Source organism: Rhinolophus ferrumequinum, chromosome 25 (genome assembly GCF_004115265.2).
Source record: "Rhinolophus ferrumequinum isolate MPI-CBG mRhiFer1 chromosome 25, mRhiFer1_v1.p, whole genome shotgun sequence".
Lineage (NCBI taxonomy): Eukaryota > Metazoa > Chordata > Mammalia > Chiroptera > Rhinolophidae > Rhinolophus > Rhinolophus ferrumequinum.
Window position 1 is genome coordinate 36,454,748 of NC_046308.1, and position 123,216 is coordinate 36,577,963.

At 41.0% G+C, this 123,216-nt stretch overlaps 2 protein-coding genes and 1 pseudogene across 5 annotated transcripts; all 3 read left to right on the top strand.

Annotated features, from left to right (window-relative positions):
- Positions 1 to 7,823: 7,823 nt before the first annotated feature.
- On the top strand, positions 7,824 to 11,340 carry LOC117017365 (succinate--CoA ligase [ADP/GDP-forming] subunit alpha, mitochondrial-like; annotated as a pseudogene).
- A 911-nt stretch (positions 11,341 to 12,251) lies between these two features.
- LOC117017366 (olfactory receptor 6X1) lies at positions 12,252 to 91,084 on the top strand. The gene is given in 11 exon segments (XM_033097480.1): positions 12,252 to 12,261; positions 12,786 to 12,909; positions 13,010 to 13,154; positions 13,372 to 13,561; positions 25,885 to 25,953; positions 30,129 to 30,220; positions 90,127 to 90,396; positions 90,399 to 90,807; positions 90,810 to 90,866; positions 90,869 to 90,972; positions 91,007 to 91,084. Coding segments are annotated over 11 exon segments (1,548 nt in total).
- Positions 91,085 to 103,561: 12,477 nt separating this feature from the next.
- ZNF202 (zinc finger protein 202) lies at positions 103,562 to 121,651 on the top strand. 4 transcript variants are annotated; one of them, XM_033098442.1, is made up of 8 exons: positions 103,583 to 103,676; positions 104,897 to 105,014; positions 114,885 to 115,380; positions 116,070 to 116,280; positions 116,641 to 116,729; positions 117,684 to 117,813; positions 118,342 to 118,461; positions 119,007 to 121,651. In XM_033098442.1, exons 3-8 carry the CDS (start codon positions 114,979 to 114,981, stop codon positions 119,999 to 120,001), a joined length of 1,947 nt encoding a protein of 648 aa, XP_032954333.1. In that variant the 5' UTR covers positions 103,583 to 103,676; positions 104,897 to 105,014; positions 114,885 to 114,978; the 3' UTR covers positions 120,002 to 121,651. The 4 variants fall into 4 exon arrangements, with proteins under 4 accessions (XP_032954332.1, XP_032954333.1, XP_032954334.1 ...); XM_033098441.1 differs by lacking the exon at positions 104,897 to 105,014 and having other exon boundaries at positions 103,562 to 103,676; XM_033098443.1 differs by lacking the exons at positions 103,583 to 103,676; positions 104,897 to 105,014 and adding an exon at positions 113,829 to 113,956.
- Positions 121,652 to 123,216: the final 1,565 nt, after the last annotated feature.

Below are 123,216 nucleotides of genomic sequence, written 5' to 3' on the forward strand. Positions count from 1 at the left end.
AGAGTTCAGTCTCTCATTAAACTAGCAAAGATTTTGTTCAGACTCTCAGTAAGCAATCCAATAAAAAGTCAAAATTGAAAGCAGCCACCTTCCCCTGGGTTATCTCAACCCTTATTATTGACCTCAAGAATTTTCTAATAACTCAAAGAAAGTCATGGACCTGCTACTTAAAGGAAGAAGGTCTGGAATTCCCATAGAAAACTCCCATAGGAAACCAGATCCAAAGCAGGAAGCCAGTGGGACACAATGATCTCTTGCTTGTACCACAGTGTGGTCCTGCGTGGACTGTTTCAGAAACCTGCCAACTATGCCAGGTAAATGTTGAGACAAAAACAACCAAACCTGTAAAAAATTTTCTATAAGAGTTTATTTGAGAAACACCAGACAAAGAAATGGAGAAAAATTCTAAAGGGAATATTAACCCAGCCTGCAGTCTTCAAAAATATTTGGGATGTTGTGAAGATCAAGAACTATGAATCTCATCTTGATTGAAGGAATCAAAAAGACGTGAAACCAGGAGAAACACGTTATCCTGGAGTGGATTGTTTTTCTATGAAAAATACTGGGGCAGTTTGTGAACTTGAAATGATTCCTTGGGTAACAGTAACATGGCAGCTCTTTGTATTGATTTAACAACTTTTCTTTAATTGTCATAGTTTCATACAGACACGGTAAGAAAAAAGCAAAATCAAATAGGCACAAGGTGCCTACCTGACTTCGGTTCCAGGGATCACCAGGAAAGCTGTATTCCTAATTTCTTTTTAAATATATTTTAATATTTAATATATTAGTTTCATCCAAGCCATAAGTAGTGGAAATTAACCCTTGGTTTTATAAACTAGTGCTTAGTTAATTTCCAGTCCTATTTGCCATTATTTGTTTTTTTAATTTTTATGTTGAGGAACAGTGTGTTTCTCCAGGGCCCATCAGCTCCAAGTCATTGTCCTTCAATCTAGTTGTGGAGGGCGCAGCTCAACTCCAAGTCCAGTCACCATTTTCAATCTTAATGGCAGGGGGCGCAGCTCACCATCCCATGTGGGAATTGAACCAGTAATCTTATTGTTGAGAGCTCACTCTCTAACTGAGCCATCCAGCTGCCCCATTGACATTTTCTTTTTATATTTTCTCCCTTTCTTTTTGTTTTTTAGTAAATTGGATTAAGTTAGGGATGGTTATCTTATGACAAACATATCAAGTAATATTATATCAAGTATCAAATGTATCTATAGAGCTTTGTCTTAGATTTCAGACTAAATGACTTTTTAAAATAGAGGAAACAAAAGTTTATTTGAGCCAAAACTGACAACAATTCAGGAAGCAAGATCTCAAGTGCTCTGGAGAATAACAGTTTTGCAGTTTCTTTTATGCATTTGAGATTAAGGAGGGAACTAAAGATTACATGAAAGTGGGAGAAAGCAAGGCAGGGCTTGGATTATAGGGTAGTTAAGATTACGTGCTCTCTTGAGGGGGTTGTGCTTATTTCAAAGATGTATTAACCTAGATGTACAAAAACAACGGACAGGGCTGCTTAAGACAAAGATAAACCTCTTACTAAACATGTTATATGCCTGGCACGGCCTATCCACCATGACCTGCCCAGTTAGGAATTTATGATCTAAATCACCTTGTGATGTTACTTTCTGTATAACCCCTTTTTGATTCACACTTTCTTTTCTTCCTTTCCTTTTTTTTTTTTGGCCTTCAAGTGGAGAGAGTTCAGTTAATCATATACTTCAGGCCAAGACACAGTATCAGCATCTGTCCTATTTCCTATTCCCCACCACCATTCCTTGCCTCTACCCATAAGCAACGATCATGTGTATGATTTCTTGTATAATGTGTGTTATTGTTTTGTGTTGAACAAGATGGCCTTAATGTTATCCTTAGCTTAACTAAAGTTTATGGGGGGCTGGGGGAGCAAAGGGTTGGGGTGGGGTTACTTCTACCTACACTTTAGCCTCCCAACTTCCCTCTTCTTAGTATTTATTTTTAAAAACTTGTAATTGTACATTCTTTCTCTGCCCCTTTAAGACATACATCTTTATAAAAGCTTCTTGCCACTTTAACAATCCAGGAATGTCTTTCTCAAGGACCTGGGAGCTATCCCTTTGAAATATAATTACCAAAAAACATAACTGCCCTATCTCCCGTTTTTTTGGAAAAGTACTGTGTTTCCCTGAAAATAAGATCTAGCTGGACAATCAGCTCTAAAGCATCTTTTAGAGCAAAAATTAATGTAAGACCTGGTATATTATATTATATTATATTATATTATATTTATTATATTATATTATATTATATTATATTATATTATATTATATTATATTATATTATATTAAAGACCCAGTCTTATAGTAAAGTAAGACCTGGTCTTATATTAATTTTTGCTCCAAAAGACACATTAGAGTTGATTGTCCAGCTTGGTCTTATTTATGGGGAAACACAGTAAAAGCCTAACTTCAATGAGGGCCATTAGCAAATACAGATGGCCTAATCACAGAAAAAATTATTTGCAAACTCAGAAATAACTTAATGGCTTGAAATATCCCATTGATCAATCTATCCCCAACATTACTTGGTATTTTTCCCCTAGCTCACCCTAGTGCCTAAAACACTTTTACCTTTTGTTCGAACAAAGTTGAGTACAGACTAGGTACTGTCCTCTCTCTCTTATTGTAATAGCCTTGAATAAAATCTTCCTTGCCTGTTTAACTTTGTCCACTATAATTTTTACTTTGACAGAGTACATATTTTTAGTTTACATGAATGGTATTATTTTATATATCATATTGTATCATTTTCTTACTTTTATTTAAAACTACATTTCATGGATATAAGCATGTTTTTATACTTATATCCAGTCCATTTCTCCTAACTGTGGTTTAATAATCTACAATCTGCTTTACCACTATTTTCCTATCTAGTATCATTTTACTTTGCATTTCTCTGATTACTGATCGATTTGACAGTATCTCTAAATGCATGTTCTTCTTTGGGTTTCCTATAAAGTACCTGTTCCTTTTTTTTTTTTTTTTTTTTTTTGCTCATTTTTCTTTTGAGATCTCTGTCATATTCTTATTGATTTTTAGAAGTTCCATAAATACTCTGGATATTAATCCTTTGTTGTTTGTAAAAATTGCAAATATGTTCTTCTTTGGGTTTCCTATAAAGTACCTGTTCCTTTTTTTTTTTTTTTTTTGCTCATTTTTCTTTTGAGATCTGTCATATTCTTATTGATTTTTAGAAGTTCCATAAATACTCTGGATATTAATCCTTTGTTGTTTGTAAAAATTGCAAATATGTTCTCCCAGTTGGTCATTTGTACATTAAAATTGTCCATAGTGTACACTGTTGAAAAGAAATCCTTCCTTTTGAGGTAGCACAAATTTTTCCATTTTTTTCCTTATGAGTTATGATTTTGAACTTTAGTTTAACATCAAAACAAAAGTAGCCCTCCCCAAATTACAGACATTCTTCTGTATTTTTTTCTATTAGTTTTACCGATTTGTTTATTTTATTTTTTCATATTGAGGATTTTATCTGGGAGTCGTCATTTACAAGAGATCTTTCATAGGGATACATTTTCAATAAAAAATATAATAATACATTTGTCCTAAATTTTATTTTACCTGATATAATTCAGACTACACCTGCTTTCCTTAGTTTATAATGGCCTGGTATATCACTTCTGATACCTTAGAATGCTTTATCTCTACCATCCTCTCCTGGTTCATGTGCTATTGCCATTCAGAGAGCTTTGTCTTTTTTGAAACTAAAATTAGATGTTTGATTAGAATTACTTTTAGTGAGAGCCTCTTGGTGACAAAAGCTGAGGTTTTGTTCATCTGAAAATGTTCCCATTTTTGAAAGAGTTTTCTGAGTGTAAAATTCTTGGATGGTAGTCATTTCTTCTGAATCTTTGGCTACCATTGTGTTATGGAATAGTCAGCAGTCTATTTTTTCATTCCTTCATAGATAATGATTTTCCTGGTACATTTTATGGCCTGTTGTTTTTAATGTTCTGCATTTTCACTCTGATATGTCTATGTGTTCATTTCCTTTTAATTAATTGATTTAGGTTTCGCTGAGAGTTCTTAATCTGAGAATTGATATATTTCATGTTTCATGTGATTAAGTGATTATTTTTTTAAATGTTGCCTTTTCCTTATTCTCTTGATTCTCTCATTTTATAACTGCAATTAAATAGTTGTTAGAACACTCTAGCCCACACATTAGCGTACAATTGGGCCCACTCGGAGCCACCTGGTTTTATACAAATTATTATTAGAACATAGATACACCAATTTATGAATTGACTCTGGATGTTTTCAGGCTATGACAGCAGACTTGAGTAGTTGTGACAGAAAAAAGAAGGCCCACAAATTATCTGTCTCTTTGAAAGAAAGTTAGCTGATCTCTGCTTCTAGCCTTCATATCTTTTATATTCTCTGTCACATTTTCTCTTTCTTTGTCTTTGCATTGTGAGTAATTTCTTCCTTCCTATCTATCTTTTAATTTATCAATCTCTTCGGCTCTATTAATCCCTTTTTAGCTCAATCATTAATTTGCTAAATTTAATTGCTTTTCTATAAGACTTACAGTCTTTTTCAAATCTACTTGATCATGGTCCTAGTTCTTTTGCTTATTGTTTCTGTTAACTCTTGTTAATGGGGCCTTGTATCCTCATGAGTTTTGTGCTTTTTTATACTATAAGGTTATATTAATATATCTTATAATTCTAGAGAGATTATTTTTCCTCTCCCATAAGATGCTAAATTCAATAATAATCAGGAAAAAGTGAATACCTATGTCTTGGTCCACTTGGGCTGTTATTACAGAATACCATAGACTGGGTAGCTTAATCAGCAAACATTTATTTCTTCAGGAGGCTGGAGGGGGAAAGTCCAAGATCAAGGCACCTAGCAGATTCAGTGTCTGGTGAGATATCTCTCTCTATCTATCTATCTATCTATCTATCTATCTATATATATATATATATATATATATATATTTTTTTTAATGCATCAGATTGATATTTGTCAACTTTTAGAAAGTAGTTCCTCTAGAAAGTAGCTCCTCTAGCAAGGGAAGCAGAAAAAGAAAAGAGTGAAGTTTTGGCACTATCTTCAGTGTTCTTTTTTTTAAAGATTTTATGGGGGAAGGGGAACAGTGTGTCTTTCCAGGACTTTATTGGGGAACAGTGTGTTTTTCCCAGGACCCATTAGCTTCAAGTCTATTCGCCGTTTTCAATCTAGTTACGGGGGACAGAGCTCACTAGCCCATGTGGGAATCGAACAGGCAACCCTGTTGCTCAGAGTTCACACTCTAACCAACTGAGCTATCCAGGTGCCCTGCAGTGTTCTTTTCTTTTTAAGAGAATCGTTAATATTGTGAGATATTAAAAAACATATGTATTGGTCTCTGCCCCTGGTGCCTGGCACAGAGCTCCTAAAACCCTTGTAATTTCCTAAATGATTAGAGCACTAAGAACCTCTGTTGTTTTACTAAGGAGAGTCTGAGTGGGCTCTTAGATGGCTCCTGGGTAGGCGCTGGTCACCAGAAAGACAGAGCCAAAATTAGAAGTTTGCAATTTTTAGCCCCACCACCATCCTCCAGAGAGGAGATAGAGGTTGGAAATGGAGTTAGAAATGGAGTTAATAACTGATCATGTTTATGTAATAAAGCCTTCATAAAAATTCCCAATAGTATAGAGTTTGGGGAGCTTAGAGGTGGGTGAACACATCCATGTAATTGGAGGGTGATGCCCCCAATTCCACAGGAACAGAGAAGCTCCTGCACTTGGGACCCTCCCACACTTCACTCTTTGTATCTTTAACTGGCTGTTATCTGTATCCTTTAGCATATCCTTTAATAAACTGGTGAATATAAGTAACTGATTCCCTGAGTTATGTGAGCTGCTCTAGCAAATTAATCAAAACAGAGGAGGGAGTAATGGGATTCTCTGATTTGTAGCCAAATCAGACAAGCTGTGGATAACCTGGAAACCTACTGCTTACAGTTGGCCTCTGAGAGGGTGGGGGCAGTCTCGTAGGACTGAGACATTAACCTGTAGAATCTGATGTTAGCTCGGGGTGGATGGCGTCAGAACTGAGTTGAATTGTAGAACACCCCGCTGATATCCTAGAGAATTGCTTGGTATGAGGAAATATCCCCCCACATTTGGTGACCAGAAATGAAGTGACTAGCAAAGGAGACACACAGGAAAGAAACACACTGTGCTGGGTTTTTCTTCTATACAAGAGAGAAAGACATAGGTGGTAAAAAACGCAGTTTTTTATTACACATATCTACAGTAAATATGGTAAAATATTAGCATTTCTTATATGTGGATATATATAAATATATATGATTTCCCTGTGCACTTTTGAATGTCTAAACCACTTTATAATTAGCTTTTTTTTAAGAGGAAGGACAAAATGAATAAATGTAAAACTTACGAAATATTTTTTTGACAAGAACACTTATGAACAGGGATTTGAAATATCCTAAGTTTTTAATAATTAATATAATATAAACAAGTTAATATATGTTACTGCCACATATACATTAAATAAGATGTTAATTGGGGTTATAGAATATAGTCCAGAAACTGGTCCATGTGTTGACTGGATTGTAAATTCCATAAGAACAAGAATTTTCACCTGTTTTGTTTCACTGAATTGCCGGCACCTAAACAGAGCCTTGCACATAGTAGGTGTTCAATAAATATTTGTTGAATTAATGAATATTTTTTATTCATGTCATTTTGACAAATATAGTAATTCAATTCTTTGAAAAAGGATAAATGAGTTCCTCAGTAAATAAGATTGTAGGATATTCATCTAACAGGTAAAAAGATTGTCTTTATCTAACTTTGTACACAAGAAAAATCCAGTATGAATAAAGATGTAAAGATAAAATAAAACTACAAAACCATTTTCTAAAATTGATAAAGACTAATGCTGGCTATGATATTGATTGGTTGGCTGGTAAAGGAACGTGCATGGTCAGGCAAGTTAAGAAAGTTTTTATTGTAAGTGACAAAAGTTTATCGGGCTGAGAAAAGATGGCTACAGCCTGGGCTACATATCTAAAGGAGACTTGCAGTCCCAAAGGAAGGGGTGAGGAGGGCTTTACAGCGGCTGTGCTGACAGGGTAGCAATGTTTGAACAGAAAATGTTGACTGCCTGTAAGCCAGTAGCTGCTTTGTGGCATTTTCTGTTATCACAAATTTGGCCCTGTCGGCAGGTGCAGGCCAGCAGACATTTTGTTTTCTTGTAGACATGACTCTGTCTGTAAGTCAAGGTCTCTGAGTCCTAAAATTCAGAGACCTAACATTAAGTCAAGGTCTCTGACATTCAAAGGAAAAAAGATGTGAGGGGCAACAAAAAAAAGAGGAGATGAGATCATTCCTAAGAAAATGTGCAGTTCCAGCTAATTGTAATGGATTGCAACACTATTAGCATTGCAGGCAGGGAAAAATCTCCACCCCTGTGTTGCCATGAAAATTCCTACAAGGGAATCCCAACTCCACATGGGAAGGAGTGCTCAACAGAGACTCATCCCGGGAACACCTGCCATGCCACCCTTAGATATTTTGTGCCTCATTCAAATATAATCATAAGTTTCTTTGTTCTTTGGAGTAGTTGGCCTTTTTCCTGGTCCAGTCCACTCTCACACCATCTTGAGAGTGTACTGTAATATTTTCTTTCTTGTAATAAGTCCTTGACCTGCTTGCCTTTCTTCACATGGTGTTTGTACATCCTAGAATGCCTTCCTGTGGTAATACAAGAACTTGATCTCCAATAACACTACCATGCTCTTTCCTCCTGTAACAGAATGGAATTTGTCATTGTTTCTATACAGCTTCCCATAAACATCTGTAAGTTGACAAAAACAAAGGTTATTTGCCAGGGTTTTATTTTCAGGTCACCTTTGATAGCCAGGAGGCATTGGAATACATCACCAAACTTGTTGGAGGAACCACTCCTGAGAAAGGAGACAAGTCACATCTGAGCTTACTGGTCTTTAATACTGTAAAGGAGGCCAGAGAACAGACAAGAGTGACAGCTTCTGTCATTTATGTTCCTGCTCCTTTAGCTACTGCTACCATTAATGAAGCTGTTGAGGGGGAAGTGCCCTGGGTCTTGTGTACTACTGAAGATATCCCACAGCAGGACATGGTACAGGTCCAGCACAAACTACTGCACCAGCGAATTGGTACAGGAGAGCCCCCTCACTATAAGAATTTTAAGTCTTCTCAATATAGGAATTTTAAGTCTCCTTTTCCCTCAAGTCTTAGCTCCTTAGCCCCTGGTTTTCATCACTCTTCTAATCAGTTTCTAATCCTAAACTAAAGATTGCTCCTAGCCTAAATCACAGAATGTCTGTCACCCCTGTTTAATAACTACTTCAAAGCCTGTGAGCTATAATCCTCGTAGCCCACTATTCCTCCAGGCCATTCCAGACCTAACTCTTGAATAAATAAACACCATCCCAGAATCAAATGGGGTTTAACACTCCTCCAGGCCAGTCCAGACCTAACCCCTGGATAAAGTTAAGATAATTGGGCTTCGAGTCCTATTTTTGGAGCCAGTGCTTTAATTTATTAACTAACATCTGTCTCTCCACATCTAGGGGTCATCAGGGTATGAATTATGTCCCAGTGAGGCTTCCGGTGCACCCTGACCAAGACAGATATGAGACCCCTCTTTTTATTTAAGATCAGATAGGGTAAGAGTTTCATGAATCCCCATTAGGTAGGGACAGCTCTACCCCCTTCTCAGCTTGGAGCAGATATAGAAGAAGAGACCTCCTGCCCCTCGACTCCCCACAGAGATTTATGGGGATCACGTCTCTCAGGAAAAATAAGACAGGCAGTTAGAAACTGGTAACTGGGTCTCTGCATTCCTGCACAGCCAACACAGTCTATGGGGAGCAAAGCCTGGAGACCTCCTGAATTTTTCCTTATCTGCTCTAACCATTAACTGCTGTGAGGACCTAAGTAAATTGGACAGGTCACCTGCACGATAGAAGGCCACCACGACCTCCTTCTCACCCTAGCCTCATTATACCATCATTATAATATCATATATATGCCCGGTAGTTCATTAATATCATTATAACAGAATGAACTCTGGGAAGGGACTTGCACAATCACAGGTGTCAATCAAGTGGTCCCATGCCCAGAGGGGAGTAGCCCATCCCAGAGAAAAAAAAATAAAACCCCCAGACTCCAGCCAGCCGCTGACTCTTGACCCTTGCTTTTGCTCAAGAATGGGGAGGCCCTTCAAACTCTCCAGAGTTTACTTTTTCTCCCTATAATGCCACCTTGAGCCTTGAGCCTTTGAGCCCTTTTCGCCTTTTGAGTCTTGCTTTTGGAGTGTACTTCTTCTTCTAATAATGCTTTGAGCAGCATGTCTTTGTGCTCATCTGCTCCTAATTCTTTGGAGTGTACCATCTCTTTAAATAAACTGCTCTTTCACCACTTTACCTGGGTCTCATTCAATTCTTTGCTCCAGATACCAAGAATCTGGACACCACGCCAAGGAGGGCCCATCCTCCAGTAACGTAGTGGCCAGAATTCCCAGTTTTCCTCTCTGAGGCCCGGGTTCAACCCCTGGTGTGGAAAACTAGCCCCACCAGTGTGAGAGCCAAGCCTGGATATCTTCGGGTTCAAATCACCCCACCCCATGTGGAAACCAAGCCCGGGCATCTTGATGAGAAAGGGCCCCCTCTCCAGTAACAGAATGATAAGGCTGATCAAGCTAAACTGCCCTGGAGTCATCAATGCTGAATAATGCAAAGTTGGCATCATGCCTGGCCATATTGATAAGAAAGGGAGAATTGGTATTTTGTCCAGATCTGGTATTTTTTCCCACTTCTTCTTCTTCCCCCCGCCCCCCACTCCAGTTCAAGCCATTGTTTCTCAGTCTAGATGAGTAGGGCACAGCTCCCTGGCCCATGCTGGTATTATGAGCCTTGCACTCCTCCCGGCTGAGGCAGTCGGCTGCCAGTCATCGGTTGACCGCTCACAGCAGCTCCTAGCAGCTCTCGCCAGCTGCCAGCTGCTCATGATGGCTGCCAGCCACTCACGCTCGCTGCCAGCCACTCACACTGGCCACTGGCCACTCATGGCTACACATGGTAGCCCAACTCCAGGGAGAGCAGTTGTTCACAATCTTAGCTGTAGAGGACACAGCTCACTGGCCCATGTGGGAATCGAACCTGTGACCTCAGTGTTAGAAGCATGGCGCTCCAACCACCTGAGCCACCGGGTCGGTCCCAGATCTTGTATTTTGACTTATGAAGTTGTGGACAGAAAAGGAGCCACATGTTAAACCTGACAAGCTCAGGAGACTGAAAATAACCACATAGGATGGCATAAACATAAAAATTCCTAACTAAGGTGGGCCATGGCAGGAAGTCACATCCTTGACCTGTAACTTCCTTGACAAAGGTCAATCTTTACCTTAAGTGAGCCTATCTGTTGTCTTTTTGCATCTAAGATAACATACCCTTGGAATGTAAGAGTAATCCCTTTCTGGACCCCGCAGGTGGCACAACCCACCACACCAGAGCAGGAAACTACAAAATCCCTCATTGTTATCTTATTCCACAAATACTATCTCTATGTGCTATAAAATGCTATTAACTATCCTATACCCACCAATGTAAAAAAAAGTATGTGACCCTCCGTTTTGCTTTTTATCCAATCCCAAAGATTTCTCCACTTTGCTTTCTCCCACCCCCTTAATCTACAACCAATAGATTTCATGTAACACCCCTCTTTGATTCTAATGTATAAAATAAGATTCACAACGGCGATTTTCCAGAGCATTTTCTCAATCCACTGAGACTTTGCTTCCCAGCAATTGTCATCAGTTTGGCTCAAATAAACTCTTATAAGCTTTCTCTTAGGCTGGATGTTTTTTCGTCAACAAAGTGGTCTACCAAACAAAACAAGTTGGATCGGCGCAGTCTTTGGAGGTGATCCTTTTAATGGAACAAATTTTATTGACTGCCTTGAAGTCTTTCTAAATGGTCCAGCCACAGAAGGCATCAATTGATTGGAAAATTGATGGCATTGCAGAAGAAAATGCTACGGAATTTTTGAAACAACGTAATTTAGGTCCCAAAGTCAAGCCTATGATATACTTCATTGCTGGTTTAATGACTCCTCCCAGCAGGAGTATGGGTCAGGGCAATTATTGCTGGAGGAAAAGGTAGAGATAAAGAGAAGATCTCTTCCACACAGAGTGCAGGATTTGTTGTCAGCATGTCTCCCGCACAGCTGGGAACCACCATCACAAGAAGTTTGAAAAGAGGAAGATGCTATGAAAGAAAAAAAAACAAACAAAAAGTTCCCTAGGCCTGTTAATTGAGTCATTGTAGAAACATGAACCAGCAGCAGTTTCCTTCTGTTGTCCACTGATTGTCAGCCTGTGTGCCTGTTACTGGGCTTCCAGCACAGTGGGAAGCCAAAGCAAGATTTAGAATGTCATATATTGAGATGTTTTTACTTCACTGCATAACAGAGACAGCCAATAAATCTACCGTTTGATTTGAAATAAATAAATAAAATAAAATATAATAATCAAGCATAAATATAAAAACATTTTAATAACAGTAAAAAATAGATAAGCAAATAGTAAAGAAATGTATATTTCATGATTTCATATGTTGGTATGTAAATTAATAAGCGAGGGGAAATTTTTAGCAGGACACACCAAAGTGTTAATAGGGGATTACATCTCTAAAGTGGTTTTAGAAAAAAAGAAAGACTAAATCAAAATAGAAAAATTTACAAGACAGGTTAGTTAGCATATTGTTAGGTAAACAGGGAGGTCTCTGGTGGAATAAACAAAAGGCAGCCATATCCTGAAACTCCAGGTTCTGGAATGTCTCCTTCACTTCAGGACAAAGATGTGAGAACATGCCTGGAGGTTAATAAATTGTCTCATAAATCCCTTTTGGCTGGACAAAGGAGCAGATCTGATAGATAGGATGGATTTGTTAATCCCTTTGGGGTGGGCAAACAGGACAAACATGATAGACGAATTCCATTAGAAGGCGCCAGCCCCCTTCCTCAAGCACGCAAGGGCAGGTATAAAAGTAACAAATTTTGCCTACCTTAAGCCACAGAGGTAAAGGCTTTGTGGAAGGGCTTTGGTCAATCCCCTCCAGCACTGACCTGAGGGAATGTTGTCCCCAGTCCGACCTCTTTCTCTTGTAAGGATGGGAGCCCGAGAATGGTGCGAGGTCAGCATGAATGACCCTCTATAGCAACTGAGGAATTTGGCCCTGGCTACTCTACCGCAAGTTTCCAAAGGTTCCCTGGGTCTTTCCACAGCCCAACTCTCCAGAAGGGTGCTGTTTGGAGGCTGTCCCTCCCCCTCCCTGCTCCTTTCTCCTATTCCTCTGCTGCCTTTTTCCTTTCTGCGAGGAGGCTGAATGTTGGTGCATGGCCAGGACTGTGGGCCTTTGCACACAGAAAACTGAGGGACCCTGATCATGTCTACTCTGCAGTGGGTCCCAAAGGTCTCTCTGGTCCCTTCCCAGCTCGACCACCCATAAGGGTGCCAGTGGGATGACTCCTCCAACCATGCTGCTCTTTTCATCCTGTCACTATCTCTCCCCAGCTCTTGAGACATTGGTCAGGGGTCCCTTCCTTGTGAGACCTCCTGAACACTCCAGTTACATATTTTGACAAGCGAGCCAGGAGGTAAGCCCCTTTTAGGTGATCCTAAATCTCTCACTCTCTTATCTACACCTCTTGTTTGCAGGTACAGGTCGAACAGTTAAATGGACAGTAGGGCATCAGCCGCTTGAAGACTCCCATGACAGGATAACCCGGTCTTGGAACAGGTCATATGGGACCTGCCGGGCTCAAAATAAATCCAAGCCTGAGTGAGGTCTGTGTTTATACAGCATAATGTCTCTCTTGAGCCTTGATTTTTCATCCCCTCTGTTCTTCCATGATCTTGCTGAACTCCTCTGTTTATCTCAGGCCGCTGCTTCTCTGCCACCTGGTTCTGACCGTGCACCCAATTCCCTCCACCCCCAGCCATAGCTCAGTGCTGCTACAGCAGCAGCCAAGAGGGAGGGGCCACAAGAGCATAGCTTCTCCGGAGCACTGGGCCCACCAGGCCTCCGTGAGTGGCGCCCAAGCTCCTGTCTTCACCTCTAAACCCACTTTTCTGGCTTGCACTTCTACATCATCTTTTCTTTTGCCTAACCCGATGGTCCTGCAGTCAATGTAAGAAAGAAGGCCTCCACTCACTTTAAACATCTTAGCCATGTAACATCCCACAGGCAGGCTCCCTCCAGATTGGGGCCATTTGCTCTTTTATCTCCACTCCTTTCAAACAGAGTCACTTCTATGTAGACGGTGCCATCAATTTTCAGGATGCCCAAAGTCGAGCCACACATCCCTCCACTTTAAAGCACCTCACTATTGGCCACAGCCTATATCGGCCTGTGGGCTGTGCCAGACATTCAGTTGTCAGACACACATGGATTTGGGTAGGCACCCACCGGCGGCACAGGCCAGGCAGCCCAGGTAAGCATGACTAACCCTGGCATGCCATGTCTCCCCACTCGCCCTGATTGGTCCTGCGATGTCTGTGGCCCACATTTCTAGGGGACACCCTAGACCAAGTTGTGGGGGATGAATTGCAAAGGGACGCCTTTCTGTTCTTCCTCCCATCCACATGGGCAATCAGCTCTCACGCGCCTTCACCCCGCTAGATTACATCTTGAAACACTGGAACAAATTTGACCTTCAGACTCTGAAAAAAATGGCACCTGGTCTTTTGTTCTGAGGTTTGGCCTCAATACAAGTTAGAAGATAGGGAAACCTGGCCTCCTGAGGGAAGTAACTATAATACTATCTTACAGTTAGATTTATTTTGTAAAAGGGATGGCCAGATGTGCCAGGTTTCTAGAAACTCTCATTGGGGACATAAAAAAGAGAACTAAATTGATAGTTCAGAAAAAAAAGGGGAGCTCCACCCATCTCCTAATTCACCTATAAACAGGAATGCCTGAGGCTGAGGTAACTGAAGGAAAAAAGAGACACTTAAAAACCCAGCAGCTGGGCTGGCCCAGTGGCTCAGGTGGTTGGAGCTCTGTGCTCCTAACGCCGAAGGCTGCCGGTTCAATTCCCACATGGGCCAGTGGGCTCTCAACCATAAGGTTGCCGGTTCAATTCCTTGACTCTCACAAGGGATGGTGGGCTGCACCCCCTGCAACTAAATTGAGCACAGCACCTTGAGCTGAGCTGCCGCTGATCTTCCGGATGGCTCAGTTGATTGGAGCGAGTCCTCTCCACCACAGGGTTGTGGTTGCCGGTTCGACTCCTGCAGGGGGTGGTGGGCTGCACCCCTTGAAACTAACAACGGCAACTGGACCTGGAGCTGAGCAGCGCCCTCCACAACTAAGACTGAAAGGACAACAACTTGACTTGGAAAAAGCCCTGGAAGTACACACTCTCCCCCAATAAAGTCCTGTTGCCCTTCCCCAATTAAAAAAAAAAAAATCTTTAAAAAATAAATAAAATAAAATAAAACCCAGCAGCTAATTCTCAAGCCAGACCCCTCCCCTTCACTCCATTGCTCTAGTTCTAAGTCCTGCAGGGACCACTCGCAGTGGGATTCATTGTAAGGGAAATAACCTTTAGACTGGAGTCCCAGAGTACTAACATTCTAAATAAGCCTACTTTTAAAATTTTATTAACAGATAAAACTTTTCAGTAATAATATAGTGTGGATGTTTGGACGATTTTTCTCACCATCTGTTGGTAACTTAAAATTTCAGTTTTACTAAGTTGTGCTAAATGATAAAAATTATTAAATATCTGGGTATTTCAAAAAAACAAAATGCTGAGGTGTGAATTATTAGGTAGGTCTAAGTTCATCTATTTCTGGCTTCTTGTCACAGAAACGTTAAGAGGTAAATTAAGATCTGTTAATAAATATACCTTATATTTTATTACAAAAGCTTATGCTTTTGAAGTTTGCCAAATATATGCCTGCATTTGCCAGTAGAAGTGCTAATTGCTTGCTTTTGGTTGTCAGTAAAAATTAAGGTTCTGAAGGTTATAGATTGTAATACGGAAGAAAATGGTGTGTATTTTCAAGGAAGGCATAAGGTATGGAAATGCATTTTTGAAGGTACTGAAAGAAAGCAGTTTGTTCTAAAGATGGTTATTTCTAAATGAGTGAAAAGAGACAAACTAAGAGGGACTGGGGAAGTTGAAGGTTTGTGAGAAGTTTTGAGAGTTTTTTATATAGTTAAACTAAATGTAATTAAGTAAATTTAAATCTCAAAAGTAAGCTGGTACAAAATAAGAGTTAAGTTTTCTCTATTTACTAAGATAAAGTTGTTAGACTATTGGTCTGCTACTCATATTATGAAAAGTTTTCTGCCTATAAAAACAAAGATTATATATGGCACCAAAATAATTTTCTATGTTTTATGTTTTCTCAATCAGGTCCTTGGTTACTCAAAAATTAAATCTAAAAACTAAGTTTTGCTATTAGTTCAGTAAACTTTTATATTTTAGAACTGCTAGAATTCACGTGCCTTCCTCAATATCAGCTATAGGCCAATATAAGGGAGCTTAGCCTAATATTTTCCCCTAACTGGCAGGGAATTCTAATGGTTCTGACCCACTGTTACATCCCTGATTAAGAGGCTCAGATCCCAGAGAAGGCCAGGAATTTGTTCAAATGTCTTTAACAACCAAGACAGAAAAACAAGGAATAAAGGAACAGTGAGACCAAAGGATGAGACCAAAGACAGGCCAGACTTCTGGCCACAGTTATAGACAACAGTTATAGACAAGATGTCAGGGCTGACATCATCTCAAGGCATCCCAAAAGCCCCAGAAGAGGAAACACCAGATAAAGGAGCCTACTCTGGATGTGCAAACCCAGAACACTGGAGTGAGGAATGTCCTAATCCTCCAAAACAGCCGTGCCCCTGTACCGACTAAAGGACACTAGAGGAGAGAGTACCCCTTGTTCTGAAGGGAGCAGGGACAAACTCCCTCCCCAAAAATGGCTGTAATCACTGTTGGGCCTGAAGTTCCCAGTGGCTCCCAAGCTGTTCCCATCACAGGGGGTAAAACTGTGGGTGACCCTGACGTGGTAAGCCTATTAATTTCCTAATTGATATAGAAGCCATTTATTCGGTCTCAACTGCTCACTCTGGACCTTTTTCCTCTGAAAACTGCTTGGTAGTTGGTTGTAAAGATAAAGACAGCCCCCAAATTTGGGCTAATTTTACTCAGCCTGTTCCTTATCATTGGTCTATACCTTAAAGAAAATGTAAAATAAATGAATTAAACTTAAAAAGGACTCTAGAAAAGGTTTTATCAAAAGGCCTCGAAGCCCTGGCTCTAACTGCTGCCCATGGCTTTAGATTCTAACCTCAATTCTGTTATTTCCTATGTTAACTTAAGAAGTTCAATAGTCACTTCAAAAACATAAGGAACCCTCTCCAAGTGACATGTTACTGTCCGTGGAGTAATGGGCAAGCCAATTGCTGCATATGGAGCGACCTAATGTTCTCCCATTCATTCTTAATTATGTCAGAAAGCCCTACTCCAATTTTTAGAAAGAGACATTATGATGGCAATCGGAACTATTATTCTCCTAGCCCCTGGAAGTATTCCTAGCTGCCTCCCAGTAGTAGAAACCAACATCAACCCTGATGTTTGGGCATCACAAGAAACAATTGGCTTAACAGCCACTCCAGTCCACATTCATCTGAAGGACCCCACTCTATTTCCTCGCCAGAAACAATACCCTCTAAAACCCGAGGCACGCAAAAGACTAATCCCTATCATTAAGAGTCTCAAATGACAAGGGCTCCTTAGAGAATGCAACACCCCATCTTAGGTATTCCCAAACCAAATGGAGAATGGAGACTGGTTCAACACCTCCAGGCCATCAACAAAGCAGTTATTCCTATACACCTTGTAGTTCCATATTCTTACACACTCCTAGCCCAAATACCTGAAATAGCCAAATGATTCATGGCTAGATTTAAAGGATGCCTTTTTCTGTATACCCGTGCAACCTGACTCACAATATCTCTTTGCCTTTGAGGACCCTGAAAGCCAGATTTCACAGCTTACCTGGACGGTCCTCCTGCAGATGTTTAGAGATAGCCCACACCTCTTTAGACAGGCCTTCTACAAGGACCTGTAAGATTTTTTTCTATAACAGCTGTATTCTTTTACAATATGTTGATGATCTTTTATTGTGTGCTCCATCTGAAGACCTCATCAGCCGAGGCACCTCTGCTCTTCTAAATTTTCTAACCTCTAAGGGTTATAAGGTTTCCAAGGCCAAGGCCCAAATGTGTCAGATTTCTGTCAGATACCTTGGGCTAATTGTCTCTGAAGGGACTAGAGCCCTAGGGGAGGACAGAGTTCGTCCCATCTCCACGTATCCCCTACAAAGGACCCTGAAACAATTAAGGGGCTTCCTAGGCATTACTGGCTACTGCTGCCTATGGATCCCGGGATACGGAGAAATGGCCCGTCCCCTCTACCAATTAATTAAAGATACTCAAACTGCAAACACTTATCTGTTACTTTGGAGTTCACAGGCAGAACAAGCTTTTAGCCTTTTCAAACAAGCACTGTTAAATGCCCCAGCCTTAAGTCTTCCCACTGGAAAATCCTTTCAGAGAGAAAAGAGAGAAAAGAAATGGCTTTAGGAGTCCTAACACAACCCAGGGGACCCTCACAGCCCCTAGTAAGGAACTGGATCCTGTAGCACGCGGCTGGCCAGCTTGCCTCTGGCCATAGCTGCGGCTGCTCTCCTAGTTCACAAAGCCACCAAGCTCACAATGGGGCAAGACTTACCCGTTTTTGCCCCACACCACATTCAAGGGCCTTTAAATGCTGATAATAGTCACTGGCTCACTGACACCTCCTCCTGCGGCATCAGGCCCTCTAGTTAGAAGGTCCTGTAATCCAAATACGGACCTGCTCCACCCTTAATCCTGCCACCTTCCTCCCAGAGACGGAAGAAGAATTAACTCATGACTGCCAACAAGTTTTAATACAAACCTATGCTGCCAGAGCAGATTTACAAGAAACACCCCTAGCCAACCCAGATTGGATGCTCTTCATTGATGGGAGCTCTTTTTTTTAAAATGGAGACTTGTTCAGCCCCACTGAACAAGTCTGTATCCTTATCTCTTTTCGTAGTACCTGCTATAACCATTGCTTTAAGTGTAAAGATTAGTCAAATAGCTTGCTCAGTAACAAAGGCCCTCAACACTACCTCGCAGACTGTCCATGCCATGAGACAAGAGTTAGGACAGGTCAGAGAAGCAGTTCTCAAAAACAGAGTTGCCATAGATTGTGCATAGACTTCTCAAGCACAATCAAGGATGTAAAAGTTTAAAGGGTTACGCTGTTTCAATCTCTCTGATAATTCACAGTTAATTGAAGATAATGTTCAACAAATTCGTAATATAGTTTCCAATATTAAACCAAAAACAAGATTATTCAGCCTAGATTTTTCGTTCCTTACTTCTTGGCTTCCCAGTTTAGCAGGAGTTAAAGAAACTTTCCTCATTTTTCTTTTATCCATTATTATAGGTATTACTTCATGCTCTTGCCTACAATGTGTCTCAGCTTACAGACTACCCGCTGGTTGGCTGTGATAGCCTACAAGACAACAGCATCCTCACCTGGACTTGTTCGTCTACCGGGGACCCTTAGATAGGCCTCTGGACAAGCCCTAGCTGCCGGTCTCTCTCTGCCCCTCCTCAGCCTGAAGTAGCCAGAGCGGTCATTGCCCCTATTCCCTGACAGCAGTTAGGGTTACATCTTCAGAGGGGAGATTGAGAACAGGTTAGCTAGCATGTTATTAGGTAAACAGGGAGGTCCCTGGCGGAATAAACAAAAGGCAGCCATATCCTGAAATTCCACGTTCTGGATTGTCTCCTTCACTCCAGGACAAAGATAAAAGAATGCGCCCTGTGTTAATAAATTATCGGTAAATCCCTTTTGGCTAGACAAAGGAGCAGATCTGATAGATAAGAATGGGTTTGTTAATCCCTTTAGAGTGGGCAAACAGGACAAACCTGATAGACAAATTCCATTAGAAGGTACCAGCCCCCTTCCCCAAGCAGGCAAGGGAAGGTGTAAAAGTAAGAACGTTGCCTCAGTCACTGGGCAACCTGGTCGGGACCCTCTCTCGGAGAGTTGTGACTCTACTCTTTACTTTTAATAAACTATCCTCTTACAACTCCTCACCTCTCCTTGGTCTGTGCTTCCATTTTTCAGTTTCACGAGACTTGATCCCAGCACAAAGAAAATATTCTACATCATATGTATGTTTGTAAGGGTGAAACTCAGGGAACAAATAACATAGTTAGACTTAGCTAATTTGCAGTTTGATTCACCTCATAGCTCGCTATTTAGCCACCTGATATTTAGCTGTTTTCTCTTTAATGAGTCTGCTTTGTCCCCTTTCTTAAGACTGCATATACCTTGTTTATCTAATTAATCAGCAGAGCACTAACCTGGAAAGAACAATTTCTCAATTCTCAGATGCCTGGACACCAGGTAGCATGGTTGCAACTCCCTTGCAGTTTTGCTTATGACATAAAACACTCCAGTCTCAGCTACGGAGTTCGAGATAACATTATGAAGCAGACCAGGCCCTGGGAGGCAATTTCTCAGACCTGGACCCAGGAGGCCATTTTTCAGCTGTCAGCCCTGAAACTTACAGAACTGACTTCCACTTTTTTTTGTTCTTTCCCCCACCTGCCTGCCTGACTATAAGACCTTTTGATCATTCTCGGTTCAGGGAAGGTGGTTTTTTTCTGGACATTAGTCTGCCATTTTCTCTAGCTGCCAGCATCTAGAATAGAGAATACTTTTCTCCTCACCAATCATTGTCACTCAAGTTTTTGGGCTCCAGGTGGCAAGTTGCACAAGACCTGAGTTTGGTAACATGTTTAGAGGAGGAAAATTTTTTTCTTCTACCTTTCTTGGTTCTTTGGCTAGAATAATGATTTTAATTGACATAAGACAGATTAACAGGAAAAAAAAACACACAAAAGTTTAATAACATGTATACATGGAGAGACTCAGAAAAACTGAGTAACTCCCTGAAATAGCAAAAGCCTTCACTTTAAATACCATCTTTAGCTAAAGACAAAAGAAGATATTGGAAGGCGAATGGGTGGAGTCAGTTATGAGGAGTTATAAGCAAAAGCCCAGTAAACAGGGTAAGAATATTATGCAGAATTAAGCCCTTGTTTTCTGCATTGGTAAGAGTTTCTAGAGATAAATTTATCTCCCTCTTCCTGGAACAGCCAGGAAGACATCCTTAAAAATAGAGATTTCCCATATACATGTAAATGTCTCTTATGAAAGGGTAATATTTACTCAATTTTAGAGCTTCTTCAATATCTGCAGTTTCTTAAAAATAATCAGCCTGAAAAATCCTTATGCCAAAGAGATATATTATGGGATGGCAAATTTTGCTCCCCTACATATGCTATAATGTAATATGAAAATATGTAATAATTAAATTATTGATAATATTTCTTCAAAATGGTAAGATAAAACTTTTTATGGTGAAAGATTAGTCAGTAACATGGACCAGAGAAAAGTTTTATTTTACTAAAAGATGGGACTAGGCAATTTTGTTACAGATTTCTATTGTTATTAAAATCAATTTTTTCAATAATTAATTTCTTAAATAAGAATAAATAAATCAATGAAAAGAGAAGTGTAACAAACTTTAGATGGAGAAAAAAAATCCCTTATCAGTTTAAGGAACCTAGATTTAAAGAAAATATTTGATAGATTTAGCACCACAAAAAAGGTAAAACTTCTGCATGATAAAAGAAAGTATAATCAAAGTCAAAATACAAGTGATAGTGTAAGAAAAATATTTGCAACATCCATAACAGGAAAAAGTTAACATCTCCAATATTTTAAAAATATTTGCAACATCCATAACAGGAAAAAGTTAACATCTCCAATATTTTAAAACCACAAATTAATTAAAAATAAAAGACAACCTAATCAAAAATTTTTCCTAGATATACGAGGTATAATCAAACAATACAGTGACTATTTAAATTAAAAAATTATTACAGTAAAAGACACATTGCCATTAATCCCCTTCAAAATACCCCTCCTCGATTCAAACATGCTTATCCCATCATTCTTGCCACTTTCTGAAGCAGTTCTGGAAGTCCTCTTTTGTGAGTGTCTTTAGTTGCACTGTCATGGCTGCCTTTATGTCCTGAATCATTTTGACTTTGGGGAAGAGCCAGAAGTCTCATGGTGGCAGATCCAGTGAATAAGGTATATGATGATACACCATAATGTTTTTATTTGACAGAAATTGCCCTATACCAGAAATGAAGGAGGAGGACATGGAACAGACATTGAAAAAAAGCCTGGTTGGGGCCCCCACGAAAGAGGCCTTGCAATGTCCCTGGCCTCGTCTCTCCCTGCCCTAGAACTTAACAATTTATCAACCCCCTCCCTGCGGTTTGAGCTTGGAATGTCCCCTGTCCCAGTTCCTGAGTTTGGAATATACCCTGTCCCAGTTCCCTGATTTAGATAATTACCCTGAAACTTATGCTTGCTTACTGATCACCCCTTATTTACTGATCACAATACCCCATGCTCACTAATCACAATCTTTATGGCTTAACATTCTTTCCAGTTTACTGTCATCACTGCTCCTGGGTTGATGACCATATTGGAGAGCCGCATTGCCTGAGGGCAGGCTCCGTGCAGACCCAGGAACCATCATGTGGCCTCTGGAGGAATGTCCAGCATTTTCCCTTAAATATCCCAGGCTGGTCTGAGAATGTGAAGGCAGTTTTTGGAGGTGTTAACCCGCTGCCTTCTCAGACCACCCGTGCTCTGACAATAAACGCTTATTCTATCACCCAACTCCTGTGTTTGTCTATTGGCTGAGCAGCACAGGCAGCACGAACCCTGGACTCATTTGGCCACTTTCTGGTAACCAGTTTCTGGTAACTCAGATGGGACAGCGTTGGGGCTTCTCTGGTAAGTCTTTCGGCTTGCAGAGGGTCTTGGGGCCTGCCTGGGACTGGGCAGATTCCTTGGCACAGGACCTACTTCTGGATGCAGCTGACAAACGATTTTGCTCGCCGAGGCGGGGTTTGTGCCAAGGCCTGCCTGTCATGGACACCTTTTCTGCTCAGTTGGGATAGAATAAGTGTTTGCTCTGTTTTCCTGCCTCTAGTAACTGGTTCCAGAAACAGGGCAGCCCCAGTGTACACAGCTGGAGGATTTTGCACTCACCATCTGGGGCTCCTCTTTGAGGGCCGTCTGGGGGTCATACTGACCCATTGGTGCCAATAGGTAAGATTGCAATGTCCAGCAAGGCATAATACCCCCACCAGTAAGGGGCTCTGGTTGCGAGCTTGCTTTGGTCTTGGAAGCGCACTTGTGGTTGGCACTATGAAAGTCACCACACTTGGTTTCAGCCTTTGGGCATTGGGTGGTCTTAGGGCCACATTTGGTTTTTGGTATTTGCCCACTGGCTGATTGTCTTACAGTCGACAGACCCTGTATATGGAGTAAGACGATGTCGCATCCCAATTTGGTGCCTGGCCAGGTTCAGTTTTGGTTTTGGTATTCAGATCCGAAGTTAGGTTTTCTGGTTTTGTCTGTCCAATTCAGGGAATACTTGGATTTGTCTGTGTGTGTTTGTAAGTGTGTGTCAAATGTAACTCTATTTGTTCCAGCTCAATAATGGCATATAAGGTTTCAATCCCAACCAGGAGCCCATTGGGCAAAATATTAGGCCACTGGCAAAACTACAGCTATAAACTGTTGACCAAAAAGAAATTAATGTTTTATGACAGTACTGCATGGCCAATGTACATATTAGATTCTGGAGGTGCTGGTCGCTCAATAGTTCATTGAATTATTATACTATTTTGCAACTGGAATTGTTCTGTTAGAGGTCTGGGAAGTAAATTTCTTATGTATAAGCCTTTATGATAGATAGACTCTGAAAAGAAGAGAACTAAACTGATATTTCAGAGAAAAGGGGACTCCACCCATCTCCTAATCCACTTATAACCAGGGATGCCTGAGGCTGAGGTAACTGAAGGGAGAAAAAAGACACTTTTAAAACCAAGCAGCTAATTCTCAAACCATACCTCCCACCCCTTTTTCCAGCCTCTTTGAAATTGGAGGGATAATTGTAAGATCTTAGGACCTCTCTGCAATTGCTAATAATTCTGTTTATATGTATATGATCTCTGTGCTTGTCTGTGTTTTATATATAATGTAGTGTATTTGTCTCTGGAGGGTTTTACCAGATTATATTCGATTGGCTTAAAGAAAAAGGATTAAGTGTTTATATAAATTTAAATAATAAAAAACTAACTCAAGTACTTTTCAGGGTCACATGATCTAAGAAAATATTTGATAGTAAGGCTGGTTTAAATTTTGGTTAAATAGATATTTTTTTAAGGTTAACATTAAATATGGTATCTTTTGTTTTACCTGGGTTTACAAAAATTATGTTATCTCTGTTATAAAATTGTCAAGAAAATAGGTTGGGTAATAATTATCTTCGAAATCTCATAGAGTTAAGAACTAATAAAGTGTTGACTAAAATAAGGTTTCAGATGAAACTTTTCAGTAATAATTATACAGTGTGGATATTTGGATGTGTTTTCCCAGCTTCTATTGTATTAGGCCAGGAACAGGAACCTTCTTATCTTAAAAGCCATCTTGTCTTGCTTTGTACCTTGTACCTGCTGGCTTATGTTTGCCTTAGGCCTGGAGAAGCCGCCTGGAATGTAGAAACCATCTTATCCTGTCTTGCTTTGTACTTTGTTTCCTAGGGGCTTGTGATCATTGGGCCTGGGTGGGCCTCGGTGGTCTGGACAGAGGCCTGGGGGCCAGGGTGTGGAGCCAGAGGGCTTGGTCATGCCCCGGAACCCTTTGTTGCTAGAGACAATGCTACGAAAAACCCCTAAAGCATTGAAGGGGGAACAACCTCGCTTACCCCTCCTATAAAACTCCATACCCCTTTTTGCTCAGGGAGGTTATGGTCTTTTCTAGCCTGACCTCCCGCAGCTCAAACATGCCAAATAAATTCTAATGTTGGGAGGGTTTTTCCCTGCGAGCACAGCCTTGGGAGCTTTCCGTCCCCCTCCCTCCTCCAATATCTTATTGGAGCAGTTTCCTGAGAGCACAGCCGTTAGAGGCTTTCCCAACAAAACGGTATTGAGCGTTCACAGCTGTTAGGGACGGACCTCCCCGGCACCCCTGCCAGATTTAACCAATCCCTAGTGCCTAAATAGCAATGGCGTGAATCCCCCCCCAAACCCGGAGGCCTAACCCTATAAAACAAAGCGCCCGACCCCAGTGAGTGCTCAGTCTTTTGGGAACAATCCCGCTGAGCCCACCAGCGTAATAAAGCTGTGTTCTCCCTGATCTCTGCGTGCCGCTTTTCCGCGACACTAATAGAGTAATTTTGGTCTCCCGTGACTCATTCCTCCAGCCGTGCCTAACATGTTGGTAACTTCAGTTTTACTAAGTTGTGTTAAATGATAAAAATTATTGAATACCTGGGTATTTCGAAATAACAAAATGCTGAAATATTAACTATTGGATTAGTCTGAGTTCACCCACTTTTTGGTTTCTTGTCACAGGGAATCTGAAAGTTAACTCAAAATCTGTCAGTAAATATGTTTTGTATTTTCTTGAAAATATAATTTTAAAAAATTGGTAGAGATTGCTAACAAAAACCTGTACTTCTAAAGGTTGCAAAATGTGTTTATGGATTTGTTAATGGAAATACTGCATACTTGCTTTTAGTTGTCAGTAAAAATTAAGGTTCTGAAGGTTATGGATTATAATTAATATGAAAGAAAATGATGTGTGTTTTTCAAGGAAGGCATAAAATATGGAAATATATTTTTGAAGGAGCTGAAAGAAAATAGTTTGTCCTAAGGATGGTTATTTCTGAATGAGTAAGAGAAGACAAACAAAGAGGGACTGTGAAAGTTATAGAAGGTTTCTGAAAAAAAATCTTGAAAAAATTTTATATATGGTTAAGTTGAATGCAATTAATTATTAAGAAAATTTAAATGTCAAAAGTAAGGTGGTACAAAATTAGTTAAGTTTTCTCTCTCTGATAAATAAAACAAAGTTTATTAGACTATTGGTCTGCTACTGATATTATGAAAAAGTTGTCTGCCTGAAAATCAAAGATTATATGTGTCATCAAAATAATTTTCTATGTTTTATATTGTCTTAATTGGGTCTTTAGTTACTCAAGAAAATTAAATCACTAAGTTTTACTAACAGTTATGTAAACTTCTGTATTTTAAGATTGCTGGAGTTCATGTGTCCTCCTTGGAGTCAGATATAGGCCAGTGTAAGGAAGCGTGTTTTCCCTAACCTGGTAAGGTATTAAAATGGTTCTGGCCCACTGTTACCTCCCTGATAAAAAGGCTCAGATCCTAAAAGAAGGCCAGAGGATTTGTTTAAATGTCCTTAACAACTGAGATAGGAAAAACAAGGAAAGAAAGAAACAGTGAGACTATAGATGAGGCCAGAGGCAAGCCAAATTTTTGGCTGTAGTTAATAGACAGGCCAAGGACAGGGCCACCTCAGGGCCACCCCAGCAGCCCCAGAAGAAGAAAAGGAGTCTGCATCAGATGTGAAAGCCCAGGCCACTGGTGTAAGGAGTGTCCTAATCCTGCAAAGAAGGCATGCCTCTTGTGCAAACTAAAGGACACTGGAGGAGGGATTGTCCCCTGTTCTGAAGGGAACAGGGAATAACCCCTTCCCAGCAAATGGCTGTAATTGACTGATGGACCTAAAATGCCCAGTGGATTCTGAGAAGAAAGAGACCATGTTCATCACAGGGGAGGAACTACAGGTGACCTTTGACATGGCAGGTAAGCCTGTTAATTTCCTGATTGATAAAGAAGCCATTTATTCTGTCTTGACTGCTCACTCTGGATCTGTTTCCTCTAGACCTGCTCAGTTGTGTGGATAAATAAAGTCCCTAAACTTGGGCTCATACTCAAGCCTGTTCCTTGCCAGTGGCCTATACCTTAGAGGAAATGTAAAACAAGCAAATCAGACTTTAAAAAGGCTCTGGAGAAGTTTTGTCAGGAGACCTCTAAGCCCTGGGTCTAACTGCTGTTCATTGCTTTGGATTCTAACCTCAATTCTGTTATCTCCTATGTTGTTAACTTGGGAGAGGGTCAGCAGACACTTAGGAAATATGGGGGACCAACACCTCCACCAGGCTGACCCCTTTACAAATTGTAGCCCCAGAAAGCCAGGGAACCGTGCACTATTAAAAGTCTAGACGGGGAGGGGCCTCTAACAGACCAGTTAGCTCCTAAATTGAAGGAACCCTTAACAGTTTTCCTGAGCACCTCAACTGTTGCAGGCTGAGTCCACTTCCCTCAAATCAAACTTATTTCATTTAAGTCTCCACAGGACTTCCCCAGAAGTCCTGTTCCTGTGAGCCAATTGAAGACCTGAAGCTCCTCTTCAGACAAAACTGCTGGAGCTGCTCATTATTGCCTCTCTACTTGTGCCCCACCTGGGATGCCGATTAGATGCCTTTTGCTTCTCTTCCCCTAGCTCCTCTAGGGAGTATAACTAATAAGAACTAGGTTCAATAGCCTCTCTGACTGTTGGATATGTCATAAAGAGCCTCCCTCCCTGCTTTAACCAAAGAACAAAGAACTCTGGTGCCCATAGGCAGAGACTACACCCACTCTCAGCGGGAAGTAGCCAGAGCAGTCGTCGCCCATATCCCTGGATTTAAAAATTGTTCTTAATTAATATAGTTATTTTATTTCTTCTCTAATCTAACTTTACTGATTTTATAGAAATAAAATGAACATAAGATAGGGGGGGATTGAAATAGGGACTAGTTAGAACCCCCAAAAAAGAGGCCTTGCAATGTCCCTGGCCTTGCCTCTCCCTGCCCTAGAGCTTAACAATTGATCAACCCCCTCCCTGCGGTTTGTGCTTGGAATGCCCCTGTCTCAGTTCCTGACTTTGGAATATCCCCTGTCCCAGTTTCCTGCTTTAGATGATTACCCTGAAACTTACACTTGTTTACTGATCACAATATCCCTTGCTTACTGATCACAATCTCTATGGCCTAGCATTCTTTCCAGGTTACTGTCATCTCTGCTCCTGGGTTGGTGACCACATTGGAGAGCCACATCGCCTAAGGGAAGGCTCCATGCAGACCCCCAGAACCATCATGTGGCCTCTGGAGGAATGTCCAGATTTTCCCTTAAATATCCCAGGCTGATCTGAGAATGTTAAGGCAAGTTTTTGGAGGTGTTAACCTGCTGCCTTCTCAGACCACCCGTGCTCTGATAATAAACACTTATTCTATCACCCAATTCCTGTGTGGATCTATTGGCTGAGCAGTGCATGCAGCACTAGCCCCAGACTCCTTTGGCCTCCAGTTTCATCATGATGGAGGATGATTTACAGCAAACTTTAAAACATACCTCCTCTCAACTGTAGCTCACATCTGACTGACTTCATTACACAAGTTGAAACTTGTCACACACTGTTACTAAGGTTGGATTTGCCACTTCCATATGGAAGATCCCTGCCTTTCTGTTGGATGGCACTTAGCAGCAGCATTCACTGTGTTTCTCAATCACAACGGAAAGCCTCTGTGTCACACATCACTTCTGATATATGGCAATTTCTGTCAAATATAAAAATTATGAGGAGCGGCTGATTAGCTCAGTTGGTTAGAATGTGGTCCTAATAACACCAAGGTTGCCAGTTCAGTCCCCACATGGGCCACTGTGAGCTGTGTCCTACACAACTAGACTGAGAAACAATGGCTTGAACCGGAGAAGGGGTGGGGGGGAGGCTAAAGAAGGAGGGGAAAAAGGAAATTAATGTGAGATTTGTCTAGATCAGAATGATGAAGTGTTTTTGGTGGGGGAAAGTACAGGCTAGAGGAGTTCAAGGTAATCACTACTTAAAAATCAATTAACATCTGTGATGGCACCAGGACATTGAGGGTTCTTTTCCCCCTTCATTCTAGTCCTTTCCCTTTCCGTTTCTCCTCCAATATATTTCACCTGAACTTTGTTACAGCCAAAAATACTTCTGTACACAAACACACACTTGAAGATAAATACAAAGGTAAAGCTATGTGGTCATTAAAATATTAATTAAAATATTCATTCTTCCCACAGCCTCACATTTTAACTTCTATAATCTTCTTGTGTCCATCACTTTCCTCGCAAGGGTCCTAGTGCCCTCTCCTTCTCTCCTAATAGTTGCCTGTTGTGTACTTTGCTGGAAATGTTTATGTTTTAATTAAAAAAATACTTTTCGAAAACTATTGTCTCATTCAAATTTATTTCCTCGGAAATTCAACCCAATCACATCTTGTATGTCTCTTACAGCAAGACCTGAAGATGTAGATCTGAAAAAAGGGGCCTCCAGAAACCTCAAGATCAGCAGCTGCTAGAACAGCGTGGTTAAGGCAGGCCTGCCTGCAGCTGTTGAAGAGCTATTCCCAAGAGTTTCTGTGGTTGAAGTTTCTTCCTGCCAATTTCTCAAGGTGTACCTCCTCTCCTGCCAGAATACTAATTCACCCAAAATATCCTCTCCCACCAGTTTTCACTCCTCTCCATTTTCCCTAATCCAGACTCTTCCCCTCCCTGCAATATAATGATTCCTTTCTTTTAATGCTTTTGCCAATTTTCAAAATGACATTTTCCCCCTTTTTTCAATTTTTTTCCTAAGTGTATATTAATGCCTGGTCATCATCAATATACTGTAAAATTGAAAAGGCATATAAAAGCCCTTAACTTTTCTCACTCAGAGAAAACTGATTTTAATTTTTTACTGACTAGTTTCTTTTGGGTTCAAATTGATTAGAAAGTATAACCCCAATAAATGTGTGAGTGAATTAGGTGGCCAATGATGACTTTATCCTGCAGGTAGAGCCCTCTAGGGAGGTACTACAGTGAAAGTTATGAGGATGTCCTTGTAAGAAATGTCCAAACCTGCAGAGAACTTTAATGAGTTCATTTGAGCCAAACTGATGACAATTTCCAGGAAGCAAAATTTCAATCGATTGAGAAAATGCTCCACAGAATGTCAGTTTTGCCACTTATTTTATACTTTAGCATCAAAGGGGAAGACATAAGGAGGCTTACATGAAATCCATTGGTGGTAGAGTAAGGGGGTGGGAGAAAGTAAAGTGGGGAAATTCTGGGATTGGATAAAAAGTAAAATGCAAAGACACACTTATGTTGGTGGACACAGGATAGTTAACAATTAACATTTTTACAGCACATAGAAATGGTATTCGGAGAGCAAGATAACAATGATGGGGTTCTGTAGTCTCACGGTGTGGTGCAGTGAGTTGTGGTCTGAGGGGTCCAGAAAAAAGGGATTACTCTGACATTCCAAGGGTATGTTATCTTAGATGCAAAAAGACAATAGAAGGGGCATTCCATTTTTGGATCCCCATTCTCTCTGGTGAGCTTTTTCTCTTGCACTTTACAATAAAACTGTACTGCTTAAACCTTGCCTCTTCCAGTCCGCGTTCTCATTCTTCAGGTACATGAGACCACGATCTTCTGGGAACACTCCAGACACCAGGATTTTATATCATTTGGGGGCTCGTCCTTGGGGTATAAAGAGAAGTAAGCACACTTCACGTTTCTGCTGCCACTTCCATGGCTTCAGGCTTCCATTTTGAGACTCTTTCTCTCTCTCAAAAAAAAAAAAAAAAAACTTGGGCCTCCATCAGCCATTTAAAAGTGACTAGCATGGCGCCCGACTGCAAGACTCAGAGGATAGGTCTTCTGGGACCAGAGGCTGCTGATACACCCATCCGCATGGGGAATGTCAGCCACCTGATGTCTGGCTTCTTTCCTCGCGAAGGGAGATGTCCTCTGTGTGGAACTAGCAGCATAGACCCCAGATGACAATTGTAGGGCCCAGGCCATGGAGATGCTATGGTGGGTCCCAAAGGTCTTTGTGGTCCCATGCTAGTCTGACAGCCCCAGATGGATGCCTTAGACCAACCCTTCCACCACTGTTGCTCTCTTTCCAGCCTTTCCTATCCTTAACACCTGTGAGATGTTCGTCGGGGGTCTTTCCCGTTTATCTCCTCACCCGTGCGACATCTTCCCTGCAACACCTAAGGTAAGACATTGGAAATAACACAGTACAAGACTGATCTAGCCACAAAGGGTCTATTCTTAGCTCACCTCACAAGGGCAACTATGGGCTCACATCAGGCTCTCTTTGAAGCCTTGGGCCGACGATGGCCCTGCAGTCAATGTAAGGAAGAAAGAGCATGCTGTTTTTGTGTAGCACATACTTGGTGTCAATTTTCCGGTGATTGTAGCATCCACTGTATACATCTAGGACTACATCCTTAGAAGCCAGAATATCTCAGCCAGTTACTAGTCCACTTCCCCGGCTGTTGAAATGCTACTAGTAAGGCCTTCACTGACCTTACATATCTTGGCCATGCTGCATCCCTCTATGAGTCTATTATAGGATTTCTGAATCTTTTCTCCTCTAGCTATCAAACTTTGTTCCCTCTTATAAAAGTGGCCCCCATCCAAATCCTGAGTATCATCTCAATAATCCACTTCCTGTTAGATGAGGAGAAAAGACACGGGGAATGGGCGGCAGGCCTATAAGATACCAGAGGTTGTGGCATATGCCCTTCCACTATTGGGCATTTAATCATTGGCCATCAACTCTATCGCCCAGGGCCAAGTCGAAAACAGACAACCACAGAGAAACACCCCTCCCCATGGGTACAGCAAGATAAGGTTCAGAAGCATGGGTGGCATAGTCCAGGCAAACATGACTGCTGGCAGCCCATGCCTCCTCAGTTGCCAGCGTCTGGTCATACAGAGTGTCAGAACCCACAAGAACCACCAAATAAAGGGGTGCATTATGGCGAGGTTCAGGAACATGGGTGGCATGGCCCAGGTAAGTGTGACTATTCCTGGCAGCCCATGTCTCCTCGATTGCTGGCGTCTGGTCATGCAGAGCATCAGAACTCACAGGTCCAGGGGACACCCTGGAATTAGGTGATGGCAGGGAAGAGACAGCAAAAGAATGACTTTCTTCTCTCCTTCCTCTTTTTCAGCAAAAAGCCCTCAAGCACCTGCACCCCTTTAGGCTGTATTCTAAAATATTGGGACAAGTTCAACCCTCAAACCCTGAAGAAGCGGTGTCTGAGTTTCTTTTGTTCAGAAGTCTGGCCCCAGTACAAACTAGGTGACTAAGAAAGTTGGCCAACTAATGGAACTTCAAACTATAATTCTACCTTACAGTTATATTTATTCTGTCGAAGGGAAGGCAAATGGTCAGAAATTCCGTATGTTTAGGCCCTCCTGGTCCTCTACCAGGACCCCTCTTTATGCCATGGAAATAAAGGAATCAATACCAACAAAGATCCAAAACAAAGCCCAGATCATCTAGACCTGATAGATGACCTGCTACTTAGGACTCCCCCGCCTCCCCACAGCCTCTGCCCTCCTCACTTTAGAGGCCTCCAAATTTAGTTACACTCAACCTATCACTGTTTCCTCACCCCATTTGGTCCTTAATCTTTTTAAGAATAAGGCCATCTCCTTTCAGTTTTGGTTGTGATATTCAGATCCGAAGTTAACTTTTCTGGTTTTGTCTGTCCGATTCAGGGAATACTTGGATCTGTTTGTGTGTGTGTGAGTGTGCGTCTGGTGCAGCTGTATTTATTCAAGCTAAAAAAATGGGTTCTAAGATTTCAATCCCACCTGGAAGCTCACTGGACAAAGTATTAGGCCATTGGCAAAACTATGGCTAGGAGCCATTGATCAAAAAGAAATTAATGTTCTATTACAGTACTGCTTGGCCAACGTGTATATTAGATTCTGGGGGGTGCTGGTCGCTCAACAGTTCATTGAATTGTCATACTATTTTGCAACGGGAATTAATGTTAGAGGTCTTGGAAATAGAAAGAAATTTTCTCATGTATAAGCCAATATGATAAACTCTGAAAAACAGGGAACTAAACTGATATTTCAGAGAAAAGGAGACTCCACCCATCTCCTAATCCACTTATAACCAGGAATGCCTGAGGCTGAGGTAACCAAAGGGGAAAAACAAGAGACACTTTTAAAACCAAGCAGCTAATTCTCAAGCCATACCTCCCACCGCTTGTTCCAACCTCTTTGCAATTGTAGGGGTAATTATAAAATCTCAGGATCTCTGTGGAATTGTTAACAATTCTGTTTATATATACCTGAACTTTAATATCTGTGCTTGTCTGTGTTTTATATATAATAGTGTTTTTGCCTCTGGATAGTATTACCAGATTATATTTAACTGGCTTAAATAAAAAATTAAGTGCTTATATAAATTTAAATAATAAAAATTAATTCAAGTGCTTTTCAGGATCACATAATCTAAGAAAATATTTGCTGCTAAGGCTGCTTTAATTTTTGGTTAACTACATATGTCTTTTAAGGTTATTAACTTTAAATATGGTATCTTGTTTTACCTAGGTTTACAAAAATGAATTTATCTTTGTCACAAAATTTGTCAAGAAAATGGCTTAGATAATAATTGCCTTCAGGAGCAGTCAACCCTCACACAGCATAACATACACTGTGGGCAGAGGCAAGTCTCACAACTAGTCAGCCTAGTTGTCAATCCCATCTACTGACAAGCCAAAAGCAATTAAAGATCAACTTTAACAGGACACTATACACAACACAAGAGTCACCTTTGGAGTACACGCACAGGAGAATAAGGTAGTGGAGCAAGTCAAATATAAAGGTCACATACTACATAAAATAACACAACAAAAATCAAGAATCCTAGGGGAACTACCTAACACATCAAAGGAAACACAGAGAGTCAGCCAGAATGGGAAAACAAAGAAACATGTCCCAAATAAAAGAACAGAAGAAACCTCCAGAATTGGAACCAAATGAAACAGAGGTAACCAACCTATCAGAGACAGAGTTCAGAACACTGATGATAAGAATGTTTAAGGAGCTTAGTGATGACATAAAGAAGGATAGAGAAATCATAATGAACAACCAGTTAGAACTAAAGAATACAATAACTGAAATAAAGAACACACTTGAAGGAATTACCAGCAGGTTAGATGAAACAGAGGATCGAATCAGCGACTTAGAAGACAAGTTAGCACAGATCACCCAAACAGAACAACAAAAAGAAAAAATAATAATAAACAATGAAAATGGTTTAAGAGACCTCTAGGATAACATCAAGCGCAACAACATCGCATCATAAGAATACCAGAAAGTGAAGAGAGGAAGCAAGGGATCGGGAACATATTTCAAGTAATAATGTCTGAAAACTTCCCTACGCTGGTAAAGGAAACCAATATACAAGCCCAGGAAGTGCAGAGAGTTCCAGCCAGGATAAACCCAAACTGGTCCACACTAAGACACATTATAGTTAAAATGGCAAACGTAAAAGACAAAGAGAGAATCCTAAAAGAAGCAAGAGAAAGACAACAGGTTACAGAGAAGGGAACTCCTGTAAGACTATCAAACGACTTTTATACAGAAACATTGCAGACAAGGAAGGCGTGGCAGGAGGTACTCAAAGTGATGGAAAACAAAGGCCTACGACCTAGATTGCTTTATCCAGCAAGGCTATCATTTAAAATTGAAGGAGAGATAAAGAGCTTCCTAGAAAAGAATAAGCTAAAGGAATTTATTACCACTAAGCCAGCCTTGCAGGAAATATTAAAAGGGCTTCTGTAAACAGAAGAAAGATGAAAACAATCTAACTACAAATAAAAAAAAATGGCAGTAAGTATGTACCTATCAATAATCACTTTAAATGCAAATGGATTAAATACTCCAATCAAAAGACACAGGGTGGCTGAGTGGATAAGAAAGAAAGACCCTTGTATATGCTATATACAAGACACCTCAGATCAAAAGACACACAGGTTGAAAGTGAAGGGTTGGAGTAAGATATTTCCTGCAAATGGAAATGAGAAAAAATCTGGAGTTGTAATACTTATATCTGACAAATTAGACTTTAACGTGAAGAATATATTAAAAGACAAAGATGGGCACTATATAATAATAAAGGGATCGATCCGACAAGAGGACAAAACCCTAATAAACATCTATGCAGCCAACATAGGAGCACCTAAATATACAAAACAGATATTGACTGACATAAAGACAGAAATCAACAGTAACACTATCATAGTAGGGGCCTTCAACACACCCCTGACAACAAGGGACAGGTCTTCCAGACAGAAAATCAATATGGAAGCAATGGCCTTAAGTGACACATTGGACCAATTGGATTTAATCAATATTTTCAGAGCATTTCATCCAAAAGCTGCAGAATACACATTCTTCTCAAGCGCACATGGAACATTTTCCAAGATAGACCACATGTTAGGCCACAAAACAAGTCTTGATAAATTTAAGAAAATTGGAATCATACCAATTGTCTTCTCTGACCACAGTGCTATGAAATTAGAAATCAACTACAGGAAAAAAAATTGGAAGACATACCAATTCATGGAGGCTGAATAACATGTTACTAAATAATGAATGGGTCTACCATGAGATCAAGGAAGAAATCAAAAGATATCTCGAGACAAACGAAAATGAAAACACGATGACCCAAAATCTATGGGATACAGCGAAAGCAGTCCTAAGAGGGAAATTCATAGCATAGGAGGCCTACCTAAACAAGGAAAATCACTAATCAACAGTTTATCTTCACACTTAAGGGATCTGGAAAAAGAACAGCAAAATAAGCCCAAAGGGAGTACAAGGAAGGAGATAATAAAGATCAGAGTGAAAATAAATGAAATAGAAACCAGAAAAACAATACAAAAGATCAATGAATCCAAGAGTTGGTTCTTAGAGAAGATAAACAAAATCGACAAACCTGTAGCCAGACTCATCAAAAAAAAAAAGAGAGGACCCAAATTAATAAAATCAGAAATGAAAGAGGAGAAGTGACAACAGACACCGCAGAAATACAAAAAATTTTAAGAAATTACTATGAGCAACTATATGCCAACAAATTAGACAACCTGGAAGAAATGGACAATTTTCTAGAAGCATACAACCTTCCAAGGCTAACTCAAGAAAAAACAGAAAACCTGAATGGACTAATTATCACCAGGGAAATTGAATCAGTAATCAACAAGCTCCCAACAAACAAAATGCCTGAATCAGATTGCTTTACAGGTGAATTTTATAAAACATTCAAAAAAGAATTATCACCTATTCTCCTCAAGATATTCCAAAAAATCCAGAAGGAAGAAAGGCTCCCAAACACTTTTTATGAGGCCACTATCACCCTGATCCCAAAATCAGAAAAAGACCTACAAAAAAAGAAAACTACAGGCCGATATCTGTAATGAACATAGACGCAAAAATCCAAAAGAAAATATTAGTGAACAGAATTCAGCAATATATTAAAAAGATCATACACTGTGATCAAGTGGGATTCATTCCTGGCATGCAAGGGTGGTTCAACATCCGCAAATCAATTAATGTGATACACCACATTAACAAAATGAAAAATAAAATCATATGATCATATCAATAGATGCAGAAAAAGCATTTGACAAAATCCAGCAGCCATTTATGATAAAAACCCTTAAGAAAGTGGGAATAGAAGGATCATATCTCAACATAATAAAGGCCATATATGACAAACCCATAGCTAACATCATACTCAATGGGGAAAAGCTAAAACCATTCCCCTTAAGATCAGGAACAAGGCAAGGTTGCCTACACACTCCACTTCTATTCAACATAGTGCTGGAAGTTCTAGCCACAGCAATCAGACAAGAAAAAGAAATAAAAGTCATCCAAATTGGTAAGGAGGAAGTAAAATTACCATTATATGCAGATGACATGATACTATATATGGAGAACCCTAAAGACTCCACCAAAAAACTATTAGAGCTGATAAATGAATTTAGTAAAGTAGCAGGATACAAAATTAATATTCAGAAATCAGTTGCATTTGTATATTCCAATACTAAAATATCAGAAGGAGACATTAAGGAAACAATTCAATTTACAATTGCTTCAAAGACTATAAAATACCTGGGAATAAATTTAACCAAAGAAGTAAAAGATCTGTACTCAGAAAATTAAAAGACACTGAAGAGAGAAATGAAAGAAGATACAAATAGATGGAAACACATACCATGCTCATGGATAGGAATAATTAATATAGTTAAAATGTCCATACTGCCTAAGGCAATACACAGATTCAACGCAATTCCTATAAAACTACCAAGGACATTTTTCACAGAAATAGAACATATAATCCTAAAATTTATATGGAACCATAAAAGACCCCAGATAGCCTCGGCAATCTTGAGATATGATACCCGACACCAAATTATACTACAAGTCTACAGTAATCAAAACAGCATGGTACTGGCATAAAAATAGACACATAGAATCAATGGAACAGAATAGGAAGCCCAGAAATAAATCCATGCCTGTATGGTCATTTAATCTACAATAATGCAAGCAAGAATTTACAGTGGGGTAAAGACAGTCTATTTAATAAATGGTGCTGGGAAACCTGTAAAAATGAAAAAATGAAGGTGGACCACGTCCTTACACCATATACAAAAATAAATTCAAAATGGATTAAAGACTTAAATGTAAGATCTGAAACCATAAAATTCCTAGAAGAAAATATAGGAAGAAACTTCACAGACATTACCCGGAGTAAGATTTTCACTGATATATCCCCTCGGGCAAGGGAAGTAAGAGATAAAATAAACATGTGGGATTACATCAAACTAAAAAGTTTTTTTACAGCAAAGGAAACCATCAGTAAAACAAAAAGGGATCCTACTGAATGGGAGAAGATATTTGCCAATGATATATCCGATAAGGAGTTAATATCCCAAATTTATAAAAAAAAAAAAAAAAAAAAAAAAAAACTCAACTCAATTCCAAAAAAAACAAACAACCCAATTTAAAAATGGGCAGAGGACATGAAGAGACATTTTTCTTAAAAGGACATACAGATGGCAAACAGACATATGAAATAAATGCTCAACCTTACAAATAATTAGAGAAATGCCAATAAAAACCACAATGAGATACCACCTCATACCAGAAATGGCTATCATCAATAAATCAACAAACAAGTGCTGGCGAGGATGTGGAGAAAAGGGAACCCTTGTGCACTGTTAGTGGGATTGCAGATTAGTGCAGCCACTATGGAAAACAGTATGGAGGTATCTCAAAAACCTGAAAATGGAACTACGTTATGACCCAGCAATTCCACTCTTAGGTATCTATCCGGAGGAATCCAAAACTCTAACTCAAAAGAATTTATGCACCCCTATGTTTATTGCAGCACTATACACAATAGCCAAGACATGGAAAACCAAAATGCCCATCAGTAGATGACTGGATTAAGAAACTGTGGTACATTTATACAATGGAGTATTACGCAGCCATAAAGAAGAATGAAACCTTACCATTTGCAACAGTATGGATGGATCTAGAGAACATAATGTTAAGTGAAATAAGTCAGACAGAAAGACAAATACCATATGATCTCACTTATATGTGGAATCTAAAGAAAAGAATAAATGAATGTCTAACTATTACGCTGTTTTGTGCACCTGAAACTAATAATAAAAAAAAAGAATTGCCTTCAGAGTTAAGAGCTAATAAAATGTTAACTAAAATAAGGTTTTACATAAAACTTTTCGTAATAATTATATGATGTGGATGCTTAGATGTGGTTTCTCAGTATTGTTGGTAACTTAAGATTTCAGTTTTATTAAATTGTGTTAAATGATAAAAATTATTAAATATCTAGTTATTTCAAAATAACAAAATGCTGAAATATTAATTATTAGGTAGGTCTGAGGACATCTATTTCTGGCTTCTTGACATGGGAATGTTAAAAGATAAATTAAGATCTGTTAATAAATATATCTTGTATCTCATTACAAAAGCCTATGCTTTTGAAGTTTGCAAAATATGTTCCTAGATTTGCCAATGGAAATGCTAATTGCTTGCTTTTTGTTGTCAATGGAAATTGAGGTACTGAAGGTTATGGATTCTAATATGAGGGAAAGTGGTATGTGTTTTGGGGGAGGGTATACGGTATAAAAATACATTTTGAGGGGAACTGCGAGAGAGTGGTCTGTCCTGAAGATGGTTATTTCTGGGTGAGTGGGAAGAGCCAAATTGGGAGGGACTGGGAGAGTCATAGAAAGTTTGTGAAAAGTCTTGGACTATTGGTCTGCTGCTGTTATGAAAGTTTTCTGCCTGAAAATTGAGGGTTGTATGTGTCATCAAAATGGTTTCTGTGTCTTGTGTTGTCCTAATTGAGTTCTTGGCTGCTGAAGAAAACTAAATCTTCACAATAGTAAGAGCTAAGTTTTGCTAATAATTATGTAAACTTCTGTATTCTAGGTCTACTAGAGTTCATGTGCCTTTATATTATAGTAATTCTGACCCATTTTTACATCTTAATAAAAAGGCTCACATACTAGAGAAGGCCAAGGAATTTGTTACATCTTTTACAACCAAGACAGGAAAGATGAGGAAAGAAAGAAATGGTAAGACTGGAGATGAGGCCAGAGACAGGCCAGATTTTTGGCTAGTTACCGTATTTCCCCGAAAATAAGACGTAGTATGATTTTTCAGCATGACATCCCCTGAACATAAGCCCTAATGTGTCTTTTAGAGCAAAAATTAATATAAGACCCGGTCTTATTTTTGGGGAAACACGATAACAGACAGGCCAGGTCCAGGGCTACCTCAGGGTCACCCTGATGTAGGAGATTTTCTGTACATGCCGGGATCGTGTCTCGTGAAACCAAAGAATGGAAGCATGGACCAAGGAGAGGCAAGAAGTTGTAAAAGAGGATAGTTTATTAAAAATAAAGAGTCACAGCCCTCGGAACAAGAGGGAGTCCCAACCAGGCTGCGCAGTGACTGAGGCAAAAGTTCTTACTTTTATACCTTCCCTGCCTGCTTGGGGAAGGGGAGCTGGCATCTTTTAGCAGAATTCGTCTATCAGGTTTATTCTGTTTGCCTATCCTGAAGGGATTAGTAAAATAAACCATTCCTATCTATCAGATCTGCTCAGTTTTTCCACCCGAAAGGAATTTATGAGATAATTTATTAGCCTATTAGCCTCAAGGTGCCATTACATTTTGTCCTGGAGTGAAGGAGCTATTCCAAAACTTGGAGTTTCAGGATATGGCTCTTTTGTTTATTCCACCAGGACCTCCCTGTCTACCTAACAACATACTAACTAACCAGTCTCAACCCTGCCAGCCCCAGAAGAGGAAACACCAGATGAAGGAACCTACTCTAGATGTGGAAGCCCAGATCACTGGAGTAAGGACTGTCCTGATCCTCCAAAGCAGCCATGCCCCTTGTACAAACTAAAAGAGCACTAGAGATGGAGTACCCCCTGTTCTGAAGGGAGCGGGGACCAACTCCCTCCCCCAAAAATGGCTGTAATCACTGTTAGGCCTGAATCTCCCAGTGGTTCCTAGGCTGTTCTCATCACAGGGACAAAACTGCAGATGTCCCTTGACGTGGCAGGTAAGCCTATTAATTAGCCATTTATTCTTTCTTGACCGCTCCTCTGAAACCTGCTTGGTTGAAAAGATAAAATAGATCCCCTAGAAAAGGACTCTGGGAAAGCTTGGTCAGGAGACCTCTAAGCCCTAGCTCTAATTACTGTACATTGCTTGTAGATTCTGACCTCAATTCTGTTATTTCCTATGTTAACTTGAGAGGTTCAGCAGGCATTCAAGAAATATAGGGACCAGCACCTCCCCCAGGCTGACCCCTCTACACATTGCAGCCCCCTAAAGTAGGGACCAAGTATTGTTGGAAGCCTGGAGGGGGATGGGGATGTCCCTGACAGCCCAGCTATTGGGGCTTCAAAGAATCTGAACCTGGGTCCCCTTCCCTTAAATCAAACCTGTTTCATTTAAGTGCCCACAGGACTCCCCCAAAAGGAAGGCTATTGCCAATTAAAGTACCAGAATTTGACTCCTGGATTCACTACTCCTGAGTCAAGCCTTGGACACCCACAGATCAGAGCACTGAATACTCCAGCCATCCCCAGGGAGCCCTAAAACTGATCTTCATTGTTCAGGTAAGTGTTCAGATGGTGGGACTTAACCTCAAGAAGATGATAGTGGGGGCTTACATTCTCCTAATACTTGCCTTTTTCTTCTTTCTTACTGTCACCCTCATCTCTGCTGCCCTAGACCTAAAAGGGGAATGCTGTTTTCACATAAATCATACTGGGTCCACAGTTGCCCATTTAGACACTGTCAATGAACTAACAACTTCCACTGAAAGTCTCTCAGACTGGTGGGCGTCCCTTAGAGCCCAACTCTTATGATGGTTATGGCCCCTCTATTAGTCCTTCTCTTTCTACTCTCATTCGGGCCCTGCATCCTCTACCTACTCACTCGGTTTATTTCTTCTCACCTAGAAGCCATAAGACTACAAATGGTACTCAACATGGAGCCACATATGGACTTACAAGACCTACCCATCTACCATGGACCGTTAGACCACCCTCTGACCAACTAGCCAGAGCGGTCTTCATCCCTTTCCCTAATGGCAGTTAGGTTTAAGTCATCAGAGGGGGTATTGAGATAGAAAAACCATGGGCGGTCAGGGACATGGCTGCGGTGGAGGGGATTAAGGCCAAGACCATAACAAAAGCCCATGGAAATGACTTCAAATTGCTAACAATTTCAATCTGCAGGGCCTGCCAGAATAATTAGCCCAGGTGCAGGCATCCAATCAGCTTGTAGTTAATTTCAAACTGCAGAGCCCACCAAGGTTAACTGCCCAAGTACAGGAGACCAATCGGCTCTGACTCAGAGATATTATAGTTCCCAACATAGCCCAGTTTGGGGGGGCATTCCATTTTCGGATCCCCCCTCCCTCCGGAGAGATTTTTCTCTTGCACTCTACAATAAAACTGTACTGCTTTAACCTTAATAAATAAATAAATAAATAAATAACTAAAATAAAGACAATAGACAGGCTGACTTAAGGTAAAGACTGATCTTCATCAAGAGGATACAAGCCAAGAATATGACTATGGGCCATGACCTGCTTTTAGTTAGGATTTTTTATGTTCAGACCATCCTACGTAGTTAATTTCAGTCTCTGAGTTTGTAGGGTCTGCTATGCCGGCCTCCTCTGAGCTTGTCAGGTTTAGTATATGGTGCCTTTTTCATCCACGGGGGCACATTTTAGAGTTCTGGTAGGCTCCAGGAAACCAGGGTCCTGTCCAATTTTATCAACTAAATCACTATACAACATTGATTAATATAATTTTATTCCCTGAAGTTTTTTTATCTGTATAATGAAAGGGCTAAACGTGAGTTACTTTAAGTTTACTTCCACCCAGCATTGTTATTTATTTTCTTGCTGTCCATCCCAATCTGCATTGACATTTCTCTATATTTGTGTTTTCTGATTATTTGTATCTGTATTCTTCTGTTAAATTAGTAAATTATTCTTTGCATCTGCCCAAATACTTTCTTATTCTTTGCATCTGCCCAAATACAATGCCTAGCCTCTAATAGATGCTCAATAAAGGAAGGAAGAATAAAAAGGGGGACCTCTTAAGAATACTGAAAAGTTTTTACCCTTCAAAGAAAGACTCAGAGAAAAACTCTTAGAAAATAAAACAGATTTACTTGCAAATTTTACTAGAGTCTAGACTTTTGAAGAATTGATTTGTAACAGAGTGAAATGCTCAGTCTTTCTGACTCCATCTTGTTCAAGACTGCATTGTTCCCGTGGCCTTCAAGCTAATAGCTCCCGCTTTAGACATGCTAATTATTAGTGGGATTCTACTTGGGGCTTGAGTTTTAACAAAAACAGTCCCCCTCATTTTCCTTTCCCTTGACATAAAGGAAGACTGAACTCTGTATTTTCTTAAGATGGATATGAGGATTAGGTCTCCCATCTTCCAGGTTGGTGACTTCTCCATCAATAAACCTTTCCTTACTACAATCTCTGACATTTTGAGTTTGGGTCTTTCAAAATATTGGGCACATGGACTTTGGACCAGTAACAGACTCACCAAATGAAAAATACAACAGGCACTTAAAGAAAAAATTATTTACCAAAGTTACAAACTTGCAGTTACTAAGTTCATAGAAAATAAGAATTTTTCTAAAAGATGTTGTCACAAATCTTTACATATTAGCATTGCAAAGGCTAGGACCAAAGTTGTTTTTATAAGGGACTCAGTAATTTATAAAAATTGCTCAAGGTTTCATTTATCTTAGGGACTATAACCAGACAGGATGACCTTGTTTCTTTTCTTCAGGGATGGGAGGGTTAGTTTATTTATCTCAGAAAGCAAAGTGATGGTGGTGGTGTCCTTCTTGTGGCTGCTGCTAATTGCCTTTGCTTTTGACCATGGAAGTGATGTGCACATTCACCCATAATTTAATAGGGCCAGTGGCAGTTTCATTCCCACAACCCCAAAAAGAAAAAAACAAAAAGGTTAAATGAGCCAGAACAAGTGTAAAAGGCAGATTTTTCCTATAAAGATATAATAAGAAAGACTTTCAGTAAACACAGATTCTCCAGGTCCTTCTAATTTCCTTTTCCTTTGTTTGGAAACAGTTGAAAATTTTGGGCTGAAAGCGAATCCTCCTGTCAGGTAAATCATTTTACTCTCAAATTTAATTTTTTGCAAATTACAAATTAAATCTCAGGATTATAATGTTAACTATTCTGTGGAATAATGTTGTCCCACTGGGAAGGGTATGATAACAACTGGGACTATTGGAGGATGGAGAGGAGTTGTCACGGATAAAGTAAGAAATTTTCCTTACACTCACATACATTTTCACCTCCACATTTCTCACTATGGCCTGACCTTCTTCTTGTCATATTTTATTTTGTTTTATTTTTTAAAGACAACTCTGAATGTTTAGGCTGAATTAACTCTGTGTGTCCTCCAGAAATCAGGTTTATTCCATCATATCTTGAGGCTTAGAAGGGATGGATGGTCAGGGATTTATTTGCCTGAAAACTATTTGTAAGGAATGTGAGGGGGTCTTAAATTCTTGTAGAGCAGATGGTTATTGAACTAAAGAATTATTGTTTTTAGTAACAATTACCATGGCCCTATGTTTGTCCAGGAGTGTAATCGCATGGAACACTTGGCTTAGAAGATCTTTATGCTTGTTTACTAAGTCATGAACACTAATTTACAAATGGTGTAGTTGGGAAATTTTTGTGAAGAAAATGAATATTGAGTAGATTCTTCAAGTTTTTAGACCCTTCATGTTGGGGTGAGATATGACTTGATACAGAAGAAAAAGGACATTTCAATCAGGGTGTATGTCATGTCCCAAAGCTTAATGATGAAGTAAAAATAAATTTTATGTGTATAGGAAAATTGATATAAAAATGGTTAAATGTTGGTTTTGAGAGATCCAGTCAAGATGGCACAGTAGGTAAACACTGTACTTATCTTCTTTCATGACCACATCAAAATTACAACCAAACTACAAAACAACCATCATTGAGAATTGCCTAAAATCTTGCTGAGCCAAACCCCTACAACTAAGGACATGCAGAAGAAGCCACCTCAAGACTAGTAGGAGGGGCAGAGATGCAGAACAGGCTGGTCCCACACCTGCATGTGACCATTAAAAATTGGGAGGAATATCTAGGCCGTGGAGGCACCCCTGGAGGAGCAAGAGGTCCCAGCCCCACCACAGCCCAGGGTTCCAGTGCTAGGAAGATAAGTCCCTCAAATTTCTGGTTGTGAAAACCAGCAGAGATTGTGACTGAGTGAGATGGTGGATGGCTAGATTCCCAGAAAATTCTCTTAAAGGGAACACAGAAGGACTTACTCACCAGTGGAATAACTGGCTTTGAGTTCCAGCACTGGTGCAGCAGCTGGCGAGGCAGCAGGGACATATGGTGGGGAACTGAACTGTCTAGCTTGGGATGGGAGCTGGAGTAGCAGCATTCTCCAGGATGGAGGAGCTACCTGAGGCCATTGTTTCTTTGTAGATCCATCCTCCTTCCCAGCATGCAGATGCCAGTGGCCACCATATCTGAGTCTCCATCAAGCTAGCTACCACTATTCATTCGCCATGCCCTAGTGATTTGAGTCCCTACCCCACCCAACTTTCAGTCACACCCAAGTTGCTTCCAGTGGCTTTTTTGTACAAACCGTATGTCTTAGCTCATGCTGCAGACTTTCCTAGGATCTCTCAAAGGTTCACTGCTGCCACGCAGCAGCCTACCTGTTTGTCTCCTCGTACCTCCCTCTAAAGAAAGGAGAGTCTGTGAGACGGATCCTTTCAGGGACCTTGCTTCACCTTTGTGCTTGCACCTTATGTCTTCCTGTTTGGCCCCAAAAGATGGCTGGCTAGTCAATGATGAGTAAGATTCCCCATGGGGGAGGGGGACAACCCAAGCCAGACACAGGCGCATGGGCACCATCTGGGGAACTCGCGGGGTCGATAGAGGTGGGCACAGCCTCCCACCTTCCCCTGGCTAAGGAGAGCCTCTGTCTCTGTGGCTGCATTCCTTCCCACAACCTGCAGGGAAAGTGACTCAATGATGTGCTCTCCATCTAGTCATGTACATAAAGGTTTTGTCCCTTGGGGAGGTACATACATCCTGAGACTTACAGTTCTGCTGCCTGCAGGCAAGAGTGATTAGTTTGAATCAGTTTCCTATTATAATGTATGGGATTCACAGATCTTGAGATCAACAAGCTTTATCTCCTTTACTTCCTCACCTAACTAATACAAGCTATGCGTTGGCCTGATTCAGTGCTCAGCCCTTGAGGCTGGAGTCCCTTGGCCCCACTCTATTCTTGGCTACTGTATTTCTTAACCCTGCACTGCCCTTCTCGCTTCCCACAACTTTTGTCATGCAGGACGCGACAGTTCATGGAACCCAGACAAGCAGTATCTGACTTGAACAGGTCCCTACTTCTGGCTGCGCAGCCCTAAGCCTGGCACTAGTGGTAGCCAGCCTTGGTTTGTAGCTTGGCCTCTTGAGGCAGTTCCAAGCACAGCATCGGCAGCAGCCATCTGTGGATTTCTTTGTGCTCCTGTCAGGTGGCTCCTGGTGGGGCACAGGCTGTGGCTGAACTTGACTGGCAGTGGATCCCCTACAAGGTGATTCTGGCACCCCAAGTGGCCAGCTTTGAAATGAGCTGAAGCATCACCCAGCCGCCTCCAAGAATGACACACCCAAGGGACAGATTGGGCAGGCACCAGAGCCCTGCCGATGCAGATCCTGCTCTGTAGGGTCAGCCTCTGCACAACAAATCTTCCACTGTATTCAAACCCAGTCTTCACAAACAATGAGCCCAGGGTTCAATCCCTCCCATTGATGTGCAAATAGCAACCAAGTCTCAACTACAAGAGGAGGGCATCCACAATCCTCACAAGGGACAAACTTAGAGTGTGTGGCTCAAGTGATCAGGAAGACTGAGCCACTGAGCCCCACAGGACACCTACTACATAGGCTACTCTACTAAGACTGGAAGACATGACAGCCCTACCTATACATAGAAACAAACACAGGGAGACAGTCAAAATGACATATCCCAAAAGAAACATGTCCCAAATGAAAGAACAGAACAAAGCTCCAGAAAAAGAACTAAACAAAATGAAGACAGGCAATATACCAGATGCAGAGCTCCAAACACTGGTTGTAAATATGCTCAGTAATCTCAGGGAGAACTTCAACAAAAAGACTGGAAACATAAAAACGGAGATAGAAAACATGAAAAACAACCAGTCAGAAATAAAGAATACAGTAATAGAAATGAAGAGTACATTACAGGGAAACATTAGATTGGATGAAGCAGAGGATCGAACCAGCTATGTAGAAGATAAGGTAGCAGAAAACACCCAATCAGAACAGCAAAAAGAAAAAACAATCCAAAAAAATTAAAGAGAGTTTAAGGGGCCTCTGGGACAATATCAAGCATACCAACATTCGCATTATAGGGTACCAGAAGGAGAAGAGAAAGAGCAAGGAATTGAAAACCTGTTTGAAGAAATGATGACAGAAAACTTCCCTAAACTGGCAATGGAAATAGATATACAGGCCCAGGAAGCACAGAGAGTCCTAAAGAAGGCGAATCCAAAGAGGCCAACACCAAGACACATCATAATTAAAATGCCAAAGGATAAAGTCAAAGAAAGAATCTTAAAAGCAGCAAGAGAAAAGCAGTTACCTATAAGAGAGCTCCAAAAAGACTATCGGCTGATTTCTCAACAGAAACTTTACAGGCCTGAAGGTATTGACTGGAAATATTCAAAGTGATGAAAAGTAAAGACCTACAACCATTGCTTGTTCTACCCAGGAAAGCTATTATTTAGACTCAAAGGACAGATAAAGAGCTTCCTAGACAAGAAAAAGCTAAAGGAGTTCATCACCATGAAACCAGTATTACAAGGAATCTTAGAGGGACTTTTTAAAGATGAAAATAAATACATAAATAAAGAAATGAATAAATAAATGAGTATGAATAATAAAATGGCAATAACTACATTCATATCAACAATTTCAATGTAAAGGGATTAAATGCTCTATTCAAATGCCTGTAAGAGATGTACTTCCTATCAAAAGACATACACAGACTGAAAGTAAACAGAAAAACAAACAAAAAGCTGGGGTAACAGTACCTATGCCAGACAAAATAGACTTTAAAATAAAGAAGGACCTAGTAATCCCACTTCTGGGTGTTTATCCAAACAAACCCTAAGTGTTACTTCAAGGGACATGCTCATCCACATGTTCATTGCAGCATTAGTTACATAAGCCAAGATATGAAGGCAACCTGGGTGTCACTGAATGGATGAATGAATAAAGAAGAGGTGGTGCATATATACAATGGAATATTACTCAGCCCTAAAAAAGAAGGAAATCTTGCCATCTGCGACAACATGCATGGACCTAGAGGGTACTGTGCTGAGTGTAATAAGTCAGACAGTGAAAGTCAAATGTCTTATGATTTCACTTATCAGTGGAATCTAAAGAACAAAATAAACAAACAAAATAGAAAAAAAATCATAGATACAGAGAACATTTTGATGGTTGCAAGATGGGAGGGGTGTTGGGGGTGTCTGAAAATGGGAAGGGATTAAGAAGTACATGTTGGTTGTTACACAGCAATCATGGGGATGTAGGGTACAGCATAAGGATAGTGTCAATAATATTGTAATAACTATGTATGATGTCAGATGGGTACTAGATCTATTGGAGTGATAAATGGGAGGGGGTTTAGGGGCAGGGTGAAAAAGTAAAGGGATTAAGAAATACAAATTGGAAGTTACAAAATAGTCATGGGATGTAAAGTATAGGGAATACAATCAATAATATGGTAATAACTATGTATAGTGCCAGGTGGTACCAGTCAGGGGATCACTTCCTAAATTATATAAATGTCTAACCATTATGCTATACACTTGAAACTAATATAAAATAATATTGAGTGTCAACTCTAATTGAAAAATTTTAAAAGGATAGAAAAGATCAATAATATTGTGATAGCATTGTACAGTGTCAGATGGTTGCCGGACTTATCATGGTGATCGCTTCTTTAGCATAGTTCCCTATAATCAATAATGTAAAAATTGTGTAGTGATAGGTGGGTATTGTTGAATAACTATGATGTGCACCTGAAACTAATATAATATTGTATGTTAGCTATATTTTAATAAAAATATTTTAAAAATAAATTTGGTTTGAGGAGAATAAAAGGAAAGTTTACCTGCTTGGGTCTTGGTTTTCCAGGAAGTTAGGTTTGTAACCTAGTTTACTTACTTATCTATAGCAACATAGCATCAAAAATAGTGTAGCCAGGAACAGTTCTTCAAAATTTTTCCACAAATTTTTAAAATTATTTAAAGTTCATGTTCTTATCATTTTGAGATCCCTCTCACTGTGGTTCACTTTTCACTGTCATCAACTCCACTTGTCTGTTTTTCTTAGTTAACTAATAACATCCTCATTAATACATTTGCAAAGGATAACTTTAAGTGTTACTCTACCCATTTGGATGTTTGAATTTAAAGGGAAGCTATAGAGAACTCAGAATAATCCAAGACCAAAAATAATTACTCTCTATTGGTGGATTTTCAGGTTGATAACAGATGTAACTGATGTTGGATGGGTGACTGCTTTGCTACTGCTAAATGTCTATCATATATAACATTTCATAATCTGACTTCATGTAAGGAAATGCCTGAGTATCTTTCTATAGTAGAAAGCAGTGGTATCCTTGACCTTTATAGGCTTATAGATTCTGATTCTTACCATTTTCACTGCGTTTGACCAAGACTACTCTATTCGTGCCCAACTTATAGCACAAGCAAATTCAAAACTACAAGAAGTAATGATTTAGAACAAAAATGCAAAAATATCGCTTGTGCCTAATGTTTACGTATCATAAAATTACACTAAATTTCTATCTCATAAAAATATTCACTTAGGGCCTTGTTTCCCTCACAAACTTGTGAAATTAACTAAATTTATGTAACTTGGAAAATGAAGAATTAAAAGCACTGGATAAATGTTATAAATGCTTTGTCTGGTTTATATAGATTACTGTGATTCCAAGTTCTCTTACTGTATATATGCCAGCTCATATTTATCTTATTTAAGTTTTCTGCCAGATCTTAGAAAATAGTCGTTATTTGAATTTATTTACAGCACAAAGTATAGCCTAGGAGGAATCTGAATTTGGCAATTAGCATATCCTTTGAAAGAATAATGGAACAAAATAAAATTTCAGAGGACCCCAAAAGAAAAGAATAAACCATAACAGACAATTTGAAGTAGGTGATACTCAGGAGCCAAGCACATAGGCTTTCAGCATCCAAGGAGTTAATCAACCAGCAGTAAAGTTTCCAGCGACCAGGCTAATAATTGAACCACTTGATCTTATGAGCTTCCCTCTGTCCTGCTGCAAATCAGGTTGTTTCATGAGAATGAGATGAAGAATGGAATCTGAAGATTATCTGGCTGTGGAAAGATGCTCGCAGAAGCCAGGAACATTTCCAGGCCTAACATATCCTTCTATGTTGTACCACCTCTTTACAGTTCCTCTTGTACTTCTTTCAGGAATGTTATTTTCTAAAACTCAAACTCCAAAACCACGTTTTCTGGGTTGGAAATCTATCATTTACTCTAGCTGTATGGCCTTGGTCAAGTTACTTCATTATTCTGTGTTTTCGTTTCCTCATCTCTAAAATACAAATAATAGTAATATTACCTCACAGGTTGTTGTAAAGATTACAAAGACTTAACACTTGTAAGAGCCCTTAGAGGCTCACCTGGCACACAGTGAGCTCTTTGCAAATGTTTACCTTGATTATCATTGTATTCATTTTTTGTTTTATTTTTAATTTTTTTATAATTAGGAAAAAAAATTCTTCACCTTTATTTTTTTACTTTGGGAAATTCATTCTTCCTTCTGACTTGGTTAAATCACAAATTTTGTACTTGAATTTGTAATCTCAACTGAAGTTTTGTAGAACAGAAAAATGACACATCAGAATAATGCTCCAAATCTCTGTAAATGTGATAACCTGATCTGACTTTTAAAAGGACACAATGAAATTTCCTAACTTCCTTCTGATTCTATACATCATTTCTCATTTCTACACCTAAATTTTTTCCAAACCCAGAAATTTCAGCCACTATGAGGCACCTGAGTTCTAAAACAAAAGATGGCATTTTACGTTTTGATAGTCAGAAAGAACAAAATTTTTTTCTTAGTGATGGCTGCCCACTCAGGGGAAACTCTAACATGAGTCATTTTCCTGGTACCTGATAGTTTAATCTTTTTAATGTTTGCATAATGGATCCAAACTTGTGGTAGCTAAAGCATATACATTAAGCAGGCCATTGTTAAGAAGAAGAAATTACAAATACAGATTAGGTACCAAAAATTAAGTATAAGGGAAAAATCACAGAAATTTGCAATTTTAAAATACAACACAATAGAACTTCTGGTCAAGATGGCAGGGTAGGAAAATGCTGTGCTCATCTCCTCTCATGACCATATCAAAATTACAACTAAATTACAGAACAACCATCATTGCAAACCACCTGAAGACTAGCTGAACAGAATTCCTTTAACTAAGGATATAAACTAGAAGCCACATTGAGAATGATTGGCAGTACAGAGAAAGATAACAGGCAACCCCCACACCTATGGGTAAAATATGGGAGTGATATCTCAAAAGCAGAGATCTTCTCAAAGTAGCAAGGGGTCACAGCCCTACATGGAGCTTCCCAGCCCAGGGCTCCAGTGCCAGTAAGAGAAAGCCTCCTAACATCTGGCTGTAAAAGTCAGCAAGAATTGTGGTTGAGTGAGAGAAAGGATTGTTGGGGTCACAGGCATTCCGCTTAAAGAGCCCATGCACACTCACTCACAAATACCCTCATTCTGAGCTCCAGCACTGGTGGAGTAGCTCAAAAAGTGCCAGAGACATATTGGGAGGAGATGCATTGACTAGCTTCAGGGTAAGGGTTTGAGGGGCGGGAGTCAGGGCACTTCTCTCCAGTGATGAAAGTGTTGGCAGATTCCATTGTGCCTTTGTTGAGGTCTCCTCCAACCCAGCTGGCTGGTGCAAGCGGGCACAAATCTGAGCTCTCCATTAACTTGGTTAACATTGTTGGACCCAACTTAGTGATTCCCTGAGACCACATCCCACCAGAATTACATGCCTGGCCCAAACCTCTTTCAGTAGCTTTCCCACACAAGGGTTTTCCTTGTCTTACACTTCAGACTTTCCTAAAACCTCTCAAAGGTCCACAAAAACTTAACAAGCAGCAGCTGGCCTTGGCACACCCATACCACTTGCTAAGCGGCCCCAAGCATGGAACTAGTGGCAACTGACCTCAGTTCACAGGTACATTCACTAGCCTCTCCCAGGTACCTTCAAACTCAGCATAGATGACAACCAAATGCAGCTCACTTTGTAGATCCTACCAGGTGTCCCTGGGCTGGGCAAAGGCAGCAGCTGATCTGGCCTGCACCAGAGATCTTCCCAAGAGGCTCCAGAAAAAACACACCTGGTGGCTAACTTTAGACCACAACAGAGCACCACCCAAATAGCTCCACAAAGGACACACCAAAAGGGCAGACTCAGCAGGCACCAGAGCCCCACTAAAGCAAATCCCATTCTGTGGATACAGCCCCCACACAACATCTCATTGCTGTAGTAATGGCAATTCCTGAAAGCCTGTCATCCTGAGAGTCAGTCCACCCACTGATGTGCCAACAGCAATCAAAGTTCAACTACAATAGGACAGTATACACAACACACACAAGGGACTCTCCTGCAGCACCCAGATCAAATGATCAGAGAGATTTCAGCACTGAGTCCCACATGATAGCTACTACATAAGAAGACTGGGAGACACAGCAGATCTACCTAATACATGGAAACAAACACAGAAAGTCAGCCAAATGAGAGACCCAAAAAAAAAAAGAAATGAAAGAACAGGAGAAAACTCCAGAAAAAGAATTAAACATAATGGAGACAAGCAACCTACCAGATACAGAGTTCAAAATAATGGTTATACTAATTTTCAATGAACTTAGGAAAAGAATAATGAACTGAGTGAAAACTTCAGCAAAGAGATAGAAAATGGAGATAGAAACCATAAAGAACCAGTTAGAAATAAAGACTACAATAGCTAAAATGAAGAATATATTAGAGGGAATCAACAGTAGATTAGATGAAGCAGAGAATCAAAGCAGCAATTTGGAAGACAAGGTATGGAAAAACACCCAATCAGAACAGCAAAAAAAAAAAAAAAATTTTAAATTTTAAATTAAGATCATTTAAGGAGCCTCTGAGACAACATCAAGAATACCAGCATTTGCATCATAGAGATACCAGAAGAAGAGAGAGAGCAAGGAATTGAGAACCTATTTGAAGAAATAATGATGGAAAACTTTCCTAACCTGGTAAAGGAAATAGACACACAAGTCCAGGAAGCACAGAGCGTGCAAAATAAGATGAACCAAAAGAGGCCCAAGCAAGACATATAATAATTAAAATTGCAAAGTTTAAAAACAAAGAGAGAATCTTAAAAGCAGTAAGAGAAAAGCAGTTAGTGACTTACAAGGGAGTTTCCAAAAGACTGTCAGTTGATTTCTCAACAGAAACTTTACAGGCAAGAAGAGAGTGGCTTAAAATATTCAAAGTGATGCAAAACAAGATCCTACAATCAAGATTACTGTACCCATCAAAGCTATCATTTGAAGTTAAAAGAGAGATAAAGAGTTTCCCAGACTAGAAAAAACTAAAGTTCATCACCACTACACCAGTATTATAAGAAATGATAAAGGGACATCATTAAGAAGAAAACATTAAAAACATGAATAAGAAAATATAGGAAAGAAAAAAAATTATCACTGACAAAGGCAAATACATACTAAAAGCATGTACTATAAACTATAAACGCATGTACCAACTATAAACCTAGTACTAAGGTTAAAAGGCAAAAGTAAAAAATCATGTGTAATTACAATAATAAATTAAGGAATACACACAAACACACAAAAGAAATAAAAAATAATGACAAAAACAAATGAGGAGGGGGTGAGTAAAAATTGTTTTGATTTTAGAATGTGTTTCAACTTAACTAAAAATCACCTTAAAATAGACTGCTATAAATATAGCTTGGTATAAAGGAAGCACATTGTAACCAAAAATCAGAAATCTACAAGAGATATACAAGAAATAAGGAGAAAGGAATTCAAACCAAACTATCGGAAGTCATTAACATACAAGAGAAGAGAGCAAGAGAATAAAAAAGGAAAAGAACTACAAAAACATTCAGAAAACAATTAATAAAATGGCAATAACTACATATCTATCAATAATTACTTTAAATACAAATGGACTAAATATACCAATCAAAAGACATGGAGTGGATGAGTGGATAAAAACCAAGATCCATATATATGCTTCCCAAGAGAAAAACACTTCAGATCGAAGGACACACACAGACTGAAAATAAAGGGAGGGTAAAAGATATTTTATGCAAATGTCAGATAAAAAAAAAAGGTGGGGTAGAAATATTTATATCAGACAAAATAGGCTTTAAAACAAAGGCTATAATAAGATGCAAAGAAGGACATTTCATAATGATAAAGGGATCAATCAAACAAGAGGACATAACACTTCTAAACATTTATGCACTCAACGTAGGAGCACCTAAATATATAAAAGAAACATTGACAGACATAAAGGGAGAGATAGACAGTAATACTCTCATAGTTGGGGACTTTATCACCCCCTTGACACCAGTGCATAGAAAGTCCAGACAGAAAATCAATAAGGAAATAGCAGCCTTAAATGACACATTAGACCACGTGAATTTAACTGATATTTTTAGAATCTTTCAACCCAAAACAGCAGGATATACATTCTTCTCAGGCACACATGGAGCAGTTTCCAGGACAGACCAGATGTTAGGCCACAAAACAAGTTTCATTAAATTTAAGAAGAGTGAAATCATATCAAGTATCTTCTCCAACAACAATGGTATAAAACTAAAAGGCAGAGCACCGGACAGCCTGTGGCAGTCTGGGAAAGTTTTGGTGGTGCATGGTCAGCCACAGCTTGTGTTGCAGCCTTTCTTGGGTGGCTCTTGGAGATCTATGGGCCCAAGGCAAGTGGTGGCAGGATGAGGTATTGTCTGTGTATTTTGCATAGTGGCCAGATGCTCAGCCCTGGAGCAAGAACTGAACCTGAATTAACTTTGTGAAAACCACTGGCCCCAACCCATTGCTCCCTGGGATCCTGTTCCGCCCAACGCCGGTGGCATTTCCTGAGATATTATCATCACTGGGTCAAACAGGCTGGCCCATACACATAAGGAGGCTTTTTCAGGCAGCTTTACAGGCAGGTGGCCTTACAGGCAGCTGGCAGGTGGCAACAGGCCTAGGGGAGCCCTGGGCCTTTTGCTAAGCTGCCCCAGTCCTGATACTCGTGGCAGCCAGCCTTGGTTCACAGCAAGGCCACCCCCACACAATTCCAGGTCCAGCATGGGCAGCAATTAACCACATATAGCATTGTATCTCCTACCAGGTAGCCCCTGACTGGTCACAAGCAAGGCTAAAATTGCCCTGTACGGGAGGCCCTCCAAAAGACACCACAAACAACTCACCCAGAGGCCACCTTCAGATCATACCAGAGAACTACCTGATTAGCCCCACAAGTGGCACATCCAAAGGGTGGTCTCAACAAGCACAAGAGCCCACATGGGCAAATGCTCCTCTGAGTGGTCAGCCCCCACACATCAGACTATATGCTGTGTACATAGCCAATCCTCACAGTCAGTCAACCTGGAATCAATCTACCCACTGACATATCAAAAGGAATCACGACTCAACTATATCAGGAGAATACACACAACACACACAAGGGACACTCCTGGAACACATGCACAGGAGATGAGGGAGACTGCGCCATTGGACCACATAGGACACATTATTATGTAAGGCCACCCAGCAAAGACTGAGAGACATAGGAGATCTACCAAATACATAGGAGCAAGCACAGAGAAGCAGCCAGAATGAGGAAACAAAAAAAACATGTCCCAAATAACAGAACAGGAGAAAACTCCAGAAAACAACTAAATAAAATTGAGGCAATCAATCTGTCAGAGACAGAGTTTAAAATACCAGTTATAAGAATCCCTAAGGAACTTAGTGAGAATTTTTTTAAAATAGACAGTAGGTTTAAAGAAAAACATAAAAACCAAAAAAAAAGAAGCAGTCAGAAATAAAGATTCAATAACTAAAATAAAAAATACATTAGAAGGAATCAACAGCAGATTTGATGAAACAGAAGATCAAATCAGCGATTAAGAAGACGAGGTAACAGAAAACACTCAATTGGAACAATAAGACATAAAAAAAATTTTGTAAAATGAAAGTAGTTTAAGGGACTTTTGGGACAACATCAAGATTAACACCATTGCATCATAGGAGTACCAGAAGAGAAAAGAGGGAGCAAGGAATTGAGAACCTATTTGAAGAAATAATGACCGAAAACTTCCCTAACCTGGTGGAGGATATAGATGTACAAGTCCAGGAAGAGCAGAGTCCCAAACAAGATGAACTCCAACAGGCCCACACCAAGATACATCATAATTAGAATGGCAAAGGTTAAAGACAAAGAGAGAATCCTAAAAACAGCAAGAGAAAGACAACTAGTTACTTATAAGGGTACTCTCATAACACTGTCCGCTGATTACACAACCGAAACTTTGCAAGGCAGAAGGAAGTGGCATGAAGTATTCAAAGTGATGAAAAGCAAGAACCTACAACCAAGACCATTAGACCCAGCAAAGCTATCATTTAAAGTTGAAGGTGAGATAAAGAGCTTCCTAGACAGGAAAAAGCTAAAGGAATTCATTACCCCCAAGCCATTATTACAAGAAGTGTAAAAGGGACTTCTTTAAGACGAAGGGGGAGAGGGAGATCAACAAAACCGAGGTCTGACAATTAAGTTCGAGAACTCATCCTAGAAAAAGTGCTACATACCTCATTACTGAATATCACTATAGTCACCTTTGAAGTACTCCCCTTGGGAAGCTGTGCACCGATGCCAGCGCATAGTCCACCGTTCAAAGCAATTATGGAACTCTTTTTGGGGAATGGCCAGAGCTGTTGTTGTATTACACTTGATGTTCTGAATGTCATCAAAATGTCTTTCTTTCAATATTTTCTTTATCTTCAGGTAAAGAAAGAAATCATTAGAGGCCAGATCATTTGAGCAGGAAGGGTGTTCCAATACGGTTATTTGTTTACTGGCTAAAAACTACCTCACAAAGAGTGTTGTGTGAACTGGTGCATTGTCATGATGCAAGAGCCATAAATTGTTGGCAAAAAGTTCAGGTTGTTTTGGTCTAACTTTTTCATGCAGCCTTTTCAGCACTTCCAAACAGTAAACTTGGTTAGCTGTTTGTTCAGTTGGTACAAATTCGTAATGAACAACCCCTCTGATATAAAAAAAAGGTTAGCAACATCATTTTGATTCTTGATTTAGACTGATGCAAATTTTTTGGTCGTGGAGAATTGGCTGACTTCCATTGTGCACTTACTTTGACACTTTGTTTCAGGGTTGTATTGTTATATCCATGTTTCATGACCAGTAATAACATGGCCCAAAACATCGTCTTGCCTCTCCAAAAGGTGTTGGCAAACTTTGATTCTCCTTTGCTTTTATTCATCGGTGAGTTTCAGGACAATTTTTGCCCACACCTTTCTCATGCCAAGATTTTCAGTTAAGATTTTCTTAACTGTTTTTCTATCAATGTTTACTTGGTCTGCTATGCTTCTCACAGTCAGCCAATGATTTTGACGCACAATCTGACAAATTTTTGCAATGTTTTCGTCAATTCTGCTCGTTACTGGTCGCCCTGACTGCTCTTCATCAGTTATGCGTTCTCTCCCCTCAGGAAAATGTTTAATCCATTTGTACACTGCTGTTTTCTTCATGGCATTATCCCCATAAACTTCGACTAACATGCCCTGATTTCACTTTCATTCTTGCCAACTTTAACAAGTAATTTAATGTTTGTTCGTTGCTCAATTCAAGCTCAGACATTCTCGTGACGGCACACAAAAACACTCAACAACAATAACTAAAGCCACTCAATAAGACACTGCCACATGTCGACAGGAGCACAGCTGTGGGACACTGACACAGCAAGGTTATGAAACATTACCAAGCTGTTTGTACAGTGTTGCCAGTGTAAGAACACAGTGGCAAGTTCATGAACGTAATTGTCAGACTTCGTATGAATAATAAAATGGCAATAACTATCAATAATCACTTTAAATGTAACTGGATTAAATGCTCTAATCAAAAGACAGGATAGCTGAATGGAGAAGAAAACAAGACAAATACATATGCTGTCTACAATAGACCCACCTCTGTTCGAAAGACACGCAGACTGAGAGTAAAGGGAAGGAAAAAATATTTCATGCAAATGCAAACAAACTAACAAACAAAAGCTGCCATAGCAATACTTATATCAGACAAAATAGATTTTAAAATGAAGACTATTATAAAAGAGAAAGAAGAACACTACAAAATGATAAAGGAATCAATCCAACAAGAGGATACAATCCTCGTAAACATCTATGCCCCCAACATAATAGCACCTAAATACATAAAACAAATATTAACCAACATAAAGGGATAAATGGACATTAATACAAGAATAGTAGTAGATTTTAACACCCCACTGACACCAATGGACAGATCTTCCAGACAGAACAGCAAGGAAATAGTGGCGTTTAATAACACATGAGACCAGATGGATTTACTTGACATTTTCAGAGCATTTTACCCAAAACAGTAGGATATACATTCTTTTCAAGTGCACATGGATCATTTTTCAATATAGACCACATATTAGGCCACAAGACAAGTTTCAATAAATTCAAGAAGATTGAAATTATATAGTTTCTTGTTTGACCACAATAGTATGAGACTAGAAATCAATTACAAAAAAAAACCCCCACAAACACATGGAGACTAAGTAATATATTACTAAACAATAAATGGGTTAACAATGAGATCAAGGAAGAAATCAAAAGATACCTTGAGACAAATGAAAATGAAAACACAATGACCCAAAACCTATGGGACACAATGAAAGCAATTTTAATAGGGAAACTCATGGTGATGCAGACCTATTCAAGAAAAATCTCAAACAAACAATCTAACTTTACACCTAAGGGAGCCGGAAAAAAGAACAGCAAAGAATCCCAAAGTGTGTACAAGGAAGGAAATAAGAAATATTAGAGCAGAAAAAGAAAATAGAGGCTAAAAATAATACAAAAGATCAGTGAAACCAAAAGCTGGTTTTTTTTGAAAAGATAAACAAAATTGATAAAACTTTAACCAGGCTCATCAAGAAAAAAAGAGAGAGGTCCCAAATAAATAAAATCAGAAATGAATGAGGAGAAGTGACAATCAACACCATAGAAATCCAAAAAAAATTTTAAGAAAATACAAGGAATTATACACCAACAATTTGGACATTCTGGAAAAATGGATAAATTCCTAGAGGCATACAATCTTCCAAAGGCTGAATCAAGAAGAAACAGAAAATCTGAGCTGACCAGTTACTACTAATGATATTGAATCACTAATCAACAAGCTTCCAACAAACAAAAGTTCTCAACCAGTTGGCTTCACAGGTGAATTTTATCAAACATTCAAAGAAGAATTAATACCTATTTTCTCAAACTATTCTGAAAAGTTCAAGAGGAAAGAAGGCTGCTAAGCTCAATCTACTAGGCCACCATCACCCTAATTCCAAAACCAAAGACATTACAAAAAAATAAAATTATAGATTGATACCCTTGATGAACACAGATGCAAAAATTCTCAACAACATGTTAACAAACTGAATTCAGCAATACATTGAAAAGATCATAAATCATGATCAAGTGAGATTTCTTTTGGAGATGCAAGGGTGGTTGAATATCTGGAAATCAATTAACATAAACAAAATGAAAAATAAAAATTATATGATCATATCAATAGATGCAGAAAACGCATTTTACAAAATCCAGCATCCATTTACGATAAGAACTCTCAGCAAAGTGGGAATAGAGGAAACACACTCAACATAATAAAGGCCATATATAACAAACGCACAGCTAAATTCATACTCAATGATAAACAACTCAAAGCATTTTCCTTAAGATCAGGAAGAAGACAAGGATATTCACTTCTACCACTTTTATTCAATATAGTATTGGAAGTTTTAGCCACAGCAGTTAGACAAGAAAAAGAATTTAAAAAACCTAAATTAGAAAGAAAGAAGTAAAATTGCCATTATTTGCAGATGACATAATACTACATATAGATAACACTAATGATTCCACACAAAAAAATCTATTAAAACTTACAAATAAATTCAGTAAAGTAGCAGGATGCAAAATTAATATTGAGAAATCAGTTGCATTTTTACACACCAATAATGAAATATCAGAAAGAGAAATCAAGAAAACAATCCCATTTACAAGTGCAGCAAAGGAGGTAAAAGACCTGTACTTGGAAAATTATAAGACATTGAAAAAAAAATTGAAGACAATATGAATAAATGGATCGATATACTGTGCTCACGGATAGGAAGAATTAACATCATTCGAATGTTCATACAACCCAATGCAATCTATAGATTCAATTCAATCTTTATAAAAATACCAATGGCATTCTTCACAGAACTAGAACAAATAATCATAAAATTTATATGGAACCATAAATGATCCCAATTGCCACAACAATCTTGAAAAAGAAAAACAAGTATGGCAGCACTATGCTACTTAATATCAAACTATACTACAAGGCTGTCGTAATCAAATGGCATGGCACTGGCATGAAAACAGATGCATAGATCCATGGAAGAGAATAAAGAGCCCAGAATGAACCCACACCTATATGGTCAACTAACCTATGACAAAGGAAGCAAGAATACACAAGGAGGTAAAGACAGTCTCTTCAATAAATGGTGTTGGGATACTGGAAAGATACATGCAAAAAAAATGAAACTAGACCACTTTATTACACCATATACAAGGATTATACCATATACAAACTCAAAATGCATTAAAGATTTAAATGTAAGATTGAAACAATAAAACTCCTAGAAAAAAAAAACATAGGCAGTAAAGCTTTGATATTGTTCTTACTAATGAATTTTTTTGGCTATATATCCTTGAGCAAGGAAAACAAAAGAAAAAAACAAATGGACTACATCAAACTAAAAAGATTTTGCACAGCAAAGGAAACCACCAACAAAACAAAAACACAGCTTACCAAATGGAAGAAGATATTTGCCAATCATACATCCAATAAGAAGTTAATAACCAAAATTTATTTTAAAAACTCATACAATTTAACACCAAAAAATCAAACCAATTTAAAAAATGGGCAGAGGACCTGAATAGATATTTTTCCAAAGAGGACATGCAAATGGCCAATAGACATATGAAAAGATACTCAGTGTCATTAATCATCAGAGAAATTCAAATAAAAACCACAATGAGATATCACCTCACAATTGTCAGAATGGCTATCTTCAGTAAATCAACAAATAACAAGTGTTGATAAGGATGTGGAGAAAAGGAAACCCTTGTGCCCTGTTGGCAGGATTGCAAATTGGTGCAGTCACTATGGAAAACAGTATGGAGAGTCCTCAAAAAATTAAAAATAGAACTACCTTGTGACCCAGCAATTCCACTTCTAGGTGTTTATCCAAAGAAACCTAAAATACTAATTCAAAAAGACATATGCACCTCTATGTTCATTGCAGCGTTATTAACAATAGCCAAAATATGGAAGCAACGCAATTGTCTATCAATAGGTGAATGGGTAAAAAAGAGGTGGACATATATACAATGGAATATTATTCAGCTATAAAAATAATGAAATCTTGCCATTCGCAACAACATAGATGAACCTGGAGGATATTATGCTTAGTGAAATAAGTCAGACAAAAAAGACAAATGCCATATGATTTCATTTATATGTATATGGAATCTAAAAAACAAAATAAGTGAACAAACAAAACAAAAACAAACTCATAGATACAGAGAACAAACTGATGGTTGCCACATGGGAGGGGGTATGGAGAGATGGGTGAATATGGGGAAGGAATAAAGATGTACAAATTGCCAGTTATAAAACAGTCACAGGGATATAAAGTATAGCATAGGGAATATAGTCAGTAATATTGTAATAACTATGTATGGTGTCAGATGGATACTAGACTTATTGGAATGATCACTTCATAAGTTATATAAATGTCTAATCATATGTTGTACACCTAAAACTAATACAATATTGTATGTCAACTGCAATTAAAAAATTAAATAATAAAAAAAAATCAACAAACTACTATAAATATCATACAATCCAGAAAAATAATGCAATATTTTATTAGCTGATGCTCCTGTGTTTTAGCTGCATGTTTTTGGTCGTACAATAATGATTTTATAATGTCATTTTCTATAGATAAAATGGAAAGTTAATTTAGATTTTATCTAACATAATTAACTAAAGTGTGTTTTTAATTTATGTTTTAGAGAAGTCTCTTTAGCTTCACAACATATTATTTGTAATAGATAAATGTTATGGTTTTGTCAAATTAACATAAATCTCTGTGGTGCATTGTACTAGTTAGTGTATACTGCATTACAAAACGTACACCTGACAGCAGAGAATTTCTGCTTTGAATCATTATCAATGAAACTGCCTACTTACAGTTTCACATGACCAATGGGAAAAATTTTTCTCAGACTCACTCCATACACTTCTGGCTATGAATATATTAAATCTTGTTTTTCCTCCATTACCCATTGTAGGAGAAATATAATCAAGAGCAAAATCTCCCAACCCAGGAAACCTTTCCACAAAAGTATTAGAGAAAGAATACTTTTATCATCAAATGAGCATTAAACCAGAATACGATGCATATCGCAGGCAATCCACTAAGAATTTGCAAAAACAAAAAGAAATCTCACCCTTTTCTGTAACCAAACACAATTCATTATATACATATTTTCAAGACAAACAATAACTAGTCCTCAAGTAAGAGGACTTAGCAGCACCATTTGTCACACATAGTTCATCTTAGAGTTATCTGGTAATTTGAGTTACCATCTGTTAGCTAATTGGCTTTGTCCAAAGCAAAAACAAATTTCCCATATCTTTATGACAGGAGATAATTTTACAACTTGGAGCAAGGAGCCTAAGGATTAGGTTCCTACCCTTCCACAGAAACTGTGAGATAGAGCGCTCCCTTGATGTTTACATTTCAAAGAGATGGTTAGTCCTTGAGACATTTCTGGGTCATAAAGCTAGCAAGAGGCTTATTTAGCATCTAAAAAAAATTTATGCACATTTCAAAGAGACAAAGAAAGAACTTATAATTAGAACTTTTCTAAAGTAAACGCTCCTAGAAAAGGTAGGAGAAGTCTCTTCCCTTATTTTCAACAGGGAGAATTAAGCCTCTTTGTATTTGTCTTTACACTACATATCCCAGTGATTGCTAGAAAAATATCAAAGCCTGTACTTTCAGGACAGGACACCCAGGTGAGTCACCCTGGTGAGTATTTTAGAAACAATTCCTAGGTTCCCTCAAAACAAAGTTCTCCATTTAACCCTGGTTAAACTCTATAAATATTCCAATTGCTGTAGGTGATGTTGGATCTGTCAACAGTTTATGGGTGTGGGCCGGGATCCTGTCTCGTGAAGCTGAAGAATAAACACTGACCAGGAAGAGGCAAAATGTTTTAAAAGGAGGATAGTTTATTAGAGACAGGAGAAGAGGTTGCAGCTCCTGAGTGGGCGCGGGTCCCGAATGGGGGGTGCCCCATGACTGAACTCTTACTTTTATACCTTCCCTTGCCTGCTTGGGGAAGGGGAGCTGTTTGGAAAAGGGAACTTGTCTGAAGAAGGGAACTGGCGCCTTCTAATGAAATTCGTCTACCGGGTTTGTTCTGCTTGCCCATCCTGGAGGAATTAGCAAAGTAACCCACACTTTATCTATAAGATCTGCTTCATTTGTCAGGCCAAAATGAAATTTATGATTAACCTCAAAGCCTTGTGTGGGGACAGAGCCAGGAGTGCAGTTTCCAGGCTCTCGGCCTCACGTGAAAAGATGCTGGCTCAGGTAGTAAATGGCCATCAACTGTGATTGGATGGCCGTCAGCTGTGCCTACTTGGCTGTCAGCTGTAACCAGTGAGCCATTGGCCACTAATAGAACTGCCGTGGCTACGCTAACAGCAAATGGGAGCTAGCAAGCAGGTGGTGGCTGGCAAGGGCTAAGTGTGGATTGTGGATTGCAGAGAAGTGGATTGCAGTTAGCAAGTGAGGTTGGTTGGCAGAGACAAGTGAACGGCAGGTTGCGGATCATGTGGCTCCTGCTTCCTGTGTCTCCAACCCAGCCGCTAGTGAGAATATAGTGGTATGACTCCCCTATCTATGGTTCTGTTGGTGTTCCTTTTTGGCCTCACCATATCCTGTGTTGTTATGTGGGGAGCGGGACTAGAGAGCCCGCATGACACCCCGCGTGACACCTTGTTACATTATGTCCTGGAGCAAAGGAGTGATTTCAAAACCTGAAATTTTAGGATATGGCTGCCTTTTGTTTATTCCACCAGGGACCTCCCTGTCTACCTAGGAACATGCTAACTAACCTGTCTCAATCTCCCCTCTGAAGATGAAACCCTAACTGCTGTTAGGGAATAGGGGTGTCATCTGCTCTGGCTACTTCAGGGTGAGGAGGGACATAGAGAGAGACCGGCAGCTAGGGCTCGTCCAGAGGTCTATCTAAGGGTCCCCGGTAGATGAGCATATCCAGATGAGGAGTTTGTTGCTTTGGAGGCCGTCGTAGCCAGCTAGTGAGTGGTCCACAATCAGAGATACAACGTACGCAGCAGCAAGAGATAATTCGTATAATAATGAATAACAGAAATATGACAAAGGCTTCTTTAAGTCCTGTTAAGCTAGGAAGCCAGGAAGTAAGGAAGGATAAATCTAAACCGAAGAATCTTGTTTTTAGTTTACTATTGGAAATCTTTAATTAACTGTGAATTATCAGAGAGACTGAAACAGCATAACCCTTTAAACTTTTTATATTCTTGATTGTGTTTGAGAAGTAGATAATCTATGGCAGCTTTGTTTGAGAACTGTTATTCTGACCTGTCCTAACTTTTGTCTTACGGCATGGATAGCCTGTGAGGTGGCGTTTTAGGGTTTTTGTCATTGAGTAAGCTCTTTGACTGTCTAGCCTTTTGTATGTCCTTTTCTATAAAAGAACTCTCATCAGTGAAGAGCGTCCAATCTGGGTTGTCTAGGGGTATTCTTTTTGTACATCTGTTTTAGCAGTATAGGCTTATATTAAAACTTATTGGCAGTTAACTCTTCCTCTGCGTCACGCAGGGTGGCCTGCAGGGTCTCAGCTCCCCACATAAGAACGCAGGACATGGCGAGGTGACTAATTAGATGAGACGAAAAACAGAAGTAAAACAATTCTGAAATTTCTGGCTTAACCAATTAAGTGACTGTCATGCGGGGTGTCCCACGGGGTCTCTGCTCCCGCTCCCCACATAAGAACACAGGACATGGTGAGGCCAAAAAGGAACACCCACGGAGCCATAGGTAGGGGAGTCACACCACTATACTCTCGCTGGCGGCTGGGTTGGAGACACAGAAACCAGGAGCAACACAATTCTCAACCCTCACTGTGCCGCTCGCAGGCTCAGCCACCATCTTCTTGCTAGCCCTCATTTTCTGCTAGCCTAGCCACGGCAGTTATATTCATGGCTAATGGCTCACTGGTTACAGCTGACGGCCAACTAGCCACAGCTGATGGCCATTTGATCACAGTCGATGGCCATTTACTACCTGAGCCAGCACCTTTCTATGTGAGGCCGAGAGCCTGGAAACTGCTTTTTGGGGCTCTGTCCCCACACTCTGTCTCTGGGAGGAAGATGGCAAGATTAAGGGTGGAGCAGGTCCGTATTTGAATTACAGGGCCTTTTAAGAGGGCCTGATGCTGTAGGAGGCGGCTATCAGTGAGCCTTTGACTCTTATTAGTATTTAAAAGCCCTTGAATGTGGTGTGGGGCAAAAACGAAAACGGCTAAGTCTTGTCCCATTGGGAGCTTGGTGGCTTTGGGAACTAGGATGGCAGCTGTAGCTATGGCCCGGAGGCAAGCTGGTCAGCCGCGTGCTAAGATGTCTAGTTTTTTTACTTAAATAGTTCTAGAGTCCTTTTTAAGTTTAATTTTGTTTATTTTATATTTGTTTAAGGTATAGACCAATGATAAGAAACAGACTGAGCACAATGAGCCCAAATCTGGGGGCTGTCTTTATCTTTAAAACCAAAGCAGTTTTCAGAGGGAAAAGGTCCAGAGTGAGCAGTTGAGACAGAATAAATGGCTTCTATATCAATTAGGAAATTAATAGGCTTACCACGTCAGGGTCACCCACAGTTTTACCCCCTGTGATGGGAACAGCTTGGGAGCCTCTGGGAACTTCAGGCCCAGCAGTGATGACAGCCATTTTGGGGGAGGGGGCTGGTCCTTGCTCCCTTCAGAACAAGGGGTACTCTCTCCTCTAGTGCCCTTTAGTCTGTATAGGAGGCACAGCTGTTTTGGACGATTAGGAATCCAGTGATCTGGGCATGTATATCCAGAGTAGGCTCTTTTATCTGGCGCTTTCTCTCTGGGGCATTTGGGGTGTCCTGAGGTGGCTTCAGTCCTGGGTTGTCTATAACTGTGGCAAAAAGTCTGGCCTGTCTCTGGTATTATGCTCTTGTCTCACTGTTCCCTTATTCCTCGTTCTTCTGTCTTGGTTGTTAAAGACATTTAAACAAATTCTTGGTCTTTTCTGGGATCTGAGCCTCTTAATCAGGGATGTAACAGTGGGTCAGAACCATTAGAATTCCCTGCCAGTTAGGGAAAAGCATTAGGCAAAGTTTCCTTACATTGGCCTATCGCTGATACTGAGGAAAGCACATGAACTTTAGCAGTTTTACAATATAAAAGTTTACTTAACTATTAGCAAAACTTAGTTTTTAGATTTAATTTTTGAGTAACCAAGGATCTGATTGAGAAAATATAAAACATGGAAAATTATTCTGGTGACATATATACTGACAACCAAAAGCAAGCAATTAGCACTTCCATTGGCAAACCCAGGAATATATTTGGCAACCTTTGAAAGCATAGGCTTTAGTAATAAAATATAAGATATATTTATTAACAGATCTTAATTTGTCTCAACATTCGTGTGACAAGGAGTTAGAAATACATGAACTTATGATGTACCTAAAAATTAACATCTCAGTATTTTGTTATTTTGAAATACCTAGATATTTAAGCTATTTTGTTGACAAATTCAGTGACAGAGGTATTATGACTTTAGTATTTTGGGACTCCGATCTAAAGGCTATTTCCCTTATAATGAATCTCACTGTGGGTGGTCTCTGTAGGACTTAGAGCAGAGGAGTAAGGGCACTGGCTTGAGAATTAGCCCTTTGGCTTTCAAAAGTGCCACTTTTTTTCCTTCAGTTACCTCAGCCTCACGCATTCCTGTTTATAGGTGGATTAGGAGATGGGTGTTTGTTGTAGGGTCCTCCTCGGGAGAGGAGGATCCCGCTGGAGTTCTCTTGGAAGAGTCTCTTTAGCAGGGGTCTCCCTAAGGAGAGTCTCCTTAAAAGCAGTCCCCCTAGAAGGAGTTCACTTAGGAGGAGTCTCCTTAAAAAGGGACTCATTAGGGGAAGGGAGGCAAGAGATCACAGCCGAAAGAGCCGGTCAACTTTACATTTTTTACGGAGATCTGGTTGTCCCTCAGGGCATAAAAAGCCTGAACATATGGAACTTCTGACCGTGTGCCCTCCTGTCTGCACAACACGTCTAGATGCATGATAGTATTATAATTACTACTTCCCTCAGAAGGCCAAGTCTCCCCATCTTCTAACATGTATTTAGGCCAAACTCTGAACAAAAGAAAACCAGGCGCCGCTTCTTTAAAGTCTGAGGGTCAAATTTGTCCCAATATTTCAAGATGCAGTCCAGGGGGGTGTAGGCGCCTGAGGGCTGATTCCCCATCAGAAAGGGAGGGAGAAGAGAAAGGCGTCCCTTCGCAATTCATCTCCCACAATCTGCTCCGAGGCGTCCCCCAGACGCGTGGGCCACGGACACCACGCGACACGTTCCGAGGCAGGTGGGGAGACACGGCGCGCCAGGATTATTTGCGCTTACGGGGCCGGCCAGTGCCTCCGGGTGGGTGCCTACCCTGGCCCCGCCTGAATGTTCAGCGTTGGCCTACAGGCCGATAAAGGCTGTGGCCTATGATGGGATGCTTCAAAGCAGCGGGGTGTATACTGCGACTCTGGGCATCACAGAAATTGATTGCACGATTAATATAATAGTGGCCGTCTAAATAAAGGTATCTAAGGACAGAGTACATACTCAAGGCTTGTAGCTTGGGTATTGGAGCCTGTGCAGAAAGGCAAAGGGGGAATGTTTTGATTCCCAATGGGTAAGAGAGTGCAAAAAGAGGAAACGGAAGCCCCAATAGGCTTCAGATCAAGTTTCCTCCTTAAGGTAAAGTGAGTCTGGAATATCATGGTCCTCCTTAAAAACTTTGCCTGACAGTGGCTGAGGTGGCCTGGTGGGTGGTGCTCCGCAGGAGCTGAGCTCTTTGGGCCTTTCCCCCTCTGGGCTGTTGCTGCAGCCTTGCTGAGCTGGGGGCGGAGCCAGGCAGCAGAGATGCTTCTTGCGGTCCCCAGAGTACAGTGAGATCACAGAAAAACAGGGGATGATTTGAGAGGAAACTTTAAATGCCAGTAAATCTTATCTTGAGTGACAAGAGTTGTCCTATAGAGGCAGAGGTTCATGTTCTTACTTTAAGATGTCTTGAGGTCGGCAGGGAGTGTTGAGAAGGTCCCGCAGGGAAGAGAACCTAGACCAGCGTCTCAAAAGTTGAGGTGAGACAGTGACAGGATGAAAGAACAGCAAAGACAAAGGAGTCATCTTGCTGGCACCCTTATGGGCAGTTGGGCTGGGAGAGAACCTAGGGAACCTTTGGAAATTTGCCGTAGAGTGGCCACAGCCAAAATTCCCTCAGTTGTCCGCAAAGACTACAGACCAGTATTCAGTCTCCTCATAGAAAGAGAGACGAGAAAGCAATAGGGACGGGGAGCGAGCCTCCGAACAGCACCCTTACGGGCAGTTGGGCTGAGGGAAGACTCATGGAGCCTTTGCCCGCAAATGCTGCCAAGGGCCATTCACCTCAACTGCGCACCTTTGGGCTTTACTCCATCCGAGAGAGAAAACAAGAGAGAAGGCAGTTAGACTGTGGCCGACATTCCTCCGGCTCAGTGCCGGAGGGGATCAACCAGAGCCCTTCTGCGAGACCTGCCCTCCGAGTCTTGAGTGGCTGACGGAGGCCTACTGTTTTCATGATAGAGTAAAGGAGACAAAAAAAAAAAAAATGATGAAGGTCCATAGGGTGGGCAAGTAGAAAGGCACAGATAATATTCACCTCTCCTTCAATCCCTAGCGAGCCCCCAAATGATGTGGGTGATGTTGGATCTGTCCACAGTTTCTGGGTGTGGGCCGGGATCATGTCTCGTGAAGCTGAAGAATGGAAACACGGACCAGGGAGAGACAAAAAGTTTTAAAAGGAGGATAGTTTATTAGAGGCAGGAGAAGAGGTTGCAGCTCGTGAGCGGACGAGGGTCCCGAATGGGGGGTGCCCCATGACTGAGGCAAAAGCTCTTACTTTTATACCTTCCCTTGCCTGCTTGGGGAAGGGGAACAGTTTGAAGAAGGGAACTTGTTTGAAGAGGGGAACTGGTGCCTTCTAATGAAATTCGTCTACCGGGTTTGTTCTGCTTGCCCATCCTGGAGGAATTAGCAAAGTAACCCACACTTTATCTATAAGATCTGCTTCATTTGTCAGGCCAAAATGAAATTTATGATTAACCTCAAGGCTTTGTTATATTATGTCCTGCAGCAAAGGAGTGATTTCAAAACCTGAAATTTTAGGATATGGCTATCTTTTGTTTATTCCATCAGGGACCTCCCTGTCTACCTAGGGACATGCTAGCTAACCTGTATCATAATTATGAATAAGCTTTAGGTTGTTTCCCATTGGAGATCCCAGACCTGGATTTCATCAAGATATATGATCTAGGAATCTGATTTAAATATCCAAGTATTACAAGATAGATGAGAAGTTTGTTAATAATATATAATAAAAGGATGGTCTAATCCAAACATATAGATGAGTTCAGTAGGGTGTTATTACCTTATTCCATACATGAACCTAAAGAATTCTTATTTAAACAAGATAGCTAATTGAATATATTTTGGTCATCATTGGGAGACTGACTAGCTTTACACAAAAGAAAGAATAAGTTAAGAAAAACTGAAATCTTCCCCTCAAGAATAAAAGACAAGGGGAAGGAGAAAGAAGGAGACAGAAAAGAGTGTGTGATGTCATAAAGGCAGGAGAGAAGAGTTTTCCAAAGAGGAGGCAGTCAGTGGTATTGACCACTACAGACTGACTTTCTTTTAATGCGCACTAGGAAAAATCCCTTTGATATGAAAGATAACCAAATTTAAGAATAATCATAGGTACATAAATTCAATAAAATTATGAAGTAGAAACCAAATCTCAGAAAACTAAAGATGGAGAAAGAAATAGAAGTACAATTACATATTACTTAAGAAATTTTGCAATAAAATAAATCCAAGACAGGTAGGTGGTCAAAGTTTTATTTTCTTTTTAAGACAGAGAACTGTGTCTTCTTAAGGAAGAGGAAGAGGAGTCAATTTGGCTAAGGCAAGAGAGGTGCAGTTGCCAAAGAAAACAGAATATTTGATCAAGGAAGTTCTAAGGGATGACAAGAAAAGAATATCAATAATACTAATGATAAAACTAACACTAGTGAATGCACACATAAATATGAGTAGAATATGTTATTCTTTTAACTTCTGCTACAGAAAACCCTTCTTCTCTAACATCACCATCTTCTCCCTTCTTCATACTTTCTTCCTTGCTTTTGAACTATCTCAAGTCTCTCCAATTCTGAATAAATCACTTTTTGAGGACCACTGCATTTTCAAACTTCCATTTCAATATTTTGGAAGAATTCACTAAATAGCCAAAATAGAGTAATCCTATTAGACTAGTCCTCCCATCATAAATACTTAAGTAAAACTAGACAACATATATGGAACAACTATTTTCAGACATTGGACAACAAGAAAGCAAGGATGTTGATCCATAAAAGAAGGGAAACAAATTATATGAGTCCTAAGTTAGCCAGGGCTCTCCACCTGGAGGTGTTTATAGATGCCAGTGTGTGAAGGGCTAACCCAAGCAAGGCACAGCAAGCAGTCTGAGGTGGAGAGACAGAATTCAGACTTCAAAAAGTTAAAGCAGCTGGTGGCAAATACAAAAAAGGAGAGATCTACTTAAAGAGAAATCTTCAGAAATCTGCAAAGGAATGTTTTATAGCTGAGAATAATAAGCTGTACATGCATGCATAGGCTGAGACTCCACAAGCCCAGGCAAAGAACAACCATAAGAGAAAGAATAACTACAGGGGAGGTGAAAGCTGAACAACTACAGAGCTTGCAGAGGGGTAGATGTTTGAGATCCCAGCAACCAGAGTGGAAGGACCTCATGGAACACCCAGTGACTTAAAGACACCATGTCTTAGCAGTAGAGAGAAATTAGCCCTAAAATAAAGTGTACTTTAATGTGCCCTAACAATGCTTTACAAGAAAATCTTGACATAATTAAGCAAATCTACAAATAAATTCGACAGCCTGTCAGTACAAACTACATTTGTTGAACAGGACACAGACATTGAGAAACATGTGTAATTTTCACCATCCACTCATATTACTAGACAAAAGTAAAAAATAACTGTGATCAAAAGTGAAAAGGAACACCAGTCAATAGCAACACACCCAGAAATAACAGAGATTATATACTTATCAGACAAGGAATTTGAAATCACTATGATAAATAGGTTCTAAGGTGTTTTTTTTTAACGTGAACATAATGAGGAAGGAAATGAAAGATATGAAAAAAGAAGCAAATGTAACTGAAGAGCAAATAAAGCTGAAGTGAAATTTTTACTGCATGAGTTTAATTGCTGATTAGGTACTTGACAATAAAATAATTTGAAGACTAAGTATAAAAAAATATCCAAACTTTGTGTCAGACGGGGAATAAAAGCTAAAAACAAAATAAATAGAGCCTCAGTGACCTTTGGAACAACACTCAGAAATCTAATGTATGTATAAGTGAAAGACAAAAAAGAAGGTGAGAACAGAAAAAATATTCAAAGAAATAATGGCAAAATTTTCAAAACTGGATGAAAAATATAAATTTGTATGTTCACAGACAGAGCTCAACAAATACCAGACAAGACAAATAAAAAAAAATTATGCCTGCACATATCATAATTAAATTGCTAAAAGTCAATGATAAACATTTTTAAAGCAATCAGAGATCAAAACACACACACACATGTTGCAACACATTTAATAAACGTATATGGAAACATATAATATATTGCTGATGTCTCTCTCACTAGAAACCATGGAAGCCGGAAGACAATGGAACAATATCTTTAAACTGGTTGGGGATGGGAGAAATAAACTGTCCACCTAGAATCCATTATGCAGTAAAAATATAATTCAAAATGAAGACATGTAAATAAAATTTAAACAAACAAAGAAACCTGACAAAAAATTTTGCCATCAGACATTCACTGCAAACAATCCTTAAAATTAACTCAAAATGGATCATAGATCTCAACATCTAAAAGAAAACATGGAATAATAAAAATCTTTGCAGTCTTATGGTAAGCAAAGATATCTTAGGATGCAAAAAATATGAACCATAAGAAAAAAATGATGTTATATTTCAGAAATTAAAAACATCTGTATATCAAAATATAAAGATGATCAGCAGGCTGGGAAAAAATGTTCTCAATTTTGTATTGAACAAAAGACATATCTAGAATAAAGAACTTTCATGACAATAATAAAAGAAAAATTAATCTAATTTATTTCAATAGAGAAAAAATCTAAACTAATTCATTTTAAGAAATGATATATGAATAGTCAATAAGCACATGGAAATTTGCTCAATATTACTAGTCATCGCAGAAATGCAAATTAAAATAATGAGAAAACCCTATCCCTACAATAATGTCTTTTTTTAATTGACAATTACAAATATTGGTGAAATATGGAGCAACTAGAACTCTCATACATTTGTCGATGGGACTGTAAAATGGTGTAACATTGGAGAACAGTTTTGCTCTTTCTTAAAAATTAAACATACACTTACTTCAGCCTCAGGAAATTCCGTCTTAGTCATTTACCCAAAATAAATAAAGACATATGCTCACAAAAATATTCCTACAGGAGTGTTCACCACATCTTTATTTAAAATAATTAAAACTGAAACAACCCAAAAGCTCATCAACTAGTAAATGAATAAATAAGGTGCTGGTATATACATACAACAGGATACTACACAGCAATTAGAAGAAATGAAAGCTTGTATACTTAGCAATATGAATAAATCTCGAAAAACTTTTGCTTAGTAAAGCATGCAGACCCAAAAGAGTATACATACTATATGATTTCCTTCACATAAAATCATACAATAAAGTTTAATCTACAGACATAGAAATCAGATCACCAGTTGTTGGGTGGGAGAGAGTTTGCTGAGGTACACTAACTGGAAATGGACAAAGAGGAATTTTGGGGTGCTGAGAATATTCTTTTTTTAATTAAAGTTTATTGGGGTGACAATTGTTAATAAAGTTACATAGATTTCAGGTGTACAATTCTGTATTACATCATCTATAAATCCCATTGTGTGTTCACCACCCAGAGTCAGTTCTCCTTCCATCACCATATATTTGATCCCCTTTACCCTCATCAACAATCTCCCACCCCCTTACGCTCTGGTAACCACTAAACTATTGTCTGTGTCTATGAGTTTTTGTTTCTCATTTCTTTGTCTTGTTCTTTTGTTGTTTTGGGTTTATATACCACATATCAGTGAAATCATATGGTTCTCTGCTTTTTCTGCCTGACTTATTTCGCTTAGCATTATATTCTTAAGATCCATCCATGTTGTCACGAATGGTCCTATTTCATCTTTTCATACCACCGAATAGTATTCCATTGTGTATATATACCACAACTTTTTTATCCATTCATCTATCGAAGGACATTTTGGTTGTTTCCATGTCTTGGCCACTGTAAATAAAGCTGCAATGAACATTGGAGCACACATGTCCTTATGGATAAATGTTTTCAGATTTTGTTGGGTAGATACCCAGGAGAGGGATTGCTGGGTCATATGCTAATTCTATTTGTAATTTGTTGAGGAACCTCCACACTGCCTTCTCCATAGCGGCTGCACCAGTCTGCATTCCCACCAAAAGTGTATAAGGGTTCCTATTTTCTCCACAGCCTCTCCAACACTTGTTACTATTTGTCTTGTTGATGATAGCCATTCTAACTGGGGTGAGGTAATATCTCATTGTGTTTTTATTTGCATTTCTCTAATGATTAGTGATGTTGAGCATTTTTTCGTATGTCTATTTGCCATTTGTATGTCCTCTTTGGAGAAATGTCTCTTCGGGTCCCCTGCCCATTTTTCAATTGGGTTGTTTGTGTTTTTGTTGTTGAGTTTCATGAGTTCCTTGTATATTTTGGATATCAGCCCCTTATTGGAGGCACTGTTTGCAAAAGTCTTCTCCCATTCACTTGGTTGCCCCTTTATTTTGTCGATGGTTTCCTTTGCTGTGCAAAAGCTTTTAAGTTTGATATAATCCCATTCATTTATTTTAGCTTTTACTTCCCTTGCTTTGGAGTCAAATTCATAAAATGTTCTTTGAACCCAAGGTCCATAAGTTTAGTACCTATGTTTTCTTCTATGCAGTTTAGTGTTTCAGGTCTTATGCTTAAGTCTTTGATCCATTTTGAATGAATTTTGGTACATGGTGACAGAGAGCAGTCCAGTTTCATTCTTTGCACGTGGCTTTCCAATTCTCCCAGCACCATTTATTGAAGAGACTCTTTTTTCTCCGTTGTATGTTTTTTGCTTCTTTGTCAAAAATAACCTGTTCATATTTATGGGGGTTTATTTCTGGGTTCTCAATTCTATTCCTTTGGTCCAAGTGTCTGTTTTTCTGCCAATACCATGCTGTTTTGATTATTGTTGCCCTGTAGTACAAGCTAAATACAGGGAGTGTGATACATCCAGCATTGTTCTTTTTTCTTAAGATTGCTTTTGCTATTCGGGGTCTTTTGTGGTTCCAAACAAATCTGATGATTTTTTGTTCTATTTCTTTAAAAAATGCCATTGGGATTTTGATGGGGATTGCATTAAATCTGTATGTTGCTTTGGGTAATATGGCCATTTTAACTATGTTGATTCTTCCAATCCATGAGCACGGAATGTCTTTCCATTTCTTTGTGTCTTCTTCAATTTCTTTTAAAAATATCTTATACTTTTCAGCATATAGGTCTTTCACATTCTTGGTTAAGTTTATTCCTAGGTATTTTATTCTTTTTGCTGCAATTGTAAAAGGTACTGTTTTTTTAATTTCTTTTTATGAGATATCATTGTTAGTATATAGGAATGCAATGGACTTTTGTACGTTGATTTTGTAGAAGGCAAATTTACTGTATTCGTTGACTGTTTCTAATAGCTTTTTGTGAAATCTTTAGGGTGGAATCTTTAGGGTTTTCTATATACAGCATCATGTAATCTGTAAAGAGTGACAATTTAACTTCTTTATTCCCCATTTGGATGCCTTTTATTTCTTTCTCTTGCCTGATTGCTCTGGCGAGGACTACGAACACTATGTTGAAAAGCAGAGGTGATAGGGGACAGCCCTGTAGTGTTCCTGAACATAGAGCAATGGGCTTCAGTTTTTCAACGTTAATTATGAGATTAGCTGAGGGTTTGTCATATATGGCCTTTATCATGTTAAGGTATTTTCCTTCTATACCTATTTTCTTAAGTGTTTTAATCATAAATGGATGTTGTATCTTGTCAAATGCTTTTTCTGCATCAATTGATATAATCATATGATTTTTGTCCTTTATTTTGTTTATGTGATGTATCACATTGATGGGTTTGCGGATGTTGAACCATCCTTGTGCCCCGGGGATGAACCCCACTTGGTCGTGATGAATAATCTTTTTAATGCATTGTTGAATTCGATTTGCTAGAATTTTGTTTAGGATTTTTCCATCTGTATTCATCAGAGATATTGGTCTGTAGTTTTCTTTTTTTGTGTTGCCCTTACCAGGTTTTGGTATCAGGGTAATGTTGGCCTCATAAAATGAGTTGGGAGTACTGTCTCTTCTTCAATTTTTTGGAAGAGTTTGAGCAGGATTGGTATTAGATCCTCTTTGAAGGTTTGGTAGAATTCACTAGTGAAGCCATCTGGTCCCGGACTTTTGCTTTTGGGAAGGTTTTGGATGACTGATTCAATTTCATTACTGGTGATCAGTCTGTTTAGATTTTCCAGTTCTTCATGGTTCAGCCTAGGAAGGCTATATGTTTCTAAGAACTTGTCCATTTCTTCTATGTTATTGAATTTGGTGGCATATAGTCCTTCATAGTATTCTTGGATGATCCTTTGTATTTCTGTGGTGTCCGTGATAACTTCCCCTTTTTCATTTCTGATTTTGTTCATTAGTGTCTTTTCTCTTTATAGCGTAGTGAGCCTAACCAAGGGTTTGTCAATTTTGTTAATCTTTTCAAAGAACCAGCTCTTTGTCACATTAATTTTTTCTATTGTCTTTTTGTTCTCTATTTCATTTAGTTCTGCTCTGATTTTTATTATTTCCTTACTTCTGCTGACATTGGGTTTCATTTGCTCTTCTTTTTCTAGTTCTTTAAGGTGTAACATGAGGTTATTTTTTGGGGATTTTTCTTGTTTCTTGAGATAAGCCTGTAATGATAAAATTTCCCTCTTAAAACTGCTTTCGCTGCATCCCAAAAATTTTGGTAGGATGTATTTTCATTGTCATTTGTTTCTATGTATCTTTTGATCTCTCCTCTAATTTCTTCTTTGACCCGGTTGTTTTTTAAAAGTGTGTTGTTTAATCTCCATGTATTTGTGTTTTTTCCTGCTTTCTTTTTGCAGTTTATATCCAATTTCAAAGCTTTGTAATCCGAGAATATGCTTGGTATGATTTCAATCTTCTTAAATTTGCTGAGGCTAGTTTTATGTCCCAATATATGGTCTATTCTTGAGAATGTTCAATGTACACTAGAAAAAAAATGTATAGTCTGATGATTTAGGATGAAGTGCTCTATAAATGTCAATTATGTCCATTTCATCTAATGTGTCATTTAGGGCTGCTGTTTTGTTATTTATTTTCTGTTTGGATGATCTATCCATAGCTGTCAATGATGTACTTAGATACCCTTGTATAATTGAGTTTTGGTCGATTTCTCCCTTTAGTTTTGTTAGTAGTTGCTTGGTATATTTTGGTGCTCACTGATTGGGGACATAAATATTGATTACTGTTATGTCTTCTTGTTGTGTAGTCCCCTTTACCATTGTGAAATGTCCATCTTTGTCTCTTGTTATCTTTTTCACCCTGAAGTCTGTTTCATCTGATATCATTATGGATACACCTGATTTTCTCTGGATACCATTGGCTTGGAGTGTCAATTTCCACCCTTTCACTTTGAGTCTATGCTTGTCCTTGTAGCTGAGATGTGTCTCTTGGAGACAGCATATGGTTGGGTTTAGTTTTTTGATCCAATCTGCTACTCTGTGCCTTTTTATTAGTGAGTTCAGTCCATTTACATTTAGGGTGATTATTGATGTGTGAGGATTTCTTCTCATTCTATCTTTAGTTTTCTGGTAAGATTGTGTCTCCATGGTTTCTTTTCCTTTTTGTTGTTTTCTATTATTTCTGTGTGGTGGTATTCTATGATGTTTTCCTTTGTTTCTTCTTTTACTACAGTATATATTTCAGTTCTGGATTTTTTTTTTTTGAGTGGTTACCATTAAGTTTAGGTAAAAGAAAGTTTGATATTTAGAGTATTCCATTTTCTTCAGCATGCTTACTTTCTCCATTCCCATATCCTGGTTCAGGCCTTTAACCTCCCCCTTTTCATTTTTTTGTTGCCACAAATTGTCCCTGATGAGGGTGGTCATATATCCTCCTTTAATATTTCTTGTAGTGCAGGTTGTGTATTAGAAAATTCCCTCAGCTTCTGTATGTCTGGAAAGGTCTTTATTCCTCCTACATGTCTAAAGGATATCTTTGCTGGGTATATTATTCTTGGCTCATAATTTCTCTCTTTCAATAGTTTGAATATTTGGTTCCACTCCCTCCTGGCTTGTAGAATTTCTGCTGAAAAACCTGATGATAATCTAATGGGATTTCCTGTGCAGGTTACCGTCTTCTTTTCCCTGGCTGACTTGAGGATCCTTTCTTTGTCGTTGATTTTTGACAGCTTCAATACAATGTGCCTTAGAGAAGGCCTGTTGGGGTTGAGGTAATTAGGTGTTCTATTTGCTTCTTGGATTCGAGGATCCAGTTCTTTCCACAAGTTTGGAAAGTTCTCATTGACAATTTGTTTGAATATACTCTCTGTTCTCTTTCTTCTCCTTCTGGTATGCCCAATATTCTTATATTGCTCTTTTTTATGGAGTCAGAAAGTTCTTGTAGAGTTCTTTCATCTCTTTTAAGTCTCAAGTCTCTTTCTTTTTCCATCCATCTGATTTCCAGGTTTCTATCTTCGATGTCACTGATTCTTTCCTCCGTCTGATCAACTCTACTACCTAAGCTGACTATTTCATTTCATTCTTAATTTCTTCTATTGAGTTCTTAATGTCCAGAAATTCTATTTGGTTCTTTTTCAAAATTTCAATTTCTTTGATAAAATGCTCATGTTTTTCTTTGATTGTGTTGCTGAGTTCATTAAACTTCCCTCTGTATTTTCTTGCATCTCATTGAGATTTTTCAGACCTGCAATCTTGAATTCTCTGTCATTTAAGTCACATATTTCCATACCTTTAACTTCATTTTCTGTAGAGTTTTCACTTTTTTTCTGAGCTGTTTTGCTGCCCTGGTTATTCATGCAATTAATGATTTATAACTTCTCTTCCTAGACATCTACAGGAGTGGCTTCTGCAACAGGTTGATAGGAAGAGGTCTTTCTTTTGTTTTCCAGTATGTGTTGGTAGAATGTTTTATTTTCTCTTTGACTGCAGCCCTTTTTTCTCTCTTACACTGTAGTGTTTTCTCTGCACTATTCCAGCTTCTCACACAATGGAAGACGGTCTTCTCCTCTGTTAACAGTTCACGTGGGTCATAGGGTGCTGCGTCCCTGTGGGGATGTGGAGAGCTTTTGAAGTTCCAAAGCTCTTCCTGCACCAGATGCAGAGCCCGTGTGATTCAGCAGTTCTCTTTACTCCTGCAGGGATTCTCCCAGTTAGTTGGGGACAGGGGCAGGGTGAGTTGTGAGAGGTGGCCCAGCATAATGGCGGCGACCTCCACCATAGCCAGTCCTGCTTGCACACCTCCTTCCTCTTTGCCGGAACTAGTTGGGCTGCGAATCTGTGTCTGCAGACCACAGTTCTCAGAACAGCAAATATTCTGTTCTCTTGATCTGACACTGCTATTGTTCCGCTTCTATCACTGGGCAGGAGGGGGCGGGGTGAGCTCTGGGTGGCTAGTCTCAGTGCCTAAGACTTCTGTTCTCTGTGGCAGTGAGGGCTTAAACCACCATTTTCAGCCTTCTTCCCTCAGTCTTTGCTCCGAGGTCCCTGCCATGAGCGTTGGATTCAGCCGTGTTATATGCTGTACCCTCACCCGTGTGGGCCATAAACAGAGCCCTAGCAGTCCAAGTTCTTCCCTGTACCACAGCTACGATAGTTCCGGGATGCAGCGAGCTCAGAGCACTGAGCTAGGTCTGCGTCCTTTGCCCGCTTGGCTCCGTCTCTGCACTTCTCCCTTCCCTCTTCCCTGGCTCGTGCAAGTTGTCCCACCTTAGGTGAATTCAGTAGTGAGCCTCTTCATCTTGCCTGTCTGCTATGCATGGAGTCCTTTGTGGAGTTGTAGCTGTTTAATTTGTTGTAAATTCCAGGGGAGATTTCCAGAGGCTCACATCACGCCGTCATTTTGATTACGTCAGTCGAGAACATTCTAAATCTTTTTAAAAATTATTTATTTTTTATACTTACAGTTGATTTTCAATATTATTTCATATCAATTTCAGGTGTAGAGCATAGGGGTTAGACATTTATATAATTTATGCAGTGATCCCCTGATTAGCCTAGTACCCACCTGGCACTGTACATAGTTGTTGCAATGTTGTTGACTATATTCTCTTGCTGTGACTATTTTGTAACTACCAATTTGTATTTCTTAATCTCTTCAACTTTTTCACCCAGCTCCCCAACCCCCTCCTCTCTGGACATTCTAAATCTTAATTGAAGTGGTGGTATGTTGGGATATATTGCTCTTAGCCCAAATTAAAAAAGAAATATGTTAATACTTTTCTACTTTTTTTCTTCTTTTGAGACTACAAAAAGTTTGAGAAAAAATGAAGGATGCTTAATTGCAACTACACAGCTCAGAAAAAAATGACTCAACTCCATGTCAAGCCAATAAGAATGAAATGGGTTAAGAAAGCTATCTGTACTCAGGGCAGTTTGGAGAGCTGGGAAAATAACCAGAACACAGTAAAAAATATATCCGTGATTAGGGAGAGATGGAGCAGAAAGGTTTGTGTGCAGCAAAACTCACATGAAGGAAAGCTGGAAGCAGCAGCAAACTTGGAGACAAATTATTCCATGTTATAAAATAGTCCATGTTATAGCATGTCTACAGTGGAATATAATATATAGAAGCATTTTGTAAACATATGCATGTATCATCCTACATAAACTTGTAGGTAACTGGGGACACAGTATCAACAAATTATTCATTTATATAATTATTCAGAAAATATCTTTTGAGGACTTACTTTGTGCCTAGCCCTATGATGATGCCCTAGAGATTCTATTGCTACCCTCAAGGGCTTTAGAGTTTACGGAGGAAGCCAAACAGTAAATACTATGTGTAAGTGTTCCAATATACATATGCACAGGGTACTATGGAAGCATGTAAGAGTGGCACCTTAACTTTACCAGACATGGGAAGCCAGGGAAGACTTCCCATGAATTGGTTCCTCAGCTGAGATCTAGAAGTCAGATCAGACTTAGCCAAATAATGGAGAGAGTGGGGAAGAGTATTCCAGGCAAGGGGATAGTACATATTTTAGACATTGGAGGCTGTATGATTTCTGTTGGAACTATTCGGCTCTGACATTGTACACAAAAGCAGCTACAAACAATATGTAAACAAATTAGTGTGTCTGTGTTCCAGTAAATTTTTATTTACAAAAATAGGGTAATGGTTTGTCGACCTCTGAACCTGGGCAATTCAATAAGTATGGAGCATAGAATGGGGAAGTAAAGAGGAAAAAATGGCAGAGGATCAGGCTGGAAGATTAAGTGGATAAGATCAGATAATCACTGGCCTTGAATGTCATGCTAAGGAGTTTGTACTTTACCCTCAAGGTTCTGAGGAGCGACATTGTCAGAACTGTGTTTGCATGACTTCTCTTGCTACAATTTGAAATATGGACAGGAAATAGTATGGTAGTCAAGGGACAGGAAATCTATTTAGGAGGTCGTATTCTGATCCTGATGAAAAATGATGACATGAACTAAAGTAGCCTAGATGAGATGGAAAAAAGGGAACAGATTAGAGTGAGTCAGGAGGTAAACTAACAGGACTAGGTAACTGATTGATATAGGGAAATGAAGAGCAACACTATGAATGTATAGAGCATATAAAATGTATTATATATGTTGGATTGAGGTTTGCAAAATAAGTTGTTTACTAGTAGGGACAGGACTATGGCCACACATGTGTGCGACTGATAAGAGTGAAGTGAAAAACATGTTTTTGTATGAAACTGAGCATAACAAAATTGAGTGATAAACACTTTCACCAAAACAACTTCTGGTTATCACCTAAGAGGTAAAAACTCCCAGCAAACAACTTCTGGTTATCACCTAAGAAGTAAACAAGTCCAAGGAAAAGAGGATAAAAGCAGAACTCCAGAGCAATATGCTGTGAGAAGCCTGACTGGGCACTCTGGCTAAGACCCTATGCAAGGTGCAAGCCACCATACTCTGGGACTCTCTGAGGCTCTTCCTTGCAAGACCAGCTTGCCTCAGACCCATCATGGGCCCAGTAGTCTCTCCCAGACCAGGAACCTTCTCCATCCCGATTGACTCTGGGACTTGGTTCGTTATTAAATTCTATTCTATTCTGTGTAACCTTCTGTGCTTACCAGAGCATTGGCCTCTGGAGGAACATTGGCTCCCAAACGAAGCTGTGTTACTCACTCTATCTGAACCTGTGTGCCGGGTCTTTATTCCCCCACTCACACCACAAGTACCACACAGGGACATAGGGCCCTGCCAACGGGTTACTATCCCCTTGACTTTCAGGAAGAGACTGAAATGCGGTGACTACCCTTACAGGTGCTTGCAACATAACTCGGCGTAGTAGTTGGCCATAAATTGGCATTGTTCATGGTAAATTGATGTCTTCCACCATAAATTGGTGCAGTTGGCCATAATCAGTATTTTATTTATAAGAACAGAAGCCTCCCAGGTGGCCGATCAGCTCAGTTGGTTACCGGTTCGATCCCCACATCAGCCACTTTGAGCTATGTGCCCTTATTAAAAAAAAGAAAAAGGAAGGAAAATTTTTTCTTAAAATCTATCTGCTGCTCGATGATGGTGAGTAACGAAATATGACATGTTGGATAGCCAAAATAATATATGAAAGGGCTGAATTATGTGAGGAAAAATTGAGACAGAATTTGTTAACAGCTGGAACTGTGAAATGGAAATTTTGGATTTGGAAAACTAATTGCTTATATTCTCTTTGTCATGCAGGGTGACATGCAGGGTCTCAGCTCCCGCTCCCCACGTAAGAACACAGGATATGGTGAGGCCTAAAAGGAACACCCACGAAGTCATACCACTATATTCTCGCTGGCAACCAAGTTGGAGACACATGAAGTAGGATCCAAACAATCCGCAACCCGCCGTCAGCTTCTCTCCCTGCCAACCAGCCAACAAAACAACGCAGGCACGGCAGTTACATCAGTAGCCAAATGGCCAACCAGCTACAGCCAACAGCCAAACACCACCGGAGCCAGCACCCACCCCCAACGTGAGGCAAAGAGCTGAGAAACTTCTCTCTGGGACTCTGTTCGCACACTCTTGCATCCAAACTTCTATAGCTTATTTTCTGTTTCTTTGAGATCTCTCTCTCTCTCTCTCTCTCTCTCTCTCTCTCTCTCTCTCTCTCTCTCTCGCATAGGATGTGGACCCTAGCTAAATCCCTAAAAATGAAGCTTAGTCTTAGGAGACGTCCAACTACTGTGCTTAATAAGGAGGACCCATAGTATGAGATGGAGGTAGAAGTCAGGAGATGGCTTCCCGTACAAACCCCCGAGGATGTACAGATGGACTTCAAAAATGTGAATCCTTTAATTTCAAGGGCACCCACACAGGAAATTCCTGCAATTTTACTTAAAAACCTCTTGCAGGTCGATGAGGACAAGAATAAAGGAAAGACATTGGTCAGGAAAATTTTGAGTAGATCTGCAGAAAACCTAAAGGTCAGGTTTTAAAATGACAATGAATGGAAACCAAGGGATCGCACCTAGAGGATCCAGGAGATTATAATAATCCATGGGACCCAGAGGAAGTCTACCAGGCTAGACCAGTAATAACTAGAAAACAGGTTATTGATTATAAACATGGACAGGGAACACCACAATACCTAGAGGAAGGAAGAGAATTCACTGGAGCAGAACTCTAAGCCACGAGGACTAATTTCTCACAAAAAGATTTGGCAGATGCAGAATGGCTCCTTCATATTTGGGATAAAGGAGCAAACACTATCATGCTTACAGGAACAGAGATGAGGCAAATATCAGCTATCACTGAGCAATCTCAGTTGAATGCACAGCTATTGGCCATAACTCAGGCATCCCCAACAGGGATACTGACACTGTGGGATTGGATCACAGAGGCCTGGCGAGCCACAGACCCTACAGTGGACCCAACATCCCTGGGGGATGATTTACACTGGAAGGACACAGCCCAAGCCATCAAGGTCACTAGAAAACTGGCAATTCTAGCAATGATACATGACAGAAATATTAACACTCCCATGCAGTTACTACTTCAAATGAAATTTAAAAAAGCCATACTCAGAGGAGCCCCGCCACACCTAAAAATGTCATAGGAATTCAACAGCACAGGCATGGATAATTGAAGACATAATTAAGGTCTTCAGACTGGCAGAGGAACTCCATGGCATTCCAAAATTCACATTCAATGCACAAATCAGGAATCTACACTGAGGCTTTATGCCACAGCGACAAACCAGGAAACAGGGAAACCCTAGGCAGACATTTAACAGGCCCTGGAATGGCAGATTTTCCCAAAAACCAAGACCCATTATTAATATGTTCAGGGAATGGTCTCCAAAAACTTGGACTCCAAGAAATCAGTAGGTGAATAATTTTTCAGGGAATCTACAGTGGAATTCCCATTTTCAGGGTAATTCCTACAGGAGCCCTAATTTTCAAAATAAGTCTAGGGGAATTACACAACCCCTAAAACAACCTCTCAACAGGAATCCTACATGGAACACTAGAGATGACCAACAATCACAAGTACAATATACTCAAAAATTCTTTTAAAAAAACAGGTCAACCCCCCGGGTGGACACGGCTAATATCCATGGTCGACCCGGGGATAATAGACATTATATAAAGTTATATATAGAATTTTTTTTTACACCCCCAGGTGGTAGAATTCTTAATTGATACAGGCTTACATGTTACTCTGCTGAATCAAACAGATAGCAGGAATTTGGGAACATTTCCATCCTGCAATATTGAAGGGCTTAGGGGTTCACTCTCCAAAGCATATAAAACTCCCATCATTATAAATAATTATGATAGGAACCAATTAACTCCTATGCCTATACAGGACAAAATTTAGAAAATATCCTGGGGATGGACATTTTACCTTCTTTGTTTTTTTTCCTTTATTCCACTTAAAACCTTAAAAAATAATGTAGTTGGCTTCAAATGTGACTTAGTATCTGTCCAGATTGATCCAGTAAAATTACCGAAACCTATTGGACAATGCTTTACTAAACAGTACCCTCTTAAGGGGGAACATAAGGAAATTACTGCTAAACTTCAGGAAATGGTGACTGAGGGCATAATCTCTAAAGGTCGCTCTCACAGATTTGATAGTCCATTAATACAAAAAATGGGCAATACAGATTGACTATTGATTACAGAAATATTAATAAAAATAGCTCCAAAATGCCAGAGGCATTGCCTGACCCTGAGGAGGTAATTAATAAAATTACCCAGAGAAGCAGCAAATTTTATGTGACAATTGATATGTCTGACATGTTCTTTGCCATTTCGATTACATAGGACAGCAAGGAATGTACCACCTTTCCATGGGAAGGTGCACGATATCAATTCAATAGGTTACCACAGGAATACTTGAATAGTCCGGTCATTGCACATTCCATCTTGGCATCACAAATTGACAACTCTAAATACTCTTCTGTTATTATCTCCTACATTGATGATATCATTGTGATACATGATGAGGAACACATATTGGAACAGGAAACACAAAAATTGATACAGGACTTAAGATCAAGAAGATGGACCGTAAAGGAGGAAAAGTCCTCAGGTCCCGCAGCAACTGTTAAATTTTTAGGCATAACATGGAATTCACAAGGAAGACAAGTACCGCAATCAGCAATTGACAAAATTAAAACTCTAACAGCATCCAAAGATAAGGTACAGGCTCAGAGGCTGATATGTCTGACATGGCTCAGACATACCCCATTCCTTATATGGGAGTGTTGCTGTCACCATTGTACAAAATAACTAGGAAGGCAGAAAATTTCGTTTGGGACTCTGAACAGGAAAAAGCTTTTCAGCAGTTAAAAGACTATATTATCACCTTTCAAACCCTAGTATATCCAGCACAAGGTGATGACTTACTCCTGGAACTAGTACAGACAGGTGATCATGGTACATGGTCTCTATGGACCAGAAAAAAAGGGGATAAATTGTTCAAACTATGTGGTTTCTGGACCAAGTCATTTCCATACTCTCCTAATAAATCTACTAAATTTTAGTGATCAGTCTGGCTCTTATATGAAGCTTTAAAATCAACAGAGCCTCTCACAGGCAACACCAAGCTCACTGTTGGAAACACAGTACCTGTCCTACAGTAGACTAAGCTGAGGCCAGAAGAAACAATGGGTGTCCAACATGACCAGTGGTTGCTAGCCTGGAAATGGTATATCCAAGGCAGGGATATTCCCACGAAAGGGCAACATAGTCTTCTCGCAGGGGAGATTCACAAGGCAGAGATAGACTTGCCGGACCCTGGTCCGAGGGATGAGCAGATCCACGTCCCAATAGAAAAATGGGGCTCATCCTGGTCTCCTGTCTTGCAGAACATCTGGTTCACAGACGGCTCAGCAGTGGTTATTAAGGGCGTGACTGCATGGACAGCAGTAGCTTTCAGGCCAGAGGATGGGGTGGTTCTCAGAGAACGAGGTAAGAGCAGTTCTGCTCAACATGCAGAGCTCATAGCTGTGGTGTTGGCAGTGAGACACTCAGTACAGAAAAAGCAACCTATGGTTAGAATTTTTACTGACCCCTGGGCAATTGCTAATGGAATTACAATTTTGTCACAAAGATGGAAAAGACAGATTTCAAAATTAATGGCAGAGAAGTCTGATCCAGGGATTACTGGAAAGAACAAAGCCTATTAGCTGAATAGATTAAGATCTTAGTTACACATGTATCGGCACATAGGAAGGGAGAAACACCAGAAGAATATTATAATAACATTGTAGGCTCTCTCACCAAAGAATCAGAGGTAAGGGTAGAATCTAAGGACTCACTATCTAGGCCAAAGAGACAAATCAAATTTCCTGTTAAATATCAAGACTATGATACAACTGGAGCATTTAAAGTTCCTAATGAGCCAGAAAAAACACAATCCTTAGACCCCAAAATACAACCGCATAGACCACAGAGGGAGCGTAAGCCCCAAGCTCTTCTAAAAGACTATGTCACTCCTGCAACACAAGTTACAAAACACAAACCTATTATAGTTGATGATACTGTTAAACAGATCCATAATAGCTTAGGGCATTTAGGAACACGCTACCTTTATAATTGGCTGACTAAAAGAGGTTTACAAATTTCATGGCAACGCGTTAAGCATATTATTTCTGCATGTGTTGACTGCAAAATATTTAGTGACAGATACAGATATAAAGAACCACCTGATACTACATCTATACACACTTTTAATTTTCTTTGTCAAATTGATTTTATTGGACCATTAACACATTCATACGCCCAAAAATATGCATGCACCTTGGTGGATAAATACCCTGGCTTCGGAGTTGCAGTAGCCTGTCACAAACCCACATCGAAGGCAGCCCAAAGAGCAATTCTTTGATGATGTTGTTTCTATCGATCACCTAAGATTATTGAAAGTGATCAAGGTTCACATTTTACTTCCAGCAACTAAAAATCTGGTACAACTTTTGGAAATCCAGTGGCAATATCATTTGCCTTATAATCTCACTGCTTCAGGCAATATAGAAAGATTCAATGGACTTTTAAAAAGGGAACTAAAATTACTAGAGCAACATTCTTTTTTTTAATTGGCACTGGATGTTACATGTTTCCATTTAAATCAAAGGAAAGACTTGGACGTGAACCATCTCACTCCTATCTCAATCACTCACCAGACATTGTCAATTTGCCAATTGACAACAAACTTTGTAAATTTCCTTATAAAATCACCATCAAGGGTCATAAAAATAAACTCTCCCCACTGGATATAATCGCTGATTGAGGACGGAATACTTATTGGACTTCAGGAGGACGTGGACTGTTACAGCTCCACAAAGCCAATCAAATCTCCCCAAACTTTTAAGTATTCTTGCTACTTTTATCCATGCACCTACGAAAACTCAACAACTACAAGAACAACATGAGCAGTTAGAAAAAAATTCCTTCTTTCTTAGATCCCAATACTTAGATAACCAGCTAAGAGGGTGCTGTGACAAAAAGTACACTTTGCTGCAGCTTGCTTATGCTGATATTCAGAGACCCTTTAATTATGGTTCTGCATCTACTTATTCTTGGAGCACTTCTTCTCTGTTAGAAATGGATTATTCCAGGCCATTTCGCTGTATGGCCGATGGTGAATGTCAGATCAATATAATAGAACTAATAGATACAGCTTCAGTACTTTTCTATGGCATTGATGCTATACCCGTCACAATTCAGGGACGAACCTTCGTTCCCCTTGAAAGACCCTTCTATCTACAAGGCTCTTCGTTCCCCTTGAAAGACCCTTTTATCTACCTTTCTAGAGATCTTGTTCATCTTTTCACTTCATCTATTTACTTTGCTATGCAACCAGTGGAAGTTACCTTTTCTGATATTCCTATGGTACAAATGGAAACCCCAACACTTGTAAAGAGCTTGGGGCGCGTGGATTTTGTGTACATGAAACATAGCTCAGTTATTCTATTTTAATCATACAGCCATGTCAAATAACAATTTAATCTTTACAGCTTGCATTCATGTTTTGAATGTTATTAGTATTACTTTTAATGGTCATAGTTACATGACCTCCACTAATACACATTTATCATACCACTTCCTTCCATCCACAGTGGCAGATACTAGTAAATCAATTCCTTGGATTAATTCCACCACAGTCAAGGAAGATATTCATCAAAATTTGGATGTCCTAAAGGCCACTCATGATGACACCATCAAACACCTCCATGCATTGGAGGAACATACGACCAAAACTGGTTTATACCATGAATGCAGGATTATCTAAGGAAGGTACGGCCACTGAATTAAGTACGTCTTGTTCCTTTTGAGGACTCATTAAGTGATCCCTGTGCTTACACACTTGTTCTGGCTTGTGGAGCACATATAACCCTTTGTATTTCTTTTGCAACACCTGGAATTCTATCATTTGAAATGTTTGGAGTGGATTTAAAGAAATTTTGCTTTATATGATATGTATTCTTTTGGGATGGTATTTTCTTAAATATATAATACACACCTGTTGCACAGGAAAAATTTTTGCTAAAACACAATAATGGTGATTTTCTGAATGTTTTCTTTGTAACATTTCAGAAATCAGGGGATGGCATGTATAGAGCATATAAAACGTATTATATATGTGGATTGAGGTTTGCAAAACAAGTTGCTTATTAGTAGGGCCAGGACTATGGCCACACATGTGTGAGACTGATAAGAATGAAGTGAAAAACATGTTTTTGTGTGAAACTGAACATAACAAATTGAGCGATAAACACCTTCAACAAAACAACTTCTGATTATCACCTCAGAGGTAAAAAAACTCCTGGCAAACAACTTCTGGTTGTCACCTAGATAACCAGAAGTAAACAAGTCCAAGGAAAAGAGGATAAAAGCAGAACTCCAGAGCAGTGCTGTGAGAAGCCTGACCGGGCACTCCAGCTAAGACCCTCTGCAAGGTGCAAGCCACCATACTCCAGGACTCTCCAAGACTCTTCTTGCAAGACCAGCTTGCCTCAGACCCATCATGGGTCCAGTCGCCTCTCCTGGACCACTCCCAGATAGAGCTGTATTACTCTATATGAACCTGTACACCGGTACTTTGTTCCCCACTCACATCTCACGTATCACGCAGGGATGTAGGATCCTGCTGAGGGGTTAATATCCCCTTGACTTTCAGGAAGAGACTGAAATATGGCAACGGGCCTTACAGGTTCTCGCAAAAATGACTCTATACAGTATGACTTTTTTTTTTTTTTTTTTTTTTTGCCCCTGCCTCCCCTGTCTCCCTCCCATGTCCACCTGTCCCCCCACCCTCCGAACCCCGGTTTTTAAGCCACTGCTTCTCAGTCTAGTTGCAGGGCACAGCTCCCTGGCCCATGCTGGTATTATTAGCCTTGCACTCCACCCGGGTGAGGCAGTTGGTCACTGGTCGTTTTTGTCAGCGGCTCACAGCAGCTCTCCTCGGCTGCCTGCCACTCACGGCTGCCAGCCCCTCATGCCGGCTGTCGGCCAGCGCAGCCACTGGCCACTCACGGTAGCACACAGCAGCCCACAGCAGCCCACAGGCAGCACACACCGAACTCTGGCGGTTCACGGCAGCCCAGCTCCAGGGAGAGCTGTTGTTCACAGTCTTAGTTGTAGAGAGTGCAGCTCACTGGCCCATATGGAAATCGAACCGGCGGTCTTCAGCATTAGGAGCACAGCGCTTCAACAGCCTGAGCCACCGGGCTGCCCTGACTTCTAAAAGAAGTAAAAAAGAGAATCTAGAGTATACAATTAAATTTTAATAAGAATATAAATTGAAGTTCCAGGATTTTAAATCTATAATCTTAGTTTTCTATGGTTACTTTGCTGTGTTTCTCTGAATATGGTTTTACCTGCTAACTTGAGATATTTAACCTCCCTCCAAATCTTACAAAACCTCATATATACTCACAGCCCAGTCCGGTCAGTTGTCCAGATAATGATCACCTGGTTCTTGCCATTTGTCCTTTGCTCTGCATCCCCTCTGCTGTGCACTGCTTGCCACTCTGCTGGGACCACTACTCTTACAAGACACTGCTATGTCTACTGGTACCATTGCTGCTATTCCTGGGTCTTCATGGTGCCAAAGCCAAGCCATGCCCCTCACAAAAGTAGAGAAAATCTGTATCTCCCTCTATGTGCACCACTTTGTAACCTCGATACCACAGCAGTGCTGTCTGTGATCAGAATCTGAAAAGAATCATTCAGTCACCACCTGTAGCCCATTCCTCCACAAAGCTTAGATAAACATGATATGTGTTGTAGAAGAAGGCTGACATTATACTTCTCTCTCTCTCTCTCTCTCTCTCTCTGTCTGACACACACACACACACACACACACACACACACTATTGACAGATAAACCATCACATTACAATGATAACTCTCATTGTTGTATAAGGATGAAATGGTACTTTTCCATTCATCAAGTGTACTTAGTACTTTCAAAATCCATTAAAAGCTGGTTTACCTGGCAAAGGAACAAGCCAAATCACGAGTAAGGAAGGAGTGCTTGGTGTTTATGTGTATGTGAAGGAGGCAGAATGTCTTGAAGGACCTTAAATAGAATCAAAATCCTCCTTTTTTGTTTGTTTATTTAAACTGTATTTTAATGTGAGATTCTAAGGTGCTACTTTCTTGCCTGTCTCTTTAGAGTACCAAGAGACATGAGAAATGTCACAGAATCACAGAGTTCATCCTCCTAGGCTTTCCTTGTATCTAAGGAGTACAAATCCCTCCCTTTACAGTGATCTTTTTCATCTACAAATTAACCCTTGCAAGCAATGGGCTCATTATTGCCATTGTCTGGGCTGAGCCTGGGCTACAAATTCCAATGTACTTCTTTTTTTGCAACTTGTCCTTCCTAGAAATCTGGTACACCACCACAGTCATCCCAAAACTGCTGGAAACTTCTCTGGTGGCAAAAAAAAAAAAGCTATCTGCACCCCCTGCTGCCTGCGGCAGGCCCTCTTCCACTTCTTCCTGGGCACCACTGAGATCTTCAGCCTCACTGTCACATCTTTTGACCATTACCTGGCCATCTGCAAGCCCCTTCACTACCCCACCATAATGACCAGCAACCTCGGCTTCCAACTGGCCCACAGCTCCTGAGTTGTGGGCTTAACCATTGTCTTTTGCCAGGTGCTGCTGCTCATCCAGTTGCCATTCTGTAGCAACATCATCAATCATTTCTACTGTGACATTGGCCCCATCTTGAAAGCAGCCTATGCAGATCCAAGCATTTTGGAGCTCCTGGTTCTCTTGGCAACCATCCTCGTAATTCCAGGATCACTCACTGTGATTTCTTATATCTATATCCTTTCTATCCTTTCTACCATCCTTCAGCCCCTGGCTGCCAGAAGGCTTTCTCTATCTGTACCTCTCACTTAACAGTTGCTCCTTATTCCATGGAGCTGTTTTTTTCATGTACCTGAGACCCGTAGCATACTCCTCCTTTAAGATTATTAAGGTGGTGTCGGTGCTAAATACTATCCCTTTATTCTAAATCCCTTTGTTTAGAATAAACAAAGTTTATTTCACCTAGAAACTAGGAGGTGAAAGGAGCCTTAAGGAAGGCAATGGCTTTTCCAAAGACTTGTCATGCAGAGTAAAACATGAAACACCTCAAAATGAACTTAATGCAGATACAAAAATTAAATGTGAGAAAGGACTGTGCAGAAGATAAATATGTGAAAGCAAACTATGATGATTAGGTTCCCCTGTAAGAATTAGCTACATATAAATGAACCAGGAGTCCTTCTTGAAGAGGGGAAGTGACCTAATTCTCCAGCAAAGAAATCCCAGATTACCCTCAGATGGATGAGGTAGAGCTCAAGACTTTCTCAGTTATAAGCTGAAAGTAAAAACCACTGTCAGTAATTTTTTTAACAATATAAGAAATCCAGTCTTGCTCTTTGTTCATAATGACCCCCTTTGCCTCATATCCTCGTCAAAGTCATAAGGCATCCCACACCTCATTTTTTCAGTACTTATTTTCTTCATAATAGAAGTTCCCCGAAGCCTCATAATCAATTCTAACAGCCTTTCAAAAATGCTTGAAATGAACCAGGTTTTTGCCTGATAATAACTCAATAAGGGGATATTTGTCTTGATATAAAACAAACTTTTAGATGAATCTAAAGGTGTTTATTATTAGGTAATACCAAAATTTGGAAGTATCATAAAACTTTTTTATTGGATCATGCCAGTTTCTATGCTTCAATCTAGATAGGCCATGTGCCTAGGTGTGGGGACAAAGCCCCAGGGAGCAGTTTCCAGGTTCTCGGCCTCCCGTGGAGGGGTGCTGGCTCGGGTAGTAGATGGCCGTGGGCTGTGGCTAGTTGGCCGTCAGCTGTAGCCGGTTAGCCAATTGGCCACTGATATAACTGCCACAGCTGTGCTGGGAAGGGGGACTCGGTCGGTTGGCAGAGACGCGGACAGCAGGTCACACGTCGTGTGAATCCAGCCTCCAATGAGACTATAGTGGTATGACTCCCCTACCTATGGCTCCATGGGTGTTCCTTTTTGGCCTCACCATGTCCTGTGTTCTTATGTGGGGAGCAGGAGCAGAGACCCCCCAGGCTGCCGCCCACAACACATGGCGCAGCGAGCAGGTCGGCCGAAACTCTCCGGAATATACTGGAGCAGTTTATATATATAAAAGCTCAGTTTCGTACGCAGGGTATGGTGCCGGCCAAAACCTACCAAAGCATGGTGGAGCAGTTTGTGCGTGTGAGAATTCAGCTTCGGGAGGCCCATGAGGAGTGACACCGGGAACAGGAGGCACGGTCTGCCTGGGAGACTCAAGCCTCCAGCTGGCACACCACCCTCTTGGCCATGGACAGCGTTGCCTTCATTTTGGTGATCTGCTGCGGCCTTAGGCTCCGAGGGTTGTGGATATCTTACACCAAAGCCTCCACCCACTCAGACACCTGGCACGGTGAGCAAGCTTCCGACCAGGTAGGAATGGAGTCTGACTCTGGGCAGGAGGACGTGTGGCCCCCACACAGTGTGTGGTGTCCAGTGGCCACGGTTCTCAGGAGTTGGACCCTGTGGGGACAGAGCCCCAAAAAGTAGTTTCCAGGCTCTCGGCTTCACATAGAAAGGTGCTGGCTCAGGTAGTAAATGGCCATCAACTGATCAAATGGCCATCAGCTGTGGCTAGTTGGCCGTCAGCTGTAACCAGTGAGCCATTGGGCACTAATATAACTGCCGTGGCTAGGATAGCAGAAAATGGGGAGCTAGCAAAAAGATGGTGGCTGAGCCTGCAAGCGGCACAGTGAGGGTTGAGAATTATGTTGCTCCTGGTTCCTGTGTCTCCAACCCAGCTGTCAGTGAGAGTAGAGTGGTGTGACTCCCCTACCTATGGCTCCGTGGGTGTTCCTTTTTGGCCTAGCCATACCCTGCGTTCTTGTGTGGGGAGTGGGACCAGAGACCCTGCAGGCCTCCCCGCGTGACAACTGGTCCAGCGAGCAGAGTCCCCCTCACGACAGACCCCCAAGGAAGGGTGGGAGGACATGGATGGCTCTCTGGCCAGCATGGAGAGGGCCCTGCAGGCTCTGGCTGAGCGGTTACCAGAGGAGGCAAGGACTACAGCCGGCCGTGTGGGCTGGACGTTCCTCACGGCCTTGAGTCTCAACACAGAAAACGTGCCTAATGAAATAGCCCAGGTGCCAGACCAGGTGTCCCGGTTGGAGGAGCTGGAAGCTCGGGTCCGCCTGTTAGAAGAGGGGCCCCACAGTGGAGACTCTGAGGCAGAGGCGGAGGAAGCGAGTGGAGACAATGTAGCTCCCAACCCCCAAGCACGGCCACTCTTGAAGCAAAGGGTAAAACATGAGCAAACTTTGGGCCCCGGGGGCGTTGCTGCAGGCAACCCAGCTGTGACTGAGTTCAGGACCTACACCCCTTACACTCCCACTGAGTTGCAGGAACTGGGGAGGCAGTACAGACAGTGCCCTGGAGAGCCAGTCTCGGCTTGGTTATTACGTTTATGGGATGAGGGAGCAGACAACATTCTCTGCTCCCCAGGCGAGATGGAAAAGCTAGCCTTTGTGACAGTGCATCCGTCCCTGCAACAACGGTTACAGAACTGCTATAGGTTGGCCCCAAACCAGCGCAGCCACACTCTAATGGAGTGGCTCACTGCTGCGGTAGCACAGTATGGGGACAGGCTGGCGAGCTGCCGGACACTGTGAATCAATGGCAGTCATATATGGAACTTACTCAAATCATCCGTGAAATGGGTATGAGACATGCTATTTTCTACCCTGACATGCAGGGTTCGGATGACAAGTTTCTTACAGCCAGCATGAGAGATCTGGTTTTGGATACTGCACCTGAAGTGCTTTTGGATCGTTGTTTGCCATTCTTACACCTTATGTGGGGCGACGGATCCATGAAGTTACAACTGCCATGGCCACCCTAGGGGATGTTCAAAGCCGGAGGCGAAGGAAGTTAAGACAGGAGGTCCACGCAGTTGAGACCTGGAAGCCCAAATCAAAAGTAAAGGGGCGAGGTTGCAGGCCTTAGAGAGTAACACGTGCACAGATGTGGCGTGATCTCGTGGCAGCAGGGGTCGATCGGGAGAAAATAGACCGACAACCCAATGCACTGTTGTTGGAACTTTGGGAACAGTTCTGTCCGGAACAGCAATTCCGGAGAAGCCTGAAGGAGAAGTCTGGGAAAGCGCAACCCGTGTCCCTCCAGGACTTCATGTGGCCACTTGAGGCCGACTCCTTTCAGCTTGATTAGGTGTGGGGCCAAGGTACCCGGTCAGAGGGGATGAGCAGGGACCGGAGGCTGTGACGGGCCAGCCGCCACAAATCGAACAGTTCTTGAATGGGGGAGTGGGAATGAAAAAAGACACTCACACAAAATGATGATGCGGCTGGTCTTCAGTGATCCTGAAGCGCGGAGTTTACTTTCCTTTACCAATTTAAACCATCTGTGTAAGTGCAGCTTAGCAATCACGAATGTGCATTGCCTCATTGAAAGTAAAATTTTCAACTTTTACATATGAACTACAGACTCACTGAAACTTTCCCAAAGTCATTATCTCAATGACAAAGCCCACCAATTACCCTGATAATCATCAGTGATCTGTGTCCGGGAACTGGCCGTTCCCACCTCATTCCTTAGCAGCTTGCAAGCACCCTCCAATTGCAGGCAGAGACAATGCCTCAGGAACTAAAACTGAGCCAGTCTGCAAGGAAATCATGGCTCCCCACAGGAGGCCCCACGTGGCACTGTCCATACATTGGTCCCCTTCTAATGTGCAGAGGGTTTTGGCCCTAGTTGACACTGGCACAGACTGCAGTCTTGTTTATGGGAACCCAGAACTGTTCCCCAGACCAGCAATCTGCATTGATGGCTACGGGGGAAAGACTGTGACTGTGAAAGCTGTTTCCTTACCACTGGGTATAGGAAGGCTTCCGCCTCGTACCTACAAAGTTTATGTCTCCCCCATTCTGGAGGATGTTCTAGGGGTGGAAGTGCTACATGGCCTCAGCTTACAGACGTTGGTAGGAGAGTTCCATCTCCGGATCCGGGTGGTGAAAGCGGTGACACGCGGGCATGCTCACCACCCTCCTCAAGTGTTGCCACAGCCCTGGCGCGTGGTTATAGTACCACCTGCCAGGAGGGCAGGAGGAGATTGGTCGTACAATATTGAAATTGGAGAAGGCACATATTATGAGGGCAACACACAGTCCCTTTAACCCCCCAGTATGGCCTGTCAAGAAGCCAGATGGGACCTGGCGAATGACTGTGGACTATAGGGAGTTAAATAAGGTGACGCCACCCTTGCACACTGCAGTGCCTTCAATTCACGATTTGATGGATCGTCTGTCCACCTGGGAACGTATGATTATGCAGTGGATTTAGCCAATGCTTTTTTTCTCCATTGACATTGCACCTGAGTGTCAAAAGCAGTTTGCTTTTACTTGGGACGGGCGGCCTTGGACTTTTCAATTCCTTCCGCAAGGATACCTGCACAGCCCCACTATCTGCCACGAGCTTATAGCCCAGGATTTGGCACAGTGGGATCACCTGTCCTCTGTGATCTTGTTTCATTATGTCAATGATATTTTATTAACATCAGCTTGTCTTTCAGATTTAGAGCAAGCAGCTCCCTCTCTTCTCTGCCACCTGGAGTTACGCGGCTGGGCGGTGAACAAGGAAAAGGCCCAAGACCCTGGCTTATCTGTCAAGTTTTTGAGTGTTATGTGGTCGGGTAAAACAAAGGTCATACCTGAAGCGATTATTGACAAAATACAAGCCTTTCCCCGGCCGACCAAGGTCTCCAAACTGCAGTCGTATTTGGGTCTGCTAGGATATTGGTGGGCGTTTGTACCCCATTTAGCACAAATGGAAGGCCCTAGTATAACATGATAAAAAAGGGGACCTCATGGGATTAGACAGAGGCTATAGAGCAAGACTTTGTTGCCACAAAACGAGCAGTGCAGCAGGCACAGGCTCTGCAAGTAGTGGACTCTGGCCGCCCATTTGAACTTGATGTTCATGTAACTCAAGAGGGGTATGGATGGGGCCTCTGGCAACGGCAGGAGCATCTCCGGTTGCCAGTGGGATTTTGGTCCCAATTATGGAAAGGAGCGGAGGTCCGCTACTCTCTAATAGAGAAACAGCTGGCCGCTGTGTATGCAGCCCTAGTGGCCACAGAAGCCATCACAGGAATGGCACGGGTGTTGGTTCGAACAACCTATCCTGTCCAGGGGTGGGTCCATACATGGACCCAGGGACCCAAAATGGGTGTGGCACCGACCACCACCCTCGCCAAGTGGGGCGCCTACTTGGAGCAACGTAGCACCCTTAGTTCAAGCCCTTTGAGCACAGAGCTACAACAGGTCCTGGGGCCTGTGGAGCTTGTAGCCCAGGCTGAGCCAAGTGCTCTGCCAAGAGGGGAGGACTTAGAGCCCTCACCCTATAAAGAAGGACAGCCCCTAATACCTGAAGATGCCTGGTTTACCAATGGTTCTAGCCAAGGAGCTGTAGCTGTTTGGACAGCTATTGGTGTGCAGCCCAAAACAGACACCATTTGGTTTGATACTGGGACGGGCCAGAGTAGTCAGTGGGCTGAGCTATGAGGTGTGTGGATGGTAATCAGCCAAGAGCCCGGGCCCCTAGTTATTTGTACTGACAGCTGGGAGGTATTCCAGGGCCTAATGTTGTGACTTCCTACGTGGAAACACCAAAACTGGTTGGTAGGACACCATCCACTGTGGGGTCAAGCCATGTGGCAGGACCTCTGGGACCTAGGGCAAAGAAAGGAGGTGACCCTAATGCATGTCACAGATCACTCCCCCTTAGTGTCCCCAGGTAATGATGAAGCAGATGCCCTAGCACGGGTCCGATGGTTAGAACGGGCTCCTGCCACTGATGTGGCCCATTGGCTGCATAGGAAATTGCAGCATGCTGGAAGCCGAACCATGTGGCAGGTGAGCAGACTCTGGGGTCTGCCTTTGAAATGGGAGGAGATAGCAGATGCCTGCTATGATTGTGCCGTCTGTGCCCAGGACAGCCCCAAAAGGCGGAGGCTCCCCTGTGAGACACAGCAGATTGCACAAGGGAGGGTGCCCCGCACTTGCTGGCAAGTGGATTATATTGGATCCCTGCCTAAGGCCCGCAATGCGATATATGCGTTTACAGCAGTGGACACTGCTACGGGGTTGATGTTCTTGGCCGTGTCCAGCTGCAGATCAGCGGCATACAGTGGTCGCTCTTACATGGCTGCGTGCCCTCTATGGGTGCCCCCAAGTCATTGAAAGTGACAGGGGTACCCATTTTACGGGGCAAGAAGTGCAGCACTGGGCTGCCAGGATGGACGTGCAATGGTAGTTTCATACCCCATATAACCCACAAGCAGCTGGCATGATTGAACGCTACAACGGCCTTTTGAAGCAAAGTCTCCAGGTATCAAAACACCCTCCCATGATGCGTGACTGAGAGTCCTGAATGAGAGACCACGGAAGGGAGGGCCCGCACCAGTGGAAGCTCTGCTACATCGGACGGCCGCTCCCATTGAATTACAAGTTACCACCAGTGAGACTCTGTTAAAGCCAGGCTACAGCAGAAATGGAAATTTTGCTGCCAGCACCCACAGGCTTGAAAGCACGGGAACGACAGCAATGGACTTGGCCCTGGCAGGTCAAAAGCCCCCACTGTCGGTGGTTGGGCCTGATAGCCCCATGGGGGCCGGTTTGACTCATGATTTGCAAGTGACGCCAGGGGTGGCGGTTGAGTGGCCACCACAAGTGACTATAATATACAGAGGTTCCGATACTGGGATGATTTTGCGGGGAACCTATATGCTCTCACTATGGCCTATTATGGGGTCCCTGTTCTGTTACATGTTGAAACTACGCAAGGGACCCCAAGCACTGCCATAAAGGTCTGGTACCACAAACCAGGAAAGGTGCCAGTGGCAGCGACCCTCCTTTCCCAGGACAAAAAGTTAGCGTGTATCCTCCCAGATGGAAGGGATTTGCCATTGTTGGTTCCTAAGACTACTGTTTCTTTTTGGCCGTAGGTGCCTGTAGGCTAATATGACACAGGGACCCTCGGGAAGATGCTTGTCATGTAAATTGTGAGGCGAGACCCTGTAGGGGTGGAGTGTGGGGGCAGAGCTCCAGAGACCAGTTTCCAGGCTCTCGGCCTCCCGTGGAGGGATGCTGGCTTGGCTAGTAGATGGCCGTCAGCTGTGGCTAGTTGGCCGTCAGATGTAGCCGGTTAGCCAATTGGCCACTGATATAACTGCCGCAGCTGCGCTGGGGAGGGGGAGTCGGTTGGTTGGCAGGCAGAAAGTGGACAGCAGGTTGGAGGTCGTGTGGATCCAGCCTCCAGCGAGACTATAGTGGTGTGACTCCTCTACCTATGGCTCCATGGGTGTTCCTTTTTGGCCTCACCATATCCTGCGTTCTTATGTAGGGAGGGGGAGCAGAGACCCCACAGGCCGCCCCACACGACACTAGGAAACCAGTAACAGTCTCAGAGCCAATATAACTATGAAGGTTTTCTTGCTGGTAAACTCAGTCCCAAGGTTACATTAAGTTCAGAGCTGGCATGTAGCATTAGCATGTAAGGTCCCTCAAGACAGGTGACAAACCTTCTGGTTTAATCTTGTTCTCAGTCAAGACATCTGTCAGAAAAAGGTTTTTAGAGAACGATGATGCAGGTAAGTCACAGTTGGTAATAATGAGTGTTATATATGTCTCTTTTCCAACAACAAAGAAATACTATCATTAAAAGCCCATTAAAACTGTGTTTTTTTAAAAAAGGATTATTGCACATTCTTTTTATTATTGAACTGAAACTGCAAATGCAAAACAAAGTGTAATGAGGTGAAAACGTTATTATCTCAACTGCTGTCCCTGATTTTGTCTTAGGGCTAGGCAGGGAAAATAGAACATTTGAAGGCAAAGAGTGAGACCGTAAGGACATAAATATTATTAAAATCTATCATCAAAAGAATGGTTTTGTCAAGGAGGAAAAATTTCTCGTCTAGCCTCCTAGGTTCTTATGGTTGGTATAAAAATTAAGTTGACATGAGACTGATTTACAGGAGAAAATCAAGTTTAATTTCATACCTATGGAGCTCCATGAGAATATGGGGCTGGGGGAGGCACTGGCAGTCAGGCAATTGGGGCTTGTGAAGAGGGAAAATTTTCCCTTCTTTTCCCTCTTAGTTCTTCTAGTTGATCTAATAATCAAATTGACATGAGACAAATTAACAGAAGAAAATAACCACATTTACTATGTATGTACATACAGGGATTCCATAGGATACAGGGCTTGATGACAAATTGGGCCATTTGTCATCAGAGGCTTATATGCCATCTTGCGCTAAGATAAAGGGAGGTTGGGGTTTTTACTTTAAAGGAAAGTGGGCAATTCACAGGTAGATGACAAACATGAGCAAACATGAGCAAAGAGCAAACGTGGTAAACAAAAGGGCCCAGCCAGAAACAATGGGACACAGAAGGGAGTCTAACAGACAGACTTACTAGGTTCCTCCCTGTTTGCCACACTTAGGTCATATTATGATAGCTCCCTTCCTTTAAGTATGTTTTTCTATTTAAATTCCTTTAGGCAGGTTGTTCATGATGATGTTTGGGTGGGTCCTTGTACAATTTCTTACTCTCTTGTGGAAAGCTGGTATATATACATTTTGGAAAGACATTTGGGATCCAGAGTCCTAAGAAACAGCAGGGTGCCATGTGACATCTCAAGCTCTGGCAGGTTGTCTCTGTGGCCAGGGCTAGAGTGAAAGAAACAGCACTCTAGTTTCTTTCAACTGAGCTAATTCCACTAATTACCTCTGCCATTTCTTTGATTCTAAGAAAATAATCTCTCTCTATCCTAAGTGCAGAAACAACCATTTTCCTAATAATTAGTTATTTTCTCTTCATCCATACTATTAAAGAATTTATAATCTAATAATGCTTCCGCCACCCCCACCATCTCCACACTACGGCTTTAGTCCAAGCATGTGACCTACAATAATAGCTTCCTAAATTACCTCTCCACATCCACTGTTAGATCCTTTAATTCTCCTCAGTGGCCAGAAAGATCTTATAAAAATATGTATCTAATCATTTCATTTAATTAAAATCCTTCCATGGCTTCCCATTAAATTTAGCAGATAATGCTTAATTTGGTCTGTAAGACTGTTGGTCTATTAGGTCTGATCCCTATCCACAATACCACGCCCACCTCATACACTTCTCTATTGCTCTCTGGCCCCAGAAACACTAATCTTTTATGTTTCTCCAATACCGTGAGCTCCTTCCCACCTCAGGACCCTTGCATAAATATTATTTCCCATTACTTCAAATACTCTTTCATATTCACTCCACCCTCAATTTCAGCCTGCCAAGTCATCCTTCAGAACTCTACTCAAAGGTTACTATTCAGGAAAGCTTCCACTGACCACCTCTCTACCAGCACCACTACCAGTACTTGGACCTCAAGTTACAAGCTCTCATAACATGCTTTACTTTTCCTTTGTGGAACTTAACACAATCATAATTTATTGTGTAAGTAATTTAAAACTCTGTTTCTTTTGTCTCAAACTCCTTCATATCAAAATCACACAACAGAACCGGCCCTGTGGCTCAAGTGGTTGGAACGCCATGCTCCTAACGCCAAGGTCACCAATTCAATTCCCACATGGGCCAGTGAGCTGCGCCCTCTACAGCTAAGATTGTGAACAACTGCTCTTCTTGGAGCTGGGCTGCAGTGGGCTGCCATGGGCTGCCGTGAGCTGCCAGGAGCAGCCAGCAGCCAACATGAGCGGCTGGCAGCCATCGTGAGCTGCCGTGAGCTGCTGTGAACGGCTGACCCATGATGGGCAACTGCCTTAACTGGGGGGAGTGCAAGGCTAATAATACCAGCATGGGCCAGGGAGCTGTGTCCTACACAACTAGACTGAGAAACAATGGCTTGAACCAGAGTGGGAGGGGAGGAGGAAGAAGGAAACATACACACACACACACACACACACACACACACACACCACATGAAAGCTCCATAAGGACAGATATTACATCCTTTTTGTCCTCCACTGTATTCCATATACGTACCATGGTGTCCTGCAATAGTCATTGCTCAACAAATAAATCACTGATGAATAAAGGACCAGATAACTGGAATGACAGAACACAAGTCACATCAAATATGGATTATATTCTCTGTAGTTCTATTATGTAAATATCCTATACTCCATGTTTTATAAGTGGAAATTAATTATTATAGACAATATTAGATTAGAATCCCCAATTTATACCATTCACAAAAATAAATTCAAAATCTAACCATAAAAAGGAGAACAAAAAGTAATAGAAGAAAATATAGGAAGAAGTCCCAATGACTTTGGTGTGGAAAAACTGTTTTAAATAAGACACAAAATTCAAAGCCAGAAAAACAGTATATCACAGTTGAAACTTTACTACTATAAACAGACTATAAGCTATGAAATTGAAGAAAACATTTGCAACATATTTATCAAATGATTAGTATCTAGAATACATAAAGAACATCTACACATGAATAAGACAAAAAAATCCGAATGGAAAAATAGGCCAACTCATAGGAAAACTAAAAGTTACCAATAAACACACAAAAGATGTTCAGTCTCACTATTAATCATGGGGAGGTAAAGTAAAACAATGAGACATCACTTTTCACCCATTAGATTGGACAAAATTTACTAGTTCAGCAACATAAAATAATGGCATAGATATGGGGGTTAAATAATTCTCATACACAGATAGGTGCAGTCACTGTGAAGATACTTTGGCAGTTCTAATTAAATGTATACAACCTATGACACAGCAATGCTTCTTCTCAGTATCTGTCCCAGAGTAACATTTGCATGTATGCGCAAAGAGGATGTTTATTAAGCATTGTTTATAATTGCAGCAATTGTAAACAACTTATATATTATCAATAGGTAAATGGCTGTTCAGACTATGGAACGTTATGCAGAAAGTAGAAGGAATAGGTGAGATCTGTATGTACTATGGACAGATCGCCAAGGCCCGCTGCTAGAAGAAAATAGCAAATTGAGGAATGCAACATGAACACACACATACACACATATAACACAAAAAACAGTACTATAATTTTCTATGAATGCTGTGGGGACAGAGCCCCAGAAAGCAGTTTCCAGGCTCTCGGCCTCATGTGGAAAGGTGCTGGCTCAGGTAGTAGATGGCCATCAGCTGTGGCTGGTTGGCCGTCAGCTGTAACCATTGAGCCATTGGCCACTAATATAACTGCCGCGGCTGTGGAGGGAAGTCGAGGAGAGAGGAGGAGAGAGGAGGAGACTGAAGGAGAGTGGAGGAGAGTGGAGGAGAGTCGGTAGGTTGGCAGCAAAGTGGACAGCAGGTCGCACGTCGTGTAAACCCAGTGAGACCATAGTGGTCTGACTTCCCTACCTATGGCTCTGTGGGTGTTCCTGTTTGGCCTAGCCATATCCTGCGTTCTTGTGTGGGGAGCGGGACCAGAGACCCTGCCTGACACCCCGCATGACAAATGCATATGTGTATTGTATGTAAAAGTACAGAAAAAAGTACGGAAGATAAACACACCAGACTCAAGAATAAACTTTTGGTGAGAGATGAGGAAGCCAAGTTTAGTAAAAAGTCATTAGCTTTACCTGTAATGTTTTAAATGTTTAGAATAACATATTTATGTGTTATGAACTTAATATTTTAAAACGTTAAATGAGATATATAGAGAAAACATCTGGCACACAGTAGGCTTTTGTGAACTGTGTATTTCTCTCCCTTCACCAAAGTAATGAATACTTTAGGTTCAAACACAATAAACAGACCCTAGCAATGTGTCCCATGAAAATAAAATGTACAAGACATAAGGGGTAGAGAAGGTGGCCAGGAACACCTGGAAAGTGGTGACTTAGGAGATTGAAGGGGCAGAGAGTGAAAATGAAAATGGCAGGAACAGGGAGGAATCTCACTGACCCAGACAAAAATGAGCAAATGAGATCATGGAAGAGTCTCAAAGTAAAGAAGCACAAAGAAATGATCAAAGGAAAATAGAGAACAATGACATCATAACTATTCTGTTACTAAGCTTCTATTATGTTCTAATCAGTTTACATGCAACTATGATTTAGTTCTCAAAGCAACGGTATTACTACACCCGTTTTAGAAGATGGACACTGAGGTTCAGACAGGTGGAAAGATTTGTCCGATGCCCTGTAACTGATGGTAAATGCAAAGGCCAGTATTGAAACCCAAAATTGCTCTTTTCTACCACGCTTCGCGGACAACGCAAAGTGGGTAAAACAACCAAGAGAAACAAGTCGAGGTATAGGCATCAAAAGCAAAACAAACAAAAGATCAAAAACAGAAAACAAAAAGAAAGCAGAGAGGTGCGGGCGTGCGGTCTGGTCTGAGACCGCTAGCACTACGTGCAGCTCCCAGAGCGCAGGGGAGCCTCAACCAGCGTCAGGCACACAGAGAGGACCAAACCTCCCCGAGCCTAGAAAGGCTCCGGCGCGGCGAGGGGGCAGAGCGAAGAGCAGCTTCCGGTTCCGGGTGCAAAGGCCCCACGTGTTCTGACCCGCCAGGCCCCGCGCGGCTCGGATCCGGCGGCGTTGCTTCGGCCGGGAGTGGGTGGGGGAGAAGCCGGGGCAGGGGAGGAGCCACCGGAGCTGTCGGAGCCGTGAGTGCTGGCGGGCTGGGCCGGGCCGGGCCGGATCGGGCTGAGCTGGGCAGCGCAGGGCGGGGAGGAGAAGGAGGGGTCGGAGACCCCGCCCCCCCGGAGCCTGGGGACATCGCACTGCTCTGGGGAAAGGGCGGTGGCAGTGGAGTGAGGGGCCCCAGGCGTTATGGCCCTCGTGTGTCTGGGTGGCCGGAGCTAGAACCTCCGGGGACGTGGATGGTGTTTCAGGCGTTCTTTCCAGTCACCGCCCTCCTTACCCTCTTGAGGCCTGCAGAAACGCAGTTCGACCGTACCTCCCATTGCTTCCGCGCCAATTGCTGCCCCGGAACCGAGGGGGGAGTGATCTAGGCCCCTTTATTTCTCGCAGCGTCTTCTCACCCCGCCTCTCAGATTGCTCAGGAATCAGCCCCGCAGGCTCCATGCCCAGAGGAGCCCTATCTCTTCCCACCACTAACCCCTGGTCCAACGCACATGCAGAAATACCTGTGATCTTACCACCAGTGATCGTACTAGGCCTTGAAGACAGTCTTGCCTTTGGCTTTCCAGCTGCCGCTGTGACCACCCCGGGCTTTCCCTCAAGCCAGTGGCTGCTGCCTCCACTTGCAACTTTTCTCCCCGACCCCCTAGCAGCCAGCTTTGGCACTTCTCAGCACCACTATTTCCCTCAGCAGGAGTGTACAGGCCCCTGCTTTTTGGTTGGTTTGACTAAAAGTTTGTTAGTTCGTGTGCCATGGATATGCTGTGTTCTCTCAGAAAAGTGTCAGCCCAATTTGTATTTTTCTGGGCTTTGATAACCCTGTCTGCCTTGGTCCCTGTTGGGGAGCAGTGCCACATCCAGGCTCTCGCCTAGAGGCCAGGCTTAGAACTGTTGCTTTTTCTCTGTCCACACTTTGCAGGTGACACCCAGGGCAGCCTCAGTCACTAGCAACCACAAGGAATGCTAGTGGAGTCCCTCCTCCCTCCTCCCTAATTGTCTTACAAGCTGCCCCATGAACCTTGATCCAGAAAGCCACTTCAGAAAGGTTGTGGGGTAGCACGGGAGGCTTGTTGGGAAGTGTGTGACAGCACAGCAGTTCAAGTTTGTGGTCGTGTGTCTCGAGTAACTTTCTGTTCTTACTGTGCAGCATAAGAAGGTGGGCAGGTATGGAGGGAGGAAGGGAGTATTTCCTCCTCTGACCAGACACCTGTAATTCATGATCTTTTCCCCCTTTCTCCTCCAGCTGTACCCCCTTTTGCACTCTTTCTATATACTGTATTGCAGTAGACAGTCATTTCAAGGCACAGCAAGGTTTATTACGATGTGAGGGACTCTTGTGCATTACACACTATACAGATGAGGTAAGTTACAGGTTTACGTTTTTTTCCAGTTAATTTGACACAGGCATAAAACATGTAACACAGTCCTAGACTCTACTTTTTCAAACCCTCCAGTAAATTTGGCCAACACTGGAAAAGTTGGATCCTTTCTGTTCGAACTTCAGATTTACTTCCTGTTACTTAGGTACTGGTTCTCAAATTTACCGTGCATCTTAAGCACCTGAAGGGCTTGTTAAACACTGATTGGTGGTGCTACCCCCAGAGTTTCTGGTAATAGAAATGGACTGGAGCTTGAGAATTTGCATTTCTAACAAGTTCTTATGTGCAGGTGCTGCTGGCCTGGGTTTCTCAACACTGAGAACCATTGCCTTTGGCCAAACTTGTTCACATAAACATTGCAGTGGTTTGGGAATCAAACCACTGCAGACCTGTGTGTGAGTACTTCTGTGCTGAAAACTAGTAATATGGTCCTGTGTGGGTAATTTAACCACTTAGGTCTGAGTTCTTTCATTCGTGGAATTAAAAATGTGTACTTTAAAAAAAAACTCTAAGTGCTTTATCTTACACCAAATTGAAAACGAAATATTGATCAGTTTTTCCCTTGATTTTCTTATTTCTCTTGAAGGAGCTTTTTGATCACATAGCTTATACCCATATTCTAGGTTTTTGCTCTGAATCTTTGGTATATAAAGTCCCTGCTATTTCATAATTATATGCATATGTTAAAGTCTTTAAGGTCAGAGCCTGTGCTTTTTTCATCTTTCTCAGCCTAGCACCTTGAATTGTGTGGGACACAAAATTGATGCTCAGTAGATATTTGGATTGAGTGAACTCTATGTGGTGTCCACCTGCCCCCTTGAACATTTTCTCCACTAATCCTGTGCCACATAGTAAAGCAGTGTATGGTTATGCCACCTGAGTCCTCCAGATTAGAATAAAGGCTAATGCCAAATGCCACTAACACTCCTTGTGAGTGGTTTATTTCCCAGAAGCCCTGGCATTCAATGATTCTGAATTTCAGTGTGTCTATCTCCAAGATGGGGGAAGAGAAATAGCTTAACTAAATTCAACATACACTTATTGAGCACCTTTTCTACCAAGTGTTTGACAGAGTGTTAAGCCTTGGAAATATGCAAATGAATAAGGAGGTCCTTGGCCTCAGGGGCAGGGCTCACAGGAAGATAAAGATGCTAAACAGTTCCCACAACAAGAATGGCACTCTGGGATGACTTTTACTTTGAACAGTGATTTAATCTGCAGTGGAAACCTGATATTCTCAGATCCATCTGGTCCTGCAGGCTTGGGTTCAGTCCTTTATCATCTCATCACACGCAAGGGAACCTTGGGCAAAGCCAAAAGGAAATCATCTAGATACAGAGCAGGAAGTTATTCTGACTAGCATATTAATTACAAAACTGAAAACATAGTAAATGACTTTTGAATTGACTTCTAAATTACCCGAATTTACACCTTAGGTCAGGCTATATTTATAATATACATTATCCTGTTGTTTTTCATTAAATAATGGTTCTTCTATGTGATTGGAATTGCCTACGTTCATTGTAGTAATTCATTGGATTTAGCTAGTTTAACTGGCTGCCCAGTGAAAGCTGCTGCTGTCATAAGGGTGGGGTCAGGTTTGATGACTGCCCTTTTCCTACTTCAGATTAGTTTGTGATGTTCTGTTTTAAACTGGGGCATATAAATTGACCTGCTTTATTTAGGCCATTAAGCACCTCTGAGTACTAACCATTATTTGAGGTTAAAAAGCCTTACTTCATGTTGGAGATTAACAGGTATAATCATGATGGCCACATATTTAATTCTGGACTCTTAAAATCTGTATTTGGCTTCTAGCCCTTTCAACTCTGGAATAATTCCCTCTCACCATCCTAGGCTAATACGTTATGTACTCAATAAAGAAGCCATATATCCTTGTTTCTCTCAAAACCCCTCCTTTATCACCATCAAAAAGCTGGACGGTTTCTCAAAAGATGATTCAGCGCTCTGCCTTTTTTAGTAGAGAATCATCCCTATTTTCAAGATGAGTTGATGTGGCTTTTCCAAGATGACACATCTTTAGGAGGTAGAATTCAACCTCCTGGGCCTGTAGTATATACCTATAGAAAACATTATAATTAAAAATAAAGTGAAGTATTATGATTTTATAGCTTTATTTTATGCTTTTCATGTTTCCATTTACTCTCAGTGACATTTTTTTTATACTTTGATCCTAACCACAAAGTGCAAAATTTCAGGGCAGAAGATATGTATGTCTTAGCCTCCACTGACTTCTCTGTACCACCACTACTTATTTGGCCTTTTTATTTCTTCCTGACTTCCCCTTCTCTACACCTTATTCTGTTTCTTTGAAACCTATTGTGATAAGCTTGGAGCCACTTCTCCCCATGCTACTCAAATATTGCATGTTGAATCTTATAAAGAAGAAAAAATTGAAGCGGCAAAAATATTTTGAGAAATAGTTTTTAAATATACGAGGTGTGACAATTAAGCTCGTGAACTTGTTGCAACAATGTTGCTAACCTTTTCTTGATACCAGAGGTATTATTCATTATGAATTTGTACCAACTGGACACAGTTAACCAAGTTTACTATTTGGAGGTGTTGAAATGGATGCGTGAAAAAGTTAGACGACCTGAACTTTTCACCAACAATTCATGGCTCTTGCATCACGACAGTGCACCAGCTCACATGGCACTGTCTGTGAGGGAGTTTTTAGCCAGTAACAAATAACTGTATTGGAACATCCTCCCTACTCACCTGATCTGGCCCCCAATGACTTCTTTCTTTACCCGAAGATAAAGGAAATATTGAAAGGAAGACATCTTGATGACATTCAGGACATCGAGGGTAATATGACGACAGCTCTGATGACCATTCCAGAAAAAGAGTTCCAAAATTGCTTTGAAGGGTGGACTAGGCACTTGCATCGCTGCGTAGCTTCCCAAGGGGAATACTTCGAAGGTGACTGTAGTGATATTCAGCAATGAGGTATGTAGCAGTTTTTCTAGGATGAGTTCGCGAACTTAATTGTCCGACCTCGTAGTTTGAAGCATACTGATCATGATGTGTGTGAAAGCCAAAAGTCAGTGAATGCATTCCTTTTTATTTCATTTGCCTTCTGGGTTGTTTTCAAGGAAGTTCTTGGGTATACTAACTGTATTTGCCTCAAATTACCTCCTCCCAGTTACAGGGAGGAGAGGGGAGGGGACTATGATATTGATAAATAGAAGCATTACTAACAAATATGGTCTTCGGCAAGAGAACCTATCTTTTAAGATTTCAGTCCACCTGTGTTCCAATGATCTTATTTATTCCTACCTCATAAGTGCCTTCAAAGAAAGGACTCTTTTGGTTTAACACTTTACATTTGATATAACAATAAACACACTGAAATTTTTCCTGTATATTTTAATTTTTTTTGTAATTATGATGAAATAAAGGACTTTGTTTGTTCATCATTTAAATCTTGCCTTCTTCCCAAAGGGATTTAGAGCAACTTGAAAAAGAGAGAACAAAATATATTGAGCATCTGTCCTATACCAGGGTCTATGCTGAGTGATTCTATATGTTACTTCATGTACTCCTTAGAACAACCATGTGAAGTAGGTAGTACAAGCCACAAGTCTCAGATGACACTTGAGACTTAGGGAGTGTCACATGGCTAATAAGTCAGGACAGGGATCCAAACCCAGGGATCCAAAGCCCCTAATTATTATGTGGAACGCATGAATAAATATTTGTATATAGGAAAATTAATAAAATAATCTTTCTAGTAGAAGGATCATTCTGGGATAGTCTTTAGTTCTAAAGAACAATACAGCATTGGAAAAGGGCACTTAATTTTTATTAGTTGATTTGTATGCTAGAACAATGAGCTTTTGCAGTGACCCAGCAAGGAGTCATCGTCATATTTCCAGGTTATGGGCCTGCATTAGGGTAAAATATAATAATGGAAACTGGAAGGGATATAGGTGTCTGCTAAATGAAACCATTTGAAACTCTCTGATCACTATTTTCTTTTGAAAATTATTTGCTAGTAAATAGAGCACCATCTCTTCTTTAGATAGGTAATAATATGACTATAAACCTTGTCATTTTGGCTCTAGAAAAATCACCCCAGATAGTAACATTTTAAGCTAGAGAACCAGATATCCTTTCATTGTCTTCAGTTTTCTGTTCTTGTCAGAATTGCATTAGCATCTTCACAGGCCTGTGACACAGTCAGATAAGAAGCAGACAGCTAGACCAAAGATTGGAGAAAGGTTTTTCCCTTTCCACATCTTCTACCCAATCCTGCCCCATACATCCTAGAAAAACATACTCAAGAGACTAGATAATGGGGCCTAGGCTTATGAAACGTCTCTGTAGATGTTGTTTTAGAGCCTTCTAGAACCGAGTTTTATTCTTCCTTGCCTGGCTTCACATCTCTCTATATTATCCTATTGTCCAGTTTTTGTCTGTCACTGTGGAACCCTTCCAAGGACAGATTTTGAATGGAAAGGTATTAAAATATAGCTAGGGCAACAAAATGCAAGGCAGACTTACAGTGTAGCACATCCCATGAATTGTAGAATAAAACCGTTCGTTTTCTGTCTCTGATATTGATATCTGACATTTGCACAACACATTGTAGTTCGTAAACTCTCACAGATCTTAGCTCATATCTGCAGAGGGCTTTACCCTTTACAAGGGTTCTTTTGTATGTAATCTCATGACACCCTTAGAGCGGCTCCAGTTTCTTAGGGATCTGGGGCTGAATGGTTCATCTTTGGATACCTAATCTAGTGCTCTTCCCACAGCACCATGCTTCCTATTTTTTCCCAACTCTTTGTCCCACCAGGGACTCTTTTTCCTCCCTTCATTCCATTTTTGCTGTTCTCTGTGCCTTCATCTCATTTTCCTAGGTTGCCAAAGTAATACAGTCAAGCAATAGAAATCTCAGTGCATGATTCCAAAGGGCATTTAAAAATGGCAGGTATTTTTGTGGCACCGTTATATTCTTTTTCCTTTGAAAACAAAGCCCTGTAAGAACAGGAACCCTTCTGTCAGTGCACACTTTATAGAATCCACATAGCATGGAACCTCTTGTAGCTAGTACTACATGAAATCTGAGGTTTCTAGCCTGCTTCACTAGGCATGGATTCTCAGACCTTTAAGGTAATACAGATACCTTCGTTAAGCCAAAAGACCCTATGTATCAATTCTGTGTTCTCTCCCTGCCTTGCAAGATTCTTTGGGGTCAGGATTGGGAAACTTTGGATAAATAATCATTATTGTAGTTATATTGAATTACTTGATATCTGGTTTTGTACTTATTAAAGTTGATTTAAATCCTCAAAGGAAAATGATTTTTCCCCCCAAATGCACAGATTTGTGTGACTTGCATTTGATGGTCTCAAGACAACCTGAAGATTCCTTGTGATGAATTGAGGTTTCATCATGTACCGAATCACCTTACTCTGTTTTACTCATAATCCAAGCAGTAAATGGTTTTTCCTTATTTATTCTTTTGTCCACACGACCTGCTGGACAAATGAATAAATAAGAATTAATAAGAGATGGTATCTGTCCTTCCAGAGAGAGACTTAAAAATCAAGTGTTCTATGCGAGAGCCTGTTGGGTGACAGGCATTGAGCTGGGTGCTTTATGTACCTGCCCTCAGAGCTTTACAGTCTGATGAGTTAAATGGCAAGATGCCTAATTTTCACCATACAAAAAATAGATATGTATGTGTGCAATGAAATGAGGAGGTACAAGTTCCTGTGCAAACAATCTGGGAGGATCAGGGGAGGCTCCTGGGAAACCTGAGATCTGTAGGATGAGTAGAGTTATACAAGTAAAGGGAGTGGAAAAGGCTATCTCAGGCTGAGGGAGCAGCATCTTGAAAGCCCAGTGAGGGCACAGAAAAGAGACAGGGCAGTACTTTGGAGCAGTGACTTTCAATGGGTGTGGCAATCATGGGAGAAAAGAGGTAGGCAGGGGCCAGGTCTTCAAGGGCCTTGAGAATTGTAAGAAGTTTAAATTTTATCCTGTGGACAGTGTGAAGCTGTTAGCTGCTTTCATGTGTTAGAAAGTTCACCACTCAAACCCTCCTGCAATATTGTAGGTACAACTAATGTGGAGGGGAGTCCTGCCCATTATTACATTCCTGCACCCACCTGCCCCCTTCCCAAAAAAAAAGAAGGTAAATATATAGGTTCCAGAAATAAAAACTAGAGCAGTAAGTAGAAGCTGACTCCACCACAGCCCAACGAGACTTCAAACCAAAATAAAGGCTTCAGTTTTGGGTTCTAATATCTGTGCTGCAACAGGAGATAGGAACTGGGAAACTGGAGGGGATGGGGAATGTATATGGAATTGAACAATCTAACAGCCTGGAGCCTTGAAGAGCTGCCCCCTCTATGAAAATCTGTCTAGTGATCAAGCAAAGGGGCAAGGAAATAGGCCTCCATAACCTTGGGTTGGATGAAAAATCACAGGCCCAAATAATACACTGTCAACGTAATTCAGGAATACTGAGAAATTGACAAAAACTGATCCAAGATCATTGAAACTGTGAGTACTTAAGTAGAAGCAAGTGAAATTCCATTCAGAGGGCTCACTTATATAACGTAGGGCTCTCCAGGACTCCAAGTGAAAATCTCACTGAAGGTGGACATAAAGTTTTAAAAATTACAAACTGCCTGAGGAAACAAACTACCTTGAAGTATACACAGCAGATTCAGTAAGCAAGCAAATTAGCCCATGAAGATCTAGAGATTATGAAACTATCTAAAACAGGCTATGAAAGTATGTAGTCAATATTTGAGGATAATGGAAAAATAGCATGAATGAAGAGTGATATGAGATATAGATAATAAAGAATGAATAACATGGTAGCTAAACTCATTTGATGGGCAGCAGCACACTAGACAGCTGTTAAGAGTGCACTGATAATCTTGAAGGTGGATCTGAGGCAGTTCTATTGAAAATGAAGAATTCTTCAGGTTGCATGTGGAGATTGCAACCTGGTCTGGATGGGGCAGGACCAGGAAGACCAGAGGTGAAACTTGAACCAAGTCATTCAACATTTAGGTGCCTGTTATGTACCAGTGCAGAGTACGAGTGGCAGACATCATTTCTTTAAAGGATTCTACTATTGCCATTTAGTGGGTCGTAATGGCTTGGCTGGCAGTGGAGATGAGGTAGGTGAATTTGAAAGACATTTAGAAGAAGGTAGCATTAACAAGATTTGGTGAATAAAAAAGAGAGTAGAAACATAATGGAGGAAAAGATTGATTCTTCCTGTTAGAGTAGGAAGAAAACTTCCAAGTGGAGGTTCATTTAAATGCATTTATTGTGCACTTTATTATAGGATTACAGATTGATAAAAAGCGTAGTCCCAAACTTCAAGGAGTTTCACAGGAAAGATAAACAGTAGCTATTTGATACGACAGATACTATGATACAGAGATGTGCCCAGGTTGCTATGGTAGCAAAGTGGTTTCTAACCATTTCTAAGGATAGGGGGAGATGGGATCAAGGAAAACATCTCAGAACATGTGAAGCCTGAATTATGTCTTGAAAGATAAAGTCTAACCTAATGAAGGGTGAAGAGTTAGAAGGAACAGCATGTTCAAAAGCCAAAGAACTTAGGGCTTTTGTGTGCTTTGCATGTGCACAACTGTGTGAAAGGACACGAGAGGAGGGCTAAGGGAGTAAGGGGAAGGTCAACCTAATATCTGATACTTAGAAGTTTGTATTACACTTACAAGACAGGAAGGAGTGGTTGAGGGTCTTAAATAGAGAAGAGACATGACCAGATTTGCCAAGAGTGCACTTCTTGGAGGATGTGGACCATAAGTTGAGTTTTCCAAATAAAAATTAGCAGGTAAGAAAAAGTAGGTAAGAATGTGGCATGGACAGAGTGAGGGATGGACAGAAGGAGCTGCACTCAAAGCTAAGGTGTTTGTATCCCATCTTCAGGGTGCTGGGGAGCCATTGAGCATTTTATGCTGAGAAGTAATAGGATGTGACTTAATTATTTAGACTGTTTGCCAGCGATCATGTTTTACGGAGGGGTAACATTGGAAGCAGTCAAATCTGTTAGAGTTCCATTGTAGTAACTCCCGTGATGAGGTGTGAACCTTTGCAGTGCATGGAGGCAGGGAGAGGATGCTGTGACTGTAACTTAAGGGTAACAAATCTGGAGGCAGGTAGTTAACATTTGGAGGCAGTTTCAGATGAGAACTGATAGGGACCTAACCAGTAAATCATGGGAATGAAGAAAAAGGGAACCTGTCGAGAAGAAATAGGAACACACCATGCAGCATTAAGGATGAGGTGGAGTATTCCATGCAAAAGAAACAGCCTTCAGACAGGCCTGGAGGCCTGAAGAGACACCGTGTTGTAGGGAGATGAGCAATGCGTTTATTATAGCCAGGTGATACAAAGAAGAGCGTGGGATGTGAGGCTTGAAAATAGATTGAGGGCTGCTTGTAAAGAGGTTCATTGCAGTGCCAGGGACTTTAGAACTGACCTTACAGTAAGAAGTTATTTTTTAAATGTTGAGTGATGCAGCTGGAACTATGATTTAGAAACAACACAAAAGTTAACATTGGGGTGCAGATTGTAATTTACTTCACAGATAGTAATGCATCTAATCCTCATAGTAACCCTATTAGATAGTATCATTCCCTCCATTCTGTAAATGAGGCCACAGGCATAAAGAGAATAAGAACTTGCCCTGGCTTCATACCTAGTGAACGACAGGGCCAGGATTCAAACCCCAGCAGCCTGATGCCAAGATTCTCGTAACCTTACACACTATAGGTCTTTCTCACTGAAGATCCACATCAGAACTACACACAGCATTTCTAAAGATACAGTTGCTTCGATTGGCTGAATCAGAATACCTAGAAGAATGTTGTGTAATACTGCGTTTTGCAAAAGCTCCACAGGTAATTCGTTGCATTTGGTTCACAGTTGAGTACTAGCAGGATCCCAGTTACAAAGTTAGGGCAGTGGTCCAGGCAAGAGATGAGAGCCCAAACTGAAGCAGTCTATGCGAGAGAAGAGGAGGAAACAGATTTAGAGGCTTGGAGGTAGAATTGGTTTAATGAGCTGTAAGCAATGGGGAAGAATCAGAGTTGAATCCAAGAATTACAAAGTTGAGTGTTTACTGAACAAGTGATGATCCAACCAAGACAGGATTCCAGAAAGAAGAGAGGGTTTGGGAATAAAAACAATGAATTCAGTTTTGAACACTTGAGTATGAGGATCTGTTGGCCTTGCAAGTAAAGATGTCTTAACGAGAGGAAAGTTGCTTTTTTGAGGTGCCTGTGTGCCAGCCACTGTGTAAGTGGCTCTCCTCATTGTTATACAATCCTCCCATCAAATCTGCAAGTCCCCATTTTACAGAACAAGTTAATACTGGGTGTGATGCAGTTCAGAATGAACCTTGATAAAGCCTTCCCTATTTCAGCCATGTTGATGTGTCTTTTCTGAGAATATACATCGTGTGTGTGTGTGTGTGTGTGTGTGTGTGTGTGTGTAAAACAGACCATAGTCAGTATGACATTTTTTAGCAGTGTACTTAACTCCCAGCCGTTTTTCTCTTAGGTTCATAGGTTTCATGAAGTAGAAATGCAGTATTTTTCTATGGGATGTGAACGTTGCCTAGGAAAAGAGGTGGGGAACATAGCTTCAGGCATACGCCATCCTATTCCAACTAGATCTGTTTACAACATACGGTTATGGAGATTAGGGCAAAGGGGATTTAATGGTTTGAAGAAGTGTTGTGTGTACAAGATTATGATTGAGCTCATAACTGTTATCCTTGTGTATAATTTCATGCTCATACTGTTTGTCTCTGCTTCTCTACCCCAGGTCCCTTCAGAGAAACTCCTTGAGGTGCCTGGCTGAGACTGGGGTGTAATGACAGTGTGAGCTCTGTGGTGTGAGACCACCCCCTAGCTGGAAAATGGCGACAGCCTTGGAACCAGGGGACCAGGATCTTTGGGAAGAAGAGGGGATTCTAATGGTGAAGTTGGAAGATGATTTCACATGTAGGCCAGAACCTGTCTCCCAGAGGGATGATACCGTGCTTGAGACTTCTCACCAGAACTTCCGATGCTTTCGCTACCAGGAAGCCGCAAGCCCGCGAGAAGCTCTCATTCGACTTCGAGAACTTTGTCGTCAGTGGCTGAGGCCAGAGAGGCGGACGAAGGAGCAGATCTTAGAGCTGCTTGTGCTGGAACAGTTCCTTACCGTCCTGCCTGGAGAGCTGCAGAGCTGGGTGCGGGGCCAGCGGCCAGAAAGTGGCGAGGAGGCAGTGACACTGGTGGAGGGTTTGCAGAAACAACCCAGGAGACCAAGGCGGTGGGTGAGGAGGGGGAGACCTGATCTGTGTGACGTGGAGGGGGACTATTTGATGGAAGGATGGATTTGGGGGTAGGGCTTACAGGGCCCCATAAATTACCCTTTAAATATAATTAGCTCTGCCCTCATGTTGTGCCAGATCCATAAGCCCCATGGGGCAGAGGTGTTTGTGTGTGTGTGTGTGTGAGTGTGACTTCCTGGGTTTTGAAACACCTGCTTAGGGACTATCCTAGGGACCTCAGCCACTCCAGGGTCACATGGTTTAATTTTTCCCTTTGGATGTCGAACTTCCAGTTCTTGGGGAAGAGAATTTTGTCACTTCTTCAAAGGTTTTCATAAACCCTCCGTCACAGATTTCCCCATCCAGAACAACAAGACAGGGAAGCAAACAACAACGATTGCTGCAGGTGGGAGAGGTGGAGATGGGAAGGACAGGACCTCAGAGCCCTGGGTGATAGGCACAGGGCTGAGGGAAGTGAGAAAGCTGTGCAATATCTGAATGTCCCCTGCCTTATCCTGGTGAGGATAACCTTCAACAGCTCCTTGCATGCCCCAATGGAACGAAAGTTTCCCCTCTTCATCTGGGTCCATCTGGGAGTTTTTCTATTGGCAGCTTCTCCTAAAATAAGTCCTGATGACAACCAAGACTTTCCTCCTGATTCCATGGTGACTGGAAGTTGGAATTATTCCCAGGTGACTGTCCATGTTCATGGCCAGGAAGTCCTGTCAGAGGAGACAGTGCATCCAGGAGCAGAACCTGAGTCACCTAGTGAGCTGCAGGATCCTACGCAGACCTTGACCCCTGAGGAGTCCCATGAGGAGACCACACAGAGCCCAGATCTGGGGGCACCAGAGGAACAGAGCCTGTGCCATGAATTGGAGGTCCAGCCCCTGCAGGAGAGCGGTGGGAAACCTCAACAGAAAGGGGGCGTCGTGGCAGAGTGCGGGGTGGGGGATGTTTCTCCTGTACCAGGAAGGCTCGGTAGATTGAAATTGGAAGAAGTCACAGATTTCAGGGGGTTGAGAGGAGACAGTACTAGCTAGAGTCCCCCATCAGCAGGGTTAAGCTTAAAGAGCAATATTCTTGGTTATTCTCCTGGCATCTGATAGTGTTATAGGTGGTGGTGTCAGGATGACTTGAGCTGCCCTCAGACCACTTTCTTGATTCCCACCTTCCCACCAGAGGTGTTGGGGGGTGCTCAGCTCTTTGCCAGTTACTGGGGTGTATTGCATATTGCTGATCTCTGCCTTCTTTTCTTCATAGAGGTTCTGGAGCCCCAGGACCCAGACCTTCCTGAAGAGAGGAACACTGGAAACCCAGAGATGGTTGCCCTTCTTACTGCTCTGTCACAGGTGTGCCCTCATTTCCCTCTGTTCCACAGAGAATTTGAAGAACCTTGAGGTGTCAAGCCATATACTCAGCCGGTCAGACAGGACACAACTTCCCACTCTCCTTTTGCCAATTTCATTTCTCAGTTCTGCACCTATGGAGGGTCAGGGGTGTTGCATCTAATGAGATGTAATAGTCTCAGTTGGATCTGCAGGCTCCAAAGCCTCTTCATTTGTCACCGGACCAGAGGGACTAACAGAATGGGATTATTTTGTAACACTGCAGTGCAACTTTGCAGTTGTTGAGTGAGGGTTTGTTTTTGGTTTTTAGGAATAAATTTGACAGTCATTTGTAAGGATGACTGACTGCTGCAGAAATGATTTCTGAAATGGCATGGTATATTCTTCCAGGGACTACATTCAGTCAGGCCACAACATTTGTGAAGATTTACCATGATTTTCCAGGTCAGAGCCTGGAAACTAAGCTATGTGGCCAGAGGAAAAAGGAATAGAATTTCATTCGTGTTTTTAGATTGTAGTCCAGCTGAATAAAAAAAGTCTTGCTTATGCTGTGTAGACTTTGTAAGTGATACGGATGATTAGGGAAGGTCACTTAGGGAAAGCTTCCTAGAAAACACAACTTTTTACAGAAATGTATGTAGCATTAAAAAATCAAATAGGGAGTTGAATGATGACTTTTCATGAATTTAAACAACACTCCTAAGAATAAGAACATAGGCTGGTTCTGAAAGAAAGCAATGGGACTGGAAGGAGCAGGCATAGGTACAATGCCACAGTAGAAAGTCAGGAAGCAGTGACGGGGTGAAACACAGATTTCCTGAAAGGGAGCCAAGTATCTCATTTGAGTTCCTTTTGTCTCCTGGATGGATTCTGCCTATACCAAAGACCTTCATTCCAAAACAAAATATGAGGCTCTATGAGGCATCACATTTTAATTGAATCCTGGTGTTGTTTCAGGGATTGGTAACTTTCAAGGATGTGGCTGTATGCTTCTCCCAAGACCAGTGGAGTGATCTGGATCCAGCGCAGAAAGAGTTCTATGGAGAATATGTCTTGGAAGAAGACTGTGGAATTGTGGTCTCCTTATGTAAGTAATTTCAAGTGTCTCTAGAATGTTCTGAGCACAGAGATCTTTTTCCTTTTGGAAATTGTGGGGGTCTTAGACAGTATGTACTACACTTCTCTTATACCTACCCACCACTGAGATTGAAGGATTAGCTGAGGAAGATGCTATCTTTCCAACTTAAGTGGAACAGAAAATGCTTAGAAAGTGGTTGGAAACTTCTAATAAGAAAATGGTTATAATATTATAGTGTTAGTGCAGTTGAGGTAAGGATATGAGTTTTGAAACAAGCAATACAAGTTGGAGATAATCTACGTACTTGAGTATGGAGAAAGAGGGTAGCATTTGCAGTTGTATCATTGCTGAGTTGTAGATGAAAGGCAAGAGGTATGCAGTACTTGATTGGAGGTACTCAAGCTAGGGAGACCAAAGATTCGATCGACTGACCTGGCTATATATTTGTTCTACAATCTACCAAATAGAAACGATCTGCTTTTAACACAGGGAATTGTTGAACCAATCATAATGTCCTGTTTCCCATCTCTTGAGCAGCATTTCCAATCCCCAGACTAGATGAGGTCTCCCACATTAGAGAAGAAGAGCCTTTGGTCCCAGATATCCGAGAACTTCAAGAGCCTCAAGAGCCGGAAATCCTGAGTTTTACCTACACAGGTGAGGAATGACAAAAGGAATCTTCTTCCCCCGGGCCGGTAGTTCCTCTAGTCTGACTCGCTCCCTCTGGGGTACCGGTCTCATTGGTTCTTTTAGCATGTCAGCCATTACTACTGTCTCCCTGTGAATGCCAAGTTCTAGCCTCTTCCTCCTTTTCACCCCTCCCATCATTTGTTTAAGGTATATGGAATGCAAAATGGTGAAAGATGAAGAGCCAGGTCTTTGGGAATTGTGGCTATACCATTTACTAAGCAGTTCACTTAAACTCCAGATCCTCAATCTCCACATTTGTAAAATGAGGGTAATATTTTCCCAAATTAAGGCTTATTGACAGCTTGAGATTAACATGTAAGAAAGTGCCTGACACATGACAGACATTCAGTTGACTGATTATTTCCTCCTTTCCTAACCTCTATAGTTATGCAATATGGGCTTCTTTCTGTATAGTCTTGGCCCTTCCAAAATTCTGTTTAAAAATCGCCCCATTGCGCAGAAGGCAACATGACCTCTGTAATTTCCCCTTTTCTCCTCTCACCCTCTCTTAGGAGATAGGAGTGAAGATGAGGAAGAGTTTCTTGAGCAAGAAGATCTGAGTTTGGAGGATCTACACAGGTCGGTTGTAGGAGATCCAGAAATCCACCAGACTCCAGATTGGGAAATAGTCTTTGAGGATGATCCAGGTAGACTTAATGAAAGAAGATTTGGTACAAATATTTCTCAAGTTAATAGTTTAACGAATCTTCGAGAAACCACGCCTATCCACTCCCTGTTAGGGAGACATCATGACTGTCCAGTATGCGGAAAAAGTTTTACGTGTAACTCCCACCTTGTTAGACACCTGAGAACTCACACAGGAGAGAAACCCTATAAGTGTGTGGAGTGTGGAAAAAGTTATACACGGAGCTCACATCTTGCCAGGCACCAAAAGGTTCACAAAATAGGCACTCCTTATAAATTTCCCCTAAATCGGAAGAATTTGAATGACACCGCCCCTCTGGTCCAGGCTAAGAGAACTCCATCTGTTGAGAAACCCTATAGATGTGACGATTGTGGAAAACACTTCCGCTGGACTTCAGACCTTGTTAGGCATCAGAGGACACATACAGGAGAAAAACCCTTCTTTTGTACTATTTGTGGCAAAAGCTTCAGTCAGAAATCTGTGCTAACAACACACCAAAGAATCCACCTGGGAGGCAAACCCTACTTGTGTGGAGAGTGTGGAGAGGACTTCAGTGACCACAGGCGGTACCTGGCACACCGGAAGACCCATGCAGCTGAGGAGCTCTATCTTTGTAGCGAATGTGGGCGGTGCTTCAACCATAGTGCTGCATTTGCCAAGCACCTGAGAGGACATGCGTCAGTGAGGCCCTGCCGATGCAATGAATGTGGAAAAAGCTTCAGTCGGAGGGACCACCTTGTCAGGCATCAAAGAACACACACTGGTGAGAAACCGTTCACGTGCCCTACCTGTGGAAAAAGCTTCAGCAGAGGCTATCACTTAATCAGGCATCAGAGGACCCACTCAGAAAAGACCTCCTAGTTAGGTCCCCATGTAAGATCTGCATTCAGCCCTGACCCAGAGATGGGCTAGGAGAAGCCCTGTGGTCAACCTGGGGAGATCTTTTCCTGGGAGTCTCCCTGACTTGCCCAGATCAATATAACCTCTTCCCACAATTAAGTAAAACCCCTAGGCAGCACCTCTCAACCTTCTTTTACTCCTTGAGGAGCTACTTTGCCCAAAGTACAACCTGAGTTGAGGCTTCTCCTTAACTGGAGTGCTCCTGCCTCTACCTCATGGGTACAAAGTAGAATTAGAAGACTTAAGAGGTTATGGTTATAATATTTTCCCCGGAATAGGCTGTTAGATATCCAAAAGACTACTCAACAGCCTCAAGTTTAAAGTGGCCCAGGACAACCCCTGAGGTTTGGTAAGGGACCAGCCTGTAGGACCCTGTCCTTACTGGGCTCAACTCGTAAAGCACACAGCCCTGAACTCAAGGCCGGAGATTTGCATCCTGATGGCTTTGCCACGTATTCACAGGATAACTGTACACATCTTACCGATTCACCTCCTCACCATGCACTTGCCTTGATACTGGGGAGAGGTGGGATAAGTATTTGATGGGCGAAAACCTCAAGGCTGCCTCACACGAACTTTGTTGAAGCTCCCTTCCCCATTGTCAAAGTGAAACCAGGAGCCAGACACTGTTAGAAAGGAGGACCTAGTCAGAAGCCTCTTTTCCTTGTGGGTTTTTTTTTCCGTTAGAATACTCATGCCATTAGCCTTTCTACTAGTCTACCAGTCTCTTGGTTTTGTCCCTAGCACTTTTTCTACTACAAGTGGGGTGTAGCATTTGGGTGCCAAGGGATACTTAGTAAAGGATAATTAAATCATGGTGAAATCATTTACATTCCCACATATGTACAATCCCACCCTCTTCACAGGGTTTTGTGAGGGAATTTTGGAATAGTCAGCTTACAAAGGTAATACCATAATTATAGAATTGTGATTGACTGAGTCACCTCACTTACATGAAGAAGACTGGAGAAGATTTGACATCAAATTATGGAAAAATTAAGAAAAAGCTGTTGCTGCTGGCCAAGGCTATCAAGACTATTCTCCTGACACCCCACCTCCATCCCTTCCCTAGTTCTCTGATAACGGAAAATTACGAACCCCAGCACCTGGGACCCTGAAGAATTTACCAGGAGTAAATGGCTTTCATGCATTTTCGTTGTTTGCTTTTTCTTATGTGATTTCATTTTCATGTAATTAAGAACTAAATAGTAGTCTCTCATGGCCCAAGGATCTCTGTTACCTGATATAGGTTCCATGTAGATGAGGCTGAATAATTACGAACCTCACCTGCTCTGATTGTGGGAGAGTCAGGGACTAGGGAGACTGTCCTCCATAAATGGAGCACAGGGTATGGGATTAAAGCATGAGAAGGGAGACTGTTCTGTGCCTGGTTTCTTATGCTCTGTTTTTCAATCCATTGTGTATTAGTGTACGCCAGAGGAATATGAACAGGATAATAAGGCTTTGACTCTTAACAACTTAACAAGGAAATTCTTACTTCGGTCAATAATGATATTCCGATTGATTTGCTTTTAATACTAGTCAGCCATTGTCCTTTGGAAATATACACATATGAAATAAAGGTAACATGGGCAGCCAAGTTCCCTGGTTTCTGAAACTCCGTTTTACCTGTTCACTTTCCGGGGCTAGGTTCTTGATTCTTCTAAAGAGTTACTCACAAAGAGATCAGGGAGTACAGAATAGTTTTCCATGAGGACGGTTAGCAAAGACACAGGTGGAATATATACACACAAGTAAGACCTGAGCCTGGAGTTTGCAGAAGAGACTGTCCTAATATACAAACATTACTGAGCTCTAGATTTAAGATCTGCACAATTTTTCCTGGGTGAAATGTCACAGCTTCAAAAGGTAATTTCTCTTAGCTCATACCTTGTGTGGAAGTTGATAAAATTCTGGAGGTAACAACAGAACAAACTAACTTTTTATTTGCTGATTTATCTGTATTGCAGTAAGTAAAAGTTGGTCAAGAAAATTCTACGTAAAGGAAAGTGAGAGACTGGTCCACTTTGTTGGAACATCAAACAGTTCTTTTATTGCTGATCCCTCTGCAAAGTTTCACATGCTGACACTATGTCTCTGGTCTCTTGTAAGTTCCTGGAGAGCCATGCTATCTCCTAAATCAACACAAACTGCAGCAGCAGAGCCAGTATAAGATAAAGAACCTGGAATGAGCAAGAAGCAGTACAACTGAAGATAGGGAACATAAGATGTTCTTACATTCATAACGGGTCCTCTGTAGATTTTATAAAGCATTGAATCCTGATGTTCTTGAATACCATACTAAAGAGAAGTTTCTGAGGAAGAAAAAGGCAGGATTTTGAAGATATTGGTAGAAAGCTATAAAGTCTAAATGAAAAACTTCAAGGAATGCTAGATTGTTGGAAATGATATGCTAATAAAGTTATGAAATTAGATACATTAGAATATTTGTCCATTAGGAATAACCAAGGAATGTTCAGCTTCTCCATCCCGAAGTCCCAAGAGAAATAAATGAAAAGAAAGGCAAAATATGTTTTTACTCTCTAGAACTTAGCCTTCAGACTTGAGGAGAGAATCTAGTGAATGCCGATGAACTATGGAGAATTTCATTTATTGGATTAGCCAAAGCCCCACTGAAGTGATGGGTCTAAAAGAAGATGGCTTCTTTCCTTTGAACAGCAGGATGATAAACAAATGGCCATACTGATTTTCTGCAAAGTTGGCTGAGACTGTTTGCTTCAGTCCTCTCAGGTCAGAACAGCAGCCTCTAGATCACTCCTTTGCATGATGAAAATAAGATGTGTCCCCCCAAAAAATTTTGATTCACCAGGCTCCCAGGAAGGATGGCAACCCAGGTGAGAGGTAATTGGGCACCATGATGGTTTTGTAAAACTAAAATTGGACCGAGAAATAGTAAATGATGATACACTGTGCAGGTTAGTAATTTGGTGCTCTTCCACACCAATATTTTTTAAATAGTTTAATATAATACTTATCACTAGCATCTCCCTCAGCTCAACAAAGTATTTCTTCCAACCACATTAACTCTCCTTGAGAGAAATATACCTACAATTTTTCTATCTCTTCCTATTTCTAATGATGTTGGTTAACTGACCCATTTATCTAGTTTGTGGGAGAGGAACAGACTAAAAGTGCCAAAAATGGGTGCCCTGCCC

Bases quoted from the DNA above. Each gene is read 5' to 3' on its own strand.
- ZNF202 (XM_033098441.1), top strand. From the start codon at position 114,979: ATGGCGACAGCCTTGGAACCAGGGGACCAGGATCTTTGGGAAGAAGAG. The intron at 117,814-118,341 runs GTAAGTAATTTC...TCTCTTGAGCAG, and splicing joins TGGAATTGTGGTCTCCTTAT to CATTTCCAATCCCCAGACTA. The intron at 118,462-119,006 runs GTGAGGAATGAC...ACCCTCTCTTAG, and splicing joins CCTGAGTTTTACCTACACAG to GAGATAGGAGTGAAGATGAG.